The sequence below is a fragment of the Coenobita brevimanus genome, chromosome 40, assembly GCF_032717465.1.
Source record: "Coenobita brevimanus isolate Jiangsu-jjx chromosome 40, ASM3271746v2, whole genome shotgun sequence".
Classification (NCBI taxonomy): domain Eukaryota; kingdom Metazoa; phylum Arthropoda; class Malacostraca; order Decapoda; family Coenobitidae; genus Coenobita; species Coenobita brevimanus.
In genome coordinates this window covers 18,848,104-18,992,282 of record NC_136993.1, presented here as the reverse complement: position 1 = coordinate 18,992,282, position 144,179 = coordinate 18,848,104, and the positions used below count along the sequence as shown (strand labels likewise).

The 144,179-nt window shown below is 41.3% G+C and overlaps 1 protein-coding gene across 1 annotated transcript; it reads right to left on the bottom strand.

The window, feature by feature from the left end:
• Window positions 1-61,286: 61,286 nt before the first annotated feature.
• On the bottom strand, window positions 61,287-122,355 carry LOC145396977 (putative glutamate receptor). Its single transcript, XM_080270207.1, has 8 exons — window positions 122,196-122,355; window positions 121,287-121,610; window positions 116,492-116,649; window positions 101,771-101,922; window positions 76,049-76,358; window positions 75,556-75,708; window positions 69,600-69,743; window positions 61,287-61,406 (listed from the first exon to the last, which is right to left on the bottom strand). Exons 1-8 carry the CDS (start codon window positions 122,353-122,355, stop codon window positions 61,287-61,289), a joined length of 1,521 nt encoding a protein of 506 aa, XP_080126333.1.
• Between the last annotated feature and the right edge of the window lie 21,824 nt (window positions 122,356-144,179).

The window sequence follows — 144,179 nt, the reverse complement described above, 5'->3', positions numbered from 1 at the left end:
GTAGAAATAAGACCATGACTCTTAACTGGATCAAATAGTGCAATAATATTAACTACACAACTAGTTAAGTGATTTCATCAATGAATATACTGTAGATCTTATTCCTACACTTGTTGTTGTTATTTTAACCACAGTTCAATGATGGCTAGTTGTAGTACGTGAAAGGACTACCAAGGATTGCACACCAGAGCAGTAGTTACTAGATTACGATGAGGACTGATTTCATTTATTGTATCAGAAGTTTTCTTCGTTTTTTTTTTTTTTTTTTTTTATTGGGCATTTTTGCATAGAAGATTAGCTCCGGCTGTAAAAACTGGTACAGCTTGACCGTCTAAAGGGATTGCCCCATTTAATCCATTTCAGATTCCTCTTCTAATTACTATTATTTTTCTATCTTCAGGAGCCACGGTTACTTGATTCCATCATGCTATAATAGAATATAACCATAATGAAGCTTTGCAGAGTCTTAGTGTTACCGTATCTCTAGGAGTTTATTTTACAGCTCTCCAAGCTTTTGAATACTTTGAAGTTCCATTTACTATTCCTTATTCAATATTTGGATTTTTTTTTTTTTTTGTAGCAACAAACTTCCATGGCCTCTATGTAATTATTGGTAGTACTTTTTTATGTTTATATCGTCTTTATATAATTTGTCATTTTTTCCCCAACACATCATTTGTGTTTGACGCCACTGCATGATACTGATATTTTGTAGATATAGTTTGATTACTCTTTTATATGTTCATTTATTGATGTGGTGGATAAATAGAAGAAACAGTTAGATTAGAAAGCGAAGTTTTACACTTAGTTTCGGCCTAAGCTTTGACTATGTAGTCTCTATTTTGATTGAAGCCAAAGACATACTAATCACTGTTAATGATTTAGATTAAGTAATCTTCCTATTAAGAAAGTCGCTTCTATGGTGAAATATACACAGTAAGTTTTTGCTGTATAGTTAAACAAAAAATAGGAGCTAAACACTTTTAGATGAATTCATCTCTTCCGCAACTTCAGTGCAATATTCTGCAAATAAAGGATAAAGGTAAATATTGAAGAATGAAGGTATAAGAATTTAAATTTTTTTCATAAAAGGTTTAAAATTTCTATCTCTAATCATTTGATGCAACTTCTTAAACCTCTGCTTTTGGTCAAAACAGGTGAGCCTCTGCGCACCTGGTACCGTATTCTGTAAAGGCGCTCGGCTGCTGTCCCATTTTCTGTGGCTGAGGTAAGTATTGGAAACCACTCAGAACTGGTAGATAATAATTAATCTGGAACAAAATAACATGTAGTACAAGAATATATAGGTTTTCACACAAAAATATAGGTGAAATAAGCATTGTTCCCTTGAGTGAGCATAGCGAAGTCGCCCAAATTGGTCACATATGATTCGCTATGACTGCGGTTTCAACATACATTTCATTTTCTCTACTTACATAATACTTTTCCATTAACATTATACCAGTTTCCACTTTATAGAACTGTTAGCACATATTTACAGGCCTTACGATTATATTTAGCAGAATATTATCGCATATGTACAATGAAAGCCAAAACTATCTTCCCAGTTCTGTCCAAAGATAATTCACACCTGGTGAAATACAATGAAAACCCAATCTCTACTACTGCGTGTTGCAAATGGTTTGATTTTTCCACTATATGTTCGTCAAACTTTGGGAAGATAGTTGTGTCTTTGTACATAGTGAGTGAACTCGCTATGACTGTTGTTTCAACTTACACTCTATTTTTCAACTTATATAATACTTTTCCACTAACATTACACCTGTTCCCACTTTATATAATTGTTATCACATACATCCAGGTCATAGTATTATACTGAGCGTCATATTATTGCATATGTACAGCCTTATTTTTACAGTGAGATATCGCAAGCACACGCAGTATCAGTAATGTAACAAGGTGTGCTATTCCTTGTCAGGCTGGGAAGAAGAGGGTGGTGGGGGAGGATGGGGAGGTGGAAAGCAGTGCCCTTGCTCACTCGTGATCCTCTTTCCTCTCCCCTTTCCTTCCCTTTCCTTCCTTTCCCCACATCAAGGGGCTTTGGGAGGAAGAGCGTGAATATTGCTGGATGAAATTCGTGCTAGGGAGCGAGTCCTCCTCACCTGCCCACTGCCCATGTACACCATGGCTTGCATTGCCTCCCTCCCACCACCACTTTCCCTTTCACCGCTCACTCCCGCCACACCACTTTCCCTTTCACCCTTCACTCCCGTCACACCACTCGCTCCTTCCCCAGACAACACAGAAGGACCATACCTTATTTTCCTTCTCGCCGCACCTTGCCTGCATATACGTACCAAAAATCACGCACAAAATATGAAATATGTGCAAATGAGAGACCTTGCAATTGCTGCGGATTTATATACGTCAACGGGAGTCACAATGACATAACATTCGGATATATACAAACGTCGACAGGAGTCACCAGGTTAAGAAGTGAGATTTGCCAGTTACGTAGTCGAGGAGTTTCTCGATGTTTCCTGAAGTTTACCATAGGTTCTGGTATGAGTCGGAATTGCCAGTTTTCCTGTGGTTAGTGAGCGTAGTTCTTTCGTAAGTTGTTCATTAATTTTTGTGCTCTTTTTCTTGATGGTGTTTTACGTATATGATTGTTTGTTAAATTGTGTATTCAGTTTTGTTTAAATTGTGTATTCAGTTTAAATTTGTATGCTAAATAATTTACAGTGTTGTGTAATGTAAGAAAACTCTGGCATGTTTTGATGTCTCCTAGTTGGTAACTGTTAACTGTTGCCCCGTCGAGTTTGTGCTAGAAGTTTCTCGAATAATGCAAGCTTATATAAGGATGGGGAAGAGACTGTTTCAGGTTCAGTCGGTTTTCAGTTCAGTTTGAGTGTAGTGCAGTGTCAGTGTAGTTTGTATATTTTCAGTACTTGTGAAAACAGTGATGTGTTGTTGGCAAATAGTGAAGAGTTACTGAAGTTTGTACAGTGTATCATTGGAACTTGTAATAACAGTGAAGTGTTTTTGGCAAATAGTGAAGAGTTATATGAAGTTTTGTATATCATCAGAACTGTTTTTACAACAGTGAAGTGTTGTTGGCAAACAGTGAATTGTTATTGCAGTTAGTAAAGTTCGTATAGCTCCAGTGCTTGTGAGAACAGGACAGTGAAGTTGGAAAGCATTAAGTGTAATTATTTGGAAAATAAAGACAGTGAACGCAAGAAGCCAGTGTTTAGTTGCGACGCCTGACATGATCTTGTGTACTGTACACCTAAAGGCTGACCATAGGAAGAACAACTCACTGGGCAACGTCCTTCCTTTACTGTACTACTGCTGTTAGAGCCTGTGGCAGTGTGGGACGGGGACTTAACACTGGTGTAAGGAAAGTGGATTATTATTAAGGGCTGCAATATGGTTAATCTTTGACATAGATGGTGTGCAGACAAGGTCTCTAGCTGGGCAGGAAGAGGAAACCTCCCTGGCGACAAGTGTGAAGCTGTTACTAGCACAGAGGAAAGAACTCAAAGAACAATTACAAGCACAGAAGAAAGAACTCAAAGAACAATTACAGACACAAAGTGTCTAATTGCAAGCACAGAATGAAAGACTACAAGCACAGAATGAAGGACAGAAAGATCCCCAAAAGCAATTACAGGCCTAAAATGAAGAACAGGAAGAGCTCAGGAATGAAATCAAATAACAACCGCAAGCACAGAGTGAACAACTAGAGGCACAACGTGAAGAACAAAAAGAATGATATGAACAACTTCAAGAGGCATTACAGGAGTAATAGAGGGGAGTATAACTGAGGGTGCAAGGACAGCTAGTTGTATTCATGGGGGAAATGAGGGAAGAACAACAACAGCTTAAGGAGGAAGTAGATGCCAAGCTAGAACAGCAGAAGTATGAGGTAAGCAATAATGTGACGGACCGTAAACAGCATGTAGACGACCAGTTGAAGACAATTAGTGGGGAAATAGTGATGGTGTGCAGACAGCATGTAGATAGCCAAATGAAACATGTAGTCGACCATGTGAAGATAATTAGTGAGAAAATGGAGGCTGCAGATAAATATTGCACAGCTGAGCTTCAGGTTAGTGTACAAAGAGCATATGAAAGGAATGGACAGCGTATGGTGAATCTTGATGGATCCCAAACATCTAAAAGTAGCATTACAGGGCTAAATAATCAGAATGAGGGATATTTAAGTCCTGGCCTTAATTATGATGCCCCAGTTTTTAAGCCCCAAACCAGTGAAGTGCATAGCTATTGTAGGGGTCCAAGTAATAAGAAACCCCAGGAATTTGATGGTAGAGTATCTTGGGAAGCTTACTGTGCACAGTTTGAGTTACTTGCGGATCAGAATGGTTGGGATGACAGGCAGAGGGCAGTGCAGCTTGCTCCTAACCTTAAGGGTGCCACAGTGGAAATTCTGGACCAGATGTCAGTGATGGAGAGGAACAGTTATCAGTCTCTTGTAGAAGTGCTGGAGCACAGATATGGAACATGTACCAGACTAAGGTTTACAGAGCAAGATTCCGGAGCCATGTACAGGCTCGAGGAGAATCCCTACAACAGCTTGCTCATGACCTGGAGAGTATGGCATATAAGGCGTACCCTTGAGTTGCGCCTAACCTGTTGCTATTCTTCTGAGGGACCAGTTCATCAATGCTCTTGACAGTGCAGAGCTGAAAGTGCAAGTGAAGCAGGCACAACCCAGAAGCATGCAAGAAGCGCTAGGTAGGGCTCTAGAATTTGAGTCTTGCGTCAGGTCCAGTACATCCACTTTTCTGGCAGGTCGTAGTGCAGGATTCAAGGCAAGAAAGGTGCAGGTATGTGAAGTGGAAAATTTTGAAGGGCATCGGAAAGTGGATTGCAACAAGTGGAAGAGAGGACAGATCAAAGGAGGTTGCTGGTTCTGTGGGAAGCTGGGACACAAGAAGGTGGATTGTTACAAATGGAAAAAGGAACAAGAATGGAACAGTGCAAGGAAATCCCACGTTGCAACAAATGGGTGCTGGACATGTGGTGAGGTGGGACACTTCAGCTAAGAGTGTCCAAATGAGAAGGATGACAGCAAATTAGTGAAGGCTGATGATGAGAGGCAACAACCAGCCAGTTTTTCACATGAAGCCCCACCATTGAGGAAATGCAGGAGAACCTTGATGGCTAGGGTGCGAGAAGACGGAAGAACAGACGGCAAGCAGTGCAGTAGGAATGGGAATCTTAACAAGAAATGCTGTCGTACTGTAGTGACAAGGCCAGAATCAGATGCAGAAGATCTGAAGAGGATGCAGATGGAGAATGCAGATTTGCAACCAGTGCTAGTGTGGCTGCAGCAGAGTACAGTGCAACACTTTTGGAAGAAGTTTCCATGTTAAGCCCTGTGACCAAGAGCTACTGGAGTTTGTGGGACCTTCTTCATTTGAACAAAGGACTCCTGGAGCGTCAGTGGGAGACACCCGATGGCCTCAACAAGTATTGGCAACTGGTGGTTCCGAAGAAGATAAGGTCCAAGATCTTGGATGAGTCCCATAACCAGATCACTGGTGGGTACCTGGGAGTGAAGAAAACTCTATGCCGGCTGCAACATAAATTCTACTGGATTGGCATGCATCAGGATGTTGGGGAGTGGAGTCGGTCCTGTGATGTATGCGTGCCTAGAAGGGACCCAAGAAAAGTGGTTGTGACCCTCTTCAGCTGTACCAAGTGGGTGCACCGATGGAAAAAGTCACAGTGGACATTGCTGGACCTCTGCCACTCACTGATAGAGGAAACCGGTCTAAATGTGTTGCCGTGGACTACTACACAGTGTGGCCAGAAGCCTATGCCATCCCCAATCAAGAGGCTGTGACTGTTGCCCAGGTGTTGGTTGACAAGTTTTTCTCTCGTTTTGAGATGCCACAAGAGTTACATTCAGACCAGGGTAGAAGCTTCGAGTCTGCTGTGTTCCGTGAGTGCTGCAAGTTATTGGTTATCAAGAAGACCAGGACGACCTCTCTAAGGCTGCAGTCAGTTGGGATGGTGGAGAAATTCAGCTGGACCCTAGGACAAGAATTGGTCAAGTACTGCACAGAGGGACAAACAGAATGGGACCAGAAGTTATCTGCGTTGCTGCTGGCATATTGGTCTGCATCCCATGAGTCTACCGGCTACACCCCTGCAAAGCTGATGTTGAGCCATGAGTTATGCTTACCTGTTGACTTGCTAACAGGAAGACCACCTGGTGAAGAGCTTCCTACAGACACCACTGGCTATGCGAAGCACCTTCAGGAAAGGCTGGCTGAGGTACATCATCAAGTGTGAGGAGCCCTTAAGTTCTAGGAGAGGTGATGAAGTGCAAGTATGATGTCAAGGCAGGTGATCTGAGCTTCAAGGATGGTGACCAAGTTTGGTTATACAATCCTCAGCAAAAGAAGGGACAGTCACCGAAGCTGCAGTGCCCATGGGACGGGCCTTATGCTGTGTTGGACCGCCTATCAGATTAACATATCTGATTCGAAAAGGCAGGAAGTCTCGCTCGAAGGTGGTACATAGGAACCGTCTGTGGCATTACCATGGGCCAGGACAGTACAGTTGGGATGTCTCTGAGGAATCGTGCTCTCCTGCAGCCGAGAATGTTGAGGAGGACCATGGAGCTGAAGTGCAAGAAGATGGTAACAGTTTCCTGAGGGAAGAAGTGAATCGGGAAGAGGACCAAGACCTTCCAGGAGGAACTGTGTGGAGGAACAAGGACATCATCGGAAGCAGAATAAAAGAAGACTGATAAGTTGAAGGATAATTTTGTGTATAGTTAAATTTTTCATTAGGATTAAGGTTTATGTTGGTATATATTGTGTAGTTTTGTCCGGACGACAAAGAACTACAGTAGGGAGGGGTAGTGTTAAGAAGCAATATTTGCCAGTTAGGTAGTCAAGGAACTTTTCGATGTTTCCCAAAGTCTACCGTAGGTTCTGGTATGAGTCAGAGTTGCCAGTTTCCCTGGGGTTAGTGAACGTTGTTATTTCATAAGTTGTGCTTTAATTTGTGTGCTCTTTTTCCCCATGGTGTTTTATTTATGTGATTTTTTGTTAAATTGTGTAATTCAGTTTAAGTTTGTATACTAAATAATTTACAGTGTTGTGTAATGCAAGAAAACTCTGGCATGTTTTGATGTCTCCTAGTTGGTAATTGTTAACTGTTGCCCCGTCGAGTTTGTGCCAGAAGTTTCTCGAATATTCTAAGCTTATATAAGGATGGGAGAGAGACTATTTCAGGTTCAGTCGGTTTTCAGTTCAGTTTGAGTGTAGTGCAGTGTCAGTGCAGTGTCGGTGTAGTTTGTATATTTCGGCATTTATGAAAACAATGAAGTGTTGTTGTCAAATAGTGAAGAGATATTGAAGTTTGTATATCATCAGAACTTGTAAAAACAGTGAAGTGTTGTTGGCAAGTAGTGAAGAGTTATTGAAATGTGTATATCATCAGAACTTGTAAAAATAATGAAGTGTTGTTGGCAAACAGTGAAGTGTTATTGTAGTTAGTAAAGTTTGTATAGCTCCAGTGCTTGTAAGAACAGTGAAGTTGGAAAGCATTAAGTGTAATTAGTTGGAATATAAAGACAGTGAACCTAAAATGCCAGTCTTTAGTTACGACGCCTGAGCTGATCCTGTGTACTGTACACCTCAAGGCTGACCGTATAACAACTCATTGGGCAACGTCCTTCCTGCACTGTACTACTGCTGTTGGAGACTGTGGCAGTGTGGGGTGAGGACGTAACACATGGAACATCACTTGGCCCCTACTTATTTCAGACCATCCTTCGTCAGTTACTTTACAGTAAGTTTGAACTAAAGTGAATCTAGATTTAGAAAGATTGCAGGTATAGAGAAATGGTAAAAACCATATCGAGCCTGAAAATACTACTGAAGGATATGAATTAAATTAATTTAATATTTACATTCATAACATTCAATAAATAACCCATTAACCTTCCTGTTACTATAATTAATAAAACAAAGTTTTTTTTTTTTTTATAAGAGGAGCAAAACAAAAGGATTTCCTCAACTTGCCAAAAAAAAAAAAAAAATCAATCTGTGGAAATTTCCTTAGAAATGAGAGCCTTTGGCGTTAGACAATCGCTCATTCTCCGTTGCCAAGGGATACCAAATGTCGCCAGAAGAATGACCAAACACATCGGCCAAGCCAAGAGCCCATTTGGGCCCGTGATGTAAATTGCTTGAAAATATATGGTACATCCTGTTTTGTGCCTCAACTTTGCATGTAGATGTGTAATATGTACATAGATGTTTCTGTAAATATATATTTGTATGGTAATGTAAGATTTCAAAACAGTCGAGTAAAGAATAAAAGTGGAGGGAGGGTGGCGACAAGCACCAACTGATGTGCAAAGTGCAGCCATAAATATGTTAAGAACCATTGTTTTCTGGAATTTACCTGACCTGTAGCAAAAGTTAGCCACTGACAAGTAGTAGTAGTAATACGTCAGACGTCCAGGATAATGATAGTCAAGAGTTTTCAGTATTGCTTTTTTTAGGAAGTAATTTTTTAATGTATTATAGTGAGTGTACCGATATGTAGGCAACTAATATTCTCAGTCACTGCATATTTGTTCTCACATGCAACAAAAATAAAAGGCTTTTTAAAAAGATTTTGGACATCTTAAAAGGCAGCCAGCTTTTTTTTTTTTTTTTTTTTTTCCAGTCTAGCGGGATTCAGTTTACCTCTATAGCAAACTGCAACCGACTTTATGTGGTGGTAGGGTTATTGAGGCTTGTCGCTGAATAACCCAGTTTCTTCCATTCATGATACTCTGTTGGATACTGTGCCTTCGTGTCAGGTCCAAAAGAGTGCACAAAGTAGCTTATTGTTGTCAAAGTGGCCCTGCACAAGTCATGAAAAAGCAATAAGGAAACAGGGTACGTAGCAGGACTTGGTCCCCACAACTTGATAGGTGTTAAGTGTTTCCCCCAAAGGTGGTGGTGTCAGTTATTCTACTCCTAAGATAAGCTCTGGCCATACTCGATTGGCTTCCCAGTTTCCTATAAGCGTTCTCCAGAGCAAGAGAAACAAAACAACAGTTTGTGAATGGCAGTTTATGGCTATTACCCTCAGTTGTTTGGACATGTTACTGATCATGCAGATGAGTACAGGATAGAAATACTGTCACCACATGGAAATTGGATGGACAGGGTAGAATGGTTTAGGAGACAGAAGAGGCACGGTGGGAGAGGCAGGAACAGTGGGCATGGAGTTAGCTACCATAAACCACTCTCACCTCAGTACTGCTCTTGTGAAGATAACTTCCTCTGGGGAATAAAACTGCAGTCAAACCCAGGATTCATCTTGATCTTTCTCCTGCCATTCACGACAAGAACAACTTAAACATTCGCTCTTTTGAAAAACCCCACAATCTAACACATTTTTTGGAAAGGCTCGGCAACAGTTGGGATAGTAGGAGGATACAGAGAAGGATTTGCTGTCAATCGCCTAAGACATTTGAGTCTCAGTTAGGATAAGAAAGTGAGGTTAAGAGGAGAGGCGGTGCTGAACATAAAGGCAGAGGAAAGGCCGCGAATGTTGTAGAAATGAAGAAGTGAGCCAGACAGTGTTAGCAGGCATTTCGCTGGTGCATTACCGGGAGAGGGGCGGATGGTGGAGGCTTTGGTAGTCCCATCCCCCCTCCCTGGGAACTCCAAGGCTTGGTTTGTTAATGCCATTTTTTTTTTTTTTTTTGTAAAATTTTGAATGGGAACTGAAGCATAATGTGCATGTAGTTTGGTGTTGACAGATAAAGGTGCTTGGACAGCATGCTGGCCTACTCTCTATGTTATTCAAACACTGAAATAGTAAGCAAAGGAGTTAGTCAGGAGCTAGTGCCGAAGGCTGATGAAACGGGAGCTCAAGCTCTCCTTGTCATCAGCTTTCCATTCTCCTTGGGGGTACCATCCTGCTTGACTGGTGCTACAGTCTACTTCCTACATCTTTTGCGGATGTTTTGTTCTGAGCATATGAAAAGCAGTCTAAGACCATTGTTATTCGTGTTACTAACACCATAGCAACCAATAATGCCTTTCAAAGGTGATTATATTTTTCTGCTCTGGCATTAGTCTCCAAGCAAGATGAGTTTCTCATTATGTGGTATTGAGCGTATAGTAGCATCCAGAGAAGGATAAAACAAATCTCTTACTGTGTCCTCAGTGTCAAACACTGGACCATAGGCAGAGATGAGTGCTGCATATTGGCCTTTAGAGTGGTATGCATCAGGACATAAGCGTCTCTGATATACTCACAGGTCATTCTTGGATGTAGCTTGCTTCAGACTGCAAAGCCAATATAATGGGTTCTTCTTACGTTCTTCTTACGTTGGTTGGGTATCCCCTCCAGAAATATGTACAGCATACCCTTCTGCTTCTGTTCGGTTGTCCTATCCTGGGAGGCAGCAGTGCCAATTTTATATATTTTCAGCTCAGTTGTGAATAAGAAAAAGAAGAATATGAGAGAATATGGACCAGTTTGTTCAAGGCTTGTGTGGGTAAGACTGAAAGTAGGAATACAAACGTGGGTAACTGTGTGTGTGTGTGTGTGTGTGTGTGTGTGTGTGTGTGTGTGTGTGTGTGTGTGTGTGTGTGTGTGTATATTCGCCAAAGCAAGATCGTGCAAGCAAGGTGAAAGAAAGTAGCAAGAGTCTAAATTATTCTTTTGGTTTTTCAACCTCAATGTGGGATGCCTTGACAGATGCGGTTATCTGCCCAGGTGATGTGGGACTGCAAATGTTCAGATTACCTATTCCAAACCCCTCCACGTCAGGGGTTAGCAGTTGGGCGTCTATTTCCCCCTGCTTTGGCACACTGGATATCTCCTCTTATGCCATCATACCAGCGTCATTGGGCCAGTGCCAATATTTGCAGTACTCAAGCTAGTGACTTCCAACCACATCCATGGCCTGTCACCGTCACCAAGTCCTGTCGCCAAAGGTCTTTTGATTTTTTTTTTAAATAACAGAACAGAGGAAGGAAAAACAAATGAATAAAAAAAATAAATCCATGCACCAGATTACTGGTGTCTGCTGTTCATAAAATATCTGTAACAGTTAGACTTGAACAGCAGTAGGTTGAAGTCTGGAGGGAAACAACTCTGGGGAAGCAAGTTCCAGAGAGATGCAGTTCAGGGAATGAAAGAATTCTGATAGGCAGAAGTTCTGCAGTATGGCTGAGTGACATTCCAGTCATGAGTGCTGCCAGCTGCCCATGTAGCACGAGGGAAGGCATGGAGAGGTGGCACCATGGACGCAACTTCGTCTGAGCATTTGCTGTAGAAATATCTGTAATATAATGCAAGGGAGGCAACATTCCTTCTTACTTGTAGGGGAGGTAGTTTATTAGTAATAGCAGGGTTATTAATAATTTTAACAGCTTTGCTCTGAGTTTTGTCTACTTGTTTTAATGCAACCTCTCCACATCCGCTCCACAAGGGTGAGCAGTATTCAACTTGAGAGTGCACATGACTCTTATAAATTATAGCTAACTGCTCGTCAGTGAAGAAGTTACAGACTCTGTACAATAATCCAAGTTCTTTGAGGCGGTTTTAGCAAGTGATCTGACATAAGAGGTCCAGCTGAGGGCATTGTTAAGAAAGATGCCGAGAATTTCAATACTTTTGGAAATGGGAATATTTGTAGCATTGAAGGTAATATACGATTCTGGCAATACCTGCCTATTAGTAAATTGTATATATTTAGTTTTACTAGCATTAAATGAGACAAGGTTGTTTTGTCCCCATTCACTGATCGTGGATAAGTCTTGATTTAAAGAGATGGCTGTACTGAGGTGAGAGTTAGAGATATCGGATTTTGCAAATGGATGTCTGAGTGTGAATGAACTATGAAGTGTTGAGTCATCTGCATATGAATGGATGGGATTGTGAGTGACAGATAAGAAATCATTAATATGAACGAGGAACAGGGTTGGTGGCAGAACTGATCCCTGCGGCACGTTGGCGTTAACTGAGTGGAAAGTGGAATATACATCATCTACTTTTACTCTTATTTTTCTATTGCTGAGATATTGGGAAATCAAAGGAACAAAGAGTTTAGTCCAAAGCAAGGAAGTTTGGACAACAGGGAACGGTGCCACACTCTGTTGAAAGCTTTAGAAATACCCAGGGCTAGTGCATGAGTTTCACCATGTAGGTCAACTGATTGATGGATGGTATGAGTCAGGAGATTGAGTATGTCAATGGTGGATCTTTCTTGGCGAAAACCATATTGTCTATCACTAAGTTGTTGGATTCAAGATGTTTAACTATGTGCTTATTAATTACAGATTCAAAAACTATACCAAGAGAAGATATGACAGCTATTGGTCTGTAATCAGAGGGGTCAGAGGAACCTCCTTTCTTTGGAATTGGGTGGATATTGGCTTCTTTCCATGAATTAGGGAATGAAGAAATACGTATGCATAGTCTGAATAATTCTGCACGAACAGAGGCAAGTTCTTGGGAACACTTTTTCAAAACAATTGGGGGGATTCCATCTGGGACTGGAGCTTTGTTGGTAGGATGAAATGAGAGGTGAGTTTAGCAGTGGGATTGTGCAATGAATGGTTTTGGTGTGATGGAGAGGGTGTGCAGTCCTTACCACCACATGACTTGGCCTTTCTCAGCCTGTGATGTTTCGTTTTACGTTTCTTTTTTAAAGGCTCCAACATGCTTGCATGCGTCGGCCTTGGTCACCTAATGGCGGCTTTCCATGCTGCACGATCCACTGCAGCCTCCCTGTTCAGTCCCTTAACCCTGAGGTCACACTTAATGACCTCATCCCATGTCTTTCTCGGTCTACCCCTCGTAACCCCAACCCCAATATTAACACTTCTCACCTTCCTCACCCAATATCATCTCCCATCCTCTCCACATGTCCAAACCATTTCATTCTACCTCTCATCATCACAACACCTATACACTCCAATCCCATCCTACTTCTCAACTCTTCCATTGTAAACCCAGCCCCCCCAGACCTTGGACGCAGGGATGCACTACACATACACCTAATCATTGTCATTTCTGTACGTCTGAGCCAGCGAATATCCTCCTCCTTCACTGCCCAGGTCTCACTACAATACAGCATTACATTCCTAACACATGCCGCACACAAAGACCCCTTAGCATGTAAGGAGAGTCCTTTCAATGTCAAGAGAGGCAAGAGCGCCCTGAACTTCTTCCAACCACTTCTCACTCTAGCTACAGAGCTAGCTCCAGCCCCACCTCCAGCACACAACATGTCTCCCATATAACAAAAATCTTCCACACACTCAAGAGATTCACCAGCAAGTTCAATTCTTTCACATCTGACAATCTCCACCTGCTCTCCCCAACACGCTGTACACATAAAATCAGCATTATCTCGCAGTCTACCTCTGATACCACTACATCTCTTATGCACCCATTTATCACAAACGCCGCACAAGATGGAATTACTTCCCACGCCCTTGTGGCAAACTGCACATGGCCACTCTCCCTTGTCTTTGACAGTACCGCCACCAACCCTAGATATCATCACTTTTGTTTTATATGCATTTACCCTTAAGCCCTTGTGTCCCATGCCATCTCTCCACCTCCTAAACCTTTTCTCCGCCTCCCTCTCGTTCCCTGCAATCAACACCAAATCATCAGCATACAACAACTCCCACGGAAGTCCGTTTCTAAAGTCACGTGAAAGGGCTTCAAGTACCATGATAAACAACATGGGACTCAAAACTGACCCCTGATGCACACCAACATTCACGGAAAACTCATCACTCAAATCTCCATTCACTCTTACCTGGGTGTGAGCACCCACATACCTAGCCATAACCACCCTAACCAGCCACTCCTCCAAGCCAAGCTTTCTCATTGCCCACTTCACCACTTCTCTAGGGACTCTGTCAAAGGCCTTTTCCAAATCAACAAAAACAAAATAAAGATCCCTTCTCCTACCAATATTTTTTTCCTGAAGCTTTCGAATAATGAATATGGCATCAGTGGTCCCCCTACCTGGCATAAACCCAAACTGCATCTCATCAATATTTACTCTTTCTCTACTCATACCTTCTAAAACTCTCTCCATTACCTTCATTATCTGATCTAAAAGCTTTATACCTCTATAATTTCCTCTTTCCAGGGCATCACCCTTCCCTTTATACACATTTACAGTTACACTCTTCAGCCAATCATCTGGGACAACACACTCATAAATAATCCTATTTATCAGGTCAGTGACTAACTTCACCCCTATATCGTCTGAGGCCTTCAACATTTCGGCAGTCAACCCGGACACACTTGCTGCCTTCCCCGCCTTCATCCTGCCTATTGCCTCACCCACAGTACCAGCATCAATCAAAGGCCAAGGGCCAGACACTGGATCTGCTGGCTCCAAACCTTCTCTGTCCCAGTCAAACTACTCATTCAACAACCGGTTATAATGCTCTCTCCGTGCATCTTTAATATCCTCACTGTTCACCACTACCCTTCCTTCATCATTCTTCACACACTGCTCACCTATAATATCCCGATTATCCCTTTTCACCTGACCTGCCACCCTAAATATCATATTTTTCCTTTCCCCATGATTTAGGTTATCAAGTAAAAGTCTCTGTGACTCAGACTTTGCCCTGTATACCTCTCTTCTAGCCCTACGCTTGGCAGCCAAATATTCCTCTTTGCTATCACCCTTCTTCCATTCCCGGAAAAGCCTTCTTTTCTCCTTAACTGCAGCTTCTACACCCTCGTCCCACCACCAAGTTACTTTATGTCTTGGTGGTCCTCTTGTCCAACCGCATGTTACATCAGTAACTCTCAAGAGAAGGTTCTTGAGGTGGCATGAAAATTTACGACGAACGTCTACTGATCAGGGTTGCTGTCTACCTTGCCCCACCTACCATGGGACTCAGCTAATGGATATTTCGTTTGGGGTTTACTCCCATGACAAGGTGGTTCCCGAGGGGGGGCAATGTCTTACTTATGCCAGTCATTCAATCAAGGCATGCATATCTTTTAACCCGCTGCATGCCAGTGCCGTTTTAAAACGGTCTGACATAATTCCGTTGCCAGTGACTGCATTTTTCAAGATTTGCAGGTAAAAATTGGCAGGCATGTATGATATTTGTTCCTCTACCATCTCCCAGGATGTCAAGGCCATACACTCACTCACTCCTCCCCTTACACTCGCTCTGCCTCACTCTCCCTGTGTGCCTCACCCAGTGCTGTACATAGTGAAGGCATTTTGTAAATATTTTCACGTAATTGTAGGTTGTAAATATTTTCTTGTATGTGTAAGGACTATATAGTGAAGTCAAGTTGTAAATACCTTCTTGTAAGTGCCAGGGCTGTACATAATGAAGTCAGGTTGTACCTAACTTCAAGTAAGTGTAAGATAATGCATTCACAGCGAGAAAGACATGCAAATTGTGATATATATTGAAGTAATAAGTAATCAGAAAAGTATACTGAACATTGCTATACCTTCCCAGCATAAATACCTGAGTATACCTTACATAGAAAACGGTTTTCAAGTATGTGGTGAGCGTGAGAGAGTGGACATACCTGTACACGAGTGTGCAGGACTCAATAAAACCCATTTCCGAGCTTTGGCGAGCATTTTAATGGTGAAATTCGTTGTTTTCACATCAAAATCTATCATTTTAGCAAATAAAAAAAAGTCAAAATCTGGCCGGCAGGGAGGCGACCCACAGGACTAAAAATAGCTGGCATGTGGTGGGTCAAGTACAAAGATGTCACAAGAGTAACCACAGTTAAAGATTGGTTAAGATGTTAAGTTCATCACCTGGGGTGTGATGAAAGCTTGTAGCTATATATCTGATAAAACCACCTTCGGAAAATCTTATACATAGTTTGAAATGGCATTGTAAGGAAACGAGGACTGCCTTACGGAATAAAGATCTAGATCATTCATATGTTATCTGATGAAATAAATGAATGTGCTTGATAATGTCTTTGCTTCCAGTCCAACTCAGTAAATATTATTAATAAACACGAATTGCAGTTTTCAGCAACAATTGCATGATTGCCAAATAGACACATTATTGAAATATCAGGGGTGCCAGGCAGAGATACAAGTTATTTATTCTTTTTCCCACTTTAAACTGTCTGCAAGGAGTGGGTAAGGCGCGGCTTTTCTCCAGGGAGGAGAGAAGGCAAAAGTGGTAGTAATCAAGGTCAATTTTGAAAGACTTTTTAGAGTAAACTCTGGTAAAATTATGGAACGTTTTAAATTTAACGTTCTTTTTATGAGCCTCGATTTTCATGGAGTCTTCTATTTGGAGTGGGCTGCATAGTTTTGCTTTGCTTATTTATTACATAATGTCTCTTACAAAACAGATAAATGATGCTTATTAAAAGTTTATTATTAAAATGAACATGTTTAGTTCATTAGTTTACACATATTTTAATACCCAAGCAAACTGATTTTCCCACAAAATGAAATTTAAATTTTTCTGTATATTTGCTATAGTTATCTGATATGGTGCCTCATAAAAGCAGTGATTTTTTTTTTTTTTTACCCTACAAAGGAGACCTTCATTTAACAGAATATGCTTGCAACCCTGTGTGCTTATTTTTAAATTATTCATTTAGACTCCTTGTACTTACAGGATACCCTTATATTTGGTAGACACTTGAATTCTGGAGTAATCAGAATGAAGATACTGTATAGGGGGTAAAATTTTTCTTTTTTTTCTCACACATTCGTTAATCATACCATATTTTTCAGCTTGTTACTGTTATCTTTTCTTTTAATGGTAGGTGGGGGGACGCGCCTTCCACTCACTCGATGTATGCTGCTCTTGGGTGACTGACCTATCCTCTCGTCCTTTCTTTCCTTTTTCCCTGTTCTGTTTTTCTTTCCTTCATTCTTTCCTCTTCCTTCTGTCTAAGGGTGACACAACACTGGGTGACAAGCCAAATGGATTCCCAAACACCAGGAAACCTTGTACTACGCTGTGTGGTAACCATATAATGTGGCGCCTGGTGGTTTAGTGGGTAATAAAGGCACTCCAATCGGATTGAGCCTGTGCAGATTTATATCCAAGGGATGGTGGCTGTTTTTTGCTCACGTAATGCAAGTCAGGGATGACTGAGGCTGGACACTCTCATCTTAAAGGTCAGGGCCAGCTTGCCTAGCCTCGGGCCCCTACACTCCTCATGGGGCAACACATGATTGGGTGATGAATATTACCATTTGTTTTTTCAATTTATTCCTCTTGGGCTAATGTTATGAGTCCAACCCAACCCCCACCACTGACGCAGGAGTGAAGAGGTCAAGACGACGAAGCAAATACCAAGTCCATATTCACAACTCATCTTACTCACTTATCTTCATTCAAGTTACTCATCGCTACTCATTTACTTACCACAGCTACCAGTGTGGGAAGCCGACATCACCATGTGCTGAGATGATATCACAACGCGAGTCTGCCATGCCAAGCAACGTGTGACTGACACCAGGCACTTCTCACCCACTACTCATTACTCATTATTCACATAGCTCCTACTCATACTCATTTATTTTCACAGTTGAGTTGGAAATTCGACGTTCTATGCTGAGGTTTGCCTAGGACAGCTGTTAACCACCACAAGCACCAGGCCATGGAATTTCCTGAGTAATATCGTCCATCAACACAGCACTAGAATTTTCAAGAGATCTTCAATCAAACCTGCATTTTTCTTCCGAGATCGACATTTGTATCGACACACCTCTACGATCTGTATCAAGTGGGTAAAATTATACTTACTCATTTCTTCTCAGTGCTAAAATTAGCTATATTCAACTTTTTTTTACTTATTTCCATATATACACTTATACACTCACTATCTATCATTTATTTCAACTTATTTACTCATCTATTTTGTTAGGACATAAATAAACAAGAGGCGTATTTCAGAACACCATATCTTAATGACAGGAATATTTTCGCCACCACCCACGTTAATACCAGATGACACACAGTTTGCCACAACAACAGACTCACAAATAAGAGAGCCCCAAGGCAATCCACCCCTTGTACAAACCTCACCACACACTAAAGATCAAGAAACAAATACGGCAGTTTCAGATGATGAGTGGGAAACCCCCTCTGACGTAGCAAGTGAGGACTTTGTTGCTGACTTGCACACGTATGCCAATATACTTAACAGGGTTCACCGGTCCGGTCGTACATATTCCACCATTCCCTCACACAACGATAAACACGTCCAAGTTGAATTAACAGAGCAAACAGTGAAAATGAATCAAGAAACAAATACCGCTGATCTAACAACCACACCTCAAGTGTGTGTGTATCACGAGGATAAAACTGCCCCAAAATTCTCTGGCACAGACAAAGATCGCATTGATGTCATTTCATTAGTCAGTCAGTGTGAACAAATGTTCATCAAGCGCCACATACTAGATGAACAAGAGAAAATTGCTATTTTTTCATCTTGCATAAGCCAGGAAAGATGTCCAGCAAGCAATTTATTGCTCTCAGATAAGCTCCATATGGCTAGGACATATGATGAATTTAAAACTGAATTTTTGAAGAAATTTTCTGGAGGTATGAACTTCTTGCCAGGTATAATTCCAGAATTACATAAAATTGTAGATCTTGTAAGGGAGCACACTACAAACCATGTGCTCAGTGAAATAACTGCTGATGTCTCCACAATCAAAAGAACATTGTTAGTTACTTTGGAAAATTCAAATTGGATAACAGATGATGGAAAGATGTCCCCAGACCTCGTCGTGGACATCATTGGTTATGTAGCTGCCTTGTGTAAATTACCTGATAGGACCCTTAAGATCGCCAAGACGATCGCGTACACCCCAGGAATGTGCTTGCTAGACTTAATAAACGAGGTAGAGATGCAGTGCAGTAAAGCAGGTATGGTCGACACACATGCACATTCTGGTAGAATGAGGATACCTGAGACAGTATCAGCTGTGAAAACGTCTACACCGACCCCAAACAGAGAACAAAATCGATCGCGACCAGAGAGCAGGCAGACCAAACAACCAAACATGACAAGGCCTCGATCACAGACGCCGTGCTACAGGCAGTTTCATAAGTTTTCACGCAGCCCGAGCAGGTCTCGCGCCATAAACAACACTTCTTATGGGAAATCACATCGTAGGTCACAGTCAAGGGATAGGTTCATTCTATGTCATTATTGTGCAAAACCAGAACACATGAGGTATGAATGCTTTATCAAGGCAAAAGAGGAGAAGCAAAAGACACAAGGATTTGGTCCTTACTGTAGGCATCATAGATACCAAGGGCACTGGACCAGTGATTGCAAAACAGTAGAAAAAATTGTGTCTATGTTCAAATCGGGGGAAGACCAAGTCATGACAAAAAACGAACAAACGTAAAGAAAAACAAGTCTAAACTTCACATAGGAGGCATGTTGGGAAATGAGTGTATCTTGATACCAGCTGTATGTGAGGATCAAAACGTTTCCTTATTTTTAGATATAGGCTCTCCAGTGAACTTAATAACACATGAAGAACTAAATAGAATTCTTAAAAATAAAAAGAAAGTAACTTTTCTGGATGAAGCTGATTTAGATTTATACACAGTAGATGGACAAGAAATTACAGTGAAAGGTATGATAAGATTAAATATCAGTTTCACAGAGACTACAAGACCATTCTCTGCATTTTTCTATATCGTTGAAAACTTAGCAATTAAAGCTCATATGTTACTGAGCTTAAGATCCATGAGAGCTGAGAACATAACCATACTCCCACAATGAATGGAATAGACTTTGACAATGTATTCATAGAGGAAATAACTTCAGAGCCCTCACCGATTGGTAGAAGAGAGCCAAAAAGAATTGGTAATATTAAAGGCCTAAACAAACATACACAAACAGATGAGTGTATAGATCCACTCCCACCACCAACCCCATCCTCCAGAATTAGTGACCCAGATAACAGTACTGATTTATCAATTTTTCCAGCCCATCTCACTAATGATTTAGTTATACCACCTAATTCATACATGAAGGTTACCATAAAGAGCAAATTACGGAATAGTACTGTTCTTGTCTTAGAAGAATTATGTAAAGTAAAGGGATTGTCAGTAGAAAACGCATTATGTCATACGAACGACGAAGGGCAAACTCATATATTCATAATTAATCACATGAATGGAGTTCAGTTGAAAAAGGGAACTTGCATAGTTAATATTGAAAATGTCCCGCCCCTGTGAAGGAAATAGTTATAGCTGGAGTGACAAGTGAGATAAGATCTATGGATAGAGAAAGAATAAAAGAGAATTTAATTCACTCAGGTGAATTTGATGAAGAAAATGATTTGTTAACCCTGCTGGAAACACACAGGGACACCATAGCATTGCCCGGAGAACAATTAGGGTGTACTAACTTGATTAATCACATGATTAATATGCACCCAGAAACACCACCAATTTTCGTACCAGCTTACCGCATACCACACTGCCAACGTACACTTGCAAATCAGTATGTCGATGAAATGTTAAAACTTGGAATTATTGAGCCTTCAGTCTCCCCGTGGAATGCCCCATTATTCTTCATGCCCAAACGAAATGGAGAAATGCGTGCGGTAGTAGATTACCGTAAACTAAATAATCATACAATCCCAGACAGATTTCCCATGCCATTGCTAAGCGACGTTCTACAGAATATTGGTCCTGAGAATAATATATTCTCGACCATCGATCTCCTAAACGGCTATTATCAGATTCTGGTATCAAAGGAGTCACGTAAATACACTGCCTTTTCAACAAACAGAAGCCATTATCAATATACAAGAATGCCAATGGGACTGAGGACAGCCCCAGGCACATTCCAGCGTCTTATGAATTACGTATTGTCCGGAATGTTAGGACAAGGAATATTTGTTTATCTTGACGATATTATAATTGCAACGAAGAATAATAAGGATCATCTCAGGAAATTAGACTTACTCTTACAAAAGCTTAGTGATGCTGGTTTAAAAATTAAACTTTCTAAATGCAAATTTTGCTTTAAGGAAATAAATTTCTTAGGCCACAAATTAAGTTCTGATGGTATTCACACCACTGATGACAAAATACAGGCAGTGAGAAATTTTCCTGAACCCACTACGACTGACGAAGTTAGACAATTTTTAGGTCTGGCTGGGTACTATAGGTCATTCGTACCACAGTTCTCTCATATAGCCTTTCCTCTATTCCAGCTACTCAAAAAAGATGCTGTATTCCAATGGGAAGAAGAACAAAAAAAGGCATTTAACAATCTACAAATTAAACTAACAAATGCACCTTGTTTAGCATATCCAGATTACACAAAATCATTTCTTATTTGTACAGATGCATCAGTTAAAGGATTAGGGGCTGTACTGATGCAGGAAGATAAAAGAGGAAAAAATCAACCAATTGCATTTGCCAGCAGACAAACAAGAGGTGCAGAGAAAAATGATTGCACTACAGACTTAGAGGCACTTGCAGTGGTTTTTGCATTACGAAAGTTTCGAGATTTGGTATATGGTTACGAAATCCACTTATTCACTGACCATAAACCACTGGTGGGTATGTTTAACCCCTTAACCGCGGGGCGTCACTTTCGTGACGCTTGGGAGCAAGGGATCATACCGCGGGGCGTCGCTTTTGTGATTCTGTGTTATTTTGAATTCATCCGGGCTTCCAAGTGGGGGCTTGTATCATCTATCAGTACTGCCAATGTCCAACACTAGTCAGCACTCCTAATCTCATCTGTACTTCCATCCATTGTTGACAACTTAGCCATTTCTCCCCGTTCTTGACTCCCCTCCCTACCCCCCCTCCATTACCCTATCCTCTCGCCTGCCCGGCCGTGCTACGCTAAGTAAATCTTCTCTGGAATTTTTCACTGATTTCATCCATTGAAATAAGCCCTATGTCCTATTCTTATACCAAATAATATATACAAGAAAGAAATAAGGTAAGTGAGAGTGCCATACACCTGGAATTGGCTAATTATCACCTGACAACACCTCACGTGCACTCGTTCGCTAATTTTCGCTGTTTTTTTCCCCTTGAAATATGCCGTATAATCTATTTTCGTAATAAATATACATGTAAGGAGGGAAGGGAGAAGCCTAAGTGATATTTACATTCACCTGGAACTACCTAATTTATAATGTATTGTCTAGATTTCCTGCCAATCATATCAGTGCTAGACAAAGCTGTTTCAAGATCGAACATTGGTAGCTCTGAATATATATCTCCTAAGTAGGCCTCTAATCTATTTTCGTAATAAATATACATGTAAGGAGGGAAGGGAGAAGCCTAAGTGATATTTACATTCACCTGGAACTACCAAATTTATAATGTATTGTCTAGATTTCCTGCCAATCATATCAGTGCTAGACTTAGCTGTTTCAAGAACCAATATTGGTAACTCTGAATAACCCCTAAAGCAGGCCTCCACGCTGGCCCTCCGTTATCAGTTTACTATCATCTTCCGAAGCGAGGGTACGTATGTTTCTTCTTGCTGACTTCAAGGCCTTTTTTCACCCCCATGCAAATGGCCCTGTGACCTTTACCCCCTACTAAACCTCGTGTGGAAAGAGGTAAAGGGCTGACAATTGATAAAAGAGTGACTACGATCTTTCTATTCAGTAAAACAGTGCAAGTGGAATTGTAAATAATGTGTAAATAATGTGTAAACAGCAAGTGAAAGTAATGAATGTAAATATACGTGAAAAATGGAAAATAGTTTTTTAAGTTATTTCAAGTGACAGTGCACAACAGTGTAAATAAAATAGAAATGTAAATAACGTAAATAAAATAGAGAACGTAAATAGAAATGTAAATGAGTAGTATTATAAGAATACGAGTATATACCCTAGGAGTAATGAAAGTGAAAGTTTCACTCTAGCATGTCTGAATGCTATGAGTTATGAGAGTGAAGATGAAAGTGACATTCACTCTCAATGCCAGTATACAGGACGAGAAAGTGAATGCTACGTATTTTACTGAAAGAAATTGAATCCCTACAGTGACAATAAACTAATACTACTGAAGGAAACTTATGGATAAAGACTGTAGATATATATAAGTGTTATATAGTAATAGAAATATAAAGTGTGAGGAGTTTTATGAATAATAAATGACAGAGTAACAAAAGCGAACTAGTGCCAGTGCGACGATCAGACGCGCTCGCAATTTGCATTGCTTTCACAGTGTTTTTTTTTTGTGAGTATGGATCCCAAACTACTTGAAAATTGTAGAATAGTGTTTATAGTGTTTGTATCTGGCTGTGGTAATCATATTACGGGTTGTCGGGAAGTGTAAAGTGGAGACTTCGTTACCCTACTTCAGAGGTCTCCACAAGTCCTACGGTAACCGAAGAAGGCTCAGCAATCATTCCAGGAGAAAGCTGAAGGTATGTGCCATAAGCATATTTAATTTTATTATTCTAGGACTAATAACTGATTTTTGGCAAATATTTTTTGAGAGTCTGTCGGAGCCCAAATAACCCCGCGGCACACGCAAGTCATTGGTAAACAAGCCCGCGGTGTAGGGGTTAAAGAAAAACTCCTTTCTGGGAGGAGAGCAAGATGGAAATGAACAGTTGAAAACTACAATGTACAAATTCATTATATACAAGGTAAAATGAACATAGTAGCTGACGCATTATCTAGGAACCCGAACACAATTCAGGTCGCGGCGTTAGATCTCAAAGGAAATATCCCAAACCACGAGGATATCGCAAAGGCACAAAGACTTGACCCAATATGGTCTAAAGTTATATACAAGTTAGAAAGTGGAGATGACATACAATTACCCAAACTGCATGTCCCACTTGAACAATTCGCAATGGTCAATAATACATTATACAAAATTAACCCTAAACAACCAAAACGCCAAAGAAATACTAACCAGTTGGTAGTACCTAATGACATGATACCCCAAGTATTACGAATGATACACGACAGCCCACATGCAGGACATCCTGGAAAGGATAAGACATTCAACAAATCCCAGCTGTTATATTACTGGCCTTCATTACGAAAAGATATAAACAATCATATAGACAAATGCAAATCATGTGCGAAACACAAAGGATACCCAATCACACCTGCACCGATGGGTAACTACCCTGTACCACATCAACCATGGGACGTTGTTGCTGTTGATTTACTCAAGATGCAATTATCATACAGTAATAATCTATACTTATTCGTAGCAACGGATCATTTTTCCAGTTATGTCATTTTAGCTCCAATTAAAGATAAGACAGCAGAGACAGTAGCAAAGGCAATAACAGATAATGTAATATGTTGCTTTACTACCCCAAAGGTACTAATAAGTGATAATGGAGGAGAATTTAATTCTGAGATCTTACAAGAAATATGTAAACAATACAACATCAAAAAGGTTAACGTTTTAGCCTATCACCCAGCATCGAATGGGTTGGTAGAGAGACAAAATAATAAAGTATTAGATGTGCTACGACACATTCTCAGTGAAAATTATGCAAGCTGGGATGATTGGATTCCCAGAGTAGAAGCCTCAATTAATGGATCTATAAATAAATCCATAGGTGACACACCACATTTCATTATATATGGCACCCATAAAAAATTACCATATGAGCTCCTAGAAGGTGACAGCATGCCTATATACAATTACGATGATTACTCTAAACTCCGTTTACGTGAATTCCAGGACATTCACAAAAGAGTCAAAAAACAATTAGCGATGTCCAAGGAATAAATGACGGAGGCATTTAACAAGAAGGCAAGAGATTCACCTATCAGCTTAGGAGACATTGTTTACGGTATCATTCATACGAGAGACAATAAATTATCCCCAAAATTTGAGGGCCCATACAGACTAATTAACATAAAAGCAAACAAAGTTTTAATTAAGTCACTTTCAAGTGGCGAGGAGAAACAAGTTCATATTGACCATTTAAAACGAGTTTCAAGGGAATTATCCCATAATTATTCAGCCTCGGATACAACCGAACAGGCGAACATACCTCAAGAAACCAAGCAAGAAAACAACAATGATTACAAAAAGAAATTAAGGTCATATACCAAACAATCGAACATAGGTGCAACTGTTCCAATCAAATCTACAGTACATCATTTACGAGAATTAAATATCGATTTAAACTCCTTCTATAAATGAAATAACAATCAACCGTAACGCACATCATCACTATCATCGACCACAGCATGACCATATTAGGAAATTAATAGATTTTTTTTTTTTTCGGTAGGTTACGATGAAGGGACTTATGCTATGGATTCTCCTCTACATAGCAAGAGGATATGCGCACTTAGACCCCCAACACATAGTACGACAAGGATGCCTCATAGCTCCAACGGCCACGACTACAATCGTTAAGGACGTCATGAGTACTGAAATAAGTCTAGATTACTTGTATGAATTACCTACTTATCTAGACAGACTTGCGACGCCGATGCGAACTCTGGACTTCATGATAGGAAATTATGTTTCACAAGCACATAACACCAAGGAAGTGAATGAAATGGTAAAGTTAGCGAAATGGAAACTAGAACAGGCAAAGTCAACTATGCTCATCATGATCCAAGATCTCCCATCTTATGGAACGGAGGTACTGAGCGACAGGAACAACATCACACGTACTCGCCAAAAGCGCGGTTTGTTCAACCTGGGTGGCGCAGTTCTTGGGAACATCTTTGGATTGGCTACAGAGGATGACCTTAAAGAAATAAACAACAAATTTAATAAGATAGCTCAGGTACTAACATACCAAGATAAATTCATCACAGGACAGAACTCAGCAATGAAGACAATTGTGAAAAATTTGAAAAAAGCAGAAAACATAGCTCTCGAGAGTGTAGATAAAATAAATGAAATGGAGGGAAACATTACACTTTTCTAACACTTCTCCATCATTATAGAACATATTGACACGATTCTACTACAATTAGAGACCACTAGAGATCGTTTCAGGGCGCTTATGCAAGGAATTTCGAATGCTGGTGATGGCAAGATCACAATTGACTTACTCCCAGTTCATGAGCTACGTCAGATAGTTAGTCAAGGCATACATAAAAATAAATTGAAGCCGTTGTTCCGCAGTAGAGAATTCATGCAATGTTATCCATATTTAGAAGCAACACAAACACCAACATCAGTAGTAGTTCATGTACCATTCATAACTGAAAACCTGTTCACAGTATACCAAATACACCCCTTCCCCTATAAAAATAACAACACTTTGGTCATCATCAACATCAACACAGACACTGAACTCATCATGGTCTCCAAGAGACGGGACGCTGTCACTTTCACAAGTGAATCAACGATTGAACGAAAGTGCCGCACATCCTTACATGCTGTTCATCTTTGTCCTGTGTACATTTTTACGTTTCAGCCTACTGATACAGTCCCTTGTGAAATGGCTATCATCAGAAATGACAATATTCATCATCATTGCAACTTCACTTTTGCTCCAGATAAACTTGTACACCATCAACGCATTGGACACTCACAGTTTTTTTATTTCCCTCATAACACATCAGTTTACATAGTCTGTCCAGATATACCACCATCTCATACATCTGCATCAGGATTATACATAGCACCAGACTACTGTGCGGTATTTACACCAGCCATGTCTACTTTATCCACCATCAATCACTACGCCATTCTCAATTATACACACAAACATTTCCACCCACTGCCTGATATGGACTTAAACATGAGCACAAGTATTAAGCTGACTTCACCTAAGTTTGAAACTATGCAGCTGATCAATGAAACAATGAAGCCCTGGGAAGATTTGAGTTTGAGTATGTTCAACCCATATTATGTGTATAGCCCAGCACCTACTGTCTTTATAATCTTCTGCATTGTATTTACAGTACTGCTGTTCGCAATGCACAGAATGCATGCAAGAATTGCTAATTTAGAGTCATTATTTAGTGGGGGGAGAGTTAACATCCAAGTTAACCCCCCTGAATGAAGTGTACATATTTTGTATATAGTATTAATTATATATATATATATATATAAATATATATATATATATATATATATATATATATATATATATATATATATATAAATACAAAGAAGAATGACCCATGTATGGCATACCAGTACCATTATCTTTAAATGAAATATTAATAACTCTTACCATAATCTTAATTTTGAACTATTTTTTTTTCTTGCATGTATGCATTTCACTACAATAACCCAAATACATACTGTATTACAGTTAAATAATTTACTTTTAATGCATTTATTCAAATATGTATACAACTTGTTTAAAATGTAATATTACTGAATAATCACTATTTACTATAAATATTATATGTATACAATATTATAATTAATATTATGTACTGATAGATTAGCATATGTTAATAATAATTGCTGTCGGAGGACCTTCCGCTGCGCGGCCGAGCATATGTTATGAGTCCATATTATAATTACAAATCATAATAGACAAATAGATAAATAGATAGATAAATAGAAAGATAGACAGCTCTATGAAAGCCTGGGAATGGGAAATGATCTTGCAAGTTACACTGAGGAAAAGCTGATGATAGACTAGGAAGTAGCCAGTCAGGAGATGATGCAGTTAGTTGTCAGCAATACACCAGGTGAACAAAGCCTTGTTGACCATACACACACATACACACATACTCACACACAGGCTTCTAGAACTTTCCAACCACAGTGAACACACGTGACACGACTCCTGTTTCACCAGAATTTAGGAAAGAGAGCTCAGAAGGAGAGAGGCCATAGAAGCGGCAGGGAGTGGGAAGAAAGGCTTAGCAACTTGGAAGAGAGAGAGAGAGAGAGATAGGGACATAGCTAGCGGGACTCTATACTTCGCTTTGTGTGAGAGACTTGTTAATATTTCCAAGACAAATAAAAATAGTCCCATACTATTCTTTACCTCTCCTTGTCATTGAATGACAAATGGGAAAGAAGATTATCCACTTACAAAGCTACTCAAGTATAACAACCGCTCGTCCACAAGTCTAATATATATAACTTCCCTACAAGTAACTACAAAGTCTTTTTATGACACTAATTCCTTTTAATATCTCTGATACCCTACGCACTTTCATAGAAAACGGAGGTTTCTGGTTGTATGGTTGTAAATCCTGATAATGAGAAGGAATTGAATCACTTACACTCAATTTCAGATGACAAGAAAATAGGTTAAAGGTAAATAAAACGTACTGTACTTTTCGGTATTCTGTTCAATGTTGTAATACACTGGATTAGGAGATGCCAGTTCACATAACGAGTACAGAGGAGAGTAGAGTTTTTGTTTGTTTGTTTTTTTTCATTTAGGTCCCATCTGTTATTATATTGAAAGTTTTTCAGGTCTCTACGATTTAGTTCCACTTAATTTCTGTTGTTGCATTTCCTGCGCCTCACAATCAGCTCTGCAAGAAAGATCAGGATGGCGAAAAGATAACTCAGGGCCAAGAGGTAGAAGGCTCCCTGCATGTGGTCAATGTTCAGTGCCACCGCCTTCCCAGTGTCGCTGGCCTCAGTACCGTCTATTGTTCCCCTCTGTGGTTTCCTTCGCCTCTAATGGAGCGATAAGATGAATCAGAAGAGCATGAAAACAACGTTTGCATATCTGTCCATTAATCTACATATTTGTATGTATTTATCTGTCTATCTCTACTGTGTATGTATATATATATATATATATATATATATATATATATATATATATATTGCCAGACCCCTTAATCCCTAAGGGGCAGCCACAAACAAATCGCCTCCATGTCGCTCTGTCCACCGCCATTTCACTGACCTGCTCCCAGCTCACACCCCCCTCTCTCATATACCTCTCCATTCCATCCCTCCGTCTCATCCTCGACCTCCCCCTCCCACTCCCTCCCTCCACCTCACTCACATACACTCTCCTCATCAGTTTCTCACTCTCCATCATCTCCACATGGCCAAACCACCTTAACCCGCTGCTTGCCGGCTATTTTTAGCCCTCTGGGTCACCCCAGTGCTGGCCATTTTTCGACCTTTTTTTGGGGGGGGCTAAAATGATAGATTTTGATGTGGAAACAACGAATTTCGCCATTGAAATGCTCACCGAGGCTCGGAAATGAGTTTTATTGAGTCCTGCACACTCGTGTACAGGTATAGCCGTTCTCTAATGCTCGCCACGTACGTGAGAGAAAGCCGTTTTCTATGTAAGGTATACTCAGGTATTTATGCTGGGATGGTATAGCAATGTTCTGTACACTTTTCTGATTACTTATTACTTCAACATCTATCACAATTTGCATGTCTTTCTCACTGTGAATGCATTATCTTGCACTTACTTGAAGATAGGTACAACCTGACTTCATTATGTACAGTCCTGGCACTTTAATAAGGTATTTACAACTTGACTGCACTATATAGTCCTTACACTTACAAGAAAATATTTACAGCTGACACATAAAAATATTTGCAAAATGTTTTCACTATGTACAGCACTGAGTGAGACACACAGGCAGAATGAGGCAGAGCGAGTGTGAGGTGGGGGAGCAAGTGAGTGTCTGGCCTTGACAGCCTGGGAGATGGTAGAGGAACAGTTACCTTACATGCCTGCCAGTTTTTACCCGTGAATCTTGATAAATATGGTCACAGTGAAGTTTTTTATATTAGACTTTTAAAAATGGCACTAGCACTGGCCGCAGAATTATGTCAGACCGTCTTAAAACGGCACTGGCATGCGGCAGGTTAATGCGATTCTCCTAATGCTTCCTATCACATCCACATCCACACCACACTGCTCCTTCACTTCATCATTTGTCAGTCTGTCTCTCGATGTGACTCTACATGCTTCTCTTAATAAACACATTGTTAAACATCTTGAGACCTACAACTTAAATAATGATGGACAATACAGCTTTTGCCACGAAAGATGCTCTGTTGATACTTTGTCTCATTACTTACACAATCCTTCAGTCAGCTTACAAACATGGAGAAACCCATGTAGTAGCCCTTGATATTTCTAAAGTTTCTGAAAGAGTGTGGTGCCATTCCGTCATCCGAAATCCCTTGCTACAGCCTATCATCTTTTACTGATTTTCTCATATCACAGCAACAGAGAGATTTGAGTAAGCGTAGATGATGTGTATTCCAGTTTCCACTCAGCTAATACTGGCGTTCCACTAGCATTGCATTTACTCATATGCAGATAACTCAACGGTCTACAGTTCCTTCACACTTACATACCTGTGCACAAAGCTTGATATCTGTTACTCCCAACTCAGCACAGATCTCCATAAATCAAGGTTTATCTAAGATCACTGAAGGGAGACAGATAACACTGTCTCATTTAATGCCAGAAAAAACAAGTATATTCAGTTTACAAAGAGACAGATATTGCCTGATTTCAGTATTACCTTCAATGCCGGCAATATTTCTGTCTCTGAAAGTATTAAAATTCTCGATGTTTCGGGTAACAAGACAATCAGTTTGACCTCTCATGTTAGATCATTTGCTAAAACCGCCTCAAAGAAACTTGGATAATTCTACAGAATCCGTAACTTATTTACTTGCGAGCAGTTAGATGTAATTTACAAGAGACTTGTGTAACTTCAGCCTGAATATTCTCACCCTTGTGGGGTGGATGTGGAAAGGTTGCACTAAAGCAACTGGATGAATTCAAAACAAAGTTATAAGAATATTTAATAACCTCGCAATTACAAATGAGCTAATTCTTTTACTAGTGAGGCAGAATGTTACTTTTGGTGCATCTATATGGTAATGATCTGATTTCTGTATATTTGTTGGTTGCTTGGTTTGTCCGTCTGTGACCGTAACACAGCAAAAACGGCCCATTATAGTGCAATTTTTGTTAGAGCAAGGTACCACTAGAATGTTCTAACTTGAAGAATAAAACAATTTCCAGCCCAATCAGCCACCGGCCCCCGAGTTATGACTCATTTCTGGCCTTTTACTCAGTGGCCTTTAGGCAGATCACTTTCTTTGTGGGCATTCAAGTTACTGTTGCATCGCCAAAAATAAAGAACATTGTGCAATATTTGTTATAGAAAGAATAAAACAATTTCCAATCCATACGGGCCACCAGTTCCTGAGTTATGACTCATATCTGGCCTTTTGACATTGACCAGAAAGGCCACTGAAGGTGGCCTTTAAGTGAGTTATTTTAAAAATATTTTATGGCATATGCTCAGATGAAGTTGCATCTGTTGTGCCTCCTCTCGATGCCTCTCCCCATGCTATACAGGCTTCTGATAGCACTCATGGCGACTGTCACAGTGCCATATTGCAGAATTTCTACCTATCAGAATTCCTTTATTCCCCAAACCGGTTCTCTGGAACTCACTTCCTTGGATTGGTTTTCCTCAGAACTTCAGTCAACAACAGTTTAATTCCAACTGTTATATATTTTTGATGAATGAAGGACACCTGTAATCTTGTGTATGGACTGTTTTTTTAGGTAATTAGTTTTCCTTCCTTTGTTCATCTTCTGCAAAAAAAAAAATCACTAGCCGTGCTTTTGCCCCTGATGCTGGAATGCTTCCCTCGCTACTGAGTGAGGGACTCTCTGCACCATCACAGATCTGCACACTTTAACAACAACTGGGTAACGATCACTTCAGTGTAAGTGAGGCAAAGTACTACTCAAAATGTCCAGCAGACAATGAACAGAGACCATTGTAAGATCATTATAAAAGATGGGTACCGGCTCGTACATAAAAATGGGTTGGGTTGACTGTAGTTGGAAGAACCAGGTCCAAATCCTCAAGCAAAGATGCCAGAGCACCAAGCAAGCTACATAGTGTACCACCCCATATAGCATGGTGCCCTTTTAGGTCACCAAAAACAACAAAAAACCAAGGAAGTTGATGAATATGGTTGTCAAGATCGACATGTGAAACAGGCATTGACTATGTTGCATCTCTCCAGGTGCAACTGAACAGCCACTGGCTGGACGAGGGACTGCAAAGAAAAAGACGTGAATGGAATATCTGTATGGCACAGAATAGCACAACAACCTCGAGAATTACAATAAATGAGAGGTGGAGTGTAGAAAACTGTGTATCCTCTTGGAGCATGAAGAGGCCTATCTCGGACCATAAGTCTTGAGGGCAAACACAAAAGAAAAGGAAATCAGAGAGAGAAGCAGGGTAAGTTCCTCCCATTTAGTTTTAACACCTCTACAGTTCTATTGCAGAGCAGAGTTTACAAGACAAGGCATTGGTTGGCTACCTTAACGCCTTAGCGGGAAGGATACTTGATCCACCTGGAGGAAGATCTTTTGGAGAGAGGCCATGCTGGTTGTTTAATAGTACAGTTCTGTATATCAGAGCATACTGGATCGGCTCTGGGAGCCGGCAAACTACTACTGGGTGCCATACCATTGTTGGAGGTACTGGTAGCGGGTGTGGTGACCCCCACACCAGCGATCACCATCCCATACATGGCAGAGAAGAATTGAGTTGCAGCAATGTTATGTTCCCTCTGGCTGGCAACCCTGACGAAGAGTTACTTGTGGGATCTTTTCCAGTGAATGACTGAGAACCTTCTACTACCTTTAGATTCAACAGAAGAACCAGTCTGAGCAGCAGATAGAGGAATATTTTGTCTGTATGGATTACTGGATTTGGCAACTGCTCCCGGTGTCATATGATGGACAGAGGTTGATTCAATCTCTGGAGAAGACTTTTTGTTGGATGACTGTGATGACTTATGTGAACTACCACAAGCAAATCAAACAACAACAATGACAGGACAGGCCATAGCAGAAGTTGAACTAAAAATAGAAGACAACGGAGCAACACGTTCGGCAACCGAGGAAGTGGAAGCAATAACACGAATGAGTTGGAGCAACTCCGTAATAATGGCCAGACAACGATGAGTCCTATGCCGCTTCGATCAGTGTACTTGTTAATAAATAAAAAGACAGTTTAAAACGAATGTACCTGTTTGGGGACAATGTGGGTGAATGGTGTAGGGGTATGGGTGTTCTGGGCTATGTTTCGTTTGCTACTTCAGGTTTTAATCAGGCCTCAGGTTAAGGTATTTCCGCCACAAGATGGTTGTCTATTCCTAGACTGTGAATGAGTATTTATAATAATCTTTCTACAACTATGTTATAATAAGAGATTATACTGCATGCAAACAGTAATGCAAACCAACTGACCAGGGTTCCTTGGAGGTCAGATAAAGAGGTAAAACAGTTAAAGAAACTGTACTAAGTGCAACAGTGGCTAAGAAGTCCTCAAATCATAAGAATATAGGCCATGGGATGGAATGTGGGGTTATTATACAACAACACCTGATATCACACACCCAGAATGCTTAGGTCTGACCATGTTACACACCGCCCCGTAAACCGTTGCCGGTACGTTAATCTCTCTCTCTCTCTCTCTCTCTCTCTCTCTTTCTTTGTGTGTGTGTGTGTGTGTGTGTGTGTGTGTGCGCGCTAGGTCTTACCATGTTGTACACTGCCCGATGAAACAGTGCCGATACGTTCATGTGTGTGTACTGTGTGTGTGTGTGTGTGTGTGTGTGTGTGTGTGTGTGTGTGAGTAGGGTGAAAATCACCTCAGGAATGATGACCTTGACCTATGACCTAAAGGGTACACAGGGTACACGGGGTACACACGTGCATGCACACTAATGAGGTTGCAGGCGTTAGGGTACGTAGAGGTAATTGACCTTTACCTTTAAACTTAGGTTGAAAGTGTGAAATGGGCTTTTGTGTCCCAGAGATCATTGGCTTTTGCATACCCAATGACCTTGACATGACTCTTGCTTAGTGCATGACCTTGAAGATCATAGGGTACAGGGAGGTCATTGACCTTTAGGGTACCGAGAAGACATTGACCTGTAAACCGAGGTAGAAGGATGTTAGAATGGGCATAGAGGTCATTGATCTTTGCCTACCCAATGACCCTGAAGGTGGGTCAGGGTTTGAGGCTGACCCTGTGTAATATAGGGTAAGGTAAGTGAGTGTACCCACATCTGGAACGTCCCCCCCCCCCTCCAGTTATGCATTAGGTTTGGTAATCCAGGTTGAAACAACATGTTATATAGTGTTTGTACACGTTGGTCCTCCAGGGTATTGCTTCATGTCTGCTAAATACAGGTTGAAACATGTTATATCCTGTTTGTATGCATTCCAGTGAGAATAAAGGTATTGCATTCCCTTTTGGCAAACAGAGGTTCGGTTTGTAGAGAGATGATGTTAACCTCCTGGATCCTGTTCAGAGATATTTGAACTCAGAGCATGTTTATCCCTACTGGTATAAAAAAAAACAGGTGTGTCCTCGTAACATATTTGTTCCATTTCAGAATGTCATGTATGGTTTTAATGGGTTATGTGAAGTTTTAGACACTCCACTCCCCTCCCTGTAACAGTTAAAGATTTGCCCTCATCCGCCTCGCGCAACCTAAATCTTGCCCCTGTCCACCCCGCGCCTCCCATATCTTGCCCCCCATCCACACCGCATTGCCCGACCAGCCTCCCACCTTAGGCTGCGTACACAGAAAAAGCAGTTTGCCTGCGCGCTGGTTTCCGGTGCCGATCCGCGCTGGTTAACTGCGCGGGTAGGTGTTCACAAAGGAAGCAGGTAACCAGCTCCGATCCTCGCAACGGTAAAGGGATATTAAAGGGACAAGGTCGCAGTCAGTTGTGATCTACCAGGCATACAGTGAAGATGTCAAGCTCGTCATCTGGTGAGTTCATGTTTCTTGACAGTGTTCACCCAAAGATCAAAAGGAAAAAAAAAGCATCACATGAAATAAACTGCATATGAAATAAACAGTAGTATACATCACATCACACCGAACATCACCGGCACACCACACTACACAATGCACCACACACCACCACACCAAAACACCACACCACACCACACATGACACCACACCACACCACACCACACCACGCCACCACAACATCATACTACACCACACCACCACACCACACCGCCACACCACATCACTACACCACACCACACCACACCACCACACAGCACACCACACACCACCACACCAGGTTCGGAATCTGTTTCATTGGTTGTACTTTTGCTGCTCTAATCAATTTACTCTTGTAAGCACGTTAACCTAAGACCTAGTAATAACTTTGCTCATCATTGTTGATTGTTTCATTTGCTTTTGTAATCCACTGCACTAATGTCAACAAAATATTTTTGTGATAAAGCTTCAACTATCAACCTACATAATCAGGACCAGATTCACACAATAAAATGCTATTTTGCTTGCCTTCACAATCTAATTCTCTGCTTATTTCAGCCCACAGTTTATCCGTTACATTTGTTTTCATGGAACTTACTCGTTTTGTCCCATAATGGTGATCGTTCAAAAACTTTGGTAATTTGGAGCTCAATGTCCATCTTGTTCTCCAGTCTGTACACCTCTGTCCACCTCTACCCACGTGGGTTGAGCAGGGAAGAATGGTGCTAGGATTCCAGAAAGCGGGTTGAAGCAGGCTGCCTGCTCCGACATGCTCGACCTCGCTTCTTCTATGAATACCTCCACTTGTTTGTATGGTTTAATTCTTGGCGCAGGTCGCCGCCAGTAACTGCGCGGGTAAACCCGCTTTCTCTGTGAACGCACCCATAGTCGTGGTGAGAGAGAGAGAGAGAGAGAGAGAGAGAGAGAATGCACACACACACACACACACACACACACACACACACACACACACACACACACACACACACAGGACTTATGTAACATCAGATGGGCACTACCCGCCACCCCCCCCCTCACACACACAAAAGGCAGGAAGGTCGTATTTCCTCCTTCAGTCGGCTTTGTGGTAAATGAAGTGTGGTGGGTGGGGAGGTAGGTACAAGCAGACCAAGAGAGGAGCAGAGGTTTGTCCAGATTGTCGAAGGTGCAGATACAAGCCTTATGCCAAACACAAGTGCTGCAGTGAGTTAGTTAACACAATTTTAATCCTAAAATCATTCCCTCCCTCCCTCCCATAGATAAGAAGGTACTAATGTATTAAACTAACTACCCATCCTTAACCCAAGGCTTATTTTGTATCACCTATGTAAAACTAACACCCCAAAGAAAGAAATATAGTAAACTATCTATCTATCTATCTATAGCCCGACGCCCTAATCCCGCAAAGGGTGGCCACAGACAAAACGCCTCCAAGTCACTCTGTCACCCACCATTTGACTCCCCTCCCCCCAACTCACCCCCCCCTCCCTCATATACCTCTCAACTCCATCCCTCCACCTCATCCTCGGTCTACCCCTCCCTCTCCCTCCCTCCACCTCACCTACATACACCCTCTTAGTCAGTCTTTCATTCTCCATTCTCTCCACATGTCCAAACCACCTCACTGTATTTCTCCTAATCTTTTCAACCACATCCACATCTACCCCACAACGTTCCTTCACTTCTTCATTCGTCAACCTGTCCCTCCACGTCACTCCACATGCTCCTCTCAAGTAACTCATTTCCACTGCTCTCACTCTTGACTTGTTCCCCTCTTGCAAGGTCCACGCCTCGCTTCCATACGTCAGGGTAGGGATCACAATACCATCAAGCAGTGACTTCTTAACTTCCATACTCACCTCCCTATTTCTCATCACTGCTTTCAGTGTAACAACAACCTTTCTTCCCTGCTGTACCCTTTCACGTACTTCATCCCCCAGAGTTCCATCCTTACTCATCACACTACCCAAGTACTTGAATGCACTCACATTCTCCATATCCTCACCATCCAACCTCACTGCACACTCTGTTACTTCATTCCTCTCAAACACCATAACTTTACTTTTGTTTACATTAACTTTCAGCTTCCTCCTCCTACACACTGTCCCAAATTCATTCACCAAACCTTGCAACTCCCATTCATCTTCACTCAACAATACTGTATCATCAGCAAACAGCAACACCGGAAGCTTCCGAATCTCACCCTCATTCATTTGGGCCACCCCCACATCCACTGCCCTACCTTGCACCTCCTTTACAACCCCATCCATATATATATTAAACAGCCATGGAGACATCACACACCCCTGTTTCAGTCCCACATTGAGATCAAAGAACTCACTCAGCTCACCATCCACTCGCACCATAGCCCTAGCTCCCTCGTACATACTCTTCACAGCACTCAACAATTTCCCCTCCACTCCATATATTCTTAATACCTTCCACATACCTTGCCTATCTATTCTGTCATAAGCTTTCTCCAAGTCCATGAAGGCAGCATACACTTTCCTTCCCTTCTCTAGATACTTCTCCACTAAACATCTTAGAACAAATATCTGATCTACACACCCTTTTCCCTTCCTAAATCCCCCTTGTTCTTCTCCAACTAGCTCCTCTGTCATATGCCTAACCCTATCAATGAGAATTCTACCATATATTTTACCAGTTACACTAAGAAGGCAAATACCCCTATGGTTACCACATACTTCTCTCTCCCCTTTTCCTTTGTACAGAGGAACAATTATACCTGATTTCCAGTCCTCTGGAACCCTTCCCTCTTCCCAAGCCAATCTACACAACTTCCATATCCACTCCACAACAATCTCACCCCCATACCTAAGCATTTCACCACACACTCCATCAATTCCTGGGGCCTTTCCCAGCTTAACCCCTTAACCGCGGGGCGTCACTTTCATGACGCTTGGCTACAATGGATCATACCGCGGGGCGTCACTTTTGTGATTCTGTGTTATTTTGAATTATCCCGGGCTCTCAAGTGGTGGCTTGTATCATATATCAGTACTGCCAATGTCCAACACTAGTCAGCACTCCAAATCTCATCTGTACTCCCATCCATTGTTGACATTTTAGCTATTTTAACCCCTTCCTGACTCCCCTCCCTACCTGCCCTCCATTACCCTCTCCTCTCACCTCCCACGCCGCGCTGCGCTACGGAAATTTCCCCCTTCTCTTTCCACAGATTTCATCCATTGAAATAAGGCCTATGCCCTATATTTTTACCCAATAATATATACCAAAAAAAAACAGGTAAGTGATAGTGTTATACTCCAGAAATTGCCTAATTATCACCTGACAACACCTCACGTGCATTCATTCGCTACATTACCACGGTAATTTCCCCTTTGATTTATGCCTTGTAATCGATGTCTGTAATAAAAATATATATCAGAAAGGAAGGGAGAATCCTAATTGACATTTACAGTCACCTGGAACTACCTATTTCTATATTTATTGCCGAGATTTTCTACCTATAAAAAATTAGCCTGTCAGTTAGCAGCAGTAAGCCTAAAGTGTCATTGTCAACCCTTCCCTTCTCAGATAATTTACCCCCTTCTTGACTCCCCTCCCTACTTGCCCTCCATTACCCTCTCCTCTCACCTCTCACGCCGCGCTGCGCTACGGAAATTTCCCTCTTCTTTTTCCACAGATTTCATCCATTGAAATAAGCCCTATGCCCAATATTTTTACCCAATAATATATACCAAAAAAAACAGGTAAGTGATAGTGTTATACTCCTGAAATTGCCCAATTATCACCTGACAAAACCTCACGTGCATTCATTCGCTACATTACCACGGTAATTTCCCCTTTGATTTATGCCTTGTAATCGATGTCTGTAATAAAAATATATATCAGAAAGGAAGGGAGAATCCTAATTGACATTTACATTCACCTGGAAGTACCTATTTCTTTATTTATTGCCGAGATTTTCTACCTATAAAAAATTAGCCTGTAAGTTAGCAGCAGTCAGCCTAAAGTGTCATTGTCAACCCTTCCCTTCTCAGATAAGCCGCGGCATTTAGTTCCTTGTCCTCCACTGCAGAGACAACATGTCGCACTCGCGCCCCCGCCATTCCTGCCGCTTCTGCGCCCATTGCAAAGGGCCCCGTGACCTCTACCCCCAAGAAAAGTGTTGAGGCAAGCAGGAAAGGCCTCAGTGACTCTGCAGTGGCACGAGAACTTGCTGAATTGTCGATGATAATAATGGACAGCGATTTTGACGATTCCGGTGAATCGTGTGATGAGCCGGGTGAACTTATCGCGCCAGAAACAGCGACAACAAGTGCTCCTACCAGTGAATCTGTGTGTAGCTCCAAGGGAAAGGAGCCTTTAGTGCAGGAAGGAAAAGAATTTGGGAAGGGAGTGAAAAGGCGGCGTGTTAGCCCCAGAACAATGCCCCCACGTGACCCAGCCCGCCATGAGTCACGAGATCATTCACCTCCCGTTCCCCAAGCCCCACTTTACTCATCTCGTCATCATCGTCGGCTGAGTTATCTCCGGAGTCTTCGTCGTCGGAGTCACCACCAGCATCAACAGTGAAGGCCGGCCGTAGAGGTAGAGGTAGATCTAAGAGAGTGAGAAGTAGTGTAGCTAGTAGGGTAAGGGCTGCTAGTGCTGTACGGCAACCTAGGGTCAGTGCGAGTGACCTTGACCGTGATAAGCCTCCCTCTCAGCCAACCTCCACCACCACCACCACCACCATCCCTCCACCGCCACGCCAGGGAATCCTGGACGCCTTCGCGTGGACGGAAGGGTCAGATTTTGTCCCCGAAAACCTGGTTTTCGATGAGAGCTCGTCAGGAGTTCAGCCTGCCTTCACTATGGACGAAAATGCTGAGTGTGTCGACTACCTTTTGGCCTTCCTAGATGACGAAGTCATGCAGCACATATGTGATGAGACTAACAGGTTCGAATCACAACGTGCTGCTAGTGGTACAGGTGCAGCCAAGATGCAACAGTGGACCATGCTGGGAGTGCAGGAGCTGTATGTGTTCTTTGCCCTCATGCTTCTTATGCCACACTCCAAGAAGCATGAGTTGGACGAATACTGGTCCATGGACCCCTTACTACCCTCACCGACCTTCAACAAGTACATGGCCAGAGATCGCTTCCGGAACATCATGGGAAACCTGCACTTTGCCGATAATGATGTACCTTCCCAAACCGACCCACTCTGGAAGATCCGGGAGATTCTGAACAGAATGAAGGATAAGTTCATGTCATTCTTCCACCCATTTCAGAAGGTTGTCATTGATGAGTCCTTGGTTCTGTTCAGAGGACGTCTTCGGTTTGTCCAGTACATTCCAAGCAAACGCCATCGCTTTGGAATTAAGTTCTTTGTACTGTGTGACTGTAAGACGGGGTACATCCTTGACTTCGTCATATATTCAGCCAGCACTGTCGATCTCGATAAAACACACCCCCTTGGCTTCTCAGGCTGTGTAGTGAAAGTGCTCCTAGAAAAGTATTTTGGTGGGAATCATGTGCTGTATACAGACAACTACTATACAGCACCGAAACTTGCCAAATACCTTTCTGAGCACGGCATTGGCTCCTGCGGCACTGTCAAAAGTAATCGTGCCAACTTCCCCAAATTCCCAGAGGCAGGAAACTCACAGCGAGGAGACGTGCACCTACGCAAGTCTGAGAAGATGCTGGCAATACGGTGGCATGACAAGAGAGTCGTGCACATGCTCACCACCGTACATAAGGGGGAGATGAGAGACAGTGGGAAGGTCGACCGTAGGACAGGCGAACCTGTGATGAAACCTGATGCTGTGTTGGACTATAATATAAACATGCGGCTGGTGGACAAGTCCGACATGATGATTGGTGAGATCGACTGCCTCACGAAGAATACTAGGTGGTACAGGAAAGTTTTTCTGCATCTCATAGATATGACGATGCTGAACGCCTTCATCCTGTACAAGATGAAGGTAAAGCCACCCAAGTCCTTCTCCCTGAGGTTGTTCGCCAGGACTTGTGTCCAGCAGCTGCTGGAAAAATATGGTAAGGTGCAAGCAGCAACTCCAAGGCGCCATCCAGTTACACTTCCCGACCGACTTGAGCAGAGGGCGTATATGGATCGGCACAGACTTGAGCTAATGCCTGCCACAGGGAAAAGGAAGGCTGCGATTCGCAGGTGTCAGGTATGTGCGCATACCACACGCCGCACACCTGAGCATAAACGCACCTCTTGGCAGTGCGCTGAATGCCAGGTTCCCCTCTGTGTAACCTGCTTCTTCGATTATCACAGCCAGAAGCAGTTCTAACAGTGCAAGTGTGGAAGCAGAATTATTTGGAAATAATGTGTAAATAATGTGTAAATAATGTGTAAATAGCAGGTGAAAGCAATGGATGTTCAGTTCATATGATTGAACAGTGTACTATAGTTTCATCTTACTGAAAGTGACAGTGAATAACATATTGTAAGTAAAATAGAAGGGTAAATATTGAAAATAGAATAGAAAATGTAAATAGTAATGTAAGTAATTAGTAATATAAGAATATGAGTACAAATAATTTATGTTATAACAGTGAGAGTGAATCCGTGGCTCTCTACGTATTTTACTGACTGAAAAATAGAATGACTTCAGTGACAATAAAATAATACGACTGAATGAAACTTATGGAGAAAGACTCCAGATATATATAAGTGTGATATAGTAATAGAAATATAAAGTGTGAGGGGTTTTATGAATAATAAATGACAGAGTGCCTAGAGCGAACTAGCGCAAGTGCGGCGATCAGACGCGCTCGTAATTTCCATTGCTTTCACACTGTTTTTTTTTAGTATGGATCCCAAACTACTTGAAAATGGTAGAATAGTGTTTATAGTGTTTGTATCTGGCTGTGGTAATCATATAACGGGTTGTCGGGAAGTGTAAAGTGGAGACTTAGTTACCCTACTTCAGAGGTCTCCACAAGTCCTACGGAAACTGACGAAGGCTCAACAATCATTCCAGGAGAAAGCTGAAGGTATGTGCTATAAGCATATATAATTTTATTATTCTAGGACTAATAACTGATTTTTAGCAAATATTTTTTGAGAGTCTGTCGGAGCCCAAATAACCCCGCGGGACACGCAAGTAATTGGTAAACAAGCCCGCGGTGTAGGGGTTAATCTTCTTCATCGCTGAAAAAAAAAAAATTTCCATCTTTTATAGGGCGCCAACTTACCCACTCACAAAACACACACACTATATCTCCCATACATCAAACGAATCCCCGTGATGGAGCTATTAACACCGAACCCGAATATAACTGACCGACTTCTCCTCAACCTAGTACCAGTGGTTATAGGAGAGAATGCGTGCGTGAGCTGGGCACTCAGTGCGACTCAGAGAAATCAAACACACCTCGCGACGATGTAACCTCTCCACCCCCCACCACCACCACCATCTGTGAACAGAAAGAAACTACTGTTTGAAGACACGGAGGGTGAAAGGGCGGGTTTAAATATCAATGATGATGATGGCGATGATGATGCTGAAAGTCAGCACAGTCTTGAATTAGAAGAGGCGTTTGGTGGGTGTTATTATTTATTTCCATTATATTTTCCATTCCAAAACATGAAAACTCTGACCCAGTTCTCTACATTCGCTGACATTTTCAATATTTCACTGACATGCTGATTTTAGTTTATCAGGGTGGTATAACTGAGAGGAGATCATTAAGAGTTTGGGGCATGATGCCACTGATTCTCATCAAACAGAATGACGACCAACATTTCCAAAGATCAGTGTTCTACCTGGTTATCTCGAGTATCAATGCATTGGTTGATGAGCCAGAGGTTGTTGTACAGCATTTACACGATTATCTCCATGAAAGTCTTGAAACCGATTTACAGTATCTAGAGGGTAGTGGGTGGGTTTTAGATGGCATTCGTTACTTCAAAGTAACGATTTGTATTCTAGAATGGGAGAATGCTGTTGGTACCTTTATGCCTTACCTGAAGGAAGTACGTGGGAAACAGAGGGCATTCAGTCCCCCGGGTGATGGCAGTTGTTGCATGGTTCGATGTCTTGCAGCATACCAACGTCACTTAACCTACCCCCAAGAAAAATTGCCCCACACCAAGAGAATGGTAGCCGAGTTGTGGCCTTGCAGAAGGATAGTGTCGCTCGGTGATTTGAGGTTTCCAGTAGCATTTGAAAAGATCCACAATTTAAACAGATTAAACAATCTCTCCATATACATTTACGATTTGGAACCCAGTGACACTCGACACACGGCTTTCCTGGTGTGAAAAGAGAGCAAGAAGTATGAGAATGTAGTATATCTACTTTTAGTTGGCAGATGGCACATCATGCTCATCAAAGATTTCCACCAGTGGGTCAGGTGCTATACACGCCCAAAATTCCCCTTCTACTGTCGCATTTGCATGTACGGTTGTAACAGTCTGGAAGACCTTAACTCCCACAAGCAGCGGTGCACAGCTGAACAGATGCTGATTTTCCTTACAAGGGGAAAATAGAGGTTCATGAACTATGCCTACAGCTACCCCCCTCCTGTCACCTGGCATTCTTTGATTTTGAGTTGAGAATGCACGAGCAAACTGACGCTGAGTATGAAACATTGGATCTTTCTCCCACAGTAAAGCCTCTTCACAAACCAGTCAGGTATGCCAGTCTCATTATTTATGACACGGGGGAGTCGTAGACTCACACGTGTATGCCAGGGAGGATGCTGCCACTCATTTCATCAACACCATATAAGATTCCTGTGTTTTTTTTACGCGCAAATATTCCTGGCTATAAAATACACTGGGGTGAGGAAGCCATGGATTAATTTACGAGACAGGAAAGGTGTGAACTGTGTAACAACGAGTTTACTGGGGTTTCTGATAAACACGCCCATCACAACCACCGACAGCCGACTAATAATTACATTGGAGAATATTGCTGTTGGTGTAACCTGGCGTGTCACAACTTGCTCAAATGTTTGATAACTTATGCCCACATCATGTCATACAATTGCTCCCTGCTCCTTAAGGAAATGGAGCATGAGGCAGACGACATCAGTGTATGGTGTAAAGGCGAGATGACATTGTTAAGGATTCATATCGGCAGTATTCGCATGATGGATTCCCTGGTATACAATCAGGCTTGGGTAAACTACCTGAGTCGCACGTAGCCGAGGGTCTCCCTCTCACTTACACCCGTCACATGATAGAGCACCTACCCCTCGAGGGTCAGGAGCTCTTAATGACAGGCAAGGGAATATTCACTCTCGAAGCAGTGATTATGTATGAAACTCTGAGTGAGATGGAACTCCCCACCGAAGAGAGATTCTAGTCATCTAAGACAGGAAGGGCATTTCAGATGAGGATTATGCCTTAGACCAATGAGTTTGGGATAAGTGCAGGTGCAGAGATCTCCCCAGTTACTTGCTAAATTACGTCAGGTGTGCTGTTGGATTCCTAACACATATTTTCATGCACTGGTGGGGCAATTTAAAGGACATAATATAGCCTAGACCCAGTCTATTATGTCTCCCTGCCTGCCTATTCTTTTGATGCCTTCCTTATGTCCTCAAGTGTTGAACTAGATCTCCCCCACGACCGGGAATTGTACCGATTGACAACAGTTGTCAGACAGAACCGATCCTGTGGGGTTTAATGCCACAGTTGAGAAAGGGACCTGGATTCTCTACCTGGACCATAATGCCTTCTACCCAGATGTCATGCAACAGCCACTGCCAGTGGGAGATGTTCGCAAACTATCACCAGAGGGGCTTTCGAATCATGACACCAACGGAGAAAGAGGTTACTGGATCAGGCTTACCAAGAAACCCGTTCGTCTGGAAGCAGCAAGAGAAACTGATGAACTGCCCCTGGTACTGTCGCACAGAGATATAGGTCCCTCTCTCTTGTCTGACCACAGTACCGGTATTCTGCAGAGAGAGAGGCGAAAGCTCCCCCACGACAGTCGCAAACTCGTGGCCTGTCACGAAGGAAAGTGCAATGCGTTGTACCCCCTCCCAATGTTACAAACACTGTTGCGATAGGGGTTGGAAATTGAGTGTTCAAGAGATTTACACCTTCAAGCAACAGCTGTTCCTGAGGGATTTCATTCACAGCAATGTCTGTACCAGACACCAAGCAACCAGCAAAATCAGAGAATAGGCACAGAAGACAGCATCAAATGCCATATTTGGGAAACGTTCAGAGAATCCGACGAAATACTCAGACAAAAACGAGATCATGTCAAAAGAGGCGTGATACAAAAAGCTGATTCGGGACCCGCTTTTAAAGAGGGTTGTCCGTTTGAGACACGAGGGTGATATGCAGTCGCAAAGACAGGAGTGTCAAAATATCCCATCCCATGGCCATAGGGTTCCAAATCCTCCATCTTCCAAAGCAGAGGGTTTACGAGTTCTACTACAATGCATTGAAGAATCATTACGGTGATAGGATAGAAGTCGCCTATCACAACACAGACAGCTACAGCTTTCTGCTGAAGAAGGTAAATGACATTTTCAGTGAAATGAAAAAACCACCGCTAGGTGACTGGATGGATTTTAAATTTCGACCCCACTCACCCTCTTTTCGATCCATCGCAGAAAGGTCACCTGGGGTACATCAGAGCGAGGTGGGGAACAGTATCATGAAAGAGTGGATTTTTCTCAAACCCAAGAGTTGCAGCCTGCTTCTGTGCAATAAGTCTTCCCTTAAATGCAGCAAAGTCCTCCCTCAACATCACATCAGAATACTGACACAAGAGAAATATTGGGAATCCTTGCAAGGAGGTGCAGATACAGAGTACAGTAATGTTTACAGCATCAGAAACATTGACGGACAGGTTTGCACAATGGCCATATGAAAGCGGAGCTTCTCTTCGCTTGATGACAAGCATTCATCCTTTGCACTCGCTGGCATATGGTCACCCCGATATACACCCCAGCACCCCCCACCCACCACCACAACCACCACCACCACAGCTCCCAGCACTTCTCCCCAGAGGGGAAACACTGTGGAATGAAAGAGTGCAACGATACAGAGAGTTACCACCACCACCACAGGCGGGTAGGGGTGAGGAGGTAGTACATAAAATCCTCTTCCCCCCTCAAAATCGAGGCAGTCGGTCAATCGAAGTTAGGACGGGTGGGGCTGGCAGACAGGCAGGCAGGCAGGTAGGTAGGTAGATGGGTGATTGGTATGGAGCACGCGTGTTGTGTATCCACGGAGCATATCGATATTTTCAGAACACCCGTGAGGCTACTTGTGGCGGGGTACAGCAACAGTGGTAAATCTGAATTTGTCTCAGAACTAATTACCAAATACCAGGGTAAATTTTTAAAATCATCAATTCAGAATGGGAATACGATTTAGGAATATGCGTGGGAGTTAACGAGAATGAGAGGGCAAGAGAAGAAGTATGTCTGACGATAAGCAAGAAGTGGAAGGAGAATATAAGAGAGTATGGAACAGTGGGTGCAAGGATTGTATGGGTGAGGATGAAAGTAGTATACAAGCTTGGGCGATTGTTTGTGCCTATGCGCCGACAGAGGACTGAGTGGCAAGAGTGGAAGATGAGTTTTGGGCAAGTGTAGAAGCATGCATGGACAAGTTTGAGAGGAGCAGAGAGAGTTTTTGATTGTAGACATGAATGGAAAAGGTGGGAATGTACAAGTGGATGGAGTGGATGGTCAGTGGGGTGTGCCAGCTGAAGTAGATGGGAATGGTAGTGCTTTGGTGGACATCTGTGCTGGTAAGGGGTTGGCAATAGCCAACACCTTCTTTCGGCATAAGATGATCCACAGGTACGAGTATACATGGAGAGTCATGAGAAGGATGGACGGGGAACCTGTTGAACGAAAGGCAATGATAGATTACCTGTGTGTGGATGAGCGAATGAGAAGACAAATGTTGGATGCAAGAGTGTGGAGGGGGTGGGGGAATGGAATCTTGGACCATCACTTAGTGATGGCCTGGGTAAGGCCGCAAAGAAATTAGGTGAAGAGACAAAGGGGAGGACAGGAGGAAACAACTCCTATGAGAAGAGTGGAGAAGTTGCAAGATAGTGAGAAAATGGCAGAGTAAAAGGCCATAGTGGAAGAAAGATTGGGAAAGTATGAGTTAGAGCAGATGCAAGAGGTGGAAGATGTGTGTAAGATACTCATGGAAGAGATAGGTGCAGCGTGTGAGGTGGTTTGTGGAGTGAGGAGGAGATGCAGGGGTGTGCAAGGGACAGCATAGTGGATGATGAGGTGAAACGAGCTGTGGAACAAAAGAAGTACAGTAGGCATATAGTGAATGGCTAGCGAGTAGAGGTAGAGGAGGAGATCGGAGAGAGAAGAGAAAGGTATACGTGAGCAGAAGGGAGGTGAAGCGAATGGTGAAGGAGAGTAAGAAGAAAGTGGATGAAGAATTTGGGAGGAATCTGAGTGTAAAATGGAGGAAGAGTAAGAAATTGTTTTCGAAGGAGGTAAAGAAAGTAAGACAGTGTGAAAGGAAAAAAAGTAGAGGAGTGAAAGATGGGAACAAAAGATTGTTGGTGGAGAAGAGAGAGAAATTGAGGAGATGGAAAGAGCACTTTGAGGATTGTTGAATGTAGAGAGTGAGAGTAGTGCGAGTATAAGTGGTTGGGGAATGGCTGGGAGAAGAAGTGATGAGAGGAGGGAGGAAGAGATCAGTAGAGCGGAAGTAGTGGAAACGATGAAGATCACGATGGGAAAGGCCCCAGGAATTGATGGAGTGTGTGGTGAAATGCAGAAGTATGGGGGTGAGATTGTTGTGGAGTAGATATGAAAGCTGTGTAGATTGGCTTGGAAAGAGGGATGGGTTCCAGAAGACTGGAAATCAGGTATAATTGTTCCTTTATACAAAGGAAAAGGGGAGAGAGAAGTATGTGATAACCATAGGGGTATTTGCCTTCTTAGTGTGACTGGAAAAATATATGGTATAACACTCACTGATAGGGTTAGCCATATAACAGAGGAGCTAGTTGGAGAAGAACAAGGGAGATTTAGGAAGGGAAAAGGGTGTGTAGATCAGATATTTGTTCTAAGATGTTTAGTGGAGAAGTATCTAGAGAAGGGAAAGAAAGTGTACGCTGTCTTCATGGACTTGGAGAAAGCTTATGGCAGAATAGGTAGGCATGGTATGTGGAAGGTATTAAGAAAGTATGGAGTGGAGGGGAAATTGTTGAGTGCTGTGAAGAGCATGTACGAAGGAGCTAGGGCTATGGTGCAAGTGGATGGTGAGCTGAGTGAGTTCTTTGATCTAAATGTGGGACTGGAACAGGCATGTGTGATGTCTCCATGGCTGTTTAATAAATACATGGGGGGGGGGGGATAAAGGAGGTGCAAGGTAGGGCAGTGGATGTGGGGGTGGCTCTAATGAATGAGGGTGAGAAGGAAGATTTAGGTGTTGCTGATTGCTGATAATACACTGTTATTGAGTGAAGATGAATGGGAGTTGCAAGGTTTGGTGAATGAATTTGGGACAGTGTGTAGGAAGAGGAGTCTGAAAGTTAATGTAAACAAGAGTAAAGTTAGGGTGTTTGAGAGGAATGAAGTCATAGAATGCACAGTGAGGTTGGATAGTGAGGATATGGAGAATGTGAGTGCATTCAAGTACTTGGGTAGTGTGATAAGTAAGGATGGAACTTTTGGGGATGAGGTGCTTGAAAGGGTACAGCAGGGAAGGAAGGTTGTTCGTTTAATGAAAGCAGTGATGAGAAATAGGGAGGTGAGTATGGAAGTTAAGAAGTCACTGCATGATAGTATTGTGATCCCTACCCTGACGTATGGAAGCAAGGCATGGACCTTACAAGAGGGGAACAAGTCAAAAGCGAGAGCAGTGGAAATGAGTTACCCGAGAGGAACATGTGGAGTGACATGGAGGGACAGGTTGACGAATGAAGAAGTGAAAGAACGTTGTGGGGTGGATGTGGATGTGGTTGAGAAGATTAGGAGAAACACACTGAGGTGGTTTGGACATGTGGAGAGAATGGAGAAAGAATGATTGACTAAGAGGGTGTATGTAGGTGAGGTGGAGGGAGGGAGAGGGAGGGGAAGACCGAGGATAAGGTGGAGGGATGGAGTTGAGAGGTGTATGAGGGATGAGGGAGTGAGTTGGGGGGAGGGTAGTCAAATGGTGGGTGACAGAGCTACTTGGAGGCGCTTTGTCTGCGGCCACCATTTGCGGGATTAGGGTGTCGGGCTATAGATAGATAGATAGATCATTTCAGGAGTTGATAACCACCCTTTTCAGTCTAATCCCGAAATATCCCCTAAACTCGAACTGCGCGAAGGTATAATTAATAATTTTGAGGAAGTCGATGGATCTGAAGATGAAATGGGGATTCTGTACATCCTCAATGACCTATTCTTTGATGCTTTGGAAGATAAGACTGTCATGAAATCTTACACAAGCAGAAGACACGACAATATCAGTGTTATCATCATAACCCAGAATCTTTTTGCGTGTGGGAAGTACTCTAGGGATATAAGTTTAACTGTGAGTCACTTTGTTCTTCACAGGATGCGTGATTTGAACCAGATTGAAACATTAGAGAGACAGCTGTTTGGGAAGGCGGGCTCCAGGCAGATGGTGGACATTTATAAGACAGCAACTAAGGAGAGCTACGGGTATTTGCTTGCAGGCGTTGCCCCCAGCACACCTGATTATTTAACCTTCAGATCCCGAGTTCTTGGACCGGATCCCGAAATTCTTTACCAATGGAAACCATAAATGCGATGCTGAAAGGACTGCACGAAGACGTTGATGAACCTTCTGCATATGGGGGGGTGCAGAAATTGATACTGAGCCGCTAAACACTTGAACACAAGTATCACAATGAAAATGGTAAAAAAATTCTTAGAGGGAAATAGAGCCTATACCCTCTATTAAATAACCAAGAAAAACTTTCTCCATCTCAGAGTACTGGCCCATAAACCTAAAGTTATTCTCGCATGCAATTCGTGTGACATGAGTTGGTTAGCAAAGTCTAATAGAGGCACTTGATACCTGTTAGTCTGCATTGACGTATTTAGCCGGTTTCCTAAAATTGTGCCCTTAAAGAATAAATCTAGTCATTCGGTCACTGGAGCTTTTAAACAGGTACTGGAGAGCATGGATTTCAAAGGAGTCAATCGCCTTTTATATGACAGAGGCACCGAATTCACCAACGCACACCTGCAAAAGTATCTAGCACCTAAGGGCATTCGGGTCTATAGCACATTATCTCATGAGATGAAGAGCTCACCAGCCAAGTGCTGACTCTGAAAGGTAAGATATATATGAATATTTAATGGCGAATAACACACGAAAGTATATCACTGCCCTACATGCGTTGGTGGAAGGGTATAATAACACCCCCCATAAAAGACTAACATTTGGTCAGACACCTAAGCAAGTTCTTTCGATGAAAAGCCCTCGTTCATTCAGGCATCAGTTCAGGAAAAGTTTACATCCTCGAGGTCTGGTGCTCCCTCACCACTTTACTGCTAACCCCAGGACGTGGGGTGTGTATTGCGGGAGCTGACCACTCGTCCAAATTTAATAGGGGCTATCACGTGCAAAACACTGAAGAGGTCTTTGTTATAGATAAAGTTGTGCGTCAGCAGGATTTACACACGTACCAGTTGAAAGATTTAAAGAACGAACCCATACGCGGGGTATTTTATAGGGAAGAATTAGTACCCATAGCTATACCAGAGACGTTCCCAGTGATGGTCATCTGCTTGCGTACTCGGAGTGGAAAAAAAGAATATTTGGTCAGGTGGGTCGGGTATCCCAAATCTGAAAATTCGTGGATTGCAGCCAATGATCTTCAAATTATGTAACATGTCTCCCTTTCCCCTCCTTAAGAGACACAGTGAGATTATGCTATTCCTTCAGCGCCTGAAACCCCGGCTAAGAGCGAAATTCCTAACCTCTCTCCAAACTGCATATCGATAACATTTCTGAGCTGTTCAGCAACTTTCTGAGAGCAAATCTCACCCGAGATCCGCAGATTGTGAAAAAAGTCAAGAAATTAGGAAAGGAGCTCAAGGCAGTAGCGTGTAAAAGAACAGAGGTTAAATCCAAGAAACATGCTTTCGAAACCAAAGGGAGGAGCAATTTTGAGCGTGCTCTTGCCGCTGCTGCTTCCCTGATCAGTGGGTTAGTAACATGATGATTAAAGAATATATTTTGATCTCAAGGCCCCAGACCAAAAGCTTATTCATGAACTAAAAAAAAATCTGACATCAGCCCATCCCCACGAAAACTCTCTATCACCGAACCCTGTCTCTCCCTCCCTAAAAAAAAAAAAAAATAAGTAAAGGTCGGGAAACCCCCCCTTTGCCACTTTCTCCACCTGTACACTCCCCCGAGTCATCGGGATTACATCGATTCTCTTCTCTCTATGTTTGAGAATGCACCGGGGGTGGAATGGGACGCCTCTGGAAATTTAATCTTGCCAGTGACAGGGGAAAATATCTTTGAAATAATATCTGTGCTGGGTATGCCCAAATCCTCCCATCACACCCTTGGCTTGGATATCCCGTGCCTTAAGATGTTACTAGATACCACCAACATTCCCCCGAAATTTTAGAAAATGCAAGCTTAAAGGCAAAATAGGGTAAGGGCGGGGGTCGAATGTCATTAGGCAACAGTTGGGTTGCTTACTGTTAAGTGCCTGCCCCAAGTCCCTCCCCAGGCCCTGCCCTGCCCCCAACCCAGTCCCCCGAATGCAATTGAGATAAAAGTCCCCACCGAACCCATTAGCTGCATCACACCCCACCTTACCTCACCTCACCATGGACACTCACCTGCTCAGACTAAGAGCCCCCGGTCACCTTGTGGATGAAGATTACAGGAAGAAGACTTGCTGTCTCTTGGTGGGGTTAGATTCTACTGCCTGCAATGCCTTCGGCTACGTGAAGGAGCTGGAGAAAAAAATACTCCCAGCTCAACTTCATCATGAGCCAGGAACATCTGTTTGACTTAAACCATTCTACCAGAGAAAGCCATTTCAAGGTGGGAAGTCTTTGCTTTGTCAAAAACTTCGGCAAGGATCCCTGGTTTGCTGGAACTGTGGTGCTTACGCCACTGGATACCCCACAGAAGACAACGAAATGTCCAAGTATTACATCCGCCACTCGACTGACGCAGATTATGTCGAGGGACTGAAGAGTGATACTCGAGAGAACCGCCAATGGTATTTTGCCGAGGCCCTGGGGTGACTGACTGGTTTTCTCAAGTTCAGGAAGAATGATCAGTAAACAGTGGTGTTCTCCAAGAATAGTGGCAGTTGTGGGAAGAAACACTGCCGGAAATAAGTTTGCCAAATCGTATCTTTCACTGATTTGCAGAGTTGCTGAAGATGTGCAGCAGGATGGAATAGAAGTGGTGTTAACTTCCCCCTTGGAAAACTTCCTCCAGGATGTGTGTCTTTATATTCAATATCTCAAAGTCAAGAAGGAAGCCACTGTTAGGGATAAAGAAATTGATGTAGATGAACTGCGCACAGCCACGGATCCCCCCCCCCCACACTGGTCCCGCAAGTGAAGAAGTGGAAGAGGAAGAACAGGAAGAGGAAGAAGAAGAAGAAGAGACGTCCGGCCAACCCATGGAATTTGCTGAGCCCAGCCAGAGAACGGAGGAGGAGGTGGATATTGAAGGCAAAAAAGAAATGGAGGAGGAGGAGGACAGTAAGAAATGGAAGCTGGAGTGCAGTGGTAATGATGATGATTCCCTTCTCCAGGAACGGAAAAAGAAGAAGAAGAAGAAGAACACAGGTAGTGGGCATTAACTCAGTGTACCCATCTCAATAAAAAATAAAACGAGCAGTATATATTTATACCCCTCTGTGTTTATGTCTGGAGTTATTCTAAGGTGTGAAGCACAATGGAGAGGTCTGATACGTGTTTCTGAGCAGTTATGGTAACTGGGATGTGTTCCCTCATAACCAAAACGACTCATCTGAAAATAAACTATTCCCCTCTCTTCATCTCAATCCTACTAGAGAACACGAAGCTGGGTTATTAAACATAGTGTACCCATCAAAACAATATGCCTTAATTAACCCTCCCCGTCCCGACCGATTTTCCACCACTGACTCCCCCAATCCCGACCAATTTTAGAAAAAAAAATATTGTTTTGCTCAAACCTCAGCTTTTGGTGAGAAACATCGAAAATTCATAGAGAAATCGCTCACCTGAGGTTTAAAATACTCGATACAGGTAGTACTCCTTACCTTACTGGGTTTTCTATCAGGCTGGCTCCAAAGAAAACGAGTTCTATGGGAGGGTAACTATTCCACACCACTCATAAACGGTATTTATTCATTTATTTGGTATGAATTTATATGTAGTATGAGAGTATATTGGTTTTCAAACAGTAATATAGGCAATATAAGAATTGTTTCACTCACTAACACATGAACATACCTGACCTTTTTTGGCAACATTACCTGATCATCATTTCTGACTGTTTCTTCCTCTAATGCTACGTAAACTTTGTCCTCCACATTGTGATCGATTGAGGAATCACTCTAGCCCTGAATGTCTTTATTGGCCAGGTCACTGGTAACAAGTGAATTGCCGAAACAATGGCGTGCGGGGGGGGGGGAGGTAAGGCATTGTCCCTGCCTGGCATCTTGTAGAGGAAGGTGTCCCGTGAATACGTACCAAAAATCACATGCAATAATTGAAAATTGTGCAAATAATGAACCTTGCAATTGAGCGACGTACTGGTACATCGATGGGTCTAACTGTGACAAAATGTTGTGACGTACCCATACGTCCATGGGATGCCTTGGGTTAAAGATAACCCTGACAGTGGAATCATATTTTATGGTATCAGACCGAATGATAACACCAAACATGAGTTCTTAGTTTACACATCACAACAATGTGAAATTCGCCATCAGGGTCTTGATCAAAGAGATATCCAATAACTTAAAGAGGAGGGATGAGGAATCATTACCAAAAATACTTCGACGAGAAGGGGCTCTGAATATTCTCTGCATTTTGACAGAGTTATTGTGTATTGGAAAGAGGGAGTAAAATTATGTAACCCACAAGGCATACATTGCACCATTGAACTGAAGTTGGGTCACAGATTGGCAAAGTTTTTGGTTTTGAACAAGGTGAAACATTGACAGTATACAAGTCTACTGACTTAAGAGTACTGGCTGCGAAAGTCCATACACCCGAGGCCTCAACAGCAGCACCTACAACATCAGTACGGAGATCGGGAGAGGGGGATGGGGCGGCGACGGCAGTGGCACCGGCAATGGAGGCACCATCAGTGGTGCAACACTCTCGAAGAAGCCTTCCTTCGGAGGAGGATCCCGGATGTAAGCCCCTCCACTAAGACGCAGTTTTGCTACTGCAATGTATGTCTATACAGATATTATTGAAAGAAGTAATTTTCCTAATCAGTTTGTAAATATTACTGATATCTTTGCCCTACCATCCTCCACAGCTAAAAATGACAGTGCAGTCGTTCACAAGCAAGTCTCCTCACATCACATTGAATCCATACCCATAAATTAACATATGAAAATGGGGAGCCCGTTTATTTACAAAGAGGCCAGTATCACATGTGTCTTGCATTTTAGAGCCAAATAAATAAATAAATTCCATTGCTTCTGAGGTATTTCATCAGTGCGACTCCACCATCCCCAGAATGAAGGTGCAATTTCAGCCACCCAGCGAGGAACATTTCCTCAAATCAGCAGGGAACATTTCCTCAAATTATTTGCCGAGTCCGCATGCGGGGCTCACTGGCTGATATTAAATATTTTAACCCTCCCCATCCTGGCAAATTTTTCACCAATGATCCCCCCTAATCCTGGCAGATTTTAGGCGTTTTTTTTTTTTTTTTTTTTTTGATAAAACCTCTGCATTTTATACGAAACATTAATTCAGAGAGAAAGTGCTCAGTTGAGTTTAGAAATACCAAATACAGGTAAGAGTACCCCCACCTTGGTACCGTGTTCTCTTATGCCAGGCTCTAGAGAAAACATCGTCTTGGGAGGGGTAACTATTTCAAACCACTCATTATATGTAAATATTTATTTGGTACAAATTTTTATTTTGTACAAAAGTATATTGATATTCACACATTAATATAGGCGATATAAACATTGTTCACTCACCAAAAACATCAGCGTATGGCACCTTCCTTTATGATGTTACCACTTCATCACTTCTGCATGTTTCTTCCTCTGGCTTCTTTTTTCTTTGTCCTCCACCTTGGGAATCACTTTTACCTTGAAGTTCGTCATTGGAGAGACCGTGGTGCAACATGTCTTTACTGGCCAGGTCACTCCTAATGGGTGAGTTGCCGAGAAAATGGCGTGCAGGGCGGGAGGGGGGTCAGGTGGGGCCAGGCATTATCCCTGCTTGGCGTTTGATAGAGCAAGGTATCTCACATAAGCCTACCAAAAATTACCCATGAAACTTGAAAAATGTGCAAATGACTTACCTCACAGTTGCAAAACATATGGATACATCATGGGGTGTCACCGTGACAAAATGTGATGACGTATCCATACATCGACAGGATGCAGAGGGTTATACCCTCTCCACGAGGAATGGGAATATTCAACCTATTGGTGGGACTGGCTAAAAAAGCCGCCCCTTTTCTCGTTGAAAAAGTTCTCCCCTCTGAGTTATATCTCATTCAGAATATAGCGTATGTGTTTTAAATGGCAAAAATTTCAAGTCTTTGTTAAAGCAACGCATGATCAGAGCTGTACAGGTGTGAGATAAGAATCATGTCAGGGGTGGATAAAAAGGAAAAAAAGGAGGGAAATGGAATCCTCCTCCTAACTGAAAGAGGGTGAAAGGAACATGAAGGAACATGAAAAAATCTCAGAGAAGAAATGCAAAGAAAAGGAAATATGTGAAGAGTCTACACCCTCATGTACTCAGCATTATATAAGCTTCTGCATGCAAAAAGGCTTCTCAGTGTACCCGCTGGTTGCATCATGGCAAGTTACCCATGATGGGGGGAGCATTTCCCCGGCTCACAATACATAGCCACTGTGGTTGATAGATTTCCTCATGTTGACCAGTATCGTCAGGTCGAATCCAGTATTTCTAATAGATATATTACCGATGTATTACTGCTCAACCCACCATTGACCAGTGGAAAACTGACTGACCCTTATTTGGAGTACAGGATACCACCCAGTCCTGATTTTATTGATATTTCAAGCGTACTCATTGAGCTCTCTCTCTCTCCCGATAACCAAGGAAGATGGAAACACACCTGTGGACGAGAGTGATCACATCATGTTTGCCAACAGGACTACTAATACAGTATTTCGTGCACTGCAGATTTTCATGGGGGGTACAACAGTCGAAAACCAACTGTGTCATGCCATCAAATGCTACATAAAACTTATGACAATGACCCCCAGAAAGGCCAAGAGTTTGGTCAAGGTAGGGGGTTTCCATAAAGATGGTCTGCTTTCTTCCAGAACAAAGCTTTGCCAAGACAGTCATTTCATGGAGGTGAGTGCATGAGGAGAAGCTATTCTGGCTCAGGTCAGAGAGAGAAGCCTGCATGTCATGTTCCCATTATAGATGTTTCCCTATGCGAAAGCTATTTACCCAGTCACCTGGACATGATGCTCAGATTAGAACTGGCCAACATGAAATTTGTGCTGCAATCACCCAAGACAGATGCTAAATTTCAGTATCGAGTAAACTCAGCCAAATCACGAGTCATGCATGTTAAACCTCACAGCACCGCGCTCCTTGCCTTAGAGAAAACATTTCTAGCCATCCTCTTCTCTAAAACTCTGTATAAATCGTACATCTTAGGTAGAAAACAAATGCACATTGTGATGGAAAATGTATGGGGGAAGTACTACCAGAAAAAATCTATATGGTGATGATAGACCTTCAGTCATTTCAGGGGGAATGCAAGAAAAACCCTCTATATTTCCAGCACCTTGATGTCTCCAACTTCAGTATTCATGTCATTGGAACGGCAGCTTATACTATCAAGAGTGAATTCCCCCATAATTATGCACAGTTGTACTACACCACACTGGTCAGTTTGGGGCTCGAAAATGAGGGTTTACTAAACTATGAGGATTTTACAGAGGGGAGGACGGTGAGGGTGTTTTCCTTCGTACCCTAACAATTGCACGACCCTGTCCCCGTGCAGGGAGATGCAAACTTATGAATCAAAGTAATCTTGGGAGAATCAGATTCAAACAATAACGTGATTTTACTTTTGGTGAAACACACCTAACTATTAGAGTTAACTACGATAGGTCGGTACAGGTGATTCTGAGAGCTTATTTCACACAAACAAAGGATGAATTCACAAGATATTATGCAGGTTTTGAAAGATAACCTGGGGCGCGAGGATAAGTTTTTGAGTGTATTTACTGCTGATGAGGTGGGTAAAATGGACTTCTGTAACTACGCCAGCAACAGACCATATTTATTCATAGCCAATACTTTACCCAGTAACACCTATAGTTTGGGGCATTGGGTTGTGTTTCATGTGGATACAAAAATCAAACAATTCTATGTATTCGATTCCTATGGTTTGGACCCTCGAGTGTATACACAGTATTTTAAAAAAATTATTAATAAACATCCTGGGTATACGCTGCACTATAACATGAAATGGTTACAGCACGAGGATTTGTATGTGTACAGGTTATATGCAGTACACGCATCAACGCTGATCACGAATAAATGCCTCCACTATTTTATCAGCGACATTATTTGTAACTGGTCATCTAAGAATTATCGCTCCAGTGACAGAAAAATAGGCAGATTGACTAATATCCACACGATACCTAGTTACTATCATCGAACATTCTGTCCACACATTACATTCCGTGAGTGTAATAAACTTTACTTTGAATGACAAGAAACACACACACACACACACACCATCGCCGTACCTCATGTGAACCCTAGCTACCATGACGTTCATCCATCCTGGCCCTCCACCACACACACACACACACACACACACACACACACACACACACACACACACCATTACCCTACCCCGTGTGAACCAGAGCTACCGTGACGCTCATCAGCAATCCTCCCTCCCTCCCTCCTGGCCCTCCACCACCACCACCACTGGCGGGTATATAACGGACAAGCTGCACACTCAACTACCATCAGTACCGATTCTCCTGTGGGTGAATGTGTGTGTGTGTGTGTGTGTGTGTGTGTGTGTGTGTGTGTGTGTGAAGGGGAATCCCCATGACCAGTAATACTAAACCCATCATGTGTGCAGGTATGTGCTATCATCTACACATATAAAAGAGTTAGCCCTAAAAATAACATATCCTGTGAGATACTCTTTTAAGTGAGTAAGAGAATAAAATGCAATAGTTATCTAACTGCCTGCTTTGAGGGAAAATAGCTATATTCCCACCTGTTATATTTCCAGAACACTCTGCAGCCAGCACATCCCAACAGATGGGGGCATCATCATCAGCTCCAGTTTTTCAATCAGGTGAATTTGCTTCATGTCTATGATTTGTACTTAAAAACATGGGTGAGTATTGCAGTGAGTTTTCATCACCTGAACCTCCTTTACTACACTAGGTCTGGGCTGGGTAGGGCAGGGCAGGGTAGGGCGGGGTGAAGTGTAGCAACACCCAGACACCCCAATTCAAAGCCCTTGGAATCCTGGTTTTCTTTTAAAAAAACTTGTTTCTCATTTAAATTTTTTAACGAGTTCATTAAATGTAGGTTTCTTTTTCCTTTTCTCTAACACAGGTCCCCCCATATTATATGTGAAGACCATCATCCTAGCCCCCAAAATGTCCAACAGCAACAATACACGCGGTGGTGAAGATGACGGCAGAAGGTGCTCGTGTGCAAAGTCCAATATGTACTGAACCATCACAAATATACAAGCGAGTTTGGTGGACCTCGCGGAGAAGATAGCGGGCAGTGAGTGGTCACTGGTTGTGGACAAGGGAACTCAGGCCCCCACCCAACCCGCACACACATCAACCACGACACAGACATCCCCACCTGCTCCTGATAACCCAAGCACCCATCCTCAGACAACAACAACAACGCCCGCTTCAGCGGAACAAGGTGCGACAAGGAGTGGGGCCATCCCCACGAGGGGGGGGATACTGAGGGGGCGGGTCAAGAAACTATGAGTACGAGGCGGGTCTGCAGCAGCAGAAAATACGACATCAAGACTCCCCCCAACCCCCTGGGGGCAGCTACAAATGTGCCAACTGGGCGTGGGGGCGTGATAAGGGCATACGGTGGGTCAGGTCAGTTCGGGATCACATTGCCCCAACTGGTTTGACCCCAAGTGTCCCCGTTCAGCAACGACTCAACTTCACACAAAAACAACAAAAACAACAACAACACCATACACCTCCTGAACCTTCACCTAAAACGCAGGATCCAAACTCATTTATTTAACCAGCCTCACACAGACTCAAAGCACGACCTCGGGATCTTCCCAACTTTCAGATGACGATAATGGCTCAGTTCGTGGAGGCATGAGATGGTAATGTGGACCACCTGATGGAGGGTTCCCAAAAAGCAACCCAAAATCTGCTGTCGAAAATTTATCCCGAAATGTTCGAAAATTCTTAAAGCATGGACTGAATTGTGTCCGACATATATAGAGGATGTTTAATATTTTTTAGGATGGAGTATATTTCTAGTCTTTTTGTGTCATGGAAAAATAGGAGTGTGAGTAGTTCATTAAGTGCAGTGAGTTGTGTAGATGGTAGGTAGCTTTTAAGGTCTAGAAAGTAATTTTTATCATTTTTATATGTCTATACTCTGTTCACTTTAACTAGGCTCTAAATCACCGTCTTGATGTCTGAGTTGTATTATTGCCTTGGGATAACACTGGGCAACAAAAAATAAGACGTAAAATGGCGAAAATCATGGCCTAGTTCAAATGAATGGACTATAGGTGTGTGTGAACTTATACCGGTATGTGTAATTTTCTCTTGAGTGCTGGTTTGTAATATTTAGATGAAATCCCTCGGTATTTCATATGTGTTAATGCCAAGGCAAAAAAAATACCCTATTATTAATTTCTATTATTGTGGGTCGTGATTTTCGCACCCATTACACTTATGGATGATACTGTTAGCTATTTTCAACAAAGACTACAGTTTACACTTACTTTGAACCTCATAACATTTCTTCCTAGGTGGATATAGTTTAATAGTTTTGTTAAATTGATGGGATGGAAGAGTAGCTTATGATATTTATTTTTTTCACTCAGTAATAAATAAGTGAACATTATGTTACATTTTTTTACTATGATGCAGTTTATCTACATCTAGTAGCTCTATAGTTTACACTCTCTTTGCACCTCACAACATTTCTTCCTAGGTGGACATAGTTTGATAATTTTTAAGGTGATGGGGTGGAAGAGTAGCGTATGGTATTATTGATTTTCACTCAATAACACTTAAGTGAACATTGTGTTAGATATTTTTTTTTACTATGATGCAGTTTATCTATATAGTACTTTCACGAAGATGGGGGAGGGTAGTCTAAGGATATGATGATTTGCACACGAATTAATGATACTCGTACATTAAAAAATAAACTAACTACAAAATCCAATGGGGATTTTGTGTGTGTGTGGGGGGGGGGAGCGTGCATTTAGTGTTACATAACTGTGTGTGTGTGTGGTGGCGGAAAGCGTGCATCTGATGCTACGTAAGTCTTGTGTGTGTGTGTGTGTGTGTGTGTGTGTGTGTGTGTGTGTGTGTGTGTGTGTGTGTTCTCTCTCTCTCTCTCTCACCACGACTAAGGTGGAACGCTGGTCGGGCAGCACGAGGCGGATGGGGAGGCAAGGTTCGGACGGTGCGGGGCGGATGGGAGCAAATATTTAACAGTTACAGGGAGGGGAGTAGAGTGTCTAAAACTACACATAACCTGTTAAAACCATACATGACATTTTGAAATGAAACAAATATGTTACGAGGACACATCTTTTTTTTTTTTTTTCCAAGTGAGGATAAACATGATCTGCGTTCAAACCTCTCTGAACAGGATCCGGGAGGTTAACATCATCTCTCTACAAACTGAACCTCTGTTTACCAAAAGGGAATGCAATGCCTTTATTCTCACTGGAATGCATACAAACAGGATATAACATGTTTCAACCTGTATTTACCAGACATGAAGCAATACCTTGGGGGCCAACGTGTACGAACACGATATAACATGTTGTTTCAACCTGGATTACCAAACATGATGCAATAACTGTGTGTGTGTGGGGGGGGGGGTACGTTCCCGATGTGGGTACACTCACTTAGCTTACCCTACATTACACAGGGACAAGGGTCAGCCTCAAACCCTGACCGATCTTCAAGGTCACTATGCACCCTTTCAAGGTCATTGGGTATGCAAAGGTCAATGACCTCTACGCCCTTTATAACATCATTCTACCTCAGTTTACAGCTCAATGTCCTCTTGGTACCCTAAAGGTAAATGACATCTCTGTACCTTATGACATTCAAGGTCATGAGCTAGGAAGAGGTTAGGTCAGGGTCATTGGGTACACGAAGGTCAATGACCTCTACGTCCATTCTAACATCTCTCTGCCTCAGTTTACAGCTCAATGTCCTCTCGGAACTCTAAAGGGCAATGACCTCCCTGTACTATATGAACTTCAAGGTCATGCACTAAGCAAGTCATCTCAAGGTCATTGGATACGCAAAGGTCAATGACCTCTGGGACACACGAATGCCCATTTCACACCTTCAACCTCAGCTTAAAGCTCAATGACCACTCTCTACCCAAAAGGTCAATGACCTCCCTGTACCCTATGACCGTTAAGGTCATGCACTAAGCAACAGTCATGTCAAGGTCATTGGGTATGCAAAAGCCAATGGCCTCTGGAACACAAAAGCCCATTTCACACCTTCAACCTCATTGTAAAGCTAAAGGTCAATGACCTTTACGTACTCTAGCTCATTAGTATGCAAAGCACGTGTGTACCCTAAAGGTCAATTACCTCTATGTACCCTAACGCCTGCAACCTCATTAGTATGCATGCATGTGTGTACCCTGTGTACCCTTTAGGTCAAAAGTCATGGTCATCATTCCTGAGGCATTTTTCACCCTGCTTGTGTGTGTGTGTGTGTGTGTGTGTGTGTGTGTGTGTGTGTGTGTGTGTGTGTGTGTGTTTATTTGTTTTCCATTATAGTTGCATGCAGTATGTTTTGTAATAGCAAAATTACCTATACAAAGATTAATATACTGTATTTACTCATGCAGAGTCTAGGCTTAGTCCGGATATAGACCTGGAGCAGCAAACGAAACTCAGCCCAGAACACCCATGTCCCTACACCATATACCCACATGGTCCTCAACGCCATCATATTAATGCACGAAATACTGGCACATTCGTTATAAATCCTTTTGTTTTTATTCCACTCGTAGTATACTGATCATAGCAGCATAAGAGTCGTCGTTGTCTGGCCATTATAACGGGATTGATCCAACACTTTCTCGTCATGAAACTTCGATGAAAACAAAGTCACTTGTGCCACATATACCAAGAACACGCCAGTCGGTGTAATGCATTCACTCATAAAAGAAAGTACACCCCCTGTGCAAGAGGCCTTGTACCTTGCAGCATTCAGGTTTGGTAACAGTGCACCTTCAGTCAGGAATGGAGGGTGATGAACGACGTCGAGGGAGTGAGGAGAGCTGATCTGCACCAAACAGTGCTTCATCTCCACCCCCCCTACACACACATACCTTCGAATCAGGGTTTAGCACGGTTGCAATAGCTGTTTCGTTTAGTAAATAACTTAATATGGTCGGAATATTGTGGGTAAAAATGATTACATCTATTAACCCCCTTGCGCACCATAAGTTTTCTATAAGTTTCGATTCCATGCACAGAACCAAAACCTCACTCGGGTTGGCTAGAGCTCGCGCGGCATGGGAAAAATGTCTATGGCCCAATTTACCCTCGGAAAGTGCTTATATTGTTATAAATCGCTTCCCATAATCTTCATTGATGTTCATACCATCAGATAAGAAAAAAACATAAAACAGATGAATTAATGTACAGAATTGAAGCCTGAATAAACCTTATTTACATGAAAACTAGCTTCTCATATCTTTCCAACATCTCTGTAAAAAATTTTCCCCATGACACGCAGTTGCAAAGGACATGTCTACATGCAGAATCTCACGACCTTTCATCTGTGCAAGATTCAAGTTAATACGTCCAATAGTTCTCGAGTAAATAAAAAAAATACAAAAATCGCCTAAAAACGTCTGATTTGTTTATTATTTCGTATGTTGTTAGTGACACTGTAACAAACATATATGTAAATTCTATCCAGTTTTGTAGCCCAAAGGTTAAGGGAGCCCATGATATAATTCAAAGTGTTATAACCCATATTGTTATGGAGAAAATGAATTTTGATAATTTAGGTTGCACTTGGTGACAGCACCTACGCTCCAGCCTGTAGGCTGAGGATGTTCGTCCTTCATAACTTTTCCCCGGTTATTTTCAAAACATATGTTACTTTGATTTACAAAAGCATGCAAAAGAAATCATCGGCTTCATCAAGCTTTCTCCAGATTTTTGATGTGACCAATACTTTATGAGCATAATGACTGAGAGAATAGCAATGTAGTGTACCACATTTTCCCTATGAGAAATATATAGTAAACACACATTTTATACATTACAATACAATAGTATAAAAAAATAAGCTGGTTACTCATGTCCTCTAGCAGTGACGTAGTGCTTCTTGAGAGGGGATGGAGTTACAGAGAGGAGGACAGGTGTAATCACAATCTGTATGTGTGTGTGTGAGATATTTGTGATGTGCAAGTGTGTGTGTGTGTGTGTGTGTGTGTGTGTGTGTGTGTGTGTGTGTGTGTGGGTGGAGTGATGGCAGTGTGTCAGTTGTCATAGGAGTGATGGCAGTGGTGTCAGTTGTCATAGGAGTGCTGGCAGTGGTGCCAGTTGTCATAGGAGTGATGGCAGTGGTGTTAGTAGTCATAGGAGTAATGGCAGTGGTGCTAGTTGTCATAGGAGTGATGGCAGTGGTATCAGTTGTCACAGGAGTAATGGCAGTGGTGCTAGTTGTCATAGGAGTGATGGCAGTGGTGTTAGTAGTCAGGAGTAATGGCAGTGGTGTCAGTTGATATAGGAGTGATGGCAGTGGTGTCAGTTGTCATAGGAGTAATGGCAGTGGTGCTAGTTGTCATAGGAGTGATGGCAGTGGTGTTAGTAGTCAGGAGTAATGGCAGTGGTGTCAGTTGTCATAGGAGTGATGGCAGTGGTGTCAGTTGTCATAGGAGTGATGGTGGTGGTGTCAGTTGTCATAGGAGTGATGGTAGTGGTGTCAGTTGTCATAGGAGTGATGGTAGTGGTGTCAGTTGTCATAGGAGTGATGGTAGTGGTGTCAGTTGTCATAGCAGTGATGACAGTGGTGTCGATGTCATGTATTTTTTCTCTGATAAGCCTTAGCGAAACATTGTAGGTTTAGTGTAAAATACGAGGGTAACAGTAAAAATTGGTCAGGAATTTTCAAATCTGGCCCTCTCTTAAAATATATAAGAAACACATACTCCATCTTCACAAGCACACTGCACTATATATAACACAATATCACTATACACACGAATGGTATGGACGGTGAGGTAGTAGGAAATGCGGGTTTTATTGCCTGGCCACACGTTCACACACCCTTCGAGCCTGACTGCTGGGAGAATGCTTTGCTAAATATAGGCTACTTGCCCCTCCGATAAGCTCCTGAGTGTTGCCATATATTTCCCCTAGACGTGGCTACCCTCAGCTTTGACCCAACTAAATTTGACGCAAATCCATCCGCAGGAAAAGTTTCTACGACCATTTATAGGGAAGTTGCGTCATGTCGTGTCATCGGTTACTCTTCAGATTACAAAGATTATGACTTGCATAGTGTCATCTTGCATGAAAAGGTTAAATAATTCTTTATAAAGGAATATTTATATAACGTTGTCTAATCTGTTCAGTATTTGGCCTGAACGCTTGAACTCACTTGATGTGCATGACACCAACCAGTTCATGCCTTTCATTCCCCCTGCCCCCCTCTTTATGGTGGAATCAATGTTTGGATGTTTTAAGTCATATCATTCAGACATGCGAAACAGGAAAGGGATTGGCTTTTTGATGAAACATAACATTTTTACTGCGTATCTAGAGTGGGCACACACCTCATGCATATGTTTGTGAGTGCACTGGAAGATATGTGGTTCATCACTTCAAACAATGAGAGAGAGAAAATAAAATACAGAAAAACTCATGAAGGTGGGAGATTCAGCGTATAAATACTGTGGGAGTAGGAGCTTTTGGTCACTGGAGAGTTATGTTGTTGGTGTATGACTGTGGAGGAATATTAATGTTGCTGATTCAAAATATGAGATGAAACAGTGTTTCATGCAGATCATCTTCCCCTCTACCCCGACGCCAGTCGTCAACCCACCTCCCATCCCTGAAGTCGGGTGCACTGTTACTAAACATGAATGTCGCGAGTTATAAGGTCTCTCGCACGGGGGGAGGGTGGGGTGTACTTTCTTCTGTGAGTGACTGTACCTACAAGTGAAGGCAACTGCGCTTGGAAGCCCAGCTTGACACCGCAGGGAATCAGCTGATTTCCGAAGAATGAAAGTATTGTACTTATGCTTTGCTGTTAAATTATGGGCAGAGTATTGTAAAATGAAATAAAAATGGGTATGATTTATAGTGCTGTTCAATATAGTGTCCAAAATGTCAGCTCAGTGACCAGGCCCCACTGTACTAATAATTTAACTACAGTATATGCACAGAGTATTCAGTATGCTTGTTATACATTAACTAGTTATTCTGAGTTTAGGTTATCATTCAGCATTAAAATGTTCATGTATCACTTCCGAATAACTGAATGATTTAGAATACCGACATCACTGTGGCTTAATTAATCTGAAACTCAGTTTTATTGTATTCATATTTCAAGATGAAAGTATGTGAAATTTCCATGCGATATTCCAGAAAACATAAGCTTGGTAAAGATAAAAGGCTGAAGCAGTCATGTATTGTGTCACTATGAGAAGAATGAAGATGCAGAAATTTCGCTGCAGGCACCCTCCGAGGCTACTGTTGCAAGGACCTACTTTGTCAGAGATTAGACCTCCTGAGAGTATTTTAGCTCAGATGTAAATGATACATGAATAAAACGGGGAAGTGTTCGCATCATGATTGGTGGGTACTGTATTTTATATTGCTAAGCATTTTTATGACTAACCTATAGAATCCAGACATACGATTTAACCCTGATAAAAAAAAAAAAAAAAAAAAATGGGTTCATCTGTTACTGAAGAAATAAATGAAAAGTGTTTAACCTAAAAAGATGTTTATTGATTACTAAATACATGAAAAAATAAGTGTGAATGTGTTTGCATCAGGACTGTATTTTGTTAAGACCTTTTTTATGGTATACTTTTACTGTACAGACAGACGATTTAACTTTTTACAAATGTCCTTTCATTTAATCATACCTTTTAGTGTTCCATGCATAAGAATAACTAGAAAAAACTCCATAAATTAAAATAATCATAGGAAAATGTTATGCTTATCATAAACTTCTTTTTGTGGATAATGTAGAAAATACTGACCTGAACACTACGTCTTCTCAGAGCATGGTTTTGGTGCTGTTGCCCAGTTTTAAAATTTTTTAACAGATGGGAGCATGTTTTTCAACGGCTTTCAGTTCTAATTGTTTGTTAAACTTGTGCAGACCAAATATATCTACGACTTTGAATTTCTAACATAACTTACATTGCCGGATGTTTGTATTTACTGTGAAAAAAATGTGCTAGTACTTTTAAATCGCATAAGAAAATGAGTAACTGGTAACAAATACGTTTGGACTATAAATCGTTCATAATAGTACAGTATTATCATTGTACACAAAATCTTTTTGAGATGACAACATTATAATTCACGACTCCACAACGATAATATAATAATTATTCATTTCATAGATAATTTTGTCATTCTTATACAGTAAATATGTAGTTACTTTGATGAAAAATGAGGGATACCAAAGAACTGTGATTTGCATCATCTAATGTCCAGTGGGTGACTGCAATATACAACATTTAAATCAAGCAAAACATATAAATTTCCAGTCTTTGCTTTGGTGTGCATAAGGGAAAAATGACGGAGGTAAAGTAATGGGATCTGGATTTTTTTCTACCCCACTCTCCCTGATGATTTTTACCATTTTTGATGCAGTGCAGTAAGAAAAATTACAAGCTTGGAAAAGTCATCATGACCATATAAGCCTAAACACACACACACACACACACACACACACACACACACACACACACACACACACACACACACACACGCACACGCACACACACATACACACACACACAATGCTAAAACTGTTAGTGGTGTAAACAGAAAGTCATATTGATATTAAACAAAAATTCTTTAATTTAACTAAATTATCCCTAACTACAAAAAATGATGATTCGTTATACATGTTATTCATAACACAGGAACAAAAACTAAGGTATGCATGTTCTCTTTCATATCAAGGGAACGAAATCTACGGTATGCATGTTCTCTTTCATATTAAGGGAACAAAAACTTGTTTTTGACATTAAGAATCTAGTATTTTTCACACACCACAATAAATTGCTGGAAATTCCAATGCAGCAGTTTACGTGTTCAGAGCTTAATAGGATATTTCTGTTAAAACTAGTGAAATTCTACAAAACTATAGGGCGATTATATAACAGACTGTGCTGTAACGGCAAACAAGAAACTGACGGGACTGCACTCACTGTAGGCGGGCTCTCGGGTGCGACAGTATGGCCAATTTAGCAGCCTTTGCAAAATTACTTTGTATATATATCATCTTGGAAAAGATATGACACACCTGCCCACAAAATTATTTTGCTCAAATCAGACTTCTGAAATTACTGTGGTCGAAAATTTCTCAGTTGGTGGGAAACCAGCAGTTATACGAGCTGGACTCGTCCCAGTCAAAGTCTCAGTGAGTTGCTAGTAAGTCCAACAACCCAAAAGTTAAACGTGACCTGCTACTTTCGACTATTAACTTTATCTTTCCCTCCATTTCTGTAGCCACTGTCGGCCTGCCACTAGATTTTAAGAGAGAGAGAGAGAGAGAGAGAGAGACAGACAGACAGACAGACAGAGACAGAGACAGAGAGAGGCTTGAACCTTCATTAGGCACTGCTACCACAGGGAGTGCCTGATATTTTTATTCACAGTTGATAACTTACTATTACTTTGATTCTGTAAGTAAGCTAGGGGGTAGTAGGGATGAGTGACTATAGAAAGTTTAACATCCCATGAAAACTGTTGTTGCTCCAGAGAGAAACTTGATGGTGTGTTGTTGAAAATCCCGTTCATAATGAGGTAGATAACATTCCCCTGGAGTTGACTCATGATGTATCACGTCACTAGCTTAAAGAATACACGAATGACTACAAAGAACAGAACGGGTGAAATGTTAGTGGAAAGTGATGATAGCAAGTCTTTATTGCATCACTTTGATGACACATACGCAATTTTACTCTGCGTCATATCAGTCTATTCTTTTCAACGTAGGGAGGACATCTAGTAGAATAGGGGCTACTGAAGCCTACTGTACATCTAGCCCCGCCAGTTAGTCAAGTCTCCTGTAAGCTGAATAAAAGTGGCTGAAGACAGGAAATACATAATAAAACGCCCATTGACAAAATTTGTTAAGGCATGGAATGTATTGTAGGGCGACGTGGCTCTGCATTTTATCATTTATCAACATTGAGTAGTTTTTATTTTATTTGGAAGGATTTTTTTCTTTTTCAGTTTCATAGAGTTTGGTCATATTCAATGAACCCTGCTTAGTTCCTGATATTATAATAAAGATATGTTTGTATCTGTATAAGATTGCTGCAAATTTTTGGAAAAAGATAAGAAGTGAAGAACTGACTAACAGCAGGGAAAGTGAATGTAATGAAGAAAGTGACCTACTACTGTATGTGGGATCGCATATAATGCGTCTAATGTGAAAGAGAAATAGGAGCCAGATGGCATTTACGAAGCCGATGATTGACGTTAAGGCTCGAGGGAAAGAGAGGTTCAGATGGGGAGATAGTATAGAGCAGGATTAAGAGAACTATGTATGCAATTAAGCACAAAAGTTGACCAGTTGTTGTTGTTGTTGTTAAGTAACCCTGGTCTGTCTGTCTGAGCAGACTCATCAACTGCAGGCAAAGAATCGCCTCAACAGGGCCATCCCTTGCAGTGAATCTATGTTCCTTTGTGGTAAATAACGCCTTCCCACACCAAGGCGCAGGATGGAATGCGAAGGTTTGGTTACCAAATGGGTGCTGCATTTGCATCTCTCCACCCAGTTAGCAAGGGGACTATAGTAGGCATCACTTTACTCTATTATTTAGTTATAAAGTTACCACCCAGCATTGTACATGGTTTCCTGGGTTAAAAAAAACATTAGGTTTGTCATTCAGTGTACAGCCACATGACCTGGAAAGAAAAGTAGTAAAAGTGTCAAAAAGATGGGAGAAATAGAAAGGGAGAGGGGGGGGGCAGACAGTAATATACCTATATCTATATTTACCTATTTATCTATCTATCTATGTCTATCTCTATCTATCTATCAACCAATCAATCAATCAGTCTGTCTGCCTGTCTGTCTGTCTATCTACTCTCTCTCTCTCTCTCTCTCTCTCTCTCTCTCTCTCTCTCTCTCTCTCTCTCTCTCTCTCTCTCGAGGTGAAGGAAAAACTAGGTAGCACCACATCTGGTGAGTGGATGATGGTCGCTACCACCTATCACCTGAAATTTTAGGCAAAGAAAATATACTGCAAACAGTTAAATTGGAAATATACCTGAGTTGCCGTTCTTGCTGTCTCGTCCAACCAGTATGATAGCATACCACTCTGGACTATCTTGTTAACTACTTCATCGATCCTGGGCTTCAGCGGTGAAAAACTTTGTAAAGCCACAGCTAGGCTGAAGGGCCACGCACATTCCTGTGTACACACAGGCAACGATGTATCAGTCAAGTTTTGAATATGACCTTCAAGAAATATAAAGTAAGTGTAAGTCATTTCTTTACACCAGCCCCCAGGGTTGGCAAAAAAAACACTTTTTTTTTTTAAGCCCAACCCACCTGGGTTTTTTCGTTTTTTTTTTTTTTTTTCACAAAATACCCCAAATACCCCGGCAAAAGTGGGTTTTCCAAAGTTCAACTTAAATTTAAATAAAATAATGTTTCTGCTACAGTCCGGGAGCTTACAAAAATTTAAATTACATCTTGAGTACAAAAGGTTTGAGTGTTGGAATCCATTGAGAGACCATTACAGACCCCTCATCAGTGATTCTTAAGTTGTCCAGTTGGTGCGTTAGGTAGGGGGCGCTCCTTGACTTACCCCCCAAAATCAGTTTAAATCACATTTTGGAGTACATCAACCAGACTGGTGCCAAAAGTTTCAATTTACAGTCTGGTTACGGATATGGCGTTCTTAAGTGGTGAATTTGGTGCTAAGTCCACTTAAGAACGACCTAAAGATGGCGCTACTGTGCAATTTAAATCACATGTTGAGGACATCAATCAAACTTAGTAATAACGTTCTTCACACCCCACTGATTAAGAATTGGTAGTTCTTAAGTTACAAATTTGGTGCAAAACCCATTTAAGAACAGGCTAAAGGTGGCGCTACTACCAGCACATTTAAAACACATTTGAAGTACATGAATGAAACCTAGTGGAATTGTGCTTTACATCTCACTGATCAAGAACTGGTAGTTCTTAAGTGATGTATTTGGTGCAAAACCCATTTAAGAATGGCCTAAATGTGGCCATTTAAAGCACATCAATGAAACATGGTAGAATTGTGCTTTACAACTTACTGATCAAGAATGGTTAATTCTTAATAGACAAAATTGGTGCAAAACTTTTTAAGAATGGGATAAAGGGTCACATGAACAGCTTGGTTTCCGTCAGTTTATTAACCATCAACTTTGACAAGACAATCTTAATTCTCACCTGTGAATGGTTGTCAAAAAGCATATTCTATGCAGTTCCAAGTGAAGTATGTGTGAACATGTACCTTATAATTTGAGCCAAATTACAGAAAAGATAAAGAAAAGTTTGACTTTTACCAAAAACTATTCTTCTAGAGACACGTCCTTATACAAGTGAAGAAATAATGATCCGCACTACAAGAAACTATTGTCAGTAATTTTCAACTGTAAATAACTGTTTTAAGGGGAACCATCATTACCTTTTTGTCATGGAAATGGAATACTTTCCCTACATGTATCCAACTTGTAAAACATTTGTGTAGCAAAGGGAACAGAACATTCTCAGCTTTTGATTAAAATAAAACAATCCTTTGTATCAACAATGTATCCCATTGTCTTTACATTCTACACCTCTATATACCTCCAGACATGTACCGATAGACTCTGGTTAGACAAAATATTCGCCAGAAAAGCCATTCATCTGCTGGTTAGTCCTCCAGCACGGAGACAGATTGCCTAAAAAAGTATTTCTGAAAATATGTGGTCACTGTACTGGATATGTAAAAAATCCCAAACGGCATTCATTTGCTAATGAGTCTGAAACAGAGAAAAAATGTCTATCGCTGTGTGCTTTTTGTCTACAACCTGAGTTGATCAGTTGCTGAGTAATGGTTATGAAAATGTATGATGATGATTGTTTGATAACTCTGGGTTTATTCATTATTGCCAGAACTGTCCTCTTCATCATCGCCCGAACTGTCCACTTCATCAGATGATGCAATCTCCATGTCATCTTCTGCCTCTTTCTCTATTTCATGTAGTTCCTCTTCCTCTGGGATGCGAGTTTCTGGGAGTTGCTCTCCATCAAACCATACAGGTTTGTACTGGCCATCAACTAACTGCCAGCCATTTTCTTCTGTCGGATGCTACCTCTATGTGACTTTGATCTGCACTGGCCCACATGTTGGCAACAAATGCTGTTCGCTTTATGTGGGTACTGACCTCATCTTCTCATGGTGAGAGTCCACTAGCATCAATACCCCTCAAACTGGAAAGCAGATTTTTCCCATATCTCTTAGGTCCATAAGCCTGCATGAACTTCTGATATCTGCAGTTGTTAAGGCTGGCGTTTTGCTTAGCTCCATAAACATTGGCTGTAAAGCTCAAGAGGGTTGCTTTCGTGGCATTAGAAACTTGTGTATCCCGTGCCATAACTGTGGAAGCATTCTGGTAGTCTGGCCATTTTTCAAGCATTTTGAATGGCCTAACCTTACCCTTTCGTATGAATTACGATGTATAGTCCGATCCAGTGAAAGGCTGGTAATGCTGCACAAAGATCTGGTCCAAGCTCCTGATAAATTACGGTCAAACAGATGTACCGACGGTTGTTCTTTGCAGCAGTTCCAATATCCATCCAGAGTCTTGACTGAAACTTGTTGCAGTGGCACAATAATATCACTGCAACATCTGTATCGGATGCCCTGACCACAATGTCGCTATGGGCACGGTCTTTAAATAATGCATGAAGGCATTATGGATCACACCCTCTTCTACCTTGAATTGGTAGCAATCCCCTGGAACAACTAGGATGACTTCCTTGTGCTTTATAATTTCTGCATAGGAGAGATTCTGCCATTCACTGGCAAGAAATTGCGGAAGCTGTTTTTTGAATGACCTGGACTTTAGGGCATCATTCAGATCTCTTGGCACTCGTCGCTGCTCTGGCCCAGTGATGACAAATGTTCTGCTGTCAGCTCCCCTTCTGTCCCGTTCGGTGTCTTTTATTGATAGCTGTGGATAGTCATCAAAGACAGTGTGTATGGATTTGGCTGGACTTCTAAGAATCTGGATAAGAACACTCCTGGCGAGTCCTCCGTAAGTTGGGGGCAAACTTGTTGGCAAGCTGTGAAGTAGAAACTGCCCATCTATGATGTAAGCACTTACTTCCACTGGCCTGTCATGGTCTTTCACCCTGTTTTCCAAAATTTTAAAACAAAGCACTCTTGTTAGTCTTTGCCATCACTTCATCTGGGCTAGCCAGATGTGGCACACTCCTATCGCTTGTGTCAGATTTCCTATCCTCAGAAAAAACACTTGTTGTGGAAGTCACAGCTGTAAATTTCTGATAGCAGGCCACGTGATAGCCATCAGTCTCAGTAGGACGTTGTGGCAAACTGACGACTACATCATAATACACTGACTTTGCAAACTGAGGTTTTTCACGCCTGTTTTGGGCTGCAGCTAGCAACAACACACCAGTTTTTCTTATCAAAGGGCAAAATGTCACAACGAGCTTTCTTCATGGTCATTTTCTCAGAAACGTGAGGATACATTTTCTGACTCCAAGGACATCACTGCTTCGAGTTGGCTCCATTTCAGCGTTTTTCAGAGTGGCTGCCTGAAATAAAATAGGGGTTTCTTAGACAAATATTCACCTGAAGGGGCATTTGATCCAAAAATATCGTAATGTAATACAGGGATATGAGAAGCATAATTACAGAAGGTTTAATTTATGTATAACTCACAAAAATGGAAGTAGACTGCCACCAACGTTTTGTCTGTATTTCAAGACATCAGCAGGGTGAATGAAGTGTACAGAGGGAAATCAGCTGCATTTATACCCAGTCAGGACCTGCGTGGGATGCATAACCTAACGTGAGGATGTGACCTCACCTAGGGAGAGGGTGAGGGACTGAGGGGCGGATGTGACCTCACCTAGGGAGGGGTAAGGGCTCAAGACCTCACCCACTTTTCTGGGACATCACCTTCTACATCAATTGAAATTTGATCTCGGTACGGAAATGGTACGATTTAAGTACGGAAATGGGTTTTGCACCAAATATGTCACTTAAGAACTACCAATTCTTGATCAGCGAGATGTAAAGCACAATTCCACTAGGTTTCATTCATGTACTTCAAATGTGTTTTAAATGTGCCGGTAGTAGCGCCACCTTTAGCCTGTTCTTAAGTGGATTTTGCAGCAAATTTGTCACTTAAGAACTACCAATTCTTAATCAGTGGGGTGTGAAGAACGTTATTACTAAGTTTGATTGATGTCCTCAACATGTGATTTAAATTGCACAGTAGCGCCATCTTTAGGTCGTTCTTAAGTGGACTTAGCACCAAATTCACCACTTAAGAACGCCATATCCGTAACCAGACTGTAAATTGAAACTTTTGGCACCAGTCTGGTTGATGTACTCCAAAATGTAATTTAAACTGATTTTGGGGGGTAAGTCAAGGAGCGCCCCCTACCTAACGCACCAACTGGACAACTTAAGAATCACTGATGAGGGGTCTGCAATGGACTCTCAATGGATTCCAACACTCAAACCTTTTGTACTCAAGGTGTAATTTAAATTTTTGTAAGCTCCAGCATTACTATACATAATTAAGAATAGCCCAATAAAATCATATTTTTCACACAGTTATTTGAATGAGGGAAATGAACACAATTATGTTTTGACTTGTTTGGCTGTTATCCTTGGGCTGCCTGCTACACAGCACAACATGGTTCAACATGAGAAGCTTGAGAGCACTGCACAACTCATGAGCTGGCAAAGATCAGTCCACATTACACAATAGTAGAAGAAGGAGTCACTTGCCTTGCTACTCACCTTTCTTTGGTAATTACATACTTCCATTTCTCAATCTTGTAAATAATTATTATTGAAAATTCTGTTGCATAAGTGATTTCACACACTATCTTAACAGTAATAATAGCTTTTGGTAACCAAAAAAAAATAGCTAAGCCTATAAAATACATCTGTCTCAAACAGAGCAATGTTTATAATATATTTCTATAGAATTATTGATATTTGGTAATGATATGAGACAACATATGGTATAAGTTAACTCCAGTAATGATTGCTGTTATATAACATATTTACCCCACTCCTTATTAAAACTGAAAACCATATGTATCAAAAACAATTTTACTCTTAATTTTAAAACTTTCAAAATTAGAGACAAGTAGTGCTGGCTGTAAAGTTTGTATTCACCAGATGAAAACTAAGGAAATTTACCGTGAATTCAAGCTACATACTACTGTATTAGGATTCTTTTAACCCAGTCATGTTTACTCTCATTTTGTAGAAAAGTGTGACCAAGGTATTAGTAAGAATGAAAAACTAGAGTGTAAAATTTCTTGTTTAGTTCAGAGAACAGAAATATGCCTCGCACAGCTGGTTGTGGTCGAAAAAAAAAACAGTAAAGTGGGTAAAATATTGTTTGTTTGTTTTTTCAAGTGGGTTTTACTGAAAAAACCCGGTTGGGTAAAACCGGGCTACCCACTTTGTTGCCAACCCTGCCATCCCCTAAGATTATGACAGTCACACTATAACTGTATTTCAGTTATCAGTTTCCTGTGAGGCATACATACACTATAAGTTAACAGATCCTTGAGTAAAACTGATCCCATTTCTGTTGACAAGATCATTGCAGAATCATTCCATCGCCGGTCAAATGATGAAGATGGAGTAACACAATAACTGTTTCAACCCAATCATTCCATCCAGACACTTGGTTATTTGTTAATTATTTTTCTTCCTCATTCATTACTGTATCAATCTTGTGCGCTATCGTTTGACTTATGATAGTTGTATCTTTTGAGTCTGTTCGACAAACCCATCGAGGGTTGTATTCTCAAAAGGAAATGCTACAAGGTCTAATGCAGTAATGTAAATATATTAACACACACACACACACACACACACACACACACACACATATATATATATATATATATATATATATATATATATATATATATATATATATATATATATATATATTGGGAAACAAGGGAAACATACTGACCTTCATAACACGAACAACAGGAGTTCTGTATTCACTATTAATTTTTGTAACAGTAAATTGGAGGTACTGATAATTGGAAATGTAACCTGCTCTACCATCTGTCACCCAAGACTCTGGATCAGAAGGTACCATGATGTAACGTTTGGACAGCTCCTGAAACGTTATTAGGATTTGTTAATATTAAGTCATGCTGCCCGTAGACGTGTTTTATGCTCCATACCTCCAGACAGTTTTATAAACTTTGGAATGATTAGTCCCACAGCAGGGACTAATGAAGGCTGTATTTAATCCCTTCAATTCGAAGTTATTCTAAAACTGACATAAATTATCAGGTGGTGAGGAGGATATATGCAAATATACGTAATCTGGCTGCAGGGGATACTTTAACTTTCAATCTGGTTTTACACACAGTATTTTGAAGGATATGACCATCAATATATGCAGGCAGTGACAGGTTAATTAATTAGATCCTGACGAACAGTAATAAATATACTTTTATATAATCATTCACGGAGCCCATCATAAGGTCACCGAAAAAATGACCAAATCCAACAATACTGAGGTCTGACTCTAGATAATCTTTGAATGTGTTAATGGTGCGAGGTTGGCGTGTGACGGTGAGGAAGGCAGTAAGGTTGGAGCAGTAAGACATTCCCAGCACCATCGTGTACAGCCACAGGAAGGCCACCACCACCCGGCTGGTGTTGGTGTTGGGTTCCCGGGCAACTGGCTCGAGTAGGTGCATAGAGATGGCGTGTAGGTAACTTGACATCATAGACTCCAGGTAAGAGGAGTGGCCAAGGCTGCAACAAGATGAAATAAATTTGTTATACAAACGGTTGATGGATTTTAAATTTATGAATTAGGTATCGCTTCAGTTACTCATGTTCATCATGTACTGTTCTGAATACTTCCATATGTTACAATAGTTCGGCAGTGGATAATGTACACATTTATAGCCCAACCCTATTACCAGAAGTTATATGTGCAGGGGAGTTCAGCATGTTTGTCTATACTCAATTTCCTCTTACACTGATAGACAGATTGTACTGGAAGTAGTCATGTAAACGATTCTGAGAAGTCAAAATGACAGCCCAAAAGGGCAAGAATAGAGAGCAGAAGTCTCTGGTTAGGCTAACCTATCTTAGTCAATTGCTTTGCTATTAATTGTAATCGGGAGAAATTTGTATATAAAACGTTGACAAAAAAAAAAAAAAAACAGTCATGGTTCAGTCAGTTCAGCCACATTTAAACAGTGCCAGTAATATGAAAAATACATTCTGTACCGTATCAGTAGTTGCACCATGTGAGAGACACAGTTGTTATGGTTTTGTTTGTACTGGACTTAAAAATCAAGTTTGAATGCAATAACTTTCTACTGTAATATGAGTTTTGATATTTTTCCATGACCACTCTCATATTCTTTGTAGAGGAGTGCTGCTATTTTCTGTAAGATGCCTTCCCCACAAAATGCAAACTTTTTTTTTTTTTTTATACAACATCTTGGGCTTCATAACTTGTAATTTCACACGAGTTATAAGCAAAATTTCTCGGCGTTGTTCTATGATTCTGTGCACCAGTTAAACATGATAGTACCCCCGAAGTGGATGATGGTGATGGGGAGAACTGAAGCTCCCGTTTCACCAGCCCTCAGAACTAGCTTCTGACCATTCACCGCAGCTGAACTTTATGTTCCAGTAACACGGGAGGTGGATTAGCATACTCTCGTATACATTTTCCTTTACTTGTTTCCACCAAACTACCCGCACATTGCACACTACTCTTCCTGTCTAGGCTACACAGCACCCACCCTTAGAGTCTCGGGGAAAGTGGGGGAAGGAAACTCAACGGCCATCCGCCCCTTTCCCAAAATGTTGAACCCATCACGTGCCAGCCGACTCGGGATCTTCATGGCACTGCAGTGCCAGCCAATTTTCAACCTTATTTTTTTTTTCTAGATAGGTTAGGAATGATGAGGAAACATGGAGAATAATAATAAAAGTAGTCACAGAAGCCTAAAAGATCGATTTTGAGGTCGATTCTCTCTCGGCGAGCGGCTAAAATGTTAAGAGTAACGCCCGTAGACCTCATTGACAGCCGCCAGCACTCAGCTTGTTGAGGCAGGAGATCTCCGTTTTCTTCATGGGTAAGTATCCCAAATGACCCAGAGACACTCTCAAAAGGTATATGGATGATGTGGGAACTGTTCCCAAGCATAATTATGTGCTGGGGTTCCTTACGATATTCGGGTGAGTGAGTGGCATTATTCCCATTATGTTCTTATTATTGGCTTTTCTAGTTTTCACGTAAGTGTTTGCCCACACATATATATTTTACATCTGCATCTTTTTTTCCCACAACGAATTATTCTTGCACAGTGTACTTACTATGTGTGTCTTTTCTCGAAGACACAAGACACATTACACAAGTATTATATGAAGTACTTACACTGCACTTATTCTGATGAAATCTCACACACTAATTTACTCATACATTACAGTTACTTATGAAATAACTTACACTAATTAAAATCTACCTTTCAGTAACACTCATAGGTGTCTTTTTCGCACATAACACAGCTTTCTAACACTTAGAAATGGAGGAGGATGTGGTATTTCTCAAGGCTTGGGATTAGGCACAACCTCACATCACACTCCACACATTGGTAGAAGGCAGCACAGGTGTTAGAAAGGAGAACGATTCTCAATATTAGCTCCCTCGTACAAAAATTCTTGAAGAAATCGATTCTCCTTGAGGTGGGAGTCAGCTCCGGCACAGTACAACCTGCTGTATCACCACCTATGAAGGAATGAATGATGGGAACGAAACTGCTCCCATCTTCCCACTCTCACGTGACTTCATCCCCTCCTTCGGTTTCGCCCTCGTCACCAATAGGGCCACCTCCATCACCGTTATCGGGATGGGAAAGAAATTCGGTAGTAGGTTTGGAGAATAGAGCTTGGCTCCTCATTTTCCACACGACTCGCAGTTTTCTTCCCCCTGCCTTTTCCCTTCCCTTTTACTTTACCTTTTGCTCCTTTCCTCACCATTTGAGGCTGTGTGGAGGAAGCACGGAGAGGGTGTGGGGAGGGAGCGCAAGGAGGTTCAGGCGAGGTGGAGGTGGTGGGTTGGGGAGGGGCACTGTGGCGTGGGGGTGGAGGTGGTGGGTATCGTCCCACACCACGTGAATAGAACAAAGCACTGCTTTCCTTTTGCTTTTTACTAAATAGTTCTTCCCCACTCCTCTGGGTTTTCCTTGGAGATCGTACCCACGAAAGCAGCCGATGTTCACCTGAAGGATCGGCCTCATATTTCTCATCACTAGAGGAGTCGTTCATAGAGCGAGAGTGGTTTGGGATGGTGGTGCAGGGTGAGATAGCCATGCAGACAGCCATATTCCTCACCTTTCTTGGAGATGGAATGTCGCCCTCGCTGCACGATTCCGACTCAAGTTGGACGTAGTCTCAATCAGCAACATCATCATCATCATCAATGGGAGAATCACTTTCTCCATTATAGGGGATGTTCAGGAGCTTGTCAATCTCGTGTTGAGGAATGTCGCGATGCACCATGGTGCTCACTCACTCACAAAGTGGGACTGAGTTGCCAGAACCCTGCCTGGGAGGAGGGACACAGTGATGACTCATAGAGTGCTCTACTTGATGACTATTCTACTTGATGATGCTCCAGCCTCTCTCCTCTGCCACAAAAAGAGGATATATTCAGTGACTCTTCTCCCTACACTTCACCACAGGAATTCTGAGTTGACTCAGAGTGTGTCCATCCAACACTACGACCACTTTCCTCTGTCTATTCCAAAGTATCGTCAACATGAACTTATGGTCCGCAAATACAATATTGTGTCTGCTTGACTCCGGCTTGGATATCGCCCTGTCTGGCAAGTCTCTGAGGCGGGGGACGTGCCTCACTTCTAGAATCTATGTGACCTTCCTAACACCCACAGTCTTCAGCATTACTGCCTTGCGTGTCGCTCAGTCATGGACCTACTGCCTCAGGGACAGATCCTGACTAATATATGTAATTATCTATGCACAGACAGTCATTTATATATCATTCTTGTGAGACATCCACACTATGGTGGATGCTAACTCCTGTATTGTAAACTCCAGTTTATCTGTGTAACAAAACAGCATGCCCTGCAAGGTACGAGCTCCTCTGTACATATACGTAATACTTGGCCTCATGGTCCTCTTACTTGGCATGTCGCCCCTTGGGATTAACCAATTCATTATTTAAAGAACAGAAAGAGAGAGAGAGGCACACAAAATATGGCACATATACCCAGATGCTCATTTCCATCCACCACTATCACTAATCTTAGTTCATCTTTTTGGTAAGGAACATGCCAGAGAAAGCTTCCAATGTATACCTATAATATTATTGGCTGTTATTGGCAATACTGTGACTGGCGCATCTTGCATCTCGATTGTTTCTTATGTTTACGCCTGGGCCCAGACTTACACTGTCATAGGATGGAGTTCTCTAATACTTCTGGCTGCCTTATGGCATGTTATTTTCATTAAATGTTGCTTATGTTCCCCTATGTAAACATGTATACATACCTGGTTAGTTTAGGTTTGCTTATTACTGTATATTAGGTAGTGTTTCTTGTCTTAGAGGTAAGGTTCTCTTCTAACTTATGTATATATACTATTGGATATTGTTTCTGTTACAGGAATGGGTAGTTTGGTAATGTGCTGAATAAAACTTGGAAGTTGCCACCGAGTTGTCTGTCTCATCACAATTTATTCAGCACATTGCAAGTTATCATGGACAATCTGCTGAAGCTTTCTCGCTTGGACACTGACCCAATTTGCCCACGGCAGCTAAGGAATGGAAACATTGGCATCGTACATTTATTAACTTCATTGAAGAGAGTGGAGACTCAGCATCTGATAAACTAAGAGCATTAGTGAACTGTGTGTCCCACAATGTGTATGAACTTATTGAAAACTGTACTACTTATGAAAGTGCTGTTTCTAAATTAGAGAGCGCTTACGTTAAACTTCCAAATGAAATTTTTGCTAGCTATCTTTTGGCAACACGACGACAGGAATCAGGTGAACCGATTGATGATTTTTTAAGTGATTTACACAAACTTAGTAAAAACTGTAACTTCAAAACTCTCACTGCTGAAAGGTATCATGAAGAGTTAGTTCGTGATGCCTTAGTTAATGGTATTGCCTCGCCTATTATCCATCAATGGTTGTTAGAGAATAAGACTTTGGATTTAGAAACTGCATACAGTCAAGCTTGTACTTTAGATCTTGCCCAGCATAATGCCGACTCATATGCTTCCCCAGTTGCCCATACCATGGCTGTAGTTCCTGAGCAGCAGCAACAGTGTGTTGGAGAAAAGCAGCATCAATTAGTTGTAGAAAAGTCAGAAGGAGCACCCTCTGGGGACTCCACTGTAGCTGCTGCGTATTCTTCCAGAAAGAAATGCTATTTTTGTGGTAATTTGTTTCACATTAGGGTTAAATGTCCTGCACGTGATGCTTCATGTAATAAATGTGGCAAGATGGGTCATTTTGCAAAGGTTTGTAGTTCAAAGCCTTCAGAGAGTACCGGTACTACTGCTGCATTGTATAACCCTACCCTTCTCACGGTTGCTGCTGCATTTCCTCAGAATCTTTCACATGCAGCAACTGAAGTCAGTGTGAATGGGCACTCAATGAATGCTTTGATCGTTTCATGTAGTTCTTTATAAGTGGTAGAAAAATACAATAGCTAAATATGACTATATGTCCTGCAAGTAAAGAGATTTCAATGGCGTCATTATCACTGAATGCAAGTTCCCCTGGATTTGTTAGAGTAAATTTGATGCACAATGGCCAAGAATATCCATCTACTCATTTAGGAGTTATAAAAGAACTGTATTGTGATATTTTCTTGGGCCATGACATTCAGGACCAGCACAAGAGTATAAACTTTCAGTATGGGGGAAATTAACCTGAACTTCAGGTTACTGATGCAGATTCACTCTGTGCACTAGCAACAGCGATGATTGATGAACCATCATTGTTTCCAAATCTGCCTCAAGGATGTAAACCTATTGTGGTCATATCAAGACACTATAGTAAGGATGACCATTGTTCATCAAGGAACAGGTACTCCACTTATTATCAGAAGGTATCACTGAGCCGAGTTTATCTCCATGGTGTGCACAGGTAGTTTTAGTGAAAGATCCACTTAACAGGCACAAAAAGAGACTTTGTATTGAGTACTATCAGAACATCAACCAGTATACACACCGAGATGCATATCCATTGCCCCGGATAGAGGAAATAGTACATGATCTTGCAAATTACAAAGTTTTTTCTACATTTGATTTAAGGAGTGCATACCACCAGATTAAGATTAAGGAGTGTGAGAAAAGATTTACTGCTTTTCAGGCTGATGGGAAACTATATCAGTTTTGTAGAATCCCATTTGGTGTCACAAATGGCGTAGCTGCTTTTCAGCATGTCATGGACAAACTAATGGAAGATGAAAACCTAAAAGATACTTTTCCATATCTGGACAACATTGCTGTTGCTGGATCAACTCCGGATGAGCATGATGAAAATGTTCGGAAGTTCTTGTAAGTTGTTGAGAGCAGGAAACTAACACTTAATGAATCTAAATCAGTCATGTCTGTACCTACAATCAGTGTCCTTGGGTATTGTGTAGGGAATAACATTATAAAGCCTGATCCTGACTGACTGCGTCCACTCCAAGAATTACCATCTCCTGCAAATGTAAAGTCACTGTGAAGAGCATTAGGGTTGTTTGCTTATTGTGCTAAATGGATTCCAAATTTCTCTGATAAAATCTAACATTTGGTAAATACAAAGACTTTCCCATTGAGTGAAGCAGCACTAGCAGCATTCAACCTCTTGAATAAGCAACTTATGGATGCTATGCTATACTCTGTGGATAAGAGCCATCCGTTTGTTGTGGAGTGTGATGCTTCCGAAGTCGCCATCTCTGCAGCCTTGAACCAAGGTGGCCATCCAGTAGCTTTCATGTCTAGGACCCTCTAAGGTAGTGAATTGCACTATCCGGCAGTGGAGAAGGAGGCTACAGCCATTATTGAGCTGTGCGTAAGTGGAACCATTTCTTAGCTAGGCAGCATTTTACCTTGATAACTGATCAGCCCTCATTGGCGTTTATGTTGGACAACAGGAAACGAATTAAGATCAAGAATAACAAAATACAAGAATGGAGGTTGGAACTAGCATCCTATAGCTATACTATACAGTACCACCCTGGTAAGCAGAACGTGGTTCCTGATGCCTTGACCCGAACATCTTGCTGTTCTGTTTCTTCTGTGTCTAACCTCAGAGACATACATGAGGGTCTTTGCCATCCTGGAGTTACTCGACTTTTGCACTTTGTGCGATCGAGAAACCTCCTCTTCCACAGAGGATGTAAAGAAGACATGTGCATCTTATAACGTCTGTGCACAACTAAAACTACAGTTCTATCGTCCAACAGAAGGGACACCTATTAACCAGCTCCATCCTGACGTTTTCTGGGCAATGGTACGCCCCAGTCCCGATATCTTTGGACCTTTTTTTTTTAGGCTCAAACATTCGCTTTTGGTGAGAAACATCGAAAATTCATAGAGAAATCACTCACCTGAGGTATAAAATACTCGATACAGGTACGAGTACCTCCTTACCTGACTGGGTTTTCTAACAGGCTGGCACCAAAGAAAACGAGTTCTATGGGAGGGTAACTGTTTTATCCACTCATAAACAATATTTATTTATTTACTTGGTACGAATTTATATGTAGTACGAGAGCATATTGGTCTTCAAACAGTAATATAGGCATTATAAGCATTGTTTCACTCACTAACTCATCACCATTCATTACCTTTTTTTCCCACATATCCTGATCATCATTTCTGACTGTTTCTTCCTCTAATGCTATGTAAACTTTGTCCTCCACATTGTTATCGATTGGGGAATCACTCTGGCCCTGAATGTCTTTATTGGCCAGGTCACTGGTAACAGGTGAATTGCCGAGACAATGGCGTGCAGGGGGGGGGAGAGGTTATGCGGTGTAAGGCATTGTCCCTACTTGGCATCTTGTAGAGGAATAGAGGAAGGTGTCCCGTGTATACGTGCCAAAAATCACTCGCAAAATCACTCACAAAAATTGAAAATTGTGCAAATTAGGGACCTTGCAATGTTGCTGCATTAATTTACGTCTCCGGGATATGAGTGCACATCATGTGAGGACGTGAATTCACGTCTCCGGGACGGGGCGGGTTAAAGCCACTCAGCCAATGGAACGCCTCAGTATTGATTTTAAGGGACCTTTGCCATATGCAACACGTAATTAATACATGCTCACAATTGTTGATGAATACTCTCGGTTCTCTTTTGTATTTCCGACTTCTGTGTCCAAATATGCATATGGAAACTGTGATTTAATGTCTTGAAGTAGTATTAGCTTTTGTGGAATGCCCTGTCTTATCCACTTAGATCAAGGTACATCTTTCATGTCCCAAGAACTCAAGATGTACCTTTCTCAAAAGGTTTTTGCAGTGAGTAGAAAAACCCCTTATCATCCCACTGGCAACACCCAAGTAGAACGATATAATGGCATTATTTGGAGAGCCATTTGTCTATCACTTCAGACTCATGGCTGGGGAAAACAACATTGGGAAGTGGTACTTCTAGAGGTATTGCATTCAGTAAGATCTCTTATGTACTGCAACTAATGAAACCCCTCATGAACGCTTCTTTGGTTTCCAATGACGCCCCAGTCATGGAAGTTCATTCATAATGGCTTTTGTCTCCAGGGCCAGTGCTACTGTGACGGCATCCTCGATCTAGCAAGCATGGGCCATTAGTGGATCGACTTGAACTTGTTGATGTGAACCCAATGTATGCCAGCGTTAGGTATCCAGATGGTCGTTAATCAACAATATCTGTTTGTGACTTGGCTCGGTGTCCAGAGAGTCCAGTAATTCCTATGCAGGAAAATGTAGATGTGCAAAATGTAACTAGGTCTTCAGATTCACCCAAAATAAAAAATGTGACAAGGTCTCCAAACACCCCCAAACCTCAAGATACAAAGTTGTCCAACGATAACCCTGAATCATGCTCTATCACACCCACTGAATTAAGGAGGTCTACGCGTGCGTTAAGCTCCCCTGATCATTATGGATGGGATTGAGTTCTTTAGTTTGTACCGTGTAGAAGATAGAGTATCATTTTGTACCTATACTATGTATCATGATGAATGCTTTTCTGTGAAATTACATGTCCATTGTCTGTTTATAATTTCTAGGAGGGGAGATTGTAATATTATTGACTATTATTGGTAACACTGTGACTGGCGCATCTCACATCTCGATTGTTACCTATGTTTACGCTTGAGTCCAGAATTCCACTGTCATAGGATGGTGTTCTCTAATACGTTTAGCTGCCTTATGGCATGTAGGTATTATTTTCATTAAATGTTGCTTATTTTCCCCTATGTAAACATGCATACATACCTGATTATTTAGGGTTTGCTTATTATTGCATATTACGTAGTGTTTCCTTTTTTATAGGTAATGTTTTCTTCTGACTTATGTATATGCACTATTGGATTTTGTTTCTCTTACAGGAATGGGTAGTTTGTAATGTGCTGAATAAAACTTTGAAGTTGCCACCGAGTTTTCTTCTCATAACAATACCTTAATGGTGTACTAAGTTATAGACTGTGTACCCCCCCTGTAGGGTGGGAACACAATCTGGCCACACTAAGGGGTGGTACTACTACTCTGTGGCCAGGTTGTGTTAGGAAGAATACTGCCACCGTATTCCCTGTGTGTTGTAAAAGGCGACTAAAAGGGGCTGGGTCAGAGGACTAGGGACCCCCTCCTCTGTTTTTTAGTTCCTAAAATGAGACAGGCCAGAGAAAGGGATGGGGGATTGAGTTATCCTCGTACCCTGAAGATTGGGTCTATGAATGTGCGTGGATGTAGTACGATTGAGGCTAAAAGGGAGGAGATTGGGAGAATGTTTGTGAGAAGAAAGTTGGATGTGTTAGCTTTGAGTGAAACGAAAATGAAAGGGAAGGGTGAGTCTATGTTTGGAAGTGTGAATGGAAGATTGTCAGGTGTTGATAGAGGGAGGGCAAGAGAAGGTGTGGCCTGCTTAGTGAGTCTGGAAGTACAGCAGTGTGTGATTGAATGGAAGGAGGTGTCATCAAGACTGATGTGGGTGAAAGCGAAATTTGAATGTGAGTTGTGGGTGTTTGTGAGTGCATATGGGATGGTAGTGAAAGGGATGAAGAGAGGGAGTCTTTCTGGGAGTATGTAGGCCAAGTTAGTATAGTAAAATTTCCATCTGGCACAAGTAAGTCATATACTTATAGAGTCAACAGTCGGTTCTAATAACATTTTAGAATTCCTTCCCGGTGTTTATAATGCCTTCTCACTCATTTCTTGTTCTTCTATCCATGGCTTTTATTCCATTTTACATTTTTTTTTTTTTAAGACCAGTAATAGGAAAAACAAATGAATAAAAAGAAAATCCATACCCCAGAGCACAAGTGTCCTCCATTCACAAAAAATCTGCAACAGTTGGACTTGAAGAGCCGTAGGTTGAAGTTTCGTGAGAAACCACTCTGGGGAAGCGAGTTCCAAAGAGATGCAGTTCGGGGACGAATAGACTTCTGATAGGCAGAAGTTCTGCAATATGGCAGTGTGACAGTCCAGTCATGAATGCTACCAAATGCCCGTGTAGCACAGGGGAAGGCATGGAGAAGTGGCACAATGGATGCAACTTCGTCTGAGCATTTGCCATAAAAATATCTATAAAATAATGCAAAGGAGGCAACATTCCTTCTTACTTGAAGGGGAGGTAGTTCACTTGTAAAGTTATTAATATTTCTAATGGATTTTGTCTAGTTGTTTTATTGCCACATCTCCACATCCATTCTACAAGGGTGAGCAATATTCCAGCTGAGAGCACATATGACTTGTAAATTAAAGCTAGCTGCTCCACAGTGAAGAAGTTACGGACTCTGTACAATAATCGAAGTTTCTTTGAAGCGGTTTTAGCAAGTGATCTAACATGACAGGTCCAGCTAAGGGTATTGTTAAGTGAATCACGGAGAATTTCAATATTTATAGAGGTAGGCATATTAATAGCATTGGCTCGTATATCAATACCTATAACCATTATACGCTTATAATTATTACATATTGCGTTATGACATATTAATTCCTATACATCAGTGTATAAAGCATAAGTTGTCTCATATATCCATAGCTCTACATCCAACAGTAGTTAGTTTTATTTCTTCCAGATATACTGTGTTATCAGGGCCGGATCCAGCACTTTACAAGAGGAGAGAGTGATTCCTAACGGAATTAATACTTAATGCATTTAAGCAATCAAAATATTTAAAATCACTTTTAACTTACATGTTTTAATCATAGGAATACAATAATACGAGCAAATAGCGGTGACTGACTCGGTGGAGAGGCAGCCTGCAGTCTTAATGGACACAGGATCGAATCTCGGTAGGGGCACGGAACATGTTAAGGATCTGAATTTCATAAAAACAGACTTTACTGATCTCCCAGAAGACCCACTGACATGTAAAAATACCCCCACTAATACCAGTACACCAGTCATGTATGACGGTGGGTGTTAGCACCGAAGTGGTGACATGTGGAAGTGTGTAGGAGGACTACTGGGCCTTGGGATAGGCCCTGAAGCCTTTACCCAGAGTCAGACCCATTAAAAAAAAAATGCAAGGGTAGTAAAATATGTAGTGCATATAACTTGGTAAATAGCATTGCTCTTGTTTCACATTATCATTAGTTTGCCGAAAGTAGGGGGGGGGGCGCAGACGACCCCCCACGCCCACCCCTGAAATCTTTCCTGATAGGCTATGACTCATGGTTTCATTCAGGGTATCAGCCTTTCTCCGTTGTTTTATTATTGTTTATTTTGGATCAGATATTGCTCACTACTCAATCTCATGCCCTCTAACCTGATTAGTTAATTTTTTTTTTTTTTTTTAGCCTGTTGCGCTTTTCATCTTTATCAAAGGAAAACATGCTTCATCAATCAACATTAGAAAATGGAATCGTTTGCAGTGCCTCAGTAACTCTGAAATGGATTGGGTATTGTCTGCTCTGACTTTCGAGCAGAGGAACTTCTTACTTATCCGAGAGAGAGAATCTCCGTTTTCACCACTTAACATCAGAGATCTCCACTTACTTTCCAAATTTTACTTTTCTTCCTCAACATTGATTCTCTAGAATATCGTAAATATACCTATGGAATTTGGGCTTGTTGTCATTCCAAATACAGGTATTTTCCACTGAATAAAAGTGAACATACGAGTAACTAGATCTAACAACACATTTACTTTTTTGGTAATCCAGTAGTCTGTTAAAAAAAAAACTTCTACACCAGATTCTGAACATTAGAAGATTATGTTAAAATTAAGCTAAAATTATCCATTATGCAAGAATTAATGCCAAGCACCAAATCTGAGACCAAATTAGACTAAGAACAAAATTATGCTAAATGAAGTAATACTGATAAAGATGAATTGTCTGCTGTGGGATGCCAGAAGTATACAAGCTGAAAAATTATTTGTATTAATGTTCAATTTCTTCCCATTCTAGACGTATTTTCTGCAAAGTACACAATATACATTTTATATACTTTATATATATATGCAAGCTCTGAACACAGTTTTCACATGACAGATCTTTTATTACTGGACAGCGGTGTTAACTGCAATAGTATTGAGCCACGGGACTGATAACTGCAAGTTAAAATGACACACTTCGGTAATATGAGTGACTCAGACAATGACCCATTCCTAGGGAAGGTCCAGCAAATACTCAGGACCATTGAATATTTAACATTTACTCGTGTAAGGCCACATGTGTTCTCGTTTTTTTGTTCGGTCCAACACCCTGTGCTTATTTTTTGGAACCTTAATCCATTTGTGCAAGGATAAGTTAACCCCTTAACCACGGGGCGTCAATTTCATGAAGCTCGGGGGCAAGGGATCGTACCATGGGGTGTCACTTTCGTTATGCTCGGCAGCAAGGGATCATACCGTGGGGCATCACTTTTGTGATTCTGTGTTATTTTGAATTTGCCCAGGCTTTCAAGTGGTGGCTTATCATCTATCAATACTACCAGTGTCCAGCTATACTCAGTTCTGCTAATGTCACCTGTACTCCCATCCACTGTTGACAATTTAGCCATTTTTCTCCTGTCCTTGACTCCCCCCCTCCTTACCTCCCCTCCATTACCCTCTCCTTCCGCCTGACCAGCTGCGCTGCGCTACACAAATCCTGGACGGATTTTTCCACTCATTTTATCCATTGAAATGTGCCCTTTGCCTTATTCTTATACAAAATAATATATGAAACAAAGACAGAAGGTAATTGATACTCCATACATCTGGAATGGGCTAATTATCACCTGGCAACACCTCATGTGCACATCGTTCGCTAATTTTCCCTGTTTATTTCCCCTTGAATTATGTCGTATGACCTATTCTCATAATAAAAATATATATAGGAAAGGGAGGGAGAAGCCTAAGTGATATTTACATTCACCTGGAACTACCTAATTTATTATGTATTGTCTAGATTTCCTGCCAATAATTTCATAGTGTATATATTAGCAGCTGTCACCACGCTGACATTGGCAACCCTTCACTGCCCCTAGGCCACAGCATTCCATTCAGTTTACTGTCGTCTTTCAAGGTGAAACCACGTCGGATTCGCGCCTGTCCAATTTGGCCACTTTTTATCCCCATGCAAAGGGCCCTGTGACCTCTACCCCTACTAAACCTCGTGTGTAGGGGTAAAGGGCTAAGTGACTCTGCTGAGGAACGTGAACTGGCTAATGCATCAATGATAATGATGGACAGTGATTACGATCTTTCTGGTGACTCTAAAACAGTGCAAGTGGAAATGTAAATAATGCGTAAATAATGTGTAAACAACAAGTGAGCACAATGAATGTAAATATAACTGAACAGTGGAAAATAGTTTTATAAGTTACTGCCAGTGACAGTTCAAAACATGGTGTAAATAAAATAGAAATGTAAATAATGTAAATAAAATAGAGAATGTTAATAGACTTGTAAATATGTAGTAATATAAGAATACGAGTATATATACTAGAAGGAATGAAAGTGAAAGTGAAAGATTTGCTCTAGCATGTATGAATACTGAAAGTTTGAAAGCGAAAGTGACAGCTTCGATCTCTACGCTAGTATACAGTACGAGAAAGTGAATGCTTGGAATGAAAATAAACTACTAGTACTGAAAGAAACTTATAGATAAATATATATATATATATATATATATATATATATATATATATATATATATATATATATATATATATATATATATATATAAAGTGTAATAAAGTACTAGAAATATAAAGCGTGAGTGTGTTTATAAATAATAAATGACAGCTCCGCCTCAGAATACCATCGGGTAACCAACACAGGAAGAAAGCTCATATGCGCTCGTAATTTACATTGCTTTCACAGTGGGTTTTTTTTTTGGAATATGTATACCAAACTACTTGAAATTCATAGAATAGTGTTTGTAGTTATAATATCAGGCAGTGGTAACCATATTATGGGGTATCGGGAAGTGTAAAGTGGAGACTTCATTACCCAACTTCAGAAGTCTCCACAACTCCTACGGTTGTCAACAAAGGCTCACCAAACATCCCAGAGGAAAGCTGAAGGTATGTGCCATAGGCATTTATAATTATAATATTCTAGGACTAATAACTGATTTTTGGCAAATATTTTTTACAAGTCAGTCGGAGCTCGAATATCCTCGCGGGACGCGCAAGGAGTGCAAAAACAACCCCGCGGTGTAGGGGTTAATAAGTTTTCTGGGACATGACACGCTGGCTTTTCGCCCTTCCTCCCCCGCTTGCCACATGCTCCAAAAATTTGTATTCTCGGCTTATTTTCACCACCAAGCACAGTTATTTTGCCATAAAACCCACATATTCCTATTCGTCAATGTTTGTTCTACACGATAAGCAAAAAAAAAAAACACAAAAAAGAAAAACACTATATGTATATTAGGCCATATGAATAAACATTTAGGTCTGGGATACATGGCGTCTGGCAATGAATGAAAAAAAAAAAATGAAAAAACATATCATTTCCCAACATCATAAGTAGAATCTTTACTAATGAATCTCTACATGTTATACATCATTGGAAAGAAAATTTTATTAGCTTTCGAATGCCGAAGGTCCCACTTTGATATGAGGTATGGTGTTCGAGTAATATGCGAAAAAGTAAAACCTTTTTCGACAGACAACAGATTGTTTTATTCGGGGAGCTTTAGCGAAAAACTTTTCTCACCACTGTTAAGTTTTTATTTTATCATCCTATGCAGAATTTCAATGGCTTTCATTTGAGCCCAATGGGTGATCCTAGGCCCCATGGTTTTCGAGAAAAAAGCAAATAACTACAATGTACCAACGCCGTGTCATGACTGTAGGGCAGTTTCCTGCCTTCCTCTAAGCTATTGAACATATTCCACCAATTCTTTGTACACTAGATATGCACACTATATTCACATGATTCACTGTCACTATTTTTTATAGCTAAATACTCACATTTGGTGCAGGGTAGAGGGAGTGTAGTTGGTTAGAAACAGTAGCACAATCTTCGTTGGGCCAATGGCTGACAATTTTTTTTTTTTTTTTTTTTTTTTTTTTTTTTTTTAATGCGAGGAAGAAGGAACAAATGACCGGGAATGCTTCACAAAAACCAAATTTCCTATTGCAAACACCAAATCTAATCACAAGTGCCCAAACACTATACACAAGCACTACTGGTACAGTGAAATATGTTGCACGGCCGGGACAGGGGTAAGAGTGGAAATTTAAAGGGACAGAACCACGCAGTACCTTTCCCACTCACAGCTCATTTGGTGCTGAATAACCTGTCCGCTCTCTTGCTGGTATCGGGACCCACAGTTGCCAACTTATTACTTTTGACGAGGAGCAGGGAAGCTATGACGTCTCCAAAAATGACACCGATCAGCTGAAAACTTTTCCTCTGACGAAAGATTTTTATCTTTCGTCAGAGGAAAAGTTTTCGGCTGATCGGTGTCATTTTTGGAGGCGTCATAGCTTCCCTGCTTTAATGACACCAAAATCGTCAATGTGCAATGTCTCAGCCAGACCCTAATGACGACAAATCCATCATCGTGTACACAGGGGTTAAGATGAACTTAATATTTATAAATAAACTATTATGTGGTAAGGCTTGAAGATGATGGGCTTTGCTACACTGGCTCTGTTACAGAAAACAAACTATTGAGTGGTATGATAAATAATTTTGGAACTGAAATATTATCAGGAACTGTGAAACAAAGAACAAAAAAGCATATATATAATCTGGATCCCTGGGAGTTTTCCTGCAAAGTTTCATCAAAATAAATCCACACATCTAGTAACTGTAGCTGGATATGTCCTTATACAGGCAGATGGTGGTTCATTACTATCTAATTTTTATCCATTGCCAATGGTGGTCATTTTGGATAACAAAAAATACTTAACATTATCTGTCTGTCTTCCTTTCGATTTAGAATCAGCACCCACTGATCATAACATATCAAACAAAATCCAGATACTGTAAAACAAAATGTAATGTAAAACAAAATGTAATGTTAAACACAATGTACCCATCCACTGAAGGAGTAGACTGTAGCACCAATCGAACAGGGCTGTACTCCTGAGGTGGATGGGAAGCTGGTGACAGGGAGAGCTGGAGCTCCCATTTCACCAGGCCTCAGGACTTAATCCTGACCAGCTCCCTTTGCTGAACATTTTCAGTGCTTTCATTTACACAGAGAGTAAGCCAGCATACTCTCTTAATACCTCCACCTTCAACTTTCTACACCACACTATGAGCACGTAAGATATCACACCTTCTATTCCCACTCCCTTTAGCAATGGCTGCTGCATTATTATTAGCAAACGAGTGGTATCTCGGATTGCTACCACCAGCAGGGCAAGGCTGGTGGCACAGGGTCCTGCTGGCCGCCATCAAGCGACTGTGCCGGCGGCAACTGTTGCAAATTCCATTCATGCTCGTCAGTGGAGAGGAGCAGGTGCAGCCTTATTCTTCACCAATATCCGTGACCTCAGCACCAATCTGACTTCAGTTCATTTTTTCCTACAGTCCATATCCCCTCTGGCCCTGTTCCTCACAACCACAAATCTCTCTCTCTGCCAATATATCCCAGTATTGTTTTCTTGGTTACCATCTCCTCACAGACTTCTGTAACAAGGGTGGCACTTGTTATATCAAATATGAATATACAGTTGACACTTTTAACTTTACCTCAACTAATTTTGATTGCTTACTGTATAAACTAAATTATCTAAATATTACCAAATATATCTGTTTAGTCTGTCACTCCTACAATGCTTCTTCAGAACCCAGTGTATTTGACTCCTTATCCACACAGTTGAGTAACCTTAACCTTGCCCTTAGCACTGAAATTACCATTTTGGGTGATTTTTACGTACATAATGTTGAATGGTTATTGCTCTTTGCCAGGATTGACGATGCTGGTCTAGAATGCGAGCTGTTTGCAGAATCGTTTAATCTCATGCAGTTGGTAAAGCTGTCAACCAGAATACCAGATAATCCTGACCATAATGCCCATCTCTTGGATCTACTTCTGACAGATAATCCAGATCAGTACAGGACAGAAGTACTGTCACCACTTGGATCCTCTGACCACAATCTCATCAAAGCCCCAAAGCTCCCCATTCTGAACATGTCAGGGTGACTCGATGGCACTTTGATAGGGCAAGCTGGGATGGATTTAGAAATTATCTTGCTGACATTCCATGGCAGTCTTTCTTCTGTAGTCATGTCAGTTCTACCCAGTCCCACATTAATGGCAGTACTAGCTGGTATGGATTTATTCATACCATGTCAACAGGTCACCAAAAGATTGAACTCTCCAAAATGGTTTGATAGCTACTATACCAGAGCAACAGGCCAAAAATCATTAGTATATATCTCTTATTTAAAATAAAAAACATCTGAATCATTGTCAATTTAAAATTGCTAGAAACCATGCAAAATCTGTAATAAATCTCTCTAAATCAAACTTTCTTCAAAATAAAGCGTCAAAACTATTTAACAACCCTAATGACAATAGAATTTCTGGTCAACTCTCAATTCTAAAATAATAACTTTAACAAGTCATCAACCATTCCCCCACTAAATTCTTCAGATGGCAACGTTACAAATGACCTGTGTGGGAGAGCGAATACTTTTGCCAGTACGTTTGCCAGAAATTCTACCGTAGAGGAAGTCAGTCAGAACGTCTCAGTACTATAACTTCACTTTCCCGAAACTGTTCCACTTAAAATACAGACAAGATCACTAGATATGTAAAATCCATCCTAGACAATTTACCAACCAAAATGCTCTAGGCCTAGATGGAAATCCTCCAATTGTTTTGAAAAAGTATTCCCCAGAACATGCCTCTGTTCTAGCTAAATTATTCAGTCTACGAATATGTACTTCATCATTCTCTAATTATTGGAAAGAAGCCAATATCCACCGAATTCCAAAGAAAAGAAGTTCCTCTGACCCCTATGATTACAGACCGATAGCTGTCACATTTTCTCTTGGTAAAGTATTTGAAATTTTAAGTAAAAAGCACATAGTTAAACATCTTGAAGCCAACAACTTAACTAGTGAAAGACAATATGATTTTCGCCACGAAAGTTCCACCGTTGACATACTGTACTGAATCTCATGTGCCATACCATCCATCAATCAATTGACCAACATGGAGAAACTCATGCAGTAACCCTTGATATTTCTAAAGCTTTCAACAGAGTGTGTCACCATTCCCTGCTGTCCAAACTCCCTTGCTATGGACTAACATCTTTTGTTCCTCTGCTTTCCTCAAATCTCAGCGACAGAAAAATAAGAGTAAAAGTAGAATATTTATATTCCAGTTTCCACTCAATTAATGCTGGCATGCCACAGGGATATGTTCTGGCGCTAATCCTGTTCCTGGTTCATATTAATGACCTCTTACTTGTCTCCGACAACCCCATCCATTCATATGCAGATGACTCAACACTTCATAGTTCATTCACACTCAAACACCCATTTACAAAGTCTTATATCTCTAACTCTCAACTCAGTACAGCCATCTCTATAAATCGAGATGTATCTAAGATCAATGAATGGGAACAAAACAACCTTGCCTCATTTAATTCTAGCAAAACCAAATATATACAATTTACTAATAAACAGATATTGCCAGGCTCGTATATTCAGTGCCACTAATATTCCTATCTCCAAAAGTATTGAAATTCTCAGTGTCTCACTTAACAATGCCTTCAGCTGGACCTCTTATGTCAGATCACTTGCTAAAACTGCTTCAAAGAAACTTGGATTATTGTATAGAGTCCGTAATGCCTTCTCTGACGAGCAGTTAGCTATAATTTATCCGAGTCATGTGCACTCTCAGCTACAATATTGCTCACCCTTGTGGAATGGATGTGGAGAGGTTACATTAAAACAACCAGACAGAATTCAGAACAAAGCTGTTGGAATTACTAATGACCCAGCTATTATAAATAAACTACGTCCCCTACAAGTAAGAAGGAATGTTGCCTCCCTTGCATTATTTTACAGATATTTTTTATGGCAAATGCTCAGGGGAAGTTGTGTCCCTTGTGCCACCTCTCCATGCCTTCCCTCGTGCTACATGGGCATCTGGTTGTGCTCATGACTGGTATGTCACACATTCATAATGCAGAACTTCTGGCTTTCAGAATTCTTTTATTCCCCGAACTGCATCTCTCTGGAACTCGCTTCCCCGGAGTTTGTTTCCTGCCAAACTTCAAGCTACAGCTGTTGAAGTCCAACTGTTACAGATATTTTTTGAATGGAGGATGCCAGTAATCTGGTGTAAGGATTATTTTCTTTATTATTCACTTGTTTTTCCTTCCTCTGTTTTATTAAAATAAAAGATTAGGGCTATTGTTCAAGATCTAGACTGCAAATAGCACAAATTTCATTACATTATATACGTCCTCGGTTTTAGATACAAAATCTGGAAATGTGGCATGTCACCACCCTACTCTTTCTGAATTCATCATCATCATACAATGCTGCTACGCTGGGATACTGAAGGCAAGGTCTCGTATGATCCTTGCTGTGTGCAGTGGATTCCTTGTTATAAGCTGATATCAGGTTTTGCAGTCACTGTTAGAGCATGAGAGCCTTTCACTGGAAGGTGTTAAAGAGCAAATTGACCATTATACAAGTTTAGCATGCACTTCTTGTCATTTTTTCCTTCCTTCCTACCTACGCACCTTCCTATATATTGTACAGTTGGGCAAGTAGAAAGTGCGAAAAAAATATTTGGGTAATGGAGACATCTGGCAGTTCCCTGTAGTAAGCCCACGTATCTTTGTGAATGAATCACTCAGAATCCTTAGCCTGTGTCAGGTGGAACGTGACTGACTGAATTTTTGAGTGGTGGTGAAGCAGATATTCTCATATTATATGTAAAGAAAATTTAATAGCAAATAAGTGGTAGGGAACAATTTTTCGAGAATACTACAGTACTTCATGAACGAAAGTGAAGTATAAGAGAGTAATGAGCTTAGCAATCTGTAAAACCTAACTGGCAACATTGCACAGAGGAGCAACACGTCAGCTGGTAGTTTCATTTATTCATGATCTTTCAAGCTGCTGAAACGAAGTCTGGCGACTCAGACTAATAGATGTTGACCACTAATGAAGAGAACCGGCAATGCTTTCTTTAATGAATCTAATACTGATATTATATTTCACCAGTTTCTAGGGTAATTACACTTTATGACACATGATGTCTAATTAAATGCGTATGGAGTGAATTAATACCAATTTATATTTTGCCTTTTTACCTTTTCTATAGCTTCAAAATACTGTATAATATATTGACATTGGAAGACAGAAGACTGCGCTGGTTCAGAAGGACCTTGTAGTGCAAAGGAGGAGATAGAAAGGAAAGGGCAAAGGAAATGTTCCCCCGAGCAAGACCTTATTAGATCACATAGCCCTGCTAGGTGACAGGAGGGCGCTATCATTCCCGGCATGGCAGCTACCAGGCGTGGCTCAAACTCACCATCCCCCAGGTCCCGAGTCCGACCCTCTACCACTGAGCCACCCTGCCCCAAAAGAGATAGAGGAGAGACAGCAAGAACGAAGGTAAAAGAAGGAATGAAGGGACAGCTGAGAAGCTGAAATGGATTGAGTCGGAACTGAAGGGGTGTCAAAACCCTTTAACTATTGCCCATAATTCTGCAGGCAATACCCTCCTACAGGGGTCATCTCAGTATAAATACATTGCATTGGAAACGCAAAAGTATAGTCAGATAATTAGTAACACTCATATACAGCAATATGAGATGGTTACCTTAAAATTTTTCCCAGCAGCTCCACTTAATTACTTTCATGTCCATAAGGAGCATACAACATCGTTTTGTAACATCAAACAGGGACTAGGTAACGTACAGAAATGAAGTGAGAATAAATCTTATTTAGGAGAAAACTAGCTTCTAATGACTTCCCAACATCACTGCACAAAAATTTTCCTGGAACATTCAGTTGCAAAGTACATGTCTTTATGTAGAATTTCACGAGCTTTCTAATGAGCCCCATGGCGATTTGATATGCCTGACAGATTTCAAGTAAATTGAAAAAAAAAAATGGCCTAAAAAAGTCTCATTTGTTAATCATTTAGTATCTTACTATTGACAATGTAACAAACATATATGTAAATTATTTCTAGTTTTGTAGCCCAAAGGTTAAGGAAGCCCAAGATATAATAGACATTGTTATAACCCTTATTGTTATTGAGAAAATGAATTTTGAAAAAAAAACAGGATGGGTTGTGCGTGGTAACAGCACTTAAGTTCGTGCCCATATGTTTGCGTTTCAGAAATTTTACCAAAATAATAATTTGACATATAGGTTATTTGGCATTACAAAAGTATGCATAAAATCAGCTTGCACATGCTTTTTGTGGATTTTTCATGCAACCCATACTTTATGAGTAAAATGCCTGAAAGAAAAACAATTAAATGCACCAATGTTCCCTATGAGAATATCTAGTAAACACACACATTTTATACCTTATAATACATAGTATAAAAACGAAACAAGTAATCTGGTTACTTACCAGTATATCCTCTAGCAGTGTTGTAATGCTTCTGGAATGCAGAGATGGAGTGGCAGCGAGGAGGAATGGTATGATCACAGTTTATGTGTGTGTGATTATGTGTGTGTGTGTTTGTGTCTGTGTGTGTGTGTGTGTGTGTGTGTGTGTGTGTTTGAGGTGGTAATAAGAGGCAGCTGTCTCCACTGTGATGTTGATATTGGTATCAGTGGTGGTACCCATGGAGTGGTGGTGATAATGAAGATGGCCTTGACTGTGGAGGGCAGAGGGAAGTTTATCACATCGCCTCACTCTCTCTCTCTCCTCCTCATCCCAGTCACTCTCAAAAACACTCTCCCCAGATTCTTTGTCTATGTCCTCCTCACTGTTTATTTTATTAAATAGATATTTCAGGCACTCCTCCTCAGATAACCCTTTCCCCGCCATCGTGGCTACTTTCGGTATTGAAAGGGAACTGTCACGAGCGGTTATAGATTTGAAATTTGGATTTCTCTGAAAATATACAAAAAACATACACCTTCACAGACACACTGCACTATAATACGCTATCGCTATAATATACGTAAGGTACGGGTGGGTAACACAATAGAAAACGAGGAATAAAATGGCCGACTGCGCTCTAGCCCACCCTCCTCGCCTGACTGCCGAGAGGAGACTGAGCTAATAATAGGCCGCTTGTCCTTGTGACAGACTTTTGAATGCTGCCATATATTTCCCTCAAACTTGACCACCCTAACCTATGACTCACTAAAATTTGATGCACTTTCAGCCACAGGAAAAGTTTCTATGATTAGTTACAGGGAAATTGTGTAATAGTGCGTTATCGGTTACTCTTCAGACTGCAAGGAATTGACTCGTATTGCGTCATCGTGCACGAGGAGGTTAAGGTTGTTAAGCCCTCCACACTATCGGGCAGTGGCTGGCGGACTGTGCCCTCATCGGGCACAGTCTGTCTGGCAGACTGTGATGTCAATGCTGCTGAATAGCAGGTCAAGTAGTAAAGTCGGCCAATTTTCTGTAGGTGGTCAGCAGTGCTTGAGTGTCATATCACCATGTGGAACACAGAGGAAAAGAAAAAAGTAATAGCTTAGAATAGTATATTAATTGTTGCAATTGTAAAATATTAAATAAAGGAGAGAGTGCAGAAAAACAATCTGGTTAAAGAGCCAACTTGTGGGGGATGGCAGGGTTGTCGGCCCATGCCCGTTGCCAAACCACCGGGAAGTGTCCTGTGATTTCACACAACTACGGGCACTGGCTGTCCGCTGGTTTGCCCATCAAAGTTGCCACAAAGTGTTCGATGACAGGCCACTCATGCCTGCGGGGCACTGCCCGATAGTGTGGACAGGGCTTTAACATCATGGGCTTGCTTTGGTATGTTGCATAATTTATATGTGTATCACCTTCAGACATTCATTGTCAATTGACAGGATGTTTACCATGTGCAACATAGCTGTGAGATGAGCAAGGCACTGATTCCAACACGTATTTCACAACAGTTTTACCTCCTTTTATCTGTTCCAAGAAAAATCATAGCAATCATTGAATGGGACATGTTTAATAATGTGGAGAAAATGAATACAGGGATAGCATGGTAATAAATTATGAGGGTTTGTTTTGGGCTAATATATATTTGCCACTAATGTTGATAATGTTTCGACTATGATATATCTCATAATCAGTAGGCATAGAACAGAATCACAATAATTTATAACAAGTATATTTCCTCTGACAAAATATTCATTCACATTTAAAACAATGTTCTCTCAAAAACAATACATGTGATCTATATACGACAAACAGATAATACTCGTGTTTTATTCAGTTCCTCAACTGTCCCTCTTTTCGTTCTTTTTCCCTCGTGCTTGCTGTCCCTCCTCCCTGTCTCCTCCTTTGCACTACAGGGTCCTTCTGACCCAGCGCAGTCTTTTCTTTTTCCTATGTCAATACTTTACACAGTATATAGAAGAAATATAAAAGGTAATAAGGCAACAAATAATTTAATATTAATTTATTTCCTACTCACTTTAATAGACATCAATTGTGTTATAGAGCATAATAACCCTAGAAATTGATGAAATATAATATCAGTATTAAATTCGTTAAAGAAAACTTTGCCGGTTCTCTTCATTAGTGGTCAACATCTATTTGTCTGAGTTGCTAGACTTAGTTTCAGGAGCTTGAAAGATCATGAATAAATGAAACTACCAGCTGATGTTCTGCTTTTCTGTGCAGTGTTGCCAGTTAGGTTTTACAGATTGCTAATGCTCATTATGATACTCCACTTTCGTTCATTAAATACTGTAGTATTCTCTAAAAATTGTTTCCTACCACTTATTAGCTATTGACTTTCATTTACGTTTTACATGATGAGAATATTTACTTCACCACTTCTCAAAAGTTCAGCCGGTCACGTTCCACCTAACACAGGCACTAGGTTCTGAGTGATTCATTCATAAAAATACGGGGGATTGCCACAGGGAACTGCGAGATGTCTCCATATACCCCCTTTTTTTCGCACTTTCTACTTTCCCAGCTGTACCTTCTGCCTCCCCATCTGTCAACCTCATGATCTACCTCCCTGCCTGCCTACACCCTCTTTCCTTTTTGCCTCCCTGCTTACCAAACCACATAACTACATGCCTCCATTCCTACTGTACTTACTTACCTGCCTATCTATTACTTCTTACTGTACCTACTTACTTCCCTACCTTTCTCACTCCTTCCACCCCTACCTATCTATCGCTCTGCCTACCTACTTTCCTTCTTCTCCCCTACTTATCTGCCTTCCTACCTACCTATACCTTCCTTCCTAACTACGTCCCTGTCTATCTACCTACCTTTTGCCTACCTACCTATTACCTACCTACCAACCTACCTACCTATTTACCTTTTTCTCTTCCACTTAGCTGCCTACCTACCTACCTATAAACATTCCTGTCTACCTCCTTCCTTTACTCCGTACCTTCCTACTTCCCTGTCTTCCTAGCAGTCTACCTACCTATCCAACTACCTATATAATTACCTCCCTCCTTATAACCTCCCTTCTTAGTTCCACCACTTAATGAAGTATGAAAATATGCGCGCATTTGTTTATTTATTCATTTACTTTTGCACTTTGCCTAGTTTCAGCTCTTTCCAGTGAAAATAATTTTATGCTTGTACACCTGAACATAAAGAAGTTTCCTCTATGCCCTTGTCCACTGGGGGTTACTGTGATGCTGGAAGTGATTTGTGAATGTTGACCACTACGACGAGACACGCTGTCATATTGAGAGGACTGATTTGACAAGTTAAGCGTAAAATTTTGTCCATATTTGTGGCCTTTGGAGAACAAGTGAACGAACGAATGGGAAGACGAACTGAGGGAAAAGTCTGATGAGTGGTGATGAGTTTTGCAAAAGCATGTTTGACATGATTATGGTTGCAACACCCTGGTGAGGGAGGGTAGAATGGAAAGTGCACACGAAGGAGGGTTCATCTCTACATCGCTTCAGGGCTTGATCAGAAAGAATAAAATTTATTAATTCATGTGACTGTAAGTATGTGTTTCATTCTAAATATATTATTTTACAATTAAAATACCAGTGAATTTGAAATCCAAGAAGTATAAGTGGCTGAGTGAGAGTTGTGTAATTAAGAAACTTCTGTTTTACTATTAAACCTTGGAGGGCTCCCTGTCTGTTACACTCTGCTTAAGGCGAGGCGGTTATACCTGCCAAAGAGAAATTGCTCGATGTTTAGGGATCAGATCAGTGGTAAGTAGGTAGGCATCCTCCTATCACAATTTCTCACATAATTTTGTTGAACATGCCCTCTTTCGGGTTATGTGTTATATGTCTTCAGTCAGAGTCTTTAGATTTTCCACAATGATTCATGGCTTCCTTAAGGTCCTGACAAAGTCAGAAAATGTGTGATAATTGTGCAATTGTCTCAAAAACAAATTACATGAAACATTCATACCTCTGGGCAGAGCATCGACCCATGCAATAGAGAAGTGGCCCGCTGAGCAGAAGTCCCATCGCCAAGGCGAACCATGTGTACTGTGTGAAGGGCCACAAGACAGCCTGCCAGCGTGGCTCTGGTGGGGGCACCCTCAGCATGATACAGTTCACCTATAAGCATCAACGTACACAGTACATACCGTATATATATATATATATATATATATATATATATATATATATATATATATATATATATATATATCACACATAGTTACAGTATCATATCACTATGTAGTTTTATCAGAGATAAGAGTTGTGTATAGGAAGCACGAGTATCCTCTAATTCTGAAGAATATCCAACTTAAACCTACATCATCTCCCGGGATTTATTTAAAAAGTTCATATTACATTTCTTGTAAAATCTGCTTCCAAAAGACTGGGTGTTCCAAGCCGACTCAGTGCGCTCTTTGCCTCTGCACAGTTGTTGACTTTATACACGGGTTTTATTCTCCCCTGTGTTGAGTACAACTATCATGTGTGGGAAGGCTTTCCTAATATGGATCTTTCAAGCTCTTCTCAACAAGGTGGAGTCAAAAGCTTTTTGTCTTATCGTCTCTTCGCCTCTTACTGGTTCCTTTCAACTTTTATCTCTTGACCGTACTGTTGCATCTTTATCTCTTTTCTTTTTATTGCTATTTCAATGGTCACTGCTCCTTTGAAATGTCTGCTTGCATCCCTACACCACTAGAGCAGACATGTAGAAACCGTCTAGCAACAAACTTTCATCCCTTTTCTATACAGTTCTTTAATGCAAGAATTAACCGTTGCTTCTAGTCCTTTATGTATGCAGCAAGACAGTCATCTCTGGAGCTGTCTTCCTCTGTCTATTTCGTACTGCCTATATCCTTCAGTCTTTCGAACGCATTGTGTCCAGACATCAAGATCTTGAATTTAGGTCTCTGCTATCATGTTTCTGTTTTTTCTTGGAAGGAACAGTCTTGCGGGCTTCTGATCTTTGGTTTCTACTTCCTTAATAATAAAAACTAAAAATAAGGAAGAAGGTGAAGTACCCTGCGTAGAAACTGGAGGAAGATCTCAATGAAATAACGACAGAGAACTTAGGTAAGCACAGTGTAAGTTAGCATAATGGAGATATAAGGAGAATGTTAAAGGAGGTGTGTGTGTGTGTGTGTGTGTGTGTGTGTGTGTGTGTGTGTGTGTGTGTGTGTGTGTGTGTGTGTGTGTGTGAGTGTGTGTGTGTGTGTGTGTGTGTGTGTGTGTGTGTGTGCAATGGCAAGATGGTGGATTTACAGGCACCTTGGTGGAGTGAAGATATGAATGTAGGGGTGGATGTAAGGAAAGAGGCATAATTAGAAGGAATGGCTAAAGAAGTGCAGGTAATAAAGTTGCAGACAGACAGAAAGGAAACGGGAATGTAAAATGGCTGAAAGCGTAAAGAAAGTCTTATTTGAGCATGCGTGTGCTAATATTACTTTGGGAAAAATAAAGAAAATTTGCAGAATGTTTTTCATCAGCAGAAATACAGAAAGCGGTACTAAAAGATCTTGGTCTTCTTTGAGGCCTGTAAAGGGTAATTAAGATCAACGTCATTGGCTAGTTATAGTGGATTGTGTTTTGTATGCTGTACAAAAATCATGAAATGACTAACAACAAAGAGCATTGTCCTCACATCACACCATCAGCCTCCCAAATTCTGACCTATGCATTCTGCCAGCAGGCACCCTTCTAAGCTCATCCAACTCTTTCTAGATGGTTTCAGCAAAATGCAACCACCATTTTTACCTAAACTATCTGCAGTACACATGAGCAAAGCATTTGATATAGTATCATACTATCTCAAGAAGCAAACTTTTAGTTACAAACATTAAAGACACCAATAAGAAATGACTGGTCAACTTCCTCTCAGACTGATAAACCTAAATGTTCTACCAAAATCAGAAGACTAGAATCTGAGTCCCACTGGGCTCCGTCCTTCCACCCTTACTTATCAGTCTTTCCCGAACGACCTGTCAACTCATCATCCTCCAGTATCACTACTGTCCAATGCCGATGGCAGGGCAATGCATTCGCTACACTCTCAACTCAACAAACATGAGGGAAACTCCAGTATTTCCTAAAAGAGAGTTTGCAAATCGTCTGACATATACTGCTGTGAGTAGCTGCAAAATATAAAAAAATGAAAACTTGATTATTCCTTATGAAAACTTTTTTTTTTCTTTAATGGGTCCGAGTCTAGGCATAGGCTTCACAGCCTGCTCCCAAGGCCCAATAGTCCTCCTGCATACCATACACCTCCACATGTCACCACTTCGGAGCTAAAGCCCACCGTTCATACTGAATACATGCTTGGGCTGTCTCATACAGGACTGGCGTATTGGTATTAGCGTGGATATTTCTGTGACATGGCGGTGGGTCCTCTGGTTGATCAGTAAAGTCTGCTTTAATGAAATTCAAATCCTTAAACTGTTCCCTGTCCCAGCCGGGATTTGAATCTGGGTCCATTAGGACTGCAGGTCACCTCTCTACCAATTTAGCCATCGCCTTACAAGGCTGTCGTCAAATTTCGCCCATAAAATTGTCAAAACTAGACTAAAACACGATGAACGAAAGAGGTTGTCTGATGAAAAATTGCTGGTAAATTGAATTAGCAGCAGTGGCAGATAGTTTGTGTTGCTCTAAATAAAAAAATGTGATTGAGAGCACAACAGACTTTCAACCGAGGGGGACATGGAAGGCCCTAATGATCGCTGAGCGTGGAAGTGGAAGAGCTAATTTGTCACAGTGCATATTAATTTGTTGCTCAAACACTCTCATGCAAGTGGTTTCCTCCTGAGTTGGCTATGGAATGCCAGTTTTACCTTTCTCTTTCATTTTCATTAAATTCAACTTGCCCTTCATATGTATCGAACAGCTGTTTGTACGATTTTTTTCGTTTTTATTTCCTTGACAAGCCTTGAAATAAATATCTCGCCTAGGTTGCTGTAAGTGTTTTTAGACTGTTAGACTTTCTGAGTGCTCGTGCACTCAGGCCGTCCACGTGTGGATGTCTTTATCTGGTATAATAGACAAATGGATTGTAAAGTATTAAGTGGTGAATGATCGAAAATAATATTCTTTAAAACGAAAGGGGGGAAGTTAGAGGTTAGATCAGGTGACTGAAAAGAATGGATGGTAGTGTTTCTGGAAACAGATGACCCACTAGAGTGACTCCAACATTCCAACCAGTTGCTGAGTTTAGCAAGAGAACGAGATGTTGAGAGCTTTGTGAAATGTATAAAATGATTGTCATTTAGGAGTGCGTAAGACCCGTGTGTTGTTACTGCCAACCTAGCAAGGCGATAAAGTAATCGCCTGCTACTGTGTCTATGTCTGTGTGTCCGTGTGTGTGTCTACCTGTTAACAAGATCTCAAAATCAAGATGGCAAACTTATTACCTAAACATTACTATATATAGCTGTATAATTTTATCAGGCCCTCTACGCTTCTTCAAAACCCAGCGTATTTGACAACATATCCACTTAGTTGACCAGCCATAACCTCATCCTTACCACCGAAGTTACCATTTAGGTTGATTTCAACGTCTATAATGTAGAATGGTTATTGCATGCTGCCAGGACTTATGATACTGGTCTAGAATGTGAGCTGTTTGCGGAGTCGTTTAATCCCATGCAGCTGGTAAAACAACCAACAAGAACACCAGATAATCCTGACCATAGAACCTATTTCTTGAACCTATTCCTGACAAATGACCCAGATGAATACTGTCACCACTTGGGTCCTCCGACCACAGTCTCATCAAAGTCTCATTAGTCAGTTGTTGTCCCAAACCTACCCATTCTGAACCAGTCAGTGTGACCAAATGACACTTTGATAGGCCAGACTGGGATGGTTTTAGAAATTATTTTGCTGATATTCAGTGGCAGTCTTTCTCCTCCGCTGACATCATATCCACCCAGTCCCACATTAATGACTTAATACAAACTGGTAAGGAATCGTTCATACTCAGTCAATTTACCAAAAGATCAGACTCCCCAAAATAGTCTGACAGAAAAGCGACCCCAAAGTCCTTTGTGTATAACTTTAACTTAAAATCAAAAGCATCTGAATCTCTGTCAGTTTAAAAATGATAGAAACCATGCAAAACCAGTAATAAATCTCGCTGTGGCGGGGGGGACACAATCTGGCCGCACTATGGGGTGGTACTACTACTCTGTGGCCAGGTTGTGTTAGGAAGAATACTGCCACCGTATTCCCTGCATGTCGTAAAAGGCGACTAAAAGGGGCGGGGTGAGGGGACTAGGGACCCCCTCCTCTGTTTTTTAGTTCCTAAAAAGAGACAGGCCAGAGAAAGGGATGGGGGATGGAGTTATCCTCGTACCCTGAATATTGGGTCTATGAATGTGCGTGGATGTAGTACGATTGAGGCTAAAAGGGAGGAGATTGGGAGAATGTTTGTGAGAAGAAAGTTGGATGTGTTAGCTTTGAGTGAAACGAAGATGAAAGGGAAGGGTGAGTCTATGTTTGGAAGTGTGACTGGAAGATTGTCAGGTGTTGATAGAGGAAGGGCAAGAGAAGGTGTGGCCTTGTTAGTGAGCCCGCAAGTTCAGCAGTGTGTGATTGAATGGAAGGAGGTGTCATCGAGACTGATGTGGGTGAAAGCGAAATTTGAACGTGAGTTGTGGGTGTTTGTGAGTGCATATGGGCCTGGTAGTGAAAGGGATGAAGAAGAGAGGGAGTCTTTCTGGAATGATGTTGATGAGTGTCTGCAGAGTTTTGGAGCGAATGTGAATGTGGTAATGATGGGAGATCTGAATGCTAGAGTGGGTTATGTAGCAGTTGAAGGTGTACTTGGTATGCATGGTGTACCTGGAAGAAATGAAAATGGGGAACGAATGATAGGGATGTGTGTTGAGAGAGAGACGGTGATTGGAAATACCCTGTTTGAGAAGAAAGATATTTATAAGTATCCATGGGTGAGACAGGAGGGTGGAAGGGTTGTTGATAGAGCTTTGATGGACTATGTGGTTGTGTCTAGGAATGAAATAGGAAGATTGTTGGATGTGAGAGTTCTGAGAGGGGAGGGTGGAGGTATGTCTGACCACTACCTGGTGGAGGGAAAGTTAAGAATACTTAAGAGATGGGCGAGAGCTAGGAGGGTTAGATATGGCAGGGAGGTTCTGAAAGTGAGTCAGTTGGATAAAAGAGAGAAAAAGATAGAGTACCAGGAGAAATTGAAAGATGAGTGGAATGTAGTGAAAGATCAGGGAAATGGCAGTGTGGAGGAGGAATGGCAGTTGTTTAAGAGCGCTGTTGTGGGGCATGCAGAAGTGTGTGGTGTGAGACGTGTGGGTTGTGGTGTAAGAAAAGAAAGTGAATGGTGGTGCGAGGAAGTAAGTATGGCTGTGGCTGAGAAGAGACGTGCATATGAAGTGTGGCTGCAGAGGAAGGATGAGACGTCATATGAAAGGTATAAGGAAAAGAGGAATAGGGCGAGAAGGGCTGTGCGTGATGCTAAAGTGGCAGCAGATGAGAGGTGGGGTAGGCGACTGACAGAGAATTTTCAACAGAATAAGAAAATGTTTTGGAAGGAGGTGAAAAGAGTGCGAAAAGGAGAGTCTGGGAAGGAAGAATGAGTAAAAGCAGAGGATGGAAGGATGTTAAGTGAGATGGATGCAGTAAGGAAGAGATGGGCAGAGTATTTTGGAAGATTATTAAATGTAGAGGAGGAAAGGGTGGCTGAGATTGTGGCGGATGGAAGGGTGCAAGGAATAAATGTGTTAGGAGAGTTGAATGATTCTTTGATCACAAAGGAGAAAGTGGAGAAGGCAGTAAAGGAGATGAAAACAGGGAAAGCTGCAGGTATGGATGGGTGTGCTGTGGAATGCCTGAAGGGTGGTGGAGTGAACTATTGTTGACTGGTTAGTAAGATTGTTGAATGTGTGCTTTGTGAAAGGTATGGTGCCAGTTGACTGGGCAAGTGCTTGTGTGGTCCCGTTGTATAAAGGCAAGGGTGATAAGTATGAATGTACTAGCTTTAGGGGTATAAGTCTGTTGAGTGTTGTAGGTAAGGTTTATTGTAGAGTGTTAATTATGAGAGTTAGAGAGGGTACAGAGGGAGTGATTGGTGATGAGCAGTGTGACTTTAGGAGAGGGAGGGAATGCATGGATCAGGTGTTTGCTGTGAGACAAGTGTGTGAAAAGTATTTAGCAAAAGGTAAGAATGTCTTTTGGGCATTCATGGATTTAGAGAAAGCATATGATAGACCTGATAGGGAGGCTTTGTGGACTGTTTTAAGATTGTATGGACTTGATGGTAGGTTACTAAAAGGAGTGAAAAGTTTTTGTGTAAATAGTAGAGCGTGTGTAAGAGTGGGGAATGCTGTGAGTGATTGGTTTCTCGTGAGAGTGGGGCTGCGACAGAGATGTGTGATGTCGCCTTGGTTGTTTAATATTTACATGGATGGTGCTGTAAAGGAGGTGAATGCAAGAGTTTTATGTGGAGGTCTGAGTCTGGTGAATGTTGATTGTGGAGAGTGGAATCTGAAGCAGCTGCTGTTTGTAGATGATACTGCACTGGTGGCTGATTCAGAGAAGAGATTGAGACAGTTGGTAGAGGAGTTTGGAAGGGTGTGTGAAAGGAGGAAATTGAAAGTAAATGAGAATAAGAGTAAAGTGATGAAGTGTACGAGGTTGGTAGATAGTAGGGGGATGAATATAGTTTTGAATGGCGAGTTGCTTGAGGAGGTAGAATGTTTTTAAATATCTAGGGTCACATGTTGCTGTGGATGGAAGAATAGATGCAGAAGTGAAGTTTAGAATAAATGAAGTAGGAAAGGTGCTGGGAGGAAAGAAAAAAGTGTTTGAATGTCGTTCGCTTAGAATGGATGTAAAGAGAAGGCTGTATGAGGGTGTTGTGGTACCGACTGCGTTATATGGGGCTGAAACATGGAATATGGGTGTAGCAGAGAGGAAAAGTTTGAATGCAATGGAGATGAGGTGTCTGAGGAGTATGTGTGGAGTGACGCGTATGGATCAAGTGCGAAATGATGAAGTGTGAAGGAGAACTGGAGTTGTTCGGGAGATGGCTGGTAGAGTTGAGCAGAGGGTGTTGCGATGGTTTGGGCATATGGAGAGAATGGATAATGAGCGATTGGTGAAAAAGATAACTAGACCTGATGTGAGAGGTGTAAGGCTGAGATGAAGACCACGAATAGGATGGATGGACAGTGTGAAGAGAGCGTTGGATGCGAGAGGGATGTCTGTTGAGCAAGGAAGAGTGGCTGTGCATGACAGAAATAAATGGAGAGAAACTGTGAATGAATAAGTGATGACACAGCCCTGAGGGGATACTCTCCCGCACTAAGCATCCAAATTATTAAATAGTCCTATTGACAGTAGAATATTCTGGTCAAGTCTCAGATAAGTCAACACCCATTCCCCCACTGAAAACTTCAAATGGAAACACTATAAATGATCTGAGTAGAAATGCGAACATCCGTGGCAGTCCGTTTGAAAGAAATTCAACCTTTGAGAAAGTCAGTCAGAACTTACTTTTAACCTTGACCTTCCCGAAACTGTTCCAAGTTAACATACGCAAAATCAATGCTAGACACTTTACCAACCTACAGAGCTAAAGGTCCAGATGGAATTCCTCCAATCGTTTTGAAAAAAGTGTTCCCCAGAACTCTAACCTGTTACAGCAAATTTATTCAGGCTATGCATACATACTTTTCCATTCGCTAGTTCATGGAAAGAAGCCAATATCCACTCACTTCCGAAGAAAGGATGTTCCTTTGGCCCCTCTGATTACTGGGCTATAGTTATCACATCTTCTCTGGGTAAAGAATTTGAAATAGTAATTACTACTGTAAGCACATCGTGTAACAACAACTTAATTAGTGACAGACAGAATGGGTTTCGTCACGAAAGATCCGCTGTAGATATACTAAATCTCTTGGCTCATACCATCCATCAGTCAACTGACCAGCATGGAGGAACCCAAGCAGTAGCCCTTGATACTTCTGAAGCTTTTGATGGAATCTGGTACCGTTACCTGCTGTCCAAACTCCCCTGCTATGGCCTATCATCTTTTGTTCCAATAATTTCCTCATATCCCTCCGACAGAATGATAGGAGTAAAAGTAGATGATGTATAGTCTAATTTCCGCTCGATTAATGCCGGCATGCCACAATAATCAGTCCTGGCTCCAACCCTATTCCTAATTCATCTAATGATCTCTCATCTATCACCCATAATGCCAGTCACCCATAATGCCAGTCACTCATATGCAGATGACTCAACGCTTCACAGTTCCTTCACATTTAAACACCCATTCACGAAGTTTTATATCTCTGAACTCGCAGCTCAATACAGCAGTCTCCATAAACCAAGACTTATCTAAAATAATTGAATAGGGACAATATAACAGGGTCTCATTTCATGCTAGGGAAAAGAAATATATAAATTAAGTAACAGACAGACATTGCCTGATTCCTATTTTACCCTCAATGCTACGAATATTCCTGTCTCAAAAATTATTGAAATTCTCGGTGTTTCACTTAACAATACCCCCAGTTGGACCACTCATGTTAGAGCACTTGCTAAAGCCGTTTCAAGGAGACTTGGGTTATTTTACACAGTCCCAAAATTCTCCACCGGCGAGCAGTTAGCTATTATTCATAAGAGTCATGTTCACTCTCAGGTGGAATATTGCTCACCCTTGTGTAGTGGATGTGGAGAGGTTGAACTAAAACAATGGGACAAAATATAGAACATAGCTGTAAGAATTATTAACAGCCTTGCAATTAAAAATTAACTACCTCTCCTACAACTAAGAAGAAATGTTGCCTCCCTTGCATTATTTTACAGATGCTTTTATGGCAAATGCATAGACAAAGTTGCATCCATTGTGCCACCGCCCATGCCTTCCCCCGTGCTACACGGGCCTCTGCTAGAGCTCATGACTGGACTGTCGCACTGCCTTATTGTACAACTTCAGCCTATAAGAATTCTTTTTTTTCACCAAACTGCATCTCTCTGAAAGTCGCTTCCCCAGAATAGTCTTCGCTCATTCAGCTTAAAGCAGTTCAAGTCCAACTGTTATTTTTTTTTTAATGAATGTTGGACACCTGTAATTTGGTGTATGGATTTATTTTATAATTTTATTTGGGTTTCCTTCCTCAGTTCATCTTGGGTAAAAAAAAAAAGTATCAAAACACTGTGGGCAGTAACCCATGATATGTTTCTAGAACTCATTAGAATTTGGGAAAGCTTCCATAGTATGCTCCAACTGCCAAAGGATTACTATTTTTTTTTTAACGGACTAAAGCAAAGAGATTCTGAAACACAATGGGCGAAATCCTACTGCTTTTTTTTTATATCGTTATTTTTGCTATTGCCTGCCTAATGAGGCAATACTGTAGTAACCGTACTCGCCTGCATATGTGTGTGTGTGTGTGTGTGTGTGTGTGTGTGTGTGTGTGTGTGACCAAAAAATCTCAAAATGAAGTGGGCAAATTGTATCCAAACTTTATCAGCAGTATCCCAGGATATGTGGTTTGAGCTTCCTAGATTTCGGCGACGCTGCAATGACATGCCTTCGATTGCCAGAAGATTAATTATCTAAGTTTTTAGTGATGGTGGATGATACGCATTTATTGGCGATTGCTTTGGTTGTCCTTGCAAATGTGTCAGTGGTTCAGATAAGAATGAAAATGGGGTATTTAAGTTAGCAGAGAAGAAGTGAGATTGGGAAGATGTGGTTGAATTGGAAGGAAAAGGGAAAAGACGAATACCGGGAAAAGTACAAGTGAAATTCTCGGAAAATAGCATACCAATTTTAAGAAGCATGCAGATGAGTGGGAAAGAGTACAAGCAAGCATCGAAAATTGAAAGGAAAAGAAAATGTACAAATGTTAACAAAAATGGCATTTTGATAAGGTAGACTAGGATGGTTTTTGAGACAAGGCTGACCAAAACTCCTGTATGTCTGGCAACTCATACACACCAGGAAAACTAGACGACCTTCAGTTCCCGCCACAGTGCCCTTTAAGTTGCCTATGAGAGTAAGTTAGTACTGCTTGCTCATGCACCTCTACCTTCAATTTTTGTTTGTTAACTTGGCACTACAGTTCCTACACCAATACACCCAGATGGCTCCTAGTAACCTCAGTGCCGAAGAAAAGGCTCGGATTTTGGCCCAGAGGGCCAAAAATGTGTCAACAAAGGATATAGCAACCTGCGACACTTCATCTGTTCCACGCTTCATCCACGAGATCACAAATATGTTGTGCATGGACATGGACATAAAATACTTCAGGAACCTTGCTGACTCCATGTCAGGCACCTGAAAAGGGTCATAAATGCGAAGGGGACATCCCCTTTCCACTAATGCACTCTCAAAAGCACTCTCAAAGGCAGCTCAACCAGCACTGAGGTGGGAATCGAAGATCGTCTTGTTTTCCTGGTGTGTCTCTGAATCACCAAACATGGTAGTTTTGGTTGGTTGCGAAACTACGCTGCAAACCACAAAAACTTAGAGCGTTTTTTTCCATTGATTTCTATGGCAGGTGCTCTATACTTTTTGTGGACACTGTGTCTTGCTGGTATTCCATGACAAGTCTTTCTTTTCCAGTTACATCAGTTCTGCCCAGTCTCATATTAATGACTTAACACAAGCTGGTATGGAACTGTTCATACCAAGTCAGTATTTCACCAAAAGACTGGACTCCCCAAAATGGTTTGATAGCAACTGTGCCAGAGCAACAACCCAAGAAAAGTCATTAGCATATAACTCTTGAAATATAAAACACCCGAATGTCATTTTAAAATTGCTAGAATCTATACAAAAGCAGTAATAAATGTAGTTAAATCAAACTTTCTTCACAACCAAGCATCCAGATTATCAAACAGTCGTAATGACAACAGAATATTCTGGTTAGCCCTCAGTTCTTTCAACAATAACTTAGTCATCACTCATTCCCCCACTAAAATCTTTCGATGGTAACAGTATAAATGACCTGTGTGGTAAAGCATACATCCTTACCTATACATTTGCCAGTAATTCTACTTTAGAGGAAGTCAGCCAGAACGTCCCTGTACTAGAACGTGACTCTCCAGAAATTGTTCCACTTAAGAGACATACTAGATGTGTAAAATCCGTCCTAAACAATTTACCAACTAACAAAGCTCCAGTTTCAGATGGAATTCCAATAATTGTTTCGAAAAAGCGTTCCCTTGAACTTGTTCCTGTTCTAGCTAAATTATTCAGACTATGCATAAGAAATTCTTCATTCCCTGATTCTTGAAGAGTAGCTAATATCCACCCAGTTCCGAAGAAAGGAAGTTCCTCTGACCCTTCTGACCACAGACTAATAGCTATCACGTCTACTCTTGGTAAAGTATTTGAGACTCTACAGTAATTAAAAAGCACATAGTTAAACATTTTTAATCTATTAAATTAGCAATAGGCAGTATGGTTTTCGTCACAGAATATTCACTATTGATGTACTCAGTCTCCTGACTCATACCATCCATCAGGCACTTGACCAACATGGAGATAATCATGCAGTAGCACTTGATATTTTCTAAGCTTTGACAGAGTGTGGCATCATTCCCTGCATCCAAACTTCCTTGCTTTGTTCCTCTGATTTCTCCATATTTCAGCGACAGAAAAGTAAGAGTTAAAGTAGATAATGTATACTCCAATTTCTACTCGATTAATGCCGGAGTGCCACAAGGATCAGTTCTGGCTCTAACCCTATTCCTAATTCACATTAATGATCTCTTATCTGTCACTCATAATCCCAGCCATTCATTTGCAGATGACTCTACACCTCACAGTTCGTTCACACTTAAACACCCATTCACAGAGTTCAGTATCTCGAACTCACAACTCAGTAAAGCAATCGCCATAAATCAAGACTTATCTAGATCACTGAATGGGGACAAATAACACTGTCTCATTTAATGCTAGTAAAATAAAAAAAATATATGCAATTTACGAATAGACGGATATTGCCTGATTCCTATATTAAGAGTACGTTCAGTGCTACTATTATTCCTACCGTAAGTATTGAAATTCTCCCTGTTTTACTTAACAGTACCCTAAGCTGGACCTCTCATGTTAGATCACTTGCTAAAACTGCTTCAGAGAAACTATAATTATTGTACAGAGTCTGTAAATTCTTCACTGACGAGCAACTAGCTATAATTTACAAGAGTTATATGTGCTCTCAGCTGGAATATTGCTCACCCATGTAGAATGGATGTGTAGAGGTGGCACTAAAACTAGACAAAATTCACAAGAAGGCTGTAAGAGTTATTAACCTCTTTGCGCCCCTTGTCCCCAGTATGGGACGGAACTGGGCATTTTCAAATTTTGATAAAGAAAAGAACCCTGGGATAGGGACCGATGAGCTTCGCGACTTGAGCGAACAGACGGATGGTGGTGCACCTAGCACCCTTCCAGCAAAATCTCGCTCACATCAACTCTAGGAACTAAGAGGTTAAACAGCAATGGATCTATTAGTTTATTTAACATCTTTGTGATCCGTGTCCCCAATATGGGACGAAACTGGGAAGAGACCCCCCGGGTAGTGACCTATGAACTTCGTGACTATGAGCCGATAGGCGAAGGGTGGTGCACCTAGCACCCTTCCACCAAAATCCCATGCACAGCAACAATGGGAACTAATGGGTTAATAACTATACTATTACAAATGAAATACCTCCCTTCAAGTAAGAAGGAATGTTGCCTCCCTTGCATTATTTTATAGATACTTTTATGGCAAATGCTCAGACGAAGTTGCATCCATTGTACCACTTCTCCAAGCCTTCCCCAGTGCTACATGAGCATCTGGTAGCACTGATGCCTGGACTGTCACAGTGCCATATTGCAGAGCTTCTGCCTATCAGAATTCTATCATTCCCTGAACTGCACCTCTTTTGAACCCGCTTCCCCAGAGTGGTTTCGCCCAAACCTTCAACCAACGGCTCTTAAAGTCCAACTGTTACAGATTTCTTATGAATGGAGGACACCTGTGATCTGGTGTATGGATATTTTTAACTCATTTGTTTTTCCTATTATTGTCCTTTTTTTGTTAATATAAAACGGAATAAGAGGCATGGAAAGAACAGGAAATGAGTGAGAAGGCATTATAAACACTGGGAAGGCATACTAAAATTTTATTATAGCTGAATGTTAGCTCTATATGACTTACTTGTGCCGGATGGAAATTTTACTATACTCTTTTTACTCTAACTTGGCCTAAAATTACCATGTCTGTACCTTGAATACTGAGTTGCAACAACTGATTAACTCTAGAATATGATGCTAAGCACAAATAAGTGCTGTGGAAAGAACGTAGAGCCATGGCATTATATTTTTCTGCCACTCACCTCCATGAACCAACCTGCAGAAAGACGAAAATATGAGCCAGGATAGGATTAAAAGGGTATAATACTGTGAAATGAGATGCATTGTGTAGTAACTTAACTCCAGTCCCACATGTGCCTCTTTAACCAAGTTTCAGTTAAATTGCAAATATTCCCAGCTGAACCATGTGCTCCAACTTCCCTACTTTACTGCACTGGAGAAATTACATCAAAAGCTTTGTGAGAGAACTATGATGTATAATAATATTTATGGCTTCTGCCTTATACACTTAGGAAAACAATACAGTATACTAAAATTTGTAAGATCGGACAGATATATCACAACAAAGCTTTTTAGAACTGTTACATGATTAACTTTCAACAGCTCACATATTGCGTGGTTGTGCTTTTTTATCTGTATTTTCTTTCTTGTTTGTATTAAGGTCATATAAATGCCATAATTTGCAAGCCTTCTTTATACCCAAAAAAAAAAAAAAGATTATTTACTACCCAGGGCGAACACACTGTCTAAGAAGCTGTCATTCAGTTATGTCCTCCCATAGTATAGTGTCATTAGGTGCGAAGGCATCTCTAGTAACGTCCATGCCCTTTTGGCTCTCACTAACGATTTTCGGAAACGTCTATAGACATCCTGACACAACACACACCATACTACCCTCCTACACCACTTCACACAAACTCACCCTCCCACACCATACAACATCAAGGATGTTAACAGAAGGGTCCTGAAACTCCCGCATCTAGAATCTTGGTACTTTTTCATATTTGATACTGCCAAACGATTTTTATTAGCCTTAGGATTACTGTATCTTAATGGAGAGGTATTTATATAGCCTTCATTAACACTGATAGCATAACCTCAAAATAATTATTATCTGGAAATATCGCTTGCAGTGATCAAATAATTATCAGAATGAGGACGCTGCCTGGCATGCAGTATATTGATTATTACCACATGATTTATAGCTACCACTCAGGTGCATGGCGTGAAGGTATTGGCATTTTTTTTTTTTTTCAGTAAGTCGACGGAAAGCATTTTAAGAAAGAAAATAATCACTCTAACACATCCGAACTTGTAAAAAATGCTTACTTAAAAATTAAACTATGCATTGGAGTATCTGATCCAGAGAATGTTAGCAATTTCATAATAACAAGTCTTTCTTAGGTTGATTTAAACTTTTGGAGTGAAGTAATAATATATTAAAAGAAAAGTAACCAGTTTCAATGAGGTAAATGAAGCTGAGCAGTGACTAACAGTTTGTGGAATCATACATGATACTAGAAATAATTATAAGACAACAGACAGCAGACTAATGCTCACGTTTTGATCGAATGGAGAACTATAATGCATGATATCCATGCGGCCCTTCAGACTTGTAATAAAAAAGTTGGCGATGGCGAGGTCTGCAGCGCCACTTCCAAGCATGCCAATCAACCCAGTCCAGGTTCCATTTGGTTGATGAACCCCCCACTGCTCCCCTACAGGACAGACATCAATAATATAGCACCAGTACTTTCTGTAATATTTATTTAAACTTTTTACTTTGACGAACGTGGTAGAAAAAAAGGTACTGTAATTTTTTGTGACAAAAAAATACTGGTGGCAAAGAATCGAAGCACGAACGATTAGCGTGTACACAAACATCCTTATTTCTTACGACCTTGTACCTAATAATCTAATAACGAGGCATTCATATCGGTACTTTGCATTTTATAAGAGGTGAAAAAGATGATAGTATACACAATAAATATGATAAATTAATTCTGTAACTTAATACACCATTAAGGTATATATATTGAAAGCTTTCTCTGGCATGTTTCCTTACCAAAAAGATGAACTAAGGTTAGTGATAGTGGTGGATGGAAATGAGGATCTGAGTATATGTGCCATATTTTGTGTACCTCTCTCTCTCTCTCTCTCTCTCTCTCTCTATTCTTTAAATAATGAATTTGTTAATCCCAAGGGGCGACATGCCAAGTAAGAGGACCATGAGGCCAAGTATTATGTACATGTACAGAGGAGCTCGTACCTCGCAGGGCATGCTGTTTTGTTACACAGATATACTGGAGTTTACAATACAGGAGTTAGCATCCACCATAGTGTGGATGTCTCACGAGAATATCTAAATGACTGTCTGTGCGTAGATAATTATATATATCAGTCAGGGTCTGTCCCTTAGGCAGTAGGTCCATGACTGAGCGACATGCAAGGCAGTAATGCTGAAGATTGTGGGTGTTAGGAAGGTCACGTAGTTCGCAGGAGATGTGAGGCACGTCCCCTGCCTCAGAGACTTGGCAGACAGGACGATATCCTAGCCGAAGTCAAGCAGACACAACACTGCTTGCGAATCATAAGTCCATGTTGACGATACTTGAGAATAGATAGACTAAAGTGGTCGTAGTGTTGGATGGACACTCTCTGAGTCAACTCAGAATTCCTGGGATGGAGTGTAGGGAGAAGAGTTGCTGAATGTATCTTCATTTTGTAGCAGAGGAGAGAGGATGTAGCATCATCAAGTAGAGCAGTCCACAGCCATTTTTCGTGTGCAGGTCACCACTGTCATTAGCTGGAGAATTTTCATGAGCTGAAACTAACTGACGTAAGATTTGTTGAACTAAGTGGTGGCATGTGGGTTTTGGAGACGAGATGGCTTGAAGGGCAGACTGAGAGTCATAGATAGTTACACCTACAGCTGAGAGAGGAGACTAACTGCATGCAAGAGTCCCTGTAGCTTACAGCAGATAGAGCTAGACAAGTTTGGTAGAATGTAGCCAATCCAGCCTCCCTCTGGTGGGTCCAAATTGGGTGGATAAATGGAGCATCCGGCACTTTCATCATTTTGCATGGAATCGTTGATGTAGAGATTGCGTGTGGCAGGAACTGAGGAAGACATTCTTGCAATGGCCTCCAGAGGTAGTTGTTTTGGGAGGAGTGGTAGGTCTGCCTTGGATTAAGGAGTAAAGCAGACTTCAGGATGAGGAATCCTCTACGGGGGTGGACCATGGTCCATTTTTGCCACTGTTAAATTAATATCAAGTCTTTGTAGGATGGGCCAGGCCGTATTAATGAGGGTGTGGACGCCAGGCCGAAGTGGAGGTCGAGGAGCAGTGGGGTCAAATGGAGTTCTAATGACACTAAAATTATGACAGGCAAGATGGGGAGAGTGGAGGCATTTGTCGTTGAAGTAAGAGACACTGACATATATTCCCTCAACGAGGGTGGGCCGGGGGGTGGGGGGAGATTGAGTTCAAATTGCATGTTGAATATTCTGGTGGAAATAGGACACCCTTGGATGTATCTCATTACTTTGTACCGAAAATTTTCTGTGGGTTCTATGGATGTCATCAGGAGTTGAGTGAGAACAGGGAGTGGTAATCGACAACTGACTGTATGAATACAAAGTAAATAGTTCTGCCCACAGAGATAGAGATTCCAGTATCATTGTTGATGAGCCAACTGAGGCAAATGAAACGCTGCTGCATCTGAGCTAGGAAGTCTCAGACGATGGGGTGAACACTATGTCTCTCAAGTATGGTTGGGGTGCACCTAGGCAGAGGTACTGCATGCTCAGGAGGATGGCACTATTTCCTACAGTGAATTCTGAAAGCGTTCCTGGGTTGCAGGATGAGAAAATTATACTTTCTTTTGTGGATAGGATGAGGCCACAAGTGGAAGACGACTGATAGAATGACTGAAGGAAACAATGAAGATCTTCTGAAGAGCTGGAGTGGCTGCAGATATCATCAGTGTAACAGGTGACAGTGGTTCCGGAAATGTTAGGAAGAAAAGAGAGTAGCCGGTGCATAAGGGTATTAAAAAGAAACAGGCTTAGAACACCACCTTGCGGAGTGCTGATTTCGAAGACCTTGGAGGAGCTACACATGCCCTTAAAAAGGACACACAAAGTTCTGATACGCTGGTAACCCAATATCCATATCAAGAGGTTTCCTTGGACACCAGATTCCACAAACTGATCGAGGATTATATTACTGTATCTGTTTGGAACATCAATGGCAAGATCAATGAATGCTACAACACTTGTGGGGCAGAGGAGGGTATAAAGTTCCATTAGACAGTGGTGTGTACTTCTTTGTAGCAGACACCATACAATCTGGGTGAGAGTTTGTCCTCCAGCCAAAACATGAGACCGGTAAGGAAGATGCCTTCAAGCACCTAGCTGAAGCAGGAAGTGAGGGAAATAGGTCTGAATTTCTCAGCACCAGGTACTGGAATGGGCACAATCATGTTGGAGGTCCAGGCATCAGGCACATATCCCTTACAGATGCAAAAATTGCAGAGTTGTAGTAGGGGGCTGCCAGGGACTTTCAGGAGTAAACAAAGGACAGGGTAAGTGATGCCATCATCTCCAGGAACTGATGCCTTACTCCTAATTAGAGCACGTCACAATTCACCTTCAGTTATCAGCATGTCATCATCTTCTATCTTAAGTAATGCAGCCATCATACAGAGAATGCGGACATCTTGCTGTGAGAAGAGTACATCTTGAATGTATGAGGAAAGGTTGCAGGCTTGTGATTGTTCGGACCATGTATAAATAAAATCTTAAGTGTACTCAGCTGGGCTATGGTGGAGAGAGGTGGAAGTTTTTTTCCTGACAGCCTGGTTTATTTGATGCCACATGGATTCACCACACGGCTGATGGTTGATGTTATTTGTGAACTTCCACCAGGATTCAGTATGGACGCATTGCTGGAGGACAATTAGGTCATCTCTTGACATTTGGTACTGGTGTAGAAGGTCAGATGCTGGTTGCCTTTGGAAAGAGAGACCACCTTCCACCACCTTCCTATCTGCATGGGGGATGTGTTGATCATGTGTCCAAGTATGAGTTCAGGTGACTTTTAATGCATGATCTTACAACATAGCAGCTGTGGAAGTCATAGGTGGAGTTTACCAGGGAGGAATATAAGTATCTGGTGACTGTAAATCAAATGTGGGGAGGAGGCTGCAAATATATGAGCTGTACGAGTATTTAGGGCAGTACTTAGGAGGTATGGTAATGCGGGTGTGAGTGTGAGGAAGGGAAGGCCCAGCAGGGAGGGAATAGTGAAGGATGAGGGCAATGTGGTCAGAGAAGAGGGTAGGGATGGAAGAACACCTGACGTGGGATGGCACTAACCTGGATGTTATGATGTGATCAAGAGTGCCTTCACGAGTGAGCATGGCACCATCAGTTTCCCAGCAAGTGAGTTGGTAGCAGCAGATGTATTCAAGAAGAGGAAGCCCATTGTGATCTGGAGTAGGAGAGAGGTCATCCAGAGGAGTATGTCGGACACCCCCACCATGCTAATTCTTATCAACCTGGTTACCTTCCCTGAGTCATTGATTTCGGATTTTTTTTTTAGCACGTTGATTTTTTGTCATCAGGTCAAGTGTTTCTGAGCTCAAATTCTTCATCACCATCGTCATTTTGTAATTTACACCTCTTAGGTGGGTGTGAGGGCAGTGATAAATCGCATGATGTTGTCATGAGTCTGCCCTTGTTGGGCTAAAAACAAGAATGGAATCCCTATTTATGCAGTACTTGGCAACTGCAGTGTGGTAGTGCTTCGCAACTACTCTGATGGCATAGAGGGAGACTCAACATTCCCATGGAAACCACTGACGCTTACTTGTGCTTGAAATTATGATGTGGAGACCCATCGCCTTACATGAGGCAATGAGCACAGCGTGGTTTAAAGTCACCTCTGTAGATCATGCCACGAATTGTAGGAGTATGGAGAGAAGGGAGATTAATTCTTCCAGGGGCAGAATAGACGTTACATGAGCGGATCCTGCCATCGCCCACCATGACGTAAAAAAGCTGAAAGGTCAAAGCATCACCTACAGAGCAGTGGAGAAGTTGATGTGGTATGGAAGAATGAATGTAACTAATGAGACCATGCCTGGCAAGATGATCTTATGAAACGTAGCCAGTAAGTGGGGGAGCCTCTTGCCCAGGTAAAGGACAGCCATGAAAAGCTTCTTGAATGAATATAACATGCGGTTGATGGTGAAATGCATAGTTCTTGAGTGCAGCAAGTTTCGAATGACTTCTGACCCCACAGCCATTCCAACAGATAACATGTAGTGGCATTCGCTTAGAGAATTTTACGTTGGGGTTTCCAGGAGTCAGGTGGGGATGAGGTAGCATGAGCACTGCTTTGTGGTGGAGTATGTGAGGGGTCCTTTGTCAATAGATTACTGATCCTCCCAAGGTGAGAGATGATAGCATCTAGCTTCTCTGTGAGGATGGCGACAGCAGTGATTATAACCTGAAGAGACTCAACAAGAGAAGCAAGTTTGCTTTTGATGCTGGTGTGCTGACTGCCCAGGCCATTGATGCGTGCCTCAGTAACATCGAACCATGCTGTAAGGACTGTGTACCGAGACATGAGAGAGGCAGTGGCTTCACGGAGGGCAAGTACTTGTGCAGAATCTGGAGTGGAAGAAGAGTCAGGTGAGGTGCAAGCGTCTGGTGTTGGTGATGGCGGTGGTGGTGGTAGTAAGTGTGGCAGCACAGCTCTGGGAGTTGTGGCAGGGCCTGATCGTTTGGTACAACCATGCCACACATCGACTCCTGGCTTATAACAATGAGGAAATGCGAGATGTCTGGTACAGGTAAGGGTGACTGTTCCAAAGCAGAAGTGGTGGCAACAGTGGTGGGTGGCGAAGCAATGTGATATGGGCTAGTCCAGGAGGCATGGCTGGCAGCACATCACACACACTTCTCTGAGACAGAGCAGTAGCATGATACAGTATATGTCCGATTCCCCAGCATTGGAGGCACCACAGCTCTTTGTCCTTCATTCTACATAACTCACAGGATGGGAGACCAGGAAGTAAACTGAAATTGACAGATGGTGAAGGAGTGTCTGGGAGATTCCAGGTGGCAACAAGCCAGTTGATGGGCGTCCCACATTGATGGAAATGACAAGTAGTGTAGAAGCCAGGGAGAGTTCTTTGGCCAAGAAAGTGTCAATGACGACAGGGTAATGGGTGTTGGGGTAGGTAGGGAACTTACAAGGCCTATCAACTGACTCTTGGACATCCAGGGAAAAGGACGGGAGCACACCACTTGTGACCCTGTCTACGATGTTCATACATCGTCTTGAGATAAAGACGAAGCAGGAGGTGGCAGCAGACACCTTGACCTCAGCTATCTGCCGATCAGGATGGAACATCTTGGTGACCTCAGATAGACAATGAAGCATAGACAGTCTGGTACTCTCTGAAGAGAAGTTTGATGTACTCAGCCCGGGGGGAAAATGCTGGAGGAACTGATGCAGGCTGGGAAGGTGAGGTGAAGGAAGAAATGATCAGGAACCTTGTGCTGAGAAGTCTCATTGCACTTAGGTGATTTTGCAGCAGATGATGGTTCACTGTTGGTATCCGAAGTGTATTCCACAGGGAGTTTGATGGAGGTGGAGCCCAGAGTGACATGGTGGGGGGATACAGGTTGATGAAGCCAAGGAGTCACCTTGACTGTGGTAGATGTCGAGCCCTGGTGTCTATAAAGGTCAAGTGGAGGCCAAACTTCTATGGACGGAATGTCAGTCACTGAGTGCCAGGTTAACTTAACCTGCCCCATCCTGGCAGATTTTTCACGAATGACCTCCCCCAATCCCGGCAGAATTTTGCCTTTTTTTTTTTTTTTTTTTTGTTAATACCTATGCTTTTTATGAGAAACATCGAAAATTCAGAGAGAAATTGCTTACCTGAGCCTCTAAATGCCTGATACAGAAGATCCTACCTTCACGTGGTACCGTATTCTCTCAAGCCAGGCTCCAGAGAAGAAGTTTTCTATGGGAGGGGTAACTATTCCAAACCACTCAGAATAGGTAGATATTTATTTATTTGTTACAAATTTATCCACACTGTCATCGACAGGGGAATCATTCTGGCCTTGAATTTCGTACGTGGCATGACATGTCTTTAGTGGCCAGGTCACTGGTAGCAGATGAGTTGTCAGGAGAATGGCGTGTGAGGGGGGGGGGAGGTCACGCGGGATAAGTCATTGTCCCCACCTGGCCTCGGGTGGAAGAAGGTGTCCCGTTTATACCTACCAAAAATCACATGCGAAATTTGAATAATGAGCAAATGACAGACCTTGCAATTGTGGCGTGTTTATATACGTCAACGGGAGTCACAGTGACAAAACGTTTGGGAGCCTATGTATGTCAACGGGACACAGTGGGTTAAAGATCAGCGAGGGTGGCAGGTCCAGAGTATTCCATATTGCCCTAATAGTGTAGCATTCAGCATTGGGAGCATCTTCACCAGTGGAATGAAGTTGTTGCATGTGCCCTGGCAGAGTAATGTAGCTATGACGATATAACATGTCATGGTTCTCACACTAAACATGCGCAGACATGAGCACTTCCAACCACATGGGACTGGCAAGGTGTATGGGTTTTTATTTAAAATATACTAACATAGTTCAAAAACCCTTAAATTCCCAGGTGTCACTAAAGATTAGGTCTTACTATAGCTCTCTTCCAAGGCTGAATGGTGGCAGCTTGCTAGAGCCTTCAAAATCAGAAGAGCTACAGTATGGCTGAATCGGTAGAGAGGCGGCCTGCAGTCCTGATGGACCCAGGTTCGAATCCTTGCTGGGACAGGGAACAGTTTAAGGATTTGAATTTCATTATAAAAAAAAAAAAAAAAAGCAGACTTTCCTGATCTACCAGATGACCCGCTGATATGTTGTAAAATTACCCCCGCTAATGCCATTACACCAGTCATGTATGAGACAACCCTAGCTTGTATTCAATATGAACGGTGGGTGTTAGCACCCAAGTGGTGACATGTGGAGGTGTAGGAGGACTATTGGGACTTGGGATACTCTGCTACCCCCGAGATATAGGCCCTGAAGTCTTTGCCCAGAGTCAGACACATAAAAAAAAAAAAAATGTACATCATCATCAGGCATTGCAAGTCCACTGCTAAGCAAAGGCCTCCCCCATCTTTTTCCACGAATTCCTGGAATCAGCCAATCTCTGCCACTACACACACACACACACACACACATATATATATATATATATATATATATATATATATATATATATATATATATATATCTATCTATATATATATATATATATATATATATATATATATATATATATATATATATATATATATATATATATATATATATATATATATATATCCCATTGGCGTCCAGTGTCCTTAGTACAGGACGGAACTGGGAATGTTCAAATTTTAATAAAGAAGGGAACCCTGGTGTCGGGACCTATGATCTTCGTGACTATGAACCACGAAGCGAAGGGCGGTACACCTAGCACCCTTCCAGGAAAATCCCTCTCATACGAAATCTGGGAGCCCCAAAACTGAGGTGCCCGTGGGGAACATTATAGCATAGAGCCAGCTAATGAGAATTAAGGTGATTTTCCAGTTCATATATATTACAGGTGACTAGTTTCGGGAAAACATAACCCATCGTCAGACCTAGAAACATTTAAGAGACACATTGCAGTTTATGTCAAATGTTAAAATATTTACATAAGAAAATATGTTACTCAAAAGAGCATATAGCAATGACTGAATTTTGTGAATACAAGTAAAATATAAAATAATTTTCATAAGTATAACAAACTCCATGAATAAAATGAGAGTGTTACCTCAGTGAGTCGGCAGCAATGACTGAAAATCGTAAACACAATCAATCCTAAGGAAAAGTATCATGAAACTTCTAAGACGTCAATAGTCCAGTGTGAAGCAAAAGAACCCAGGAAAGAATCAATGAAACATGTATCAAAAAGCTGATTCATAGCAACAAAATATTATAACCTTAATGTATACAACTTTTTGATGATTCATAATTATTTAATGAAGGCCTAAGTGTGTGAATGTACACACAGCAAAAAAACTATCGTTACAGGGGGGTCCGATGTGTTTCATACTGAACAACCTGGCTGTCTCGCTAGGATTGGTAAGCCTGACAGTGCGTGAGTTGCCAAATAGGACGAGGTAGAAATATGCATGGGAGAAGCAATGGATATAGCTTATAATAAATATGCAACAAACACACGCAGGGATACCAATGGAGGAGGCTGTTATCAAAAACCTTCATTCGTGTGTCATTTTATATCGCGCAGAAGGTGTAACGATAGTTTTTTTGTTGTGTGTACAAGGACTCGAAAATTCGCAGTTCCATTCTATCATTACTACTATGTAAAATACTGAAATTATCCATATTACAAGTGTAGCCCATATCGAAACAATGATTCCTAATCTCTGACAACGTTGGGTTAGACAGTGGCAAAGATGTTCTATGAGACAAACCATTGTGGTCGGACAAATGAATTTTGAGGTTCCTAATTGAACTCCCAGTATATCTAGCTGTACTATTGCGGATACCCGATCCTGACCCTCTTGCTGTCTGCCTGGAGTTGTCTGGCAGCCGAACTGTAGTAGGTTGTTGCGTTTTATGAATGAACTCTGGCAACGTTGGTAACCCTGCCTGTGTTTGGAGTGGGTAACATACGTTTGGTTGCATTTATGTTGGTTGATATAGGATAAATGTATACGATATTACACCTATAACCTTTAAGAATTTATTTTATGATGCTGGATCCCATTCCATATCCCCACAATTAAAAGTGTGGTTGTATTATGAAAATGCGAAAACAGTAGCCCTACCAACATACAAATGTCAGGCTTACCAAACATTGGTAGGTGGCCACAGTGAAGAACCGGAACAGAAGCGAAATATAAGGGAAAATATTTGGTAACCGAATGATGTTAATCGCAAAATATATCTGTAATACCCTTAACCCTTCGTTAGTCCTGTGGGGTATTCAGACGTGGTTAGTCCGGCGGGCTGTTACAACACCTTAATACAAAAATACATGTAGTGTTACTAACATGTAAAATATATTCATACATCCACGTCAGCATATCTCTGCAATCAGTAATGAAAAGATTGAATGCCTTGTAGATGATGTTTATTAATTTATAATAATGAAATACAATAAATTATAATATCAGTAAAAATAAAACAAATGGACTCATATCTCATTTGTCAGGTAAACACGGACAGGAAAATATATTTTGTGATTTTTAAAATCGGAATAATGGTAATATGCAAAAATAAGATAAAATAAAAAAATCTTTATCACAACATGATCTAAATGATTAGTTTGATGGGGTGACTGGACACCCCAAGGGGGAGGGGGTGTAGAGTGCCCCTCTCTCACTACATCAGAGGCAGGACTAAATCAATCCACATGCTCCCTCCCCTCACTGAATCAAGAGAGTACTGGAACGGGGAGAAATATTCGAATTACCGGCTAGGAAATATGAGCTTAAAAAAAAAAAAATGGGTGCCAAAACATCCCGCCTGACTAACGAAGGGTAAGATATACAAATAGAAAATAACAACGCAGGACATTAACTGTGGTATGGACACGTAGACGTAAGGAGTAGAAAAGGTTGGCCACCCTTCACCACCAACCAGCCCCACCTCCATCCACCCACCGACTCAGAGTTTCCTTGACCCAAGATATTGTCCCCTTCCATAAATTTACAGTCCATCAGTTTTAATTTCAAGAGCCAAGTCACTGTGATACCAAGTATTTTGAACCCATATCATACCATGTCTGGTTTTAATGATGACGGCCGAACACCTTTCTATTGTAACATGATATAAAACACGAATAAAACTCTCGTAACTGTTATTGTGATATCATAACGGTTACGGTTATAATAATAGGTGTAACAAGAGAGTGCTAGCAGTCATTACGAATACAGTTGTTATGGTAACGTGCATAAATGTCAGTCCATAGTTGTAGCTGTAAACTGGACCATCAAATTATATATGCTCATGCATCCATCCAGCCTCCCTCCTATACTACATCATTTCTACCAAAGGTCCGCTGTTACAGAGCCAAGACTCCCATTATGAAATATTGTCGAAGCATTGCCTATTGTATTTAACAAGTCCCGTAACATTTCACACATTATAGCTAATGTGATGTTAATATTAGGAAAGGCAACCTCAAGTGCCGGAAATAGTGCAGTGTTCCCGGAAGTAGAGCAGTGTTTGGATAATCCTCAGTATGGACACTGATGCGAACATATTCACACCCACACATGTTACTCAAATGTGTATTACCACTCAGTCATGCAAAACAGGAGGGATACAATAAACATAGACACCTAGTAATAATTTACGCCTTATAATGCTACCACTGTAACTTTGTCCAGGAAATATTACACGAAATACAGTTGTTACCCGATTCACAATATCTACGACAGAATTGCTCATCAGCCAATAGATGGTGCGGGTAATATCTTGACGTCAGAACAGCCGCACACCACAGGACCAGGAGCGTGGTGGCTGTGCTAAAACCAAAGTATTGACGGAGCCCAAAGGCTATGAACGGAGTGCAATGAGACAAGATGAACAGGCAGCAGGAAAGAATCTCTCTGCGGGGTCGAATTGTCGGAATGAGAGAGAGTGGCAGAAGCTTATGTGAAATTGCAACAGACCTTGTCATTTCGAAAACAACGGTGAGGTTATGGTTGAAGAGATGGGGGAAAGAGATGACTTACCTGACCTCCCCAGGTGAAGAAGTGCACGCAAAACCACCCCAGAGTAAGATCGGCAAATACTAGAAGCAGTTCGTCACAACCTTTTTACAAATACGTTATCAATAACAGAGACACTGCAGGTGGACGTGACTCCCCTCACCGTGAGAAGTCGCCTGCAGGAAAATGGTATTCATCACCGGACACCTTCGAAAAAACAATTAACTGTACACCACCACGAAATGAGGCTGAGGTTCACAGAGCAGCCTGTCCAGAATTATTTGAAATACTGGGGACGAGCCGTTTCCACTGACGAAAAAACATTTTTTTTTTTCAACGTCCTATGGAAGAATGCATTGCTGGAGGAGGAGTAATTGCAGGTTATACATTTGTCAGTTAAAGTTTCCTGATTCTCTTGCCTTCATTATGCTTCCAATCAAGGAAACTTTATAGTGGAAGGGAGAACTTTACTCTTTGCACCCACTAGATGATTGAATTACTAAGATTGTTCAGCGAGTCATAATTAAGATGTATAATATATGCTAAATCGGCCACGAATTACGTATGACAATACGTATTACAAACAAAAGCAATAGGTATGTCAGACAATGTATTAGGGTACTGTGTTGCTTTCGTAACTGTAGACCAGTGAGTTTCATTACATTATATATATATATATATATATATATATATATATATATATATATATATATATATATATATATATATATATGTATAATACTAAAAGTTACATTATTTCAGGTTTGCCCATGAAAACATCTTTTAGGAAACTCGAAGCGGTCACGTGAAGTGTAACGTCTGTTGGTGGATCTCTCTCCATGGAATGGAAGAAATAACAGAAATAGAAGGCTGGTTCACAGCAGCAAAATATATAGAGATCCTGGAGGCGGTATTTCTTCCCTATTTATGGGCTCGAGACCTTCCATTTCAGGGACAGATTTTATTTGTCCAGGACAGATTCCTGGTTCACACACCACGCACCGTCCAGCATTGGTTTTCTGACCATCCAAACTGGAACTGTTGGAATGGCCCAGTCGGAGATGTGACATGAACCCCATAAAGAAAATCTGGGGTAACATGGTTAACACATGGCAACCAGCTTAGGAGAAGACTCTACAGCAACTTGCGGAACTCGTGAGAAATCAGTGGGAATTATTTGGGAGTAATCCTACATTGGTCTACAACCATGTCTCTTCGATGCCCAGTCTATTTCAGGCTGTCATTGATAACAATAGAGGATGAAGCAAGTACTGAATATTTTGCCTTAAAGTATCAAATTTTGTGGTAATATTTATGGCAAATGATTAGAGTTACAGGATGTTAGTGTATGAATCTGCATGTTGAAATAGGTTATGCTATGATGCAGTTTTATTCCACAATGCTATTAGACATGTCAATGATTATTTTCCCCTAAGAATAATGATAGTCAATACGGCTGATAAGCATTTCTGCTGTGAATGTTTTTCATTGGGGTAACGACTGATATTCCTGGACAAAGGTTTGTAGGGGATGGTAAACTTGTAGCACATTACAAGGTTAAAAATGAAGGGCAAAGTAAAATGCTACTATCTGTCATACTATATATACCATATCCCTTTTATTTTTAATGAGTGAGAGCAATGGAAATGAGTTATTTGAGAGAAGCATGTGGAGTTACATGGAGAGACTGACAAGTGACGAAGTGAAGGAGTGCTGTGGTGTGGATGTGGATGTGATAGAAAGCGTTAGGAGAAATGCATTGAGGTGGTTTGGCCATGTGGAGAGGGTGGAAGCAAGAGACTAACGAGGAGAGTGTATGTGCGTGAGGTGGAGGGGGAGAGGGAGAAGAAAGCCGAGGATGAGATGGAGGGATGGAGTGGAGGGGATGAGAGATGGGGTGTGTAAGCTCGGAGCAAGGCTGTGAATGGCATTGGACAGGACGACATGGAGACGATTTGTTTGTGGCCACCCCTTACGGGATTTAGGCGTCCGGCAACAGGTAGAGTGGTAAGGCACATTTGAGTAACAAATGTGGGTGTGTGGATTTTAGCATCTGTGTCATATCACATTAGCTATAATGTGTGAAATATTACGGGACCTGTTAATTACATTAGGCAATGCATCGACAATACATTTCATAATGGGAGTCTTGGCTCTGTAACAGCGGTCCTGTGGTAGAAAGGATGTTGTATAGGAGGATGGCTGGAGGGATGCACTAGCTTATATAATTTGATGCTCGAGTTTACAGCTACAACTATGGACTGACATCTGTGCACATTGCCATAGAAACTGTATTTGTAATGATTGCTAGCCCTGTATTTTTACGCCTGTTGTGTAGATATTCCCTTTACGATACCAAAATAACAGTTACGAGAGTTTTATTCGTGTTTTATACCGGTATCAGTTTGAATAAAACGGAGTTCGGCTGTCATCACTAAAATTTGGACGTTGTATGATATGGGTTCACAATACACGGTATTACGGTGACTTGGCTTGAAATTAAAACTGATGGACTGTACATTTATGAAAGGGGACAATATCTTGGGTCAAGGAGAATCTGAGTTGGTGCGTGGATGGAGGTGTGGCTGGTTGGTGGTGAAGGGTGGCCAACCTTTCTTACTCCTTAAGTCTACGTGTCCATATCACATTAAATGTCCCGCGTTTTTTTTTTTTTTTTCTATTTATATACCTTAAAGGTGTTACAGATAAAATTTATGATTAACATCATTCAGTTACCAAATATTTTCCCGTATATTTCGGTTCTGTTCTGCTCCTTCACTGTGGCCACCTACCAATGTTTGGTAAGCCTGATATTGTATGTTGCCAGGGCTACTGTTTTCGCGTTTTCATAATACAACCACACTTTAATGTGCGGCGTTATGGAATGGGATCCAGCATCAAACAATAAATTTTTAAAGGTTATAGGTGCAATATCGTTTACTTTTATATTAACCAACATAAATGCAACCAAACGTATGTTATCCACCCCAAACACAAGCAGGGTAACCAACGTTGCCAGAGTTCATTCATAAAATGCAACAACCTACTACAGCTCGGCTGGCAGACAACACCAGGCAAACAGCAAGAGGGTCAGGATCGGGTGTACGCAATAGTACAGCTGAACAGGTGTATAAACATACTATGTTCGAACGCAGTGGCTTTGGTATATTATCAACATCGAAAAATGAACTTACAGTAAAACGGTTTACAAATTCAAATCTAAATGAGATTTGGGATTTCAGTATTTTCAAAAGCTGGTTTCTAATATAACTTACATGACCATAAAAGGCAAAGTTAACAATGTACATCCCTAGCTGCAGTTGCTTCCTTCCTAGAACCACATAATACCTGATTTAAAGAATCATATATATATATATATATATATATATATATATATACACACACACACAATGAGACAGGGAATAGAAAGGGATGGGGGATTGAGTTATTTCCGCATCCTGAGGATTGGGTCTATGAATGTGCATGGAAGTAGTATGATTGAGGCTAAAAGGGAGGAGATTGGGAGAATGTTTGTGAGAAGAAAGTTGGATGTGTTAGCTTTAAGTGAAACAAAGATGAAAGGGAACGATGAGTCTAAGTTTGGAAGTGTGAAAGGAAGATTGTCAGGTGTTGATAGATGAAAGACAAGAGAAGGTGTGGCCTTGTTAGTTAGCCCAGAAGCAGAGCATGCAGTAAGTTGCGGTACGGTACAGTTGAAAAAGTGGGAAAAGTAAGGTTCGAAATTACTCTTCGATATTTTTTCCAAGTTCGGTACGGTACGAGAGTTTGATAAAAATTTTGTAGTTTAATCGTACCATTTTCGAACCACACCACTCCCTGCAGTCTGCCATGAAATGGTAGCAGACCAATATGGGTCTCTAGGGTGTATTTAACCCTTTCACTGTGGGGATGTTTTTGTGCTCCATGCGCATCCCCTGAGGATATTCGCACTCCGACTGACTTTTTTAAAATTTTTGCCAAAAATCAGTTATTAGCCCGAGAATATTAAAATTATATATGCATATGGCACATACCTTCAGCTTTCCCCTGGGATGTTTGTTGAGCCTTCGTTATCTACCATAGGACTTGTGGAGATTTCTGAAGTTGGGTAACGAAGTCTCCACTTTACACTTCACGATACCCTGTAATATGGTTACCACTGCCTGATATTAAAACTACAAACGCTATCCTATGAATTTCAAGTAGTTTGGAATCCCTATTCCAAAAAAATATTAGCTGTGAAAGCAGTGTAAATTACGAGCGCATACAAGCTTTCCTCCCATGCTGGTGCCCCGATGGTATTCTGAGGTGCAGCTGCCATTTATTATTTATAAATACACTCACACTTTATATTCCTAGTACTTTATTACACTTATTTATATATATATAATATTTATCTATAAGTTTCTTTCAGTACTAGTAGTTTATTTTCACTCGAGGGATTCAGTTCTTGTTCTGCATACTAGCGTAGAGAGCGAAGCTGTCACTTTTACTTTCAAACTCCCAGTATTTATACATGCTAGATCGAAACTTTCACTTTCACTTCTCATAGTATATATACTTGTATTCTTATATTACTACTTATTTACATTTCTGTTTACAGTCTCTATTTTTTTTACATTATTTACAATTCTGTTTTATTTACACTATGTTATGCACTGACACTTGCAGTAACTTATAAAACTATTTTCCTCTTTTCAGTTATATTTACATTTATTGCTTTCACTTGCTGTTTACACATTATTTACACATTGTTTACATTTCCACTTGCACTGTTTTAGAGTCACCAGGAAGATCGTTGTCACTGTCCATCATTATCATTTATACATTAGCCAGTTCACGTTCACAGCAGAGTCCCTTAGCCCATTACCCCTACACACAAGGTTTAGTAGGGGTAGAGGTCACAGGGCCCTTTGCATGGGGCTAAAAAGCAGCGGAATTGGACAGGCGCGAATCCGACGTGGTTTCACCTAGAAAGACGACAGTAAACTGAATGCTGTGGCCTGGGGGCAGTGAAGGGTTGCCAGTGTCGGCGTGGTGACAGCTGCAAATATATACACTATGAAATGATTGGCAGGAAATCTAGACAATACATAATAAATTAGGTAGTTCCAGGTGAATGTAAATATCACTTAGGCTTCTCCCTTCCTTTCTTGTATATATTTATATTATGAGAACAGGTCGTATGACAAATTTCAAGGGGAAATAAACAGGGAAAATTAGCGAACGAGTGCACGTGAGGTGTTGCTAGGTGATAATTAGCCCATTCCAGATGTATGGCAGTATCTATTCCCTTTTCTCTTTCTTTTATATATTATTTTATATAAGAATAGGGCAAAGAGCACATTGCAATGGATAAAATGAGTGGAAAAATCCGTCCAGGATTTGTGTAGCGCAGTGTAGCTGGTCAGGCAGGAGGAGAGGGTAATGGAGGGGAGGTAAGGAGGGGGGGAGTCAAGGACAGGAGAAGAATGGCTAAATTGTCAACAGAGGATCGGAGTACAGGTGACATTAGCAGAACTGAGTATAGCTGGACACTGGTAGTACTGATAGATGATATAAACTACCACTTGAAAACCCATGCGAATTCAAAATAACACAGAATCACAAAAGTGACGCCCCGCAGTATGAACCCTGATCCCGAGCGTCACGAAAGTGACGCCCCATGGTTAAGGGGTTAACTTACCTGACCTCACGTTAACTGACCTGACCTCTCTCCCTCCTCTGACTTAGTCCACACCTTCAACATTCCTTGCATTCCGTACCCTATTGAACTTAAGACACACACACACACACACACACACACACACACACACACACACACACACAGGTGTATAAAAGGATACTGGCTAGCACACGAGTCATACGTAGCCCAACTCTAAATCCTGCTGTGTTCAAGGCTTCATTTCAAAGATAATGCAATGATTTTTTGTCATATTACACAGTACTGCATTAATAGCCTAATAATTCTTTGTTTTATAAACTGATTACGCTATCGGTGGACATTTTATTCAGTATGATTTCTACATTTTCTTTACTGCTATATATTCTTGGCATTGGTGAAGGAAAACATATTTAATACTCACTAATGATAACAATTGTTAACATGTTTCTTTCTATTATTCAAGTTATTTTTTTCATAATGGTGATTGTGTATGTATACATATTAATGAGTGTAGTATATCAATGTCCATTATACTCGCATACCAATGACCTGTTTGAAAAACATGGAATCCAGTAGCAGAAAATGGTGACAGGTAAAACAGATAGCTATGTTTGTGAAATATATGTTATTGACATTGTTTTATTGTTAACACGGGTCATGGGACATCGGCGTGAGTTAGTTGGCATTAAGTTTTTCATCTTCACGAAGAAAGCTGCTGAGTGCAAGATTCCTGATTGTGGTTATTCATACTAACCCAAATCAGATTCTGAGCTACATTCTAAGCCTCTTACTGATCACCTCAGAAGAAAACACTTAAGTAGTACAATGAAGCTGAAGAGGAGGCTGAAAGGAAGAAATCACTGAAAAAGAAACACACACAAAAATTCTAATTACTTCTCGAACCATGGTGAATCTTGCTGTGAGCGAGCAAAACGTGAAGTGATTGAATTTGAGCTAAGCAGAGAAAGGGTTCAGGAGTATGCTGTGGAGGCAGTGACTGTAAATGGACTACCTTTATCAGTATTTGAAAAATCTGGAATTTCAAATCAGTATTTGAAAAATCCGGAATTTCAAAATTATTTTCACCTATTTTGTTTAAACTATGAATATCCCTGAGCTAAAAAGTAACTCGATCGTTGATCCTCAAAGCTGCTGAGAGGAAAATAGAAGACTTAAAGACTGAATTCAATGGTCATTTAATATGCGTGAAAACTGATCTCTGCACTCGATGTGGGCGTCATTTTCTAGGTGTAAACTTTCAGACAGTACATAATGGTAAACTCAGAGTGGTTACAGCAGCTGTAAAGGAGATGACAGGGCGAGCTACTGATGCACAGGTTCAGTCAATCTTAGTTACCTCTTTGGAAAAGTTTGGGATCATGGAGCGTCAGATCTACACACTGACCACTAACAACGGCTCCAATGTTATCAAGGCAGGGAGGCTCATGCTAGAGGAGGCTCAGGATTTGGAATACAATTCAGAGGAAAGTGTTGAAGACGATTCTTTTCACAATACTGAAAGTGACAGTGCTCTTGTGTAAAATGAGATCAATATGATAAAATTAACAGCTAACAGTGTATCATCCGTGGGGTGTGAAGTTCACACACTGCAGTTATGTGTTACTGATGTAATTAATGCTAATAATGATATCAAAACTTTGCTGGTTAAAGTAAGGAAAATAGTGAAAAATACACATACACAGAACCTTTGCCTGATGTTTCAGCAGGCTGGAGTACCAATACCCAAACTGGACTGTGAAACTCGCTGGGGATCAATTTATGATATGCTAGAGAATGTGGTGAAAAACAAGTCTTTCCTTTTGCAGACTGGGCTGGCGAACTAATTTCTCCAGCTAACCGAAGATGAGTGGGCTAATATTGATTATATGATTCACAGCTTAAAGCCCCTACACACCAATATAATTGCACTTCAGCTGAGAAATCTAACTGCTAGGGAGTTCCTCAGTTAGTGATTGAAGTGTAATGTCAAGCTGTGCCAACTGGTAGGGGATTCAGCAGTCGATGTTAATGTATCAACATCAGTGTCAGGAGATTTTCTTCAGGCAATGCGAAAAAGGGAAGTGAAAATGCTAAGCAACCCAGCCATCCTCTCTGCTGTCTACATGGACCCGCGTTATCAATGTTTATTGAAAGAACCACAGAAAGTACAGTAGTGGCAAAAGCTCATCTATGTACAGTGTGAAGAAGACTGTCATCTATGAATGCAGATAGCGACATTTCCATTGAATTAGAGATGAAAGAACGATCCAGTGATAAGAATTACAATGAAGACAATTTAACTGATGACAGTATCATTGAGCAATTACTTAGTGAAAGTGATAAATCCTCCCATGAAAGTGCTATCACTGCTATGCATGAAGCCTCATTAGTCATTGCAATTTTTGACAGAACACCAGGATTAGACAGGAAAATGGATATCTTTCAATGGTGGCATTGTCACCTTCATATGGAGCTGAAAAGGCTGACTGAAATTGTCATTGGTCTGCCAATGACACAAGCAAGTGTCGAGCGAATCTTTTCTCGGTTAAGGTATATTTTACAAGAACAACAGCTCAACATGAAAAAAGATATAATTGATGCCATAATGATTCTGTGGTGCAACACATAGTATGCATCTTTCTCTGTATGAATCTTTCTCTGTTTTTTTTATAGATACATAGTAGGTATCTTTCTGTGAAAAAGTAAGTACATACTATTCTTCATACTATGTATCTTTCTTTTAATTTTGTAAACTAGCATTCATCATCATCATCATCATCATTAGCCATAACTAGTCCACTGCGGAACAAAGGCCTCCCCCAACCTCTTCCACGAATTCCTTGACTGAGTCACTCTTTGCAACGTTTTCCTTGCAAATTTCTCTATCTCATCTCTCCATCTCCTGTCTGGCCTTTTTCTGCTACGCTTACAATCTCCTGGTGTCCAATCAGTCAGCCTCTTGCTCCATCGGCTATCCCTTATTCTTGCTATATGGCATTAGTGTGCATTAAATGGATTTTATGGAAAAATGATTTTTAGTAACAAAATGCTGAACATATTCTTTATATTTTGTATTTTGGTTACCTATAGCTTTAACTGAAACTCTTAGTTTCTGGAGAACATTGCTAGAAATTGCCAAGAAATATAACAGAATATAAACTAAAACTGATAATGGAAGACTATAACTTAGTTAATAAATAACAAATGAGTATTGTCAGTACTCAAAAAAGACCAAAGAGGATGTCAAGTTATCATAATTATATCTATAGTAATACTATAATTACTAAGAGGATCATAGTTATATCTGTAGTAATATTATAATTACTAAGAGGCTATTAACATAGACAAGATTTTCACATTTTCACTGAGTATAAAGATCATATAGGTACGAAATCAGGTACGAAATTATGGTACGGTATTTTATCAAACTAATCCGGTACGAAAGGAAATAAAGGGTATAGTATGAAATTACAGTACAACATTTTTCCAGTAGTACAAATTACGATAAAGCAATCGAACCGTATTGTACTTCATGCTCTGCCTGGAAGTGCAGCAATGTGTGTTTGAACTGAAGGAGGGTCACTGAGACTGATATGGGTGAAAGCAAAATTTGAATGTAAGTTGTAGGTATTTGTGAAAGCATATGGGCCTGGTAACAAAAGGAATACACAAGAGAGGGAGACTTCCTGGAATGATGTTGATGAGTGTCTGCAGAGTTTTGGAGCGAATGTGAATGTGAAAATAATGGGAGATCTGAATGCTAGAGTAGGAAATGGAGCAGTTGAAGGTGTAGTTGCTATGCATGGTGTGCCTGGAAGAAATGAGAGTGGGGAACGAATGATAGGACTGTGGGTTGAGTGAGTGATGGAAATTGGAAATACCTTGTTTAACCCATCCCGTCTGGGTGACATGTATACATGTCTTTCTGGGGCTGTCTGGGGGTCATGTATACATGATCTAGTAATTCACACCATTGTTTGAATACTCAGTTGATTATTTTCACCATCCGCACCCGCTGGCAACCCTCCCACGTGCATCCCAGTCACGCTTCAGTTGCCTGTGTACCTCCGTGATGGATAGACCTATGCATAAAGATATTCATGTGTTCTGACCTTTGGCTGACTGCCCGCACCCTCCGACTTCCACTCCTATGAAGTCCAAAGGCCCTCGAAGGAAAGTGATAATGCAATAGGGAGGGAGTTAGATGTACCATTATCGCTGATTGTGAGTGGGGAAAGTGACTCCTCCTCTGAAGAACCAGATTTACTAATGATGAGTATGGAAAAATATGAGTCAGAGGAAGAGAGTGACCGTGAATTCTCCACTGTGCAGCGATATTTTCTGTCTGCAAGATCATCAGCCTTTTCTGATGATGAAGGATCAGATGTAGTTGATGATCCTGTAGAGGGTGATATACGCATGGTGGAGAAAGTGGCAGGTGAGGTAGAGATTGAAGGAAGTGAGGAGGCTGGTGGGAGGAGAAAACACTGCAGGCTGAGCCGCTGGGCACGAGAGCGGCTTAGGGTGGAATATTCCACCCATAGACTATCACCACCACCTTCATCCACACAGCCTGCATCACTTTATGCATCACCATGCACATCATCATGCAGGCCTGCATAACCTCAGGCCTCACCATGTGCCTCACCACGCCGACCTGCCTCACCACACTGACCTGCCTCACTATGCTGATCTGCCTCACCACATGCATCACCATGCTGACCTGCCTCACTTCAGGCTTTACAAAGTGCATCACCACGTTGACCTGCCTCACTTCAGGCCTCACCACGTGCCTCACCATGCTGGGCTGCATCACTACATGCCTCACCACATACCTCACCACGCCAGCATGCCTCACCATGTGCCACTTCGCCACAACCTGGCCCACCTGGTTATGTTGGTGCAGGTGCATGTCAGCAGGCACGTGCCCGTTGATACCTTTCACCAACACCATCACCACGTAGATCACTGTCACGAGCTTCATCACCTGCCTCATCTAGTGGTGAGTCGGCGGAATTGCCACCATGCCACCATGCTAGGGGCCGTGGCAGGGCATGGGGCAGGTCATGCACATGACAGACACGACAGGAACCACGGACTGGTAGGTTAGAAACCTATGTGTGGAGGAAGGGACAGGGTTTCAGCCTGAAGTACCAATGTTTGATGACACAAAAACAGGTGTGCAGCCAGAATTTCCCTGCAACAGAGCTTCTTCTGCAGTGGACTTCTTCCTTGCTTTTTTCACAACAGCAGTGATGGAGTTCATTGTGAATGAAGTGAACAGTTTCAGGGATTTCTGCTGCAATTGGGCTGAAACCTCGCACCTGATAGAGAGTGTGGAAATGAAGGAATGGACTGCAATGAGTGTTAGCGAAATGTACATTTGGCTAGCATTGACAATGTTGATGCCTTATGTTAGAAGACATAATATACACGATTATTAACTCATAGACGATATTGCTGTGATGCCAGTATTCGGTAAGTATATGCCACGTGACCGATATCTTGGCATCCTGAGGTACTTACATTTCCTACGAATATGTGCCCACATCCGAACGATAGGTTGTGGAAAATTCACTCAATTCTGGGGATGATGAAGGAAAAAATTTGATAATTTTTCAGGCCATTTCAGAAGATTGTTATCGATGAGTCACTTGTTTTGTTCAGGGGACATCTTGCCTTCATTCAGTACACTCCATCAAAGAGATATCATTTTGGAATAAAGTTCTTTGTCTTGTGTGATTGCAAGACTTTGTACGTACTTGATTTCATTGTGTATACAGTGAGTGATGCCATGTTGTCGAAGGACGATCCCAGTGGTTTCTCAGGCTCTGTGGTCAAGAAACTAATGGGCAGGTACTTCGGTGGCAACCATATCCTTTACACTCATAATTATTACACGGCACCAGGTCTTGGAAATACCTGCAAGAACACCAAATTAGATCGTGTGGCACAGTCCGTGCAAAGAGGAAGCATTGGCCATCCTTTCCCAAAGGCACCGTGAAGGGGAAGTGCAGGACCCAGCAATCAGGTAAACTCCTAGCAATTCATTGGCATGATAGGAGCAAGGTGAGTGTCCTCTCCACGGTCCACGAAGGTAAGTTGATTGACACAGGCAAGGTCGATTAAAGAACGAGGCAGCCAGTCTTCAGGCTTGATGCTGTTATGGATTGTAATGTGAATATGTGACTCGTTGATAAATCAGATATGCAGATCGGCACAATTGACTGTCAGAGAAGGTGTTGTAAGTGGAATAAGAAGGCATTCCTACATGTACTGGACATCTGTGACCTGAATGCCTTCATTCTGTACAAGGATTTTTCACAGAACAGCACATCCCTCAGACAGTTCGAGGAGGATGTAATTTACGGCCTTCCGTGATACTAGGTACAGTGTACAGCAACTGCCTGACCACCTGCAGTGCAGGGACTACATCAGTAGGCATTTCATGGAAATATTACCTCACACACCTGCAAGAAAAGAAGCCTTCTGGCGTTGCTATGTTTGCGCCAATTCATCGCGCTGACCACAGCAACGCCGTATGACGAGGTGGTGGTGTGCTGAATGTGGTGTACTGACTGACTGCTTCTTTGATTCCCATACAAAGACCAAGTGGCAGGAATCTGAGTATTATGAATAAGTTAGTTTTGTACATACCAGTATTTTGTTTTTTGTTGAAATAGAAAATATGATTTCACTTCTCTGTGTGTTTTTATGTGAATAATGGAGGCTGAAGTAATGTTTCATGATAAATATGCAGCCTTATTTTATTTGGAAAACATTTGTTTATATATATTTCTTATGATGAAAAAGTATAACTCAAAGGAAGGAGAAAGTTACAGTGGTAAGTATTTCCGTTTGTGGGCAGTACGTAAAAGACAACCAGTACTTGGTTCACATTTTTTTGTTTATTTATTTGTGGTAGGTGGGGGTGCTCACCATCCACTCACTCGATGTAGTGCTGCTCTCGGGTGTCTGCCCTTTCCTCTCCTCCATCCCTCTTTCCTTCCATCCTCTTCTGTCTTCCTTTTGTTCATTCTTTCCTTGTCCTTCTGCCTATGGGCAACTTTACACTCCCTCTTGTGTCTTTCTTTCCTTCATTCTTTTCTCTTCCTTCTGCCTGTGGGTGACTCTACACTGAGTGACAAGCCAAATGGTTTCCTGTACACCAGGAAACCATTTACTACGTTGGGTGGTAACCATATAACCAAATTTTGGCGCCTGGTGGTTTAGTGGGTAATTATTGGACTCCAATCGGATTGAGCCAGTGAAGGTTTATATCCAAGGGATGGTTGGGGTTGATTGCTCGTGTAATGCCACTCAGGGATGAGTGAGGCTGGTCACTCATCTTAAATGTCAGGACCAACTACCTAGCCCTGGGCTCCAATGCTCATCATGGGGCAATGTAGGATTGGATGATAGATAGATAGATAGATTTATTTATTTATTTTTTTGCAGTAGTACATGTAGTGGTAGTATGTATTGTAGGTGTGGTAGTAATAGTAGTAGATGTGATAGTGGTAGTAGTACTTGTAGTAGTGGTAGTTGTAGTATTAGTAGTAGTAGGAGATGTACTTGTACTTCTATTAGTAATAGTATTATTTCTAGGAGTTGCAATACCCAGACTTCTACTCAATCACCAATGCCAGGATCGAGCAACACTCCTAGCCAAACATACATTTCCGTGTGTGTGTGTATGTGTGTGTGTGAGAGAGAGAGAGAGAGAGAGAGAGATAGCACAAAGTGTCTGTCTGTCTGCCTGTCTGTAACAAGGAAGACGAGCAGCGTTGCTACTGTGACCGGCCTTTGTTCACCCAGTACGACCGATTACGGAAAAATATTCATGGAAACTGTGTTTGTAGTGTATTTTGGTGTCCTGGAAGTGTCATCGAAGTGATATCAGTATGGTGAGCAAGTGTAAGCCATTGTTTTGTAACCAAACCTCCGCCAGCATACGGACACCAGCAAAAAAAACACACCAAAAATTGCCCTCATTCCCCACTCACACACTCTTGCTATCAGCACTTCATGGACCATCTGATGCCACCATCTTGAAGTTGAAGGATTGTTCAGTAATGTGAAACCTAATTTGTTGCAACTGGTTAAGTATTAACAGAGATATGGAGCTTTAAAGATAGATGACTTTGCCAATTTTTGTCAGGAATGCCTGGCTGTGGGGAGCGCTCACAACAACATCTGCCGGACGGGACGGGTTAAGAAGAAAAATATAAGTATCATGGGTGAGACAGGAGGATGGAAAGGTTGTTAACCCCTTCGTATGCGATGACGCATTTGTCGTCATATGGATGTGGCTGCAACTGTACTCGTTGACGTTGTTCACATCATTAAAGCATAAAAACTTTAGTCAGAGGAAAACTTTTCAGCCAATCGGTGTCATTTTTGGAGGCGTCATAGCTTCCCTGCTCCTCGTCAAAAGTAATGTGTTGGCAACTGTGGGTCCCGATACCAGCAAAAGAGTGGACAGGTTATTCAGTACCAAATGGGCTGTGAGTGGGGAATGTACTGCATGGCTCTGTCCCTTAAATTTCCACTCTCACTCCTGTCCTGGCCATGCAACACATTTCACTATATCAGTAGTGCTTGTGTATAGTGTTTGGGCACTGTTGTGATTAGATTTGGTGTTTGCAATAGGAAATTTGGTTTTTGTGAAGCATTCTCGGTCGTTGTCAGCCGTTGGCCCAACGAAGATTGTGCTACTGTTTCTAATCAACTACACTGCCTCCACCCTGCACCAAATGTGAGTATTCAGCTATAATAATAGTGACAGTGAATCATGTGAATACAGTGTGCATATCTAGTGTACAAAGAATTGGTGAAGTACGTGCACTAGCTTAGAGGAAGGATGGACACTGCCCTACAGTCACAACACAACATGGGTGCACCATAGTTTTTTGCATTTTTCTCGAAAACTATGAGGCCTAGGATCACCGTTTTGGCTCAAATGAAAGCCAATTAAATTCAGCATAGGATGATAAAATAAAAACATGACAGTGACAGTGACATGAAAAGTTTTTCACTAGAGCTCCCTGAATAAAAAATTTTTGTTGTCTGTCGGAAATGGGTTTTTCTTTTTCACTTATTACTCGAACACCATACCTCATATCAAATTGAAACCTCCGGCATTCGAAAGCTAATAAAATTCTCTTTCCAGTGATGTATAACATGTAGAGATTGCATAGTAAACATTCAACTTATGATGTTGGGAAGTGAAATGTATGCTCTTGAATGGTTATTCACACAGCCCTAACATATATGTAGCATGTTTTTTTTTTTTTTTTTTTCGCTTATCGTGTAGACCAAACATCGATGAATAGGAATATGTGGGTTTTGTGGCAAAATAAGTATGTTTGGGTGGTGAAAATAAGCCGAGAATACACATATTTGGAGTGCACGGCAGGCAGGGGGGAGGGGAGAAAAGCAGGTGCGTCATGTCCCACAAAACTTATTAACTTATCAGCGCGTGAAAGGGTCAATAGATCATTGATGGACTATGTGGTTGTGTCCAGGAATGTAGGAGGAAGATTGTTGGAGTAAGCTATGTGGTTGTGGCCAGGAATGTAGGAGGAAGATTGTTGGAGTAAGAGTTTTGGAGGGAAGGGGGGAGGGATGTCTAACCACTACCTGGTGGAGGGAAAGTTGAGAGTTGGTATGAGGTGGGTGAGAGCTACAGTAGGAGAGTTTGATGTGGCATGGAATTTTGAAAGTGAGTTGGATAACAGAGAGAAAATGATAGAGTATAAGGAGAAGTTGAAAGATGAGTGGAATGCAGTGAAAGATCAGGATAATGGCAGTGTGGAAGAGGATTGGCAGTAATTTAACCCGTACCCACCCGACGTAGTACGACGGTAGGGGAGGGTGGTGATGGTTCAGACAGTGGGATGGTTCGGACAGTGCATTCCCTAAGAAACGTATGGGACCTAGGACCGTGTGATCTTGCGTGAAAGTGGGAGAGTTTGTTTGCTTCGACCACACGGAACCTCCAAGCTAGAAACCCCACATTTTTTTATGCAGGTCAGATTTTAATTTTTTTTGCATCTCTTATGTAATAATTTGAGTGTATATCTTAAGCTCTATTATTATGAATATGCCATGCATCGAATTGTGCATTATCAAGGTGAATCTGTGTTGCATGTAGAACATAATGCTATGAAAAACGAATGTTAAAATCTCTCGGGTGAAACTTGAGAGTACCCATCAATTAATTACATAGATTCGGGATGATTCGGACAGCTGAGGAGGGGGATGGTTCGGACAGTCAGAACTATCCCTCCATGTATTCAATATGGACGGTGGGTGTTAGCGCCGAAGTGGTGACATGTGGAGGTGTAGGAGGACTACTGGGCCTTGGGATAGGCTACTGCCCCCAAGATATAGGCCCTGAAGCCTTTGCCCAGAGTCGGACACATAAAAAAAAAAAAAAAAAAAAAAAACTACTACCGAGTCATTACCTTCTCAAATGATAACGCTACTTTTGATCATTTACATTTGAACACATAGTGAAACACGATTCTTCATAGTTATCAGGGAATATATATTTATAGTTTTGTTTATTTAACCTATTTCTCAAAGAGTATAAAGATGGAAGGGGTATTAAAACTTCTATTTCAGTTTTGCAGGCTGCTATATGCATTAAAATTCTTAAGTTAGTCAGTCTGAAATAAAGTCTAGAAAATGAAATGTGAAGTCAATATTTCTGAGAGAGAGAGAGAGAGAGAGAGAGAGAGAGATGGTTAATTATGCATAATCTTGAAGCAGAGAGTAAGA

Coding starts and splice junctions, on each gene's coding strand:
- LOC145396977 (XM_080270207.1), bottom strand. CDS start 122,355: ATGTTCCATCCTGATCGGCAGATAGCTGAGGTCAAGGTGTCTGCTGCC. Junction 121,611..122,195: donor AGAGTCAGTTGATAGGCCTT/GTAAGTTCCCTA, acceptor CTTCCACTCCAG/ATTCTGCACAAGTACTTGCC. Junction 101,923..116,491: donor GTTCTCCATTCGATCAAAAC/GTGAGCATTAGT, acceptor TGATGCTTATAG/GTGAACTGTATCATGCTGAG.